The sequence below is a fragment of the Balaenoptera musculus genome, chromosome 8 (assembly GCF_009873245.2).
Source record: "Balaenoptera musculus isolate JJ_BM4_2016_0621 chromosome 8, mBalMus1.pri.v3, whole genome shotgun sequence".
Taxonomy (NCBI): Eukaryota; Metazoa; Chordata; class Mammalia; order Artiodactyla; family Balaenopteridae; genus Balaenoptera; species Balaenoptera musculus.
The window spans coordinates 30,702,065-30,829,958 of record NC_045792.1 but is presented as its reverse complement, the minus strand read 5'-3'; the positions used below and the strand labels follow the sequence as shown (position 1 = coordinate 30,829,958).

The window sequence follows — 127,894 nt, the reverse complement described above, 5'->3', positions numbered from 1 at the left end:
TTTCCTCAAACATATATATTAATTCTGGTGGGCAACTCCACAGTCGGGAACCACTGCTCTGCTCTCTACTTCTCTAGTTTAAAAAAAAGAGAGAGAAAGAAAGAATAGATGAAAACAAAAGAACAAAGGGAAGAATAAAAGACAGGGAAGTATGTTGTCTCTTACAGTAAAAGCTGCATTAATTAGAACTAAAAAGCCGCATTTAGAGCCATATTTAGCAGTGTCCAACTGGCAAACTCCAGCAGATGGTATACCTGATATCCTCTAATGTAAGTCTTCAATCTCCTGACTTGGCACACATGTTAAAGTTCATTAGGATAGGCAGGCTGAACTGGGTTTCAGTAAGGTTGAAACTTATCATTCCTGTTTATCTTCTTTTTTTTGTTGCTGTAAAAAGAAAAAAAATGTCACTAGGCTTTAACAAACACTAAGAATCTGTAAATTATTTTTCTTTTTTGTTACTAGAAAGGTGTGTGAGAGAAAGTAAAATAGAAACCACCTATGACAATATAAATTAACTTTTATTCAACCAAATTTTTGATCAGGTGTCACCTTTCATCCCTTTAACATGTTGTAGAATAAAATGCTTATTTTGCTTAAAACTACTTACTTCCTACATATAAAATAACTACTTACTTCATACATATAAAATATAAAACTTACCACTGAAGTTCTGAGGGAACTAGAGAGATCAGAGTAAAGGATGATCCATAATGAAAGGCCTCCTTGAGAAGGGGATTGAGGTACATTTTAAAAGAAAGAACATCCAGCAATCCCACTCCTGGGCATATATCCAGAGAAAACCATAATTCAGAAAGGTACATGCACCCCAATGTTCATTGCAGCACTATTTACAATAGCCAGGACATGGAAGCAACCTAAATATCCGTTGACAGATGAATGGATAAAGAAGATGTGGTACATAGATACAATGGAATCTTACTCAGCCATAAAAAAGAATGAAATAATGCCATTTGCAGCAACATGGACGGACCTAGAGATTGTCATACTGAGCGAAGTAAGTCAGACTGAGAAAGACAAATATCATATGATATTGCTTATATGTGGAATCTAAAAAAATGGTACAAATGAACTTATTTACAAGCATCACAGATGTAGAAAACAAACTTATGGTTGCCAAGGGGGAAAGAGTTTGGGGGGGTGGATAAATTGGGAGATTGGGATTGACATGTCCACAGTACTATATATAAAATAGATAATTAATAAGGACCTACAGGAAACTCTACTCAATACTCTGTAATGACCGATATGGGAAAAGAATCTAAAAAAAGGGTACATATATGTATATGTATAACTGATTTACTTTGCTGTACAGCAGGAACTAACACAATATTGCAAATCAACTATATCCCAATAAAAATTTAAAAAAAGAAAGGAAAATTATGGATTGGCTTAGGGGGGGAAAGATTTCTAGGCAGAGAAAATGTTTCAGTCTGTGGTATAGAGGTAGAAAGTATCAATACATGTGGGGTTACAAACTTCCTTGAATAGAGCAGCAGATATGCTTAGAAAAGTAGATTATTCACCTAATGTCCACTGTATACCAGGCACAGTGCTAAGCCTGTGGACACAGTGTAAACAAAACACAAAATCGCTGCTTCCAAAAAACAATCTAGTGACAAAAAATATGGTAAAATACATAAAGTAATTATAAATTATGTTTTTTCTAGGGAATAAATCAAGAGTGGTTAGTCTGAGAATGTTCTCAGGAAAAATACAGCATATGTGAAGGCCCTGGAATGGAAATGAGTTTAGTGTTCCTAGGAATTGACAGAAGTCATTGTTAAGAGAGCATAGCAGGCAAGAAAGAGTGACATGAGTTGAAATTGGGAAAATCGATCATGCATATCTTATAAGCCAATAAAATGAGTGTGGAATTTAACGGTAGTACAATGGGAAACTACTATAAGTTTTGAAGCAAGGGAGTGATGTATATTTTCAAAAGATCATAAGATCACCATGGCTATTGAATGGTAAATGGATTTGATAAGAGGTGGGGAAACTACCACCACGGTCTGATGAGAAATGAAGCAGTGTGGGCAAGGATGGTTTTGGTGAAGATGGAGTGTTATGGGCTGAACTGTGTCTTCCCCAAAGCTTATATGTTGATGTCCTAACCCTCAGTACCTCAGACTATGACTGTATTTGGAGATAAGGCCTTTAAAGATGTAGTTAAGGTAAAATGAGGTCATATTGATGGGCCCTAATTCAATATGACTAGTATCCTTACAAGAAGAGATGATTAGGACACAGACAGACACCAAATGAAGACCATGTAAAGACTCCAGAAGAAGACAGCCATCTACAAGCCAAGGAGAGAAACCTCAGAGGAAACCAACCCTGATGACACCTTGATGTTAGACTTCTAGCCTCCAGAACTGTGGGAAGATAAATTTCTGTTGTTTAAGCCATACAGTCTGGAATACTTTGTTATGGCAGCCCTAGCAAACTAGTATATGGAGGGAAGTGGATATATTCCAGATGTTATTCTGGACCCAGAACCAACATTACTTGCAGATGGATTGAACTGGGGGATGGGGAATGGGAATTGGAAAAGTCAAGGATGACTCTCAAGTTCCTGGTTTTAGAACTTTTAGAAAAAATCTACTTAAAATACTTAACAAGAAACAATCTTTTGAAATAAAAGGGCTTGAATTCTAGAAAGATGGGAATAAATTAAATGGGATAATGTGTGGGGAAGTTTTTGTGTATGCAAATATAAGTCATTGACTCTATCATAGTTGTTGTTAGTGTATGATACACACTAGGAATCTACTACAGTTTTGAGTAGGATATCAAGGGTGGAAAAGGCACTTGAGGGAAATGGGTTTTGAATTACAGAAAATTGATTGAAGCAGCAAAGGCCAAATGGAGCCTAGGAGATCAGCCAGGAATGGGCTGCAGGAACTGAGGTGTGAGCTGAGAAGTGTCCGATGTCTCTGGGAAAATCAAAGGGACTGAAGATACTTCAGTAAACATTCAGTGAATGCACATTTGCATACATATACAGTGGACCCTTGAACAACACAGGTTTGAACTGCTTGCGTCCACTCACACCCAGATATCCTTCACTAAATACACACCATGGTACCGTACGATCTGAGATAAGTTGAATCCTCAGATGCAAAATCAAGGGACAAGTGTAAAGTTATATGTGGATTTTTGGACTGCCCCTCCCCCCACGTTTTTCAAGAGTCAACTGTAGACATTAAATAGCCAGAGGCCAGAAGGGAGATGTAACTAAACCACCTGCCATTTTCTGTATAGGCAGTAAGCCCACCTAAAGTAATTTCCTTCAAACCTTCTTGGGGTCAGGATCCATGCCTCCCACAATGCTTTTTATAAAACTTAATAAGCGTTGTAGATAGGATAAGTAATCTATTATATTTTGTCCTTTTAAAATGGTAGTAGTATGGTGGGATATCTCGGGACCAGGAACTAGAAGCTCTGGCTCTGTCACACAGAAGCTATATGGCTTTGGGCAAGTCGTTTACCCAGTGCTAGCCAGTAGAACTTTCTGAGGTTAGGGGAATGTTCTGTATCTGTTCTGTCTGATACTGGAGCTGCTAACCACATGTGTAGCTACTGAGCACTTAAAACGTGGCTAGTGTGACCAAAGGAACTGAATTTTCTATTTAATATGCAGCTAGTGGCTACCATTTTGGACAGTGCAGAATAACTTCTCAAGACCATAAGTTTTTGGGTAAAAGAAGGGAGTTGGGCTAAGTGATCTCCTTTGCCTTTTAGTTCTAAAATGCTGTCGTTCTAATTCAGCATAAAAAATTCATGTGCATGTTATAAGGGTTCAAATTTTGACTTCCTAAAACTATATTTCTAAAGAATAAATTTTACCCTTTTACACATAGAAAATATGTAAATAATGACCTTCACAAATTTAAATCAAATGTGTATAAATGATGTTTGGGACACTATGTAGCATATATAGTGTCTTAACAACTGAAGAAGAACATGGGGTACTTGGAGAAGAGTCAGAGGACTACAAGAGGAGAATAAAAGAGTTGAGAAACAAGACATTGAGTAAAGGTTAAGAAACTGGGATTGTTTAGAAAAAAAAAGACTGTCAGGAGACTTAATAAATGTATTCAAGTATATGAAGAATTATTAGAGATGGTATCCAGATATTTTCCATTAGATAGAACACTAGAAAATTAAGTTAAAGAGGAAATAAGTTATAAATTAAGAGGCACTTTCAGAGTTTGGTATATCAAATTCTCAAAAGAAATTTAGATTTTAATTTAATTGTTTTAAAACAATTTTGTGCCACATCATTGAAGGTATGCATATGTCAAAGTAATAGTCACAAGATATTAAAACTATAAACAAGTTGGAATCACTGCTTAACAGAGCTTTTAAAATAGGATTAGTGGTTAACTTTCAGGTAAGATTCAAGACATCACTTTTTGAGATCCTTTACAACATGAATATGTTACCAAATAAATAGATTTTTTCAATTCTCAAATACATATTATATACTAGATATAGATATTTCTAGAATAAATGATGAAATTAAAGGGATACTTATCTATAAATGGTGAAGCATAATGTTTACAAAACATCATATTTAATATTTATAAAATAAAAACAGAATGTGGAATATCATATAGAGTAGTGGTTCTCAAATGTTAATCACCTAACACGGGCTTGTTAAAACCCAGATTGCCGTTTACCTCCAGAGTTTCTGATTCAGTAGGTCTGGGTTATGGCCTAAGCATTTACATTTCTAACAAGTTTTCAGAGATGCTGACGCTGCTGGTTTGGGGACCACACCTTGAGAACAATTGATAGAGAATATGTTTAGTATTTTTAGAAGACACCTTTCCATTTTTAGTATAATTTAGAAAAGTATAGTAAATGAGGAGACTAGTAACCTTTACGTTCAAGCATAGATGTGGAAAGTACAAGCCTGAATTTGATAACCTGTATTGCATACAGCACTGGAGAGGTGCTTTGGGGCCTCCATTACATGCCCCACTTAGTTCTGCCCGAAGTCTGAAGGGCTTCATACTCCAAAATTCTTCACAGCCAGTTCTCAGACCAAACTTTAATTTCTCCCATATGGATAATTTTAGCTAGATTTTAGAAGAAAAAGAAATCTGATTTTAAATGATTTTTTTACTACAGTATATATGACTTTACATTTAAAAAAAAAGGAGCCTATTAACCAAAATGCATCTATAGTGCTGAAATATGAAAAAATATATATATAATATATATTTTGAAAGGAGTGGTCTTTCTGTAATAGGCCTGACATGTCCTCTAACACAGAACAGGATTGAGCAATTTACTCATGCTCCCAACCCTTTCTGGATGGTTGTCATACCTTGGTGTATTGTTTATTAGTTTAGGCAACCAGCTCACCCAGATAGGAACCGGGAGTATAGTTGCTCATAAATATTTTTTCTGCTATCAGAGAAAAGTGTCCACTATACAACCAGTGTCAGAAAAGCCCATTGAAATGAGTGAAAAGTTGGCATTATAAATTTTACAAAGAAGTATTGTCACATGCTGTGGCTTATCTCTTTTCTAACCCCAGCTCCCCAGCTCCTTACCCCAACTGATACTGTGTAACTAAACAGGAGTGAACATGATTTGGGTTTTTTAAATAATTACTTGCATATAGATGTACATTTTTAAAGTGCTCTAAGATGGCCTGTTCTCTAAAATTGGTAAACAAATGACACTTTGTCTTTCTTATTTGCTTAGGATTATCATAGCTGCAACCTAGGGGAAGAAACCTCAGTCTAACACCACTTATTGTCACATACCTCAAAATAATGGATTCTGAATTAATGAAGTCCCCCAGGTGTTGCAGCATATACCTTTTAGCTGAGTATATAGCTTTGCAGTGACCTGCCTTTAAACATCTGTGTGCTAAATCCCTTTTCCAGTTCTGCTTATATCTGTTCAATAATAAGATCAGTAATTTGTACTAGTTTTTGAATTTTTTTTTAAGAAGTGGGTAGCTTACAGCTATAAAGTAGAGATAGGGCTACAAGATTTGGGAATCCCTCTATCCACAACTAGACTGAAACAGTGTTCAAAACAAACCAGGCTCCTGGTCATTATCATATCCACTTATTGTTCACAGTTGTTTCTTGCTATTGTAGAAGAATATCCTTCAAGCCAGAGACTTATCTCATAATTATTGATTAGTGTCTAATGTGGAACATGCATAACAATCAACAAAGGCTGTGGTGATAAACATTTTATATTTGAGTATTTAGAACATGAATTAGAATAAAAGAATAATTTCAGGACTATGTTAATTCACAAATACACACAAACTATCTTCTAAATATTAAAGTGGAGAACTCTGAAATAATGTCTCTGAGTTGAATAATGAAGTACTATCAGGTCAAGCAGAACTTTCTTCAGCAAGCTGTTCCTTAATTTCTCTTCATGCAATTATACCAAGGCAACTAAATCTTGGGCCTTCTTAATCCTCATGATGCAATAATAAAAACTTATTCATACTTATTTAATTTTTGTTATTCTATGAAATAGGCATCATTATACCAGTTACTACCAATGCCTGGCACATAATCAGCACTCTACAAGTACTTACACAAATGTTTCATCTTAATTTCATCCACTCCTATAGTTAGCAGACAGTAGGAAGATCCAGAAACAGAAGGGAATAAGCAGAAGCTTTGAGGCTATTGAAGCCATGAGTGAAGAGAAATCATGAGGAAGAGATGGAAGGAAAGAGTTCTCCAGTTTTAGACAAAAGAGAAGCTGAGTCCCAGTCCTGGGACACTATGATAGGGAATTTACAAATAGACAGTGATGGATTCTGCAGGATTAGGACATCCCCACCAGTAAGGTTAGGGCTACGATGAACCCCGAGCAAGGTGTAATGCTCCATGACGCCAAGCTCCAGGTGTTTCTTTATCCCTTTCTCCCTTAAAAATTCTTGAGTTAGACCCTCATTAACTGAGGTAACCTATGTCCTGTGCAGTATGAAAACCCCTAAGAAGTATACTGTCCAGTAAAATTTTCCCAAACATCTCCTCCTTTGGGACAAAAGACTTTGTCTCTTTACACTTTGAATTTGACTTCCCCAAAATCAAGCCAGCTTTGTCCTTGACATTTAACACTAAGACTTCATAATCCTAAACCAACACTTATTAGTCAATAGAAATAAATAAAATATTCCTTAGATGACAGGGTTCCTTTTCCCTCTTATCTTTCTATATGTATAAATTTGTCAATAACCCTTTTGAATTATCTGAAATTAAATGTAATGTACCTGATTACATGTAATGTACATTTGTCCCCAGGAGTTTGAGCTCTGGAATAGAAACTGTAGATTCAAATTCAGCTCTACCATCTACTAGCAGTACAACTTTGGGCAAGTTATTTAACCTGGTTGTGCCTCGATTTCCTCATCTATAAGAGGTTGCTTTCAATTTTAATTTTTAATTTTAAAGAGTTGTTATAGGGGCTTCCCTGGTGGCTCAGTGGTTGAGAATCTGCCTGCCAATGCAGGGGACACGGGTTCGAGCCCTGGTCTGGGAGGATCCCACATGCCGCGGAGCAGCTGGGCCCGTGAGCCACAATTACTGAGCCTGCGCGTGTGGAGCCCGTGCTCCGCAACAAGAGAGGCCGCGATAGTCAGAGGCCCGCGCACCGCGATGAAGAGTGGCCCCCCACTCGCCGCAACTGGAGAGAGCCCTCGCACAGAAACGAAGACCCAACACAGCCAGAAATAAAAAAAATTTTAAAAATATAAAAAAAAAGTTGTTATAAAGATTAAATGACTTAGCACAGTGTCTGGCATAATGTTACTGTTACTTTCATTCCATCAAGAACATTTGAAAATTCAGGCAAATTCATTAGCATTTATTAAATGTTGTAAGTCTTAGAGGTATATACTATAGGAACATCTGTCCTGTGGAGACTGAATTTTCAAAATCGGAATCGTGACAGCAAACCTATATCTTTACTTTTGAGTTCTGGGGTCCCTCCTTACCTCTCTCCCCTCCTTCTTTTCTATATTTATTGAGCATCTCTTGTTAAGCATTGCTGGCATAAGAATAAGGAGATGGAAGATATTGTTGTAGAAGCATCCAGAGTGGTGTTGGGGACACAGAAACATAAAAAAATTACAACTATGGTAAACGCCATGATGGAAGTGGTGGGTGGATTCTGTGAGATTCCAGAGGAGAAGCCTCTCACCTACTGTGGGGTAGATACCAGTGAGAAGGGGAGAGCCAAGGAGGACTTCCCATTAGAGAAGTCTTGCAATTTTAGTACCAAGGGAAACCAGGTGAAAAGAAGAGTAAAGTAGTTCCAAACAGCAAGAAGAGCATCTGCAGAGGCCAAAGGGTGAGAGGGAAAAACGGCTTATTCAAGGAACCACAAAGGCCTGGAAAACAGAACTTATATAAGTGAGTCTATACCATGGTAAGGGAGTCTTGAATGATATCACACCATGATCAGACTTGCACATTGGAAAAGTCACTCTGAATCAGAATAGATATCTGATGGAACCATGTAAAACTAGAAGCAGGGAGATTTGGGAAGCTCTGCAGAAAGTGATGGGAAGTGAAGTCAAAGTAGAATAGACCTGGAGTTGGGCAGCAGACTTTCAAAGATGTGAAAGAAAATTAACACATGTTATCAACTGGTTGGATGTAAGTGATGGTGAGAGGGTGGTGATTAAGAGGACCCTCAATTTTCTGGCTTGAACAAGTGGGTGGATCCTGATGCCATTAACTGAGATGGTAAATCAGAAAGAGATGTGGCTTGGGAGGGTGTGTGTGGTAGAAGGTGGAGGAGGGTAGGGGTAAAGAGTTCAGTTTTAGATACGTTGGGTCAAAGGGTAAATGAACAAAAGGTGAAGAAGTGAAGAATAGGCATGTGGACTGCTCTTTCCAAAGATGTACCTGTGGAGGGAAGGGCTTGTGAAGTCGTATACATGTTTCTGAAGGTTCAGGGGAAGACTTCTAGGGCTTTTGTGTATGGTGGCCTCCATTTCTCTGAGCAACTGGAGGTGATGTGATTTTCTGAAGGGCAGGGGGATGATGAATAAACATGATGAGAAGAGTGGTAAAGTTTAGAATATCATATGAGTGAGAAGCTGACTCTGGACACAAGGAAACATGGTTAGAGACTATAAATATGGAGGGGCACCAATCTACTAGCCTGTGAGATTACCTCCATTTGTCCCCAGGAACCAGGGTGTCAGCTAGGCTTTCCAGAGGCTGGGAGTGGGAGAGGGCTGGACACTTCCTCTTTTCAAGCCCCCAGTATATTCAAGCATGCTGGAATGCTAGGAATGGGTTACAAAATCAGAGTATGTTTCAAATGCTTACACTTAGCAAATTAATAACTTTAACACACAATCATTACAGTGCAATATAATTGTGCTATTCATTAATTACAGAATTTACTTAAAATATTAATTTATAATGCATTACAGACAGTGTCATTTGGTAACAGGACAAAGTTTAAAGTTCTACAGTGAATGCTTTCTTGTAATCATGTAGGTATATCTGTGGGATGATAGTATAACTTCATTTGGACAGACTGTCAAAAGTTTTGATTGAAGCTTTTAATGAATGTGGGGTCCAGGCCCCCATAAGCCTCAGGTGTTAGAATGGAAAAGACAGATGACTGGATTAATCCAGTTTAATAGATCCAGTTCATTCAAATACATGGGGCAATAGAATTAAGGGCACAGATGATTATGAGAGGCTGAAGCAATGAGTTATGATTTCTAAACTGAATTGGGAAAGAAGTGAAAACAGGAGTGATAGGTTGGTAGAAGAGAGAGAAGTTAATAATAAATGAGGTATGAGTAATTAAGGGAATAGTATAACATAGTTTGATTTCACAACTGGAGTATTTCTGGATGATGGTGGGGTGTGGACATAGGTGCAGATAGCTAAAGTGGAGAAGAGGGTCCATTGTAGTTGAGAAGGCAAGTCATTGTAAGACTAGTGTTTTCAGATAGTGATCTACAAGGACTTGAAAATGATCCAGGATAACCTGGGTCTTTGTATGAAGAAGGCAACTCCCTATCTCAAGGTGCCTTGGATTGATAATTGCTCTAAAAGTGGGGCTGGAGAGGAAGAGAGGGGATGAAGGATTGAATCTCCGTTACCTTTATCCCTTACTAACCTGTGAATGAAATTTTGTAGATCAGGAATATTCAATTACAAAATCTTGGTTGATGCTACAGAGGTGCTTACAGAACATAACATCACTCCAGACAGCCTTTAAATCCACTTATCAAAGTAATTTTGTTCTCAGTTGAATGGCAGGTGAAACAATATTGAACAAAGCAACCTCTGCTGTACCCTAAGTCGTTTAATTACAGTGTTCATGGTAATAAATACTCTAGTGAAGGGACAGCTTCCATTACAATCCCAGGTTTTCAATCACTTTGGTTCTTAAAAAAAATTTTTTTTTCAGTTGGAAATTTTAATGCATAGTTTCTGCCCAAAGGCTTTGTTTGTGTGGATTGATTATTGGATGTGACAGGAAGGGACTGCCAACAGGGTCCCTGAGGGGGACTGCTGCAAAGGAGAGGCCATGCCACTACATGTGAAGTAATCTGTGAACACGGCACAACAACGATAGAGGACGTTTATGCGGATCTCACCACACACCCAAAACTGCGCTAAGTACTTGCTTTATGTCCATTGACTCATTTAATTGTCTCAACATATGAAGTAGGTGTCATTACCTGACCCCAATATTAAAGAAATTAAAGAATAGGAAATAAGTAACTTGTCCGATGTCACAGAGCTAGTAAATTGTGGAACTGGGATCTGAACTCAGATCTCTGGAACTCCAGAACCTATAAATTTGTGGTTAAACGCACTTGACGTTTGGGGATGGCGGTGGGGATAAATATAAAAAGCAGTCATGGGCATCATGGAGGCAGATCCCTTTCTTCAGATGAAAGTGGAATCCAGAGCAGTTGATTAGAATCTTGCGGTAAAATCTTGAGGCTCTTTTCCTGGCCTGCCCCACCACACCGAGTGATACAGATCCCTCTTCAGATTTATCCAGGGCATGTCCTGGCTGGAGGAAGAGTTTATTTTTTTGCTCAGGGGACCTTTTCTTGTTTAATCCTGTTTACACATCTGTTTCACCAGCGTTGCAGACAAAATCATTAAAACAGGAAGCTAGTTTTCTTTAGAATGAACTAATGGATTTAAAATCAGAGTGATGTTGCATAACCCTTTTAATATACGAAAAATACTGGATTGCTTGAATGGACGCATTGTATGGTATGGAATTATAGCTCAGTAAAGCTGCTTTTTAAAAAATCAGAATGTATGAATTAAAAAACAAAATTTGGGGAATTCCCTGGCGGTCCAGTGTTTAGGACTCCGTGCTTCCACGGCAGAGGGCACGGGTTCGCAAGAGGCGCCGTCAAACAAAAAAACCCCAACAAATTTTCATTGCTTTTGAGTGATTTCAAGTGGACTCCTTGCATATATGACACTGCCACAAAGAGAACCAGGTGCGTTCATTTCTTATTCGGTCAACTTTCACAGAATCCACCCTTGTGCCAGGCATAGCGATAACAAAGAGAGGTAGGCTCCCATCCCTCCAAGGATGAAAGACAGGTACACCGAGGAATGCTGGTAACCGAAGTTAAACACTGAGTTTTTCCGTTGAGGTTTTCAAGACTATGTTTCAAGTCTGAGCACTAAAAAAGTTTTCACTTTTAAAAAAGGCAATTTTTGGTTATTTAGTAAATCACACTGAGTCACAGATCTAGTCTTAAAGCTTCAAATTACAGAAATCTTTTATCCCTTTCAAGTGGGTTTTGAATATTGAGTGGAAAAAAATCAAGTTAATGTTAAGAAAAAATGGACCCTTATTAAAATCAATGTCTGTTACGGGTACCATTTTAAATCCAACCTAGTTTGAGGCTTTGAGCCCACACTGACACTCCAGTTGGTCAAATCGGGCTAACGCGGGGAGGGTTTAAGTGGATTTACACGTCCCCTCCCGACTTCTTTCAGCCTTGGCTGTTTCGCATCGCGGGGCGAGCTGGAAGCCTTTCAGCCTTTCCCGAGAACTGGCGGGGAAGGGGCCGGGTTGGGAGGGAGGACTTCCTGCGGCCAAGGGCGGCCGCGTTCGCCGCAGAGATCAGAGCTCCGACCCAGACCAGACCCAACGTTGGTCGTCGGGCCGGCCGCCCTCCCGGCGCGGATCGCCAGGCACGCTCCCCGCCGCGGCCGCCCCCCGGCCCCAGCCCCGTGAAGCACTGTGGAGGCCCGGCCCGCTGGCGGGCTGGTCACGTGCGGCCGGGAGGGGCGTTGGAGGCCGGGAGTCTGCAGGAATGTAGTTAACTTGCAGGGGAAAGTTTCCCTCCGCGGCCGGCCGCGGATCCTGTGCGGGCGGGCGCGCAGAGGAAGGAAGAGCCGGGAGGAGGCGGAGCCGCGAGCGGCTCGGGCGGGCAGTTCTCTCAACTTTAGTTTTGGCGTCTGAGGCGAGTTTCTGTCTCAGTCGGGCGCAGCCGCCGCCGGGGAAAAGAAAGGGAGGAAGGAAGGAACAAGAAAAGGAAATAAGAGAGAAAGGGGGAGGGGAAAGGCAACTAGCTGTCCAGCATCCGTCAAGGGCGTGAAGGAAAAAAGTTCTCGGGCGCGCAGGTCCGGGTCTCTCGCAGCCCCTCCCGAAGCGCAGCCGCCAGACCAGTGGAGCCGGGGCGCAGGGCGGGGGCGGAGGCGCCGGGGCGGGGGATGCGGGGCCGCGGCGCAGCCCCCCGGCGCTGAGAGCAAGGCGAGCGCCGCTCCCGCCGCCCAGCGCCGCCGGCCCGCCGCCCTCGCCGGTTCTCCCATCTCGGCCCGTCGAGCCGGGGCGCCCGGGCGTAGCCCTCGCCCGCCTGGTCGGGGTGCGCGTCGGGGGAGGGAGAAACCATGGATCCCGGGCAGCAGCAGCCGCCGCCTCAGCCAGCCCCCCAGGGCCAAGGGCAGCCGCCCGCGCAGCCCCCCCAGGGGCAGGGCCCGCCGTCCGGGCCCGGGCAGCCGGCACCCCCGGGGTCCCAGGCGGCACCGCAGGCCCCCCCCGCCGGGCACCAGATCGTGCACGTCCGGGGGGACTCGGAGACCGACCTGGAGGCGCTTTTCAACGCCGTCATGAACCCCAAGACGGCCAACGTGCCCCAGACTGTGCCCATGAGGCTCCGGAAGCTGCCTGACTCCTTCTTCAAGCCTCCAGAGCCCAAGTCCCACTCCCGACAGGTAACCTGGCCGCCCCTCTCCCCACTTTCCCGTCGGGCGGACCCCAGGCCCGGGGGCGCTCGGGAGCGGCGGCCGCGAGCCCTGGCCGCGGAGGGGGGTTCCGGGGGGCGCTAGCGGGGTGGGGATGGGGGCTCGCGGAGAGGCGGGGGGACTGGAGGCGCCCGCCAGCCGCGGCTACGGGCTCCCCACTCCTCCCGGAGTCCGGGGCCGAGATTTGTTTTTCCCCTTGTAGTTTCTCTCTGCGGTTGCAGCCCCGGGGGGCGTGCTTTTCCCTTCCCTTTCTTTCTTCCTGGGGTTCCCGGGAGGTTGGCGGGAGTGGCAGGGGAGGTGGGGAGGAAGGAAGGGGGTGGGGAGAGTCGGGCCCGGGCCGCGGTGGGCTTGCACAATGCGCGCGCCTCCGCGCTCCGCACCTTCGCTCCCTCCGCCGCCGCCGCGGGGCCGGGGAGGGGGAGGGGGGCCTCTGGCATCTGTGTGTGGGTGAGCTGCCAGCGGCGGCCGGGTTTGTGAAGTTGAGCCCTGGGCCCCCTTTCCTTCGGGGCCTCTCGGTCCACTTCAGTCTCCTGGGGAGTCAAATAATTGTTCTCTTGTTTTCCAGTGTTGATTAGGGGTGGGGGTTGAACCAGTCCATTTAGTTTCTCGCTCTTTCTCCCCCTCCCCCTCCCAAAAGCATTTATTTTCTTCGCGGCCCCGGCGCTTTCTGAATACAGGATCCAGACTTTCCTGGAAGTTGTTTATGGAGTTAGTGCTTTCACTCCTGCCCTTACCTAGCGCCTTGGAAGTCGGGCAGGCTTACTCTTATCAAACTTAGTTGGTTCACGTGTTGGCTTCCCAGTTGGAGACTATTATTTACAGTTTGCCGAAATGCTTTTAAATTAGCCACATCTACACGTTGCGCAGGACCTGAGTTGAGCTTTACCGTGCTTTGGTTTTAACAGAAGCCTTTGATAACGCACTGCAGGTTGACTCATAGGCCGAGTCCTGCCTAGTTCAACTGTGATTAGAAGTTAATGTTTGGGAAGTGATGACTAATTCGAGGCTCGCCATTGCTCTTTAATTCTTATTGAGGATATGAACATGGCAGTTCCACATACACAACGTTCGATTATTTTGTCAACGTGATCCAACATTAAAGTGAAACTATTATGAAAGTGTTAACATTCTGACCGGTCCCAGAAGATTTGGTTAGTGTAGGTTTTTCTTTCTTTCCTTCCTTTTTTAAAAAGAGCTTGCTTCAGGCTAAACTTCAGCATAGGAACTTTGTCCAGAAGTTAATTGGTTTTCCAAATACTGCGATGTAGTTAGTCCACTCGGCTGTAACTTGAGTGGAAAGAACAGTTATCGCCCCACTCCCATCGCCCCTCCTATTTGCAGCAGGCCTGTGGTGTGTTCTCCTGCCTCAGACCAAGGGGTTTTGGAACTCAGAAAAACTCACTTAACCTGCTGACAAAAACCTGGGTTAAGGAAGAGGAAGGAAAAACAATTTAGCAGCTTGCCCCAAATACCTCAATTTGTAAGAAGTAGACTTAGGTATGCTTTTTTCTCTTACCCCTGGAAATGAGTTTCTGTACTCATTATGGGTAAAAATGTGTTGGCATTGCACCCCACAGTCTACACGATTATGCTTATAGTTAATATGTTTTGAAAGTATAATACCCATAGGAAATTGAATTCCCCATTTTGTGGCATCTATAAGCCGTAAAGAATTGCAACTAAAAAGTGTATTTATTTTTCTAGTAAATAATTGCACAGTAATTTATATCAGCAGTTTATGGATTCATACTGTTCATAATCTACTGTAGTTTTGTTTGTTTTAATGCCTTTTTTAACCAAGTGTCGTGCATCTATAAGTTTGACTTTTATTTCTGCTGAGTCCTAATTCAAATTTATTCTGATTGGAAACTCAGAATGTACATGATTTAACATCAAGGCATAGATGCGTCTGCTGATTGCTTTCAGTCTTCCTTGCCTGTATGAATCTAGGAAATTCTAACTTTTTGATAATCAAACCCTAACTCTTCAGTTAAGGAATTTAAATAACTGTACTAGATTATGAATACTACAAATATGGGTTGTAAATACTATTGTTCACAAGTTATTGGATATAAATTCATATACTCATTTTTCCATCATAAAAAAAGCTATTTAACAAATGAGAAAAACTTGAGGCTCAGAGATGATGATATTGTTCAGTGTCACACTAGCCAGCTTGGACTGGAACCCAGAACTTTAGGGTCTGAGTTCAGGATTTTTTCTGCTACTACACAGTTGTAAATATGTTTGTAAATTCTTAAGTTATATTGTAATGGAATTGTTGGCATCTTTATCATCTAGGTTCAAATATATGGCTGGGTTTTTATTTCATTCATTAGGAGGCTTTTAAGAATATTCGGATGTTTCTGGATCTTTTGTATTCCTTAAAAGTTGTATAAATTTTGATGGTTGCTTTATTGATGACATTTGTCCATGGTGAGAAAAAAATGACAACTGTTGTGTGTTTAGGGCTTGGCTTGGAAAAAACATTAACTATGTAAAACCTAGTTTTAAAAAAAGAAAAAAAAAGAATCCATAGTTATATTCCTTGGGTTTTGTTTATATTTAGAACTTGGTAAAGCACCCACACTGCCTTGGCCTTCACGTAAGCGTTTAAAAGTATCCATCTGCAAACCTATATTCTTCTATGTCAAATATTAAATGTTGAAATGTGCCTTTGGATTTAGAATTTCATTGCAACCAAATATCTAAGAAATCTAAAGGGACTCTCTTTGAAAACAAATTTTAAGAAATCTTTGTTTTATTATTCCTAATAGGCCAGTACTGATGCAGGCACTGCAGGGGCCCTGACTCCACAGCATGTTCGAGCTCATTCCTCTCCAGCTTCCCTGCAGCTGGGAGCCGTATCTCCTGGGACACTGACACCCACGGGAGTAGTCTCTGGCCCAGCAGCTACACCCACTGCTCAACACCTTAGACAGTCTTCTTTTGAGATACCTGATGACGTACCTCTGCCAGCGGGCTGGGAGATGGCAAAGACATCTTCTGGTCAGAGATACTTCTTAAAGTAAGTGAAAATAATTGTAGGAGATAATTTTCTGGTACCAAGATATAAAACATCATTTATTTTTTATTTTTTATTTTTTTCATTTATTTTTATATTTTACTTAATATTTATGTCAAGCTCAGTTATATCTTCCATAATTTTTTTTTTTTCAGTTCAGTATGACCTAAATACCTTCTTTAGGTAATGTTTTGAAAGCTTTATGGATTCCTGGTTCATAACCTTTTAGTAATCTTTTATTTTGTGGCAATTTGGATGTTCTCATTTTGAGTTTGTGCCAAACCTATTATAACTAGCCTGGCTCAAAACTGAAAGGATACCATGAAGAATTTCAAATTGTGAGAGTTTTGGGGCTGGCATAGGTTTATGAAATATGTGCAGTACTACTTACCTTTTTAAATAGACATTTTACTGGTAGAAAAGAACTATAAAAATAAGTAGGAATTTCCTGGGAGTCTAATATTATAGTACTTTAGGTTGTGAGATGACAGACCCTTTAGCTGCAGTTTGATGTGATTTATCAGTTTGTTTTTCCCTCAAAGGGTAAAGAGAAATATGAATTTTCCCGCTTGATATACAAGCTCAGTGGCAAACAGCTCAGTGGCAAACTTCTTCGAGCTAGCAGGTCTTCAAAAACAGAATCTCTCTTCTCTGGGAAAACAAAAACAAAGCCATTGGGTTATTTGTTTTTATCAGCCTTATTTTTTGTGTGTTTAAAAAAAATGGCAAAATTTCATTGAAGCTGAAAAGATCAAAATAGAATTTTGTCCCTTCTTGCTTTGAAATTATAGGTAGGACCTTAATATTTTTATTTGGTGTGTTTGGAATAAATATATACAAAATGTTTCCTAAAAGTAATTATTATAGACTGAAATTGATGTTTTCAAAAAGTTGCTTACTTAGTACTGTTTAATCACGTTGAGATAATAAAGTAAAAAACAGTCCAAGTTTTGATTGAGATCTGTCCTGACAGTCTACTCCTAAGGGAAATGTAACATTTATTCATTAGATCAGATAATACAATAATGATACTGTTTTGTTGTGTGTCTTAGTGTTTTATATTGATTGTCTTTCGGGGCAGATTGTTACTTTGCAGTGTAAGATACAAGCTTATTTAGAAGAGCAGAGGAAAAAGTTTGATCTTAAAAAGTTTCTGCAGTTTTTTGCGCCTTTTCCTACAACTTTTTTCTTCTATTTTAAATTCGTTTTCTGGTGTCCTGGTATCCATTTCAAAGGGTCAGGTTTCAACCAGAACAATAAAGGGCCTGAGACTGGAAAGTACACACAAGTCTGGCAGACTCATCTGCATGAGCAAGATTATTTGTTCTCAAGCAGACATCCAGAGTAAATGATTGAAAGAGCTACTAGCTGTGAGGGATGTGTCTTGAAGGGAAAGGAGTGGAAACAAACCAGGTTGTTAGGAAAAAGAAAGGCTGTACTTTTTTGAACCTCTGCCTGCTGGGTCACATGCTGACCTGGGGAGATTTTTAAACAGCTTAATAGCTGGCTTGCCTCTCTTCTTTGGTTGATGTTATAGCTAAAAGTCTATGATTAAAGAACAACACTTATGCTCCTCTTTTAGTCTTTTGTATCTTGTAATAATTGCTTCTAGGTGACATGGGCCTACGTTTTTATAATTTAGAATGATCTTTCTGTTTTGACCTGAAATGTTCTATACTTTATTTTTTAGTTTCCAGGGGTTCTTCCTTTGAGAAGTGTTTCTCTCAAAGATGGATTAATGAAGGGTATACACACACACACACCACACCACCCCAAGCACCCCGCTCAAGTGAGCCTGTAGCAAAGGGAAACCAGGGCAAAATGATACGAAAATTATGCCATATGGGTAATGGTTACCATGGAAATGAAAAACTGGGAAGAAGAGAGATAAACATGATGATTATTGAAGATTTTTGAGGGACTCTCATATGGAAGTAAAATTAGATTTATTATATGAGAAACATGAAGTTTTTTGACTCCATGGAATAATTTTCTCGTATCAAACCTTCAGGAATAGAAATGTTTTCCCTGTTAGATGGATCTTGGTCAGTAAAAGCAGGCAAAATCATGGATTATTTGGTACATGTCGGGAAATGTAGAGAAACAACTAGTTGTTGTCTTGTGACCTTAGATGAATGACTTTGAAGTCAGTTGGCCCATCCTATTGTTTCAAGGCAGCATAATTACTGAAGGATTATAGGTAGGCAACTATTGGGATTTTTAAAGCCCTGCCTAGGTCAGTGAGATTTTCTGAGGAAGACTTGTACCTTAGGTTGGCAAGTGATAAGGAGGAAGTATGGTACTGGCTACATTTATCAATGACACATATTCAAGTTCTGGTATGATTGTGAAGTATTTTTAAAAAGCTTAGTCTGTATATTGGATATATTTGTTCTACTGAATTTACGTTTAAAACTAATTTCTTCAACATTGTGTATTGAGCTTTATTTTAAAAGAATTCTTTTATTGCTCTGAGAATTATTGCTTTCTTCATCTGTCTTATAGTTTTCCTACAGGAAATAGTTCTTCAAGTAGTTGGTCAACAACTTCCTATTTCTTTATAAGCTGCTGAATAACTTCCTGAATTAGTATTCTATAATATTTCTGGTTACAAGGAGTGGTCTTACTTCTCAGATTTATTTTATTGACTCTGATGCCTTGTAACTATTACCACATACAAAGAACTTCTTGTGTAAAATGTACCATATAGGACCTTATAATTTGATTTAAGAAATCTCATCCAGTGATTTTAAAAGTGTGGAGATTTGCATTTTTAATAATCTTCTAATTTTTAAGAAGTCATTTTTGTTTCATTTCTATTATCTATCATTTTCTGAATAACTGGCCTCAGTGTTTTTAATCCTTGAAGATTCAAGGTTTCTTGTGGCTGGGATTTTATTAAAAGTTATATTGAGTATCTTGATTCACAGTTTAAAAAGGTATTTTTTTCAGAGATTTTTTGCATTCCGCAGCATATAACTTAGCCAATATTCCAACATTAAATGAACTTACCTTGCAGGTGTTATTAATTGCTACAAATGGTTTGATTCTTTTTTTTTTGACCATGTATCTTGTTTCAGAAATGAATGCTCCACTGCCCTAATTAAAGCTACTTCAGACATGTATCAATTAAAGGAGATGAATTAAACTGTTTCTTGTTATAGTAATTTGGTCTTGCTTCTTCTCCCAAACACTTGCCCAGCAGAAGACTATGAACATATACAGTGTACATTGTTACTGTAATAAAGATTAGATGTTTTAAAAAGGAACAGTTTCATTGAGAGTAAGGCTGTTCTTTTTTTTGGTTTCTTGCTATATCAAATGTAACCCAAATGATTCCCCTTTAAAAATGAAAGGCTTGTAATATTGCCCTTAACTGTTGATTAAGCTGCCAAAAGAAAAAAAAAAAAACATAAACAGTTAAAATTGCAATCACAAAACATTTCCCTAATATAATATTGTAAGTCAATTATACTTCAGTTTTAAAAATCTGAAAGCAGAGTATTTCCCTATTTGAGGGAAGGACTGTCCCTGCCCATTTATCTTGCTGATTGAGCCTGAGTGGAGAAAGAAGATAAAAGTATGCCCTCAGCTCTCGGAAAAAATGCTTGCTTCTGCTCGGTGGGTGGGCACCCCGGGGAAGAACGGCCCATGGTGCCACAGTGATTTAGGTAGAAAAACGCTGGCGAAACTGTTGGATACGGTGGTAGAAAAGAAAAAACAAAACAGTTGGAAGATAGCGGATGTGACAGTAAATAGAACATAGAGATTAGTTTATTTCCTGGGGGAAATAATGAGTATTTTTAGAGTGAACTAAAAAAGTACTTAACCTTTATCAAACTAGATGTTTAATTTCAGCAAACTCAATTAGCTGCAAGATGGTAGGCAAAGTTTCTTTAAAAAGTAACATTGAAAACATATTTCTCCCCCAAAGCTTCATGTTAACTATTAAGAAAAAGCCTAGGTAATATTCAAATAGTTGAAACTTTAAAAAGTTTTTGAAACCCTGAGATCAGTCTTCATTAGTAATGTAGAAAAATATGTTTTACATTATAGTTGGAAAAATAATGTAAATTAGCATCCCCAAATAGTAATGCTAGTATGACTCTGAAATGTATTTTACCTTAAGACTTTTGGGAAGAGGTAAACTCTAAACCTAACCTTTTAGTTGTCAAGATATGTAGTGAAGTTTAGGCTTAGGGCAAATCAAAGTGAAGTTGTTTTAAAAATCAGTTAAGATTTAAGATTATTCAAACTTAATTTGCTACCTTCAGTAATAGCATAATTTAGCCATTAATTATGACTTGAAAGTTTAATAATAGTTGAGTAGCATTGTATAAAGGAAGGTCTTAAAGAGCTGTGTGGTTCAATAACTATGGTTACTAAGTGATGCACTTTTTACAAGAAAGGCTTCTTATTCGAGGATTGATCGGAACTTCAAGCCACGAAAGGGACATTGCTGTGTTTATGAAGAAGAATTGCTTCGTGGTTCTGCTCAAGTACTGTAGCACCAAGTTTCCTGGGAACAAGTACTGCTACCGTGGAAGCACTTCTATTTGCGTAGGGCTTGACCCCTTCTAAAAGCAAACAAAAGAAGTTTGGTATAAATCACAATGGTCTTTTTTTTTTCCCTTCTCTTTAATATTTTACACAAAAGTGGTCAGTAGTTTAATCCTTATTTGGCTTTTAGCATGAGAAGAATCATAATCTTTAACACATCAAATAATAAGATGTTGTTTCTCTGAATAATGTTGCAAATTAACAAAATAATGCAAATAGGCGTATCTATTTAAAATATTGCTGTTTTCCTCCACCAAATATTTTCAATGCTTTATTTGTGGTTAGTGCTGTTACTTGCGTATTTTCACTTTAGTGTGCTTCTTTTTTTCTTCACAGGATAGTGTTAGTCAATAGACTTTTCAGATTTTTCAGCTGGGTCTTGCTTTGGGGGTGGTGAGGGTACATTTTGTTAAAAGCTCCTTTCTTCCTCTTGCAATTTCTTACTTAACCCAAGGTGAGGAGATTTTTGGTTATTTTTAAAGTAAGGTCTTTCTTTAACCAGTAAATATACATTTTAGAGAATGACCTTTTTGATACATGCAGGAAAACTTACTATAGACTAGTTGATCTGGGCTTCAGAGTAAAAATGGCTTTCATCAGAGTGCTACTTTGTGCTTTCACACAATTGAATGTGGATTTAGGAAGTTCTTTGAAATTTAACTTCTCACATATCCTGAAGTGACTGTAGTATGAAGCAGGGTTTTGGGAAGGAGCTAAACCCTATAATCTAGGAGATGGGGGTAAGAGGTGGATTTTTTTTTCTGAACAAGCATGAGTGTGGGGTTCTTTTGTTTTATATTTATAAAAGTTCTTCCTTCCTTCGCTTCTTTCTCCATGTATCTGATTTTGTGGATTTTTAATAAGGTGTATTTTTTTAATTACAAAAGTAACACATGTTCATTAGAGAGAATTGGAAAATTCAGGAAAGGAGAAAGTTTGGGAGGAAGCACCTAGATTCTTCTGCCAAGGAGAGGTGGTTGAACATACTTGTTTATATAGTCTTATCTATAAACATATATTTTGAAATTTAATTTTAGGGGAGTAACATATACATAGATTCAGAAAATCCTTTAGTGCTATTAGGGTTATAAAGAAAAAGAGCAGTTTTGACTCACTTTTCTTTATCTCTGGCTTGCATTCTCCAGAGGCAAACATTTCCAACTCCTTTGAGATTTTCCCCCCTTTTAAAAATTCCATATTTATAGAACATGCTACACTACCATTTAAAATTTTTTCTGCACCCTCTAAAATCCTCCTTTCCTTAATCTTTCCAGTATAATTACTATAACTTTTTGCTAAGTATTCTTACATTGTTATGACTCGCCTGCAGCTGAGTTGTATAATGTATTGATAATATGATTTTCTGAACAACTTTGATATTTTCTTGGAATTATTAATTGCCTCATTTTTTCATTTGTATTTCTGTTACTTTTTTGGCCCCTTGCAGACATCCCTTAGTCCTTTGTCTTCCTGCTCTGGGCTAGATTGGTTGCTCTTAACTTGCTTCAGAGTTGTCTTACTGTGAGACTTCCCTTCACTCTCATCCTGGTGAGTCCCTGCATCACTCTTCTTGGTTGGATATCCTATTTACCATTTTTCTTTTTTGATTTGCTCACTCTTAGAGTTGGCTTATTCCTCAGGAATTTGCTGAGAAAAAGGGTGCATGGTAGGTAACTATGTTGAGATCTTTTATGTCTAAAAATACCTTTATCTGTTGGCATTTGATGGCAGTTTGGTTGTAGAATTCAAGGTTAAGTTATTTTCCCGTAGAGTTTTGAAGGCAATGCTCCATTTTATTCTAGCTTCTTATTGAACAGCTAAACCCAATTTGCTTCCCTTGGGGATTTTAGTTTTTTGGGTTTTTTTTTTCTTTCTCTTTGGTTGTGTGTGTGTGTGTGGGGTCTTAAATTTCATGATACGCTTTCATATGTACCTTTTTAAAATTCATTGTAAAGATTACATTGTTTGGAAACTCAGTCTTCAATGTGAGTGGTGCCCTTTAAAGTTTTGCAGTATAGTTGCCCTAACTGTCCTTTGGTCCTAGGAAAGATTTCTTTTATTAGTTCCCAGATAATTTCTTCCAGTCTTTTTAATCTCTTCGCTGTTCCTGGAATTCCTGCTTGTCAGAATAACTCTTGAATTTTCTTATCTTTCCTGCCTTTTGTTATGCTTTCTGGGAGATTCCTTCAACTTTAGCTTTTAATTTTTCAGTTTTTTTTTTCCCTCCAGAAAGGTATTTATCATTCTTAATTTCCAGGGAATCTTTTCTGAGTCATTGTTCCTTTGTTATTTTTAATAACATGCTGTTCTTATTTCATGGATGTAGTAATATAATATCTCTCTAAGGATATTATAGTGGGTGTTTCTTTTTAAATTTTTTCTGCTTTCAATGTCTTAAGTAGGCTTCACTGGAGAGTAATATAACAGGAACCAACCAGGCCTTGAAGTTGTGGGAGGCCCTAAATGTCATTATCTTTGTTAGGTTCTCGTGTAGTGGTCAGTTTCTCCAGATAAAAATCTGTCAGTCCGGAGCTTCCCTGGTGGCGCAGTGGTTGAGAATCTGCCTGCCAATGCAGGGGACACGGGTTCGAGCCCTGGTGATCCCATGTGCTGCGGAGCACCTGGGCCCGTGAGCCACAATTACTGAGCCTGCGCGTCTGGAGCCTGTGCTCCGTAACAAGAGAGGCCGAGATAGTGAGAGGCCCGCGCACCACGATGAAGAGTGGCCCCCGCTTGCCACAACTAGAGAAAGCCCTCGCACAGAAACGAAGACCCAACACAGCCATAAATAAATAAATAAACAAATACTTAAAAAAAAAAAAATCTGTCAGTCCACTCTCTAGAGAGCATTGCTGGTGGTAATGGGTTTTAAGATGGAGAGCCAGTGTTTTAGGGTTGAGAGTGTGGGGTTTCATCCTTGCTCTTGGCTGTGCCAGGTATGTGAATCCAGATCCTCTTAGTCTACTTCTCTGGAACATAAATTTCCCATTTCCTGCTTAGGTCAGGGAGGGGGTGTGCAATAGGTTTTAAAAAGTTCTATGTAGGCTTGATTTTTGTGAATCCAATTTTGCAGTTATTAGGTTGACTGTATAAAGTTGCCAGTTTTCTAAGCCCCAAACAGTAACTACTGAAAATTTCATATTATTTGACTTAAATATTACAGGATCACTTTTTTTTAACTAGTGTTTTTTTTTTAAACATTTATTTATTGTTTGTTTATTTATTTGGCTGTGCTGGGTCTTAGTTGTGGTGTGTGAACTCTTACTTGCAGTGTGTCAACTCTTAGTAGAGGCATGTGGGATCTAGTTTCCTGACCAGGGATCAAACCCTGGGCCCCCTGCATTGGGAGCACGGAGTCTTAGCCAGGGGATCACTAGGGAAGTCCCTAGAGGATCACTTTTCAATCAGTACTTAAATAAATGCTTTTACCAGGCAAATGATTACTTCAGTGACATTGGTCTTCAGCATCAGTTTTGCTACTTTAAATCTTTATGTGTTAGATTTTCTTAATGGGCTTTAAAGTAAAATAGCCTTATGAAATCAGTGCATCTGTTTTCTTTCATTCCTTCCTTTCAGCTGGTTTTCATCAATATAGATGGTAGGATAAAGAAAATATTTATGCATATCTAAGTTCATTAAATAGTTATTGGTATACTTATGTAGGTTAACCCCCAGAGGTGTATAACTTGGTTTTATCTTAGTTTAGGTTGTTGCTTTCCCTAGCAGGTGCTCTTTTGATAGCTCAGAAAAGTAGCCTGTGCTGTCTTCAATAGGCCATTTGTAGATGTCATAAAGTAATAGTAATGGAGTATTTTTTACATATAAACTAACCATGGAGATGTAAGTAGTTAGAATTTTACGAAAACTGGGTTTAGGTTAAAATGGATTCACCATAGGTAGTAACAGAGATGTGTTAGGACCCTTTGTTGTTGATCTCAAGTGAAATTTCTTCAGATCCACTTTTCCAGCAATCTCTTCCTTGAGTAGTTAAAAAGCAGTTACATATGGAAATTTTTTTATAGAAAAAGAGGAAGCAAACCTTTTAAAATCTGCATAAAATCTTAATTGACCAATGCATAATCAGACCAGAACACTCTTAACATCAGAGAAGAGTGCTAAATGATACTGAAAAGGCAGATACCTGGGGGTTGTAAAAGGTATTAAGTTGAATGGGGTAGAGGAATGGAACAGAATTAACGCAACTTAGTTAAATAAGTAAAGAAGTGTGTTAAAATAGCAAAGTACTAATGTTAGAAATGAGCTAAATGAGATTTCTGAGACCTTGCCTGAAACTAATCCTTACCAGTGATAGGGTCACAGTTAAAATTTACCAAGCTCTCCTGGATAACTTTTTTTTTTTTCTAAGATGGAAAAAAAAAAAATCTGGGGAAAAGTTGGCCAAAATACAGATGTTTCTGTTTTTCCTCTACACATGTTCAGACTGATACAGGTTATGTTTCTGAAATCATGTAGTCTGGATGAGCTCCAGATGATGTAATAGGATCACTGTTAACCCCTCCCAGCCGGAGGGTGTGCAGACTTTCCTGTTAAGACTGGTACAGATCTCTTCTTGTGGGTGATACAATAATCACTGTTTCTAGACAGTGATATGTGAAATTAACATTATTGTCCTCAAACACAATATTGTCCTTCAAACACAGAAGACAAAGCATGCCCTTTGTGTACCTGTCTATTCTTCAGTTTTCAGTTAATGCCCATCACACTACAGATAAGAATTTGCCCAGCTCCCTCTACTCCCTCAAACACAGGGTGATTTTGCTCAAAAAAGACCCACTTGGTTCTGGGTGATGTGTGTTGGGTCACTTACATTGACATGGCTGTGGTTTCTTTCACCCTGCTATTCTTAGTTATCTTCTTTGAATTCAGTATATGTGCTTAGTGGTCTCTTCATAAACACTTAACCTCTTGGTTTTATGTAGCAGGCATTGTTTAAGTGTTCACTGGGTTCCCCTCCATAGAGTTGGGACAAAATTAGTAATATAGCAGTCTTGGTAGACCAGGTGGATCTCAAGACACCATTCATTTGCAAGTCATCTTGTTTACCTTTTCATTGCTAACGATCTCTCAATGGAGAAGCTGTGGAGGCTAACTATAAGCTCAATAAAGATAGATTTTGCCTTCTCTGTTCAGCCTTGTGTATGTAGCTCTTGATGTATTTATTGGTAGATGGTGTCCCTCAGTCTGCTCATTTATTTCGGTCTATTGGTTGATAGTCACCCTGATTAATGCCTATAGTCCCTGCTTAATTATTATTGCTGTGTAACTCCATGCTAAAAAGATGCTAGAGTATTTACTTGTGTACTTTTAAAGTTAATTTTGTAAGTTTGAGATTATTCTTAAACTCAAATAACTACAACTATTAAGATAATTGTGGGACTTCCCTGGTGGCGCAGTGGTTAAGAATCTGCCTGCCAGTGACGGGGACACAGGTTCGATCCCTGGTCTGAGAAGATCCCACATGCCGCGGAGCGACTAAGCCCGTGCGCCACAACTACTGAGCCTGCACTCTGGAGCCTGCGAGCCACAACTACTGAGCCCGCGTGCCTAGAGCCCGTGCTCCGCAACAAGAGAAGCCACCGCAATGAGAAGCCCTCGCAACGCAACGAAGAGTAGTCCGCACTTGCCACAACTAGAGAAAGCCCGCGTGCAGCAACAAAGACCCAACACAGCCAAAAATAAATAAATAAATTAATTAATTTTTTTAAAAAGAAAGATAATTGCTTATTTTCAGGGTATAAATGAATCATAGTTCTACTTTAGGGTTACAGATTTGTTCCATGGACAGGGAATATTTAACGGCTTTAGAATTAAATGAATAAGAAATAAAATTATGTAGGTGTAAAAATGATACCAGTGAGTAGATTACTATGGGAATTCAGGGGAGAAGTAGTGAGGTGGTGGCAGTGGGACCTCGAAGAGACAGTACTCAAGTTATGCGTATAGAATTAGCATTTTCAGCTCAATGAATGTGGGGGCATAGGAGGTGGGGAAACAAAGACAGCTGCAAAAAGATTTTCTGGTAACAGCCAAAGAGCTTGCCCTTCCCACCTTGAATTATGTTTGCATCTAATGTATTATGTAATGTTAATGTATTCTAATATAATATATTATACAGTCTATATATGTGCATTTACTTTCATCAAAATGAAGTTATTAATTGTGGTTAAATCTGCACTCTGACCTTGGGCATTTAAAAAAAGCAATTCTAATATCAAAACACTTGAAAAACCACTAAATGTCATGGCTTTATTCACTGCTTGGGAAAAAACAAAGTTTTAAAAGTGAAGACCATCTATTACAGACCATCATTACATGAACATTGTCAAATATAGTTGTATCCTGTATGCATTTTTTAAGTTTATTTTCATGTTACAGCCTATTTAAGATTTTTTTTTTTTTTTTGCTACTTTTTGACAATATTATTTGTCAGGAAATGCTAGTTAAAAGGGATTGTTTTCATTTTTCTGGTACATTTAAGTTTAGCTTAATGTTTATTTGTTTACCAAGTAAACTTTATTAGAATTATGCAAAATGAATATAAACCCTTTTCATTCCTTGATATTATTGCTGGACAAATTGAATTAATAGTAAAATATGCTGTAAAAAGGTACAAGTTTTACTTTTTAAAGTTGGTAGGAAAGCTGCTGACTGAAACATTTTCTTTCAGAGATTTAGAGAATTTTTTAAATTAAGCTTTAGAATTTGTTTTAGACAAGGAGAATCAGATAATTTAGTCCATTGTACATTACCAAACCCAAATAAACATTTGAGTGCATATTAATCAATTTTATTAAAATAAATTGTAAAACAAATATAATATTCTGCCTATCACTATTATAAGCTAGATTGTGTCTTTTAAAACACTCAGATTTTAAATTTATTAATAAAACTTCTATGGGACACAGAGCAGCCAGAATTCTTTACCTAAAACTCAGTTGAACATGGTTTTGGAAGGATGTTAGGAGTTTCAGGAATGCTAGTAATTAAGAATTGAGTATAGTTGACAGCAACATATTAGGCCATCAAGATTTCAGCTGTTTTATATTAAGCCACATGGACGTCATTTGCTCTTACTGCTTGACTTACTAAACTGGGCTGCCATACAAAAAACCATGGACTGGATTGCTTAAACTACCACCTAGTACATCTCACAGTTGTGGAGGCTGTGGAGTCTAAGGTCAAGGTGGTTTCATTCTGAGGCTTGTTCTCTTGGCTTGTAGGTGGCTGCCCAGTTGGGCACGGAGGTTTCCTTGCGTGTTGGTGGGAGCCTTCTAGGGGGATGAAGGCAGAAGCTGCAAAGCCTCTGAGGCCATTACATAATGTCACTTCTCCTACATTCTGTTGGTTGAAGCAAGTGACAAGGTCAGCTCAGATTCAAGGGCTTGGGAAGTAGACTGCCTCTTGATGGGAGGAACTGCAAAATATGGTGGCCATGTTTTTCAGCCTACCACACTTGGATTGCAAGTTTTTTAAAAATAACGTTCAAGATCGGTGAGTTATCACCTGAGGCCTGAAAATCTCAGGGTAAAGCATAATGTCACCGGAAAACAGTTTATACCGTTAACATGTAAAATCTCATTTTTGGTGAATAATATAAGTTGGTAAGTGTTTCCTCTTGAGATGCCATCAAATCAGTCAAGTTATTTATAAACCGTTCAGTAAGTTAGACAGAATATGGGCTTTTTGATTACAAGTCAGCATTTATATTTAAGACCATGAATTCTAATTAACATCTAATTGTAACTCTCCTCTAAAACTTGACTCTGGTGTTTTATTTTAAAAAACTGCCTTATATAAATTAACTTAGGCATGAACTCACATGGAAAATTGTAGCAGAAATGGAACCTGGATTTCCTGGTACCTACTTGTGTTTGATTTAAACACTACATTGCTGCTTTCTTTCCCTACCTGAATTCAAGTAAGAACAGTCTTCATTGTTATTGCAAATAGATTTGAGTTTGTTAATCGACTGATCATTGAATTTTTGTTGATTTACAGACTAGTAAGTTATCTGAATTATCAAGTTACATATATGTAAATATCTATAAACGTAAGTAGTGCAGGAGGTATGAGTGCTCACAGTTACCTTAGAAGTTTATATTTATGTGGTTGCTGCTTCCCCAAAGTGTTTTCTGTGACCACATCACAAGTGTCTAGGTTTCCAGGCTGCTTATGAATGGACACTGAAGGAGCACTGCTCCACTGGAAGTTAATGAAGACATTCTCAAACATTTAATTTCAAACTTAGTATATATCCCTTTTTCTAAAGGCCTATAAAAACAACAATTCTTTTTCCTTTCCATGAAATTGCATGATTATAAAAACTGACTTAATCCCTTGTAATTTTTGTTACCTAAAAGTTGAATTTAAACAGTGGATCAGATTTCAGCACTCTGATTCATACTCCCGAAATGAGTAACCTGGTTAGCAGGATATTCCTACTTGTTCTCTTGAGGGTTTTTTTTTTTTTAAAGGTCCATGCTTACTCCTCCATTTTTGGTAGTGGAGTTCTATTGGGTCTTTGAAGAGGCTTTACAAGAAAAAAGAGCAGCTATTTATGGAGCATTTCCTCAGGCCTGCAATTTGAAGCCATTACAGCAAAGTTGCTGAGCAAGTCGGTGATGACATGCCAGCAGTCACTGAGGCCCCCACCCTGCAGCCTGGACAGAGTAAGAGTTCAGGACTGCTGCTGTGCGGAGTTTGCCCTCTTCAATTATTGTCAATTGCTTACTTTTTAAAGAGCGGGAGGGTTTCAAGCATTCTCACCCTACTTAACAGATTATTAAGGGACTATAGAACAGAAGCTAGTTTTTAAGTTTTCAGGAAATAGTTCAACATCCAAGAATAGAGTGACTCCTCCATCCCCCACTGCCTTTTAGTTCGTTAAAATCAGGTCACCTTATCAAATGCAGAACTTGTCCAGCAGTTTTGCTTAAGCTCACAAAAACAGATAACTATTACAGGAATTCCACGATAATGTATATAGCCTTTAGATCTGGAGTCTATGTTTGAGAGGAGTTTGATTTTCAAAGTTTAGGTAACTTTGTTGCCTACCTAACAACATTTCTCTATAGAGTTTTTTTTTTTTTTAATAGTGATAGAAAATAAAACAAAATGGTTTCATTGTGGTTTTTTGTCATCAAGGGATGAAATTGGATTGTCTAAATGTGGTTGGAAATTATGTTTGATTAGTTAACAGCAAATGATTAATTGAAAACCACTGAGCTTCAATCCACTCGGTAAAATTAGTAGCCGTTTTATCTTAAACAGGACACTTCTAATATGTGAATTTTACAAACTTTCCACTCTTTGGTGTCAAACTTTTAAAACTTAGTAGCTTGTCTGTATTATAGTCTGATGTCTTAAAAAATTTAGGCATTGTTCCGCAATTGTCTCCATCTTTTTAACAAAAAAATCTGTATTTTCCACTGTTCTGGATTCAATTTCAGGAAAATTTTAAATGAGAAAAATCATTTTTAGCAATACCTATAATTTTAATTTTAAGAGAGCATCAGTTGATAAAATCAGGAATTATGTTCTAAGAATTGAAATCTGCTTTTAATTCAAATTCTTTGAAAGTACTGACATTTGGAACTATGATAATCTAGGACAGTGGACGCCAACCTTTTTGGCACCAGGGACCAGTTTCATGGAAGACAGTTTTTCCATGGACTGGGGTGGGGGGATGGTTCAGGCAGTAATGAGAGTGATGGGGAGCGGCAGATGAAGCTTCGCTTGCTCACCCGTCGCTCACCTCCTGCTGTGCGGCCCGGTTCCTAACAGGCTGCAGACCAGTGCCAGTACCTGGGGATTGGGGACCCCTGATCTAGGATATTTGAAATGGTTTTCTAGTCACAGACATTATCTATAAAAGGTGAGTTATTTCCTAACTTACTATGTCTCTACAACTCCCCTCAAACCCCCCCCCCCCACAAAACAACCCATGATAGTCAACAACATAGACTAAAAGGAAAAAGAGAAAAGTGTCGTTATAGGGTGACCTCCAAATTACTAGGCCTTTTAAAAATGGCACCCTAATCGCTGAATAATCCTCTTGAATTTCACAATTAGATTGAGTGAAATAATGAGTTTCTTAATTGTGGTAGTTAAAATTGAGAGAAATTTCCTAGTTCTGTGACCTAAGTTGAGTTTTAGGACATTTCTATATATATATATATTTTTTTTTTAAAAAAATTTTATTTATTTATTTATTTATGGCTGTATTGGGTCTTCGTTTCTGTGCGAGGGCTTTCTCTAGTTGTGGCGAGCGGGGGCCACTCTTCATCGCGGTGCGCGGGCCTCTCACTGTCGTGGCATCTCTTTGTTGTGGAGCACAGGCTCCAGACGCGCAGGCTCAGCAATTGTGGCTCAGGGACCTAGTTGCTCCACGGCATATGGGATCTTCCCAGACCAGGGCTCGGACCCTTGTCCCCTGCATTGGCAGGCAGATTCTCAACCACTGCGCCACCAGGGAAGCCCGACGTTTCTATATTTTACTAAATGGTAGCTTTTGGGAAACTGCTTTTTGTATTTCTTTGCCCTCGGACCCCCTAGCCCTTTTCAAGGAACTATTATTTATTTAAATATTGCCACACATTCCTTTTTATTGATTGATTGATTGGCTGCATCAGGTCTTAGTTGCCGCACGCGGGATCTTTTGTTGCGGTGCGAGGGCTCAGGAGTTGCCGCATGCAGGCGTAGTTGCCCCGCGACATGCAGGATCTTAGTTCCCTGATCAGGGATCGAACTGGCATCCCCTGCATTGCAAGATGGATTCTTAACCAATGGGCCACCAGGGAAGTCCCCCAGGAACTATTTAAATGAAATACAAATTCCTTCAAGGTTCAGCTCAAGATGTTAATTAATTACCCTAGAGTGTCTTCCTAGATTTTTCCTAGCCCCAAGTCTGCCTTGGGAGTCCCCTCTTCTGGCCTCCCATGAACGTTTCTGCATCAGGAGTATGTTTTCACTTACAACCTGTTGATATTGTATCCCCCTGCACCTAGCATAGTGCCAGCACATACTAACTGCTCACCAGAAAATGTTGAGAATTGCTTTTCAGTGTCATTCCCAGTCATTTTGGAAGCACTGAGTTATCTTCATCTGTTTTGATGCCTTCAGAAAGCTTCAGCACCGTGCTTGGAGCTACGGAACATACGGATTGAGAACCAAGTGGTCCCTGTCTCATTTAGGAGGCAGGGTGTGTGAAATAAAAATGGTACAAGGAAATGTGTAGTTGATTGCCAAGCAATGTGGTAAGCCCTAGATAGTCTAGGTTAGTAACCCAGAAAAAGAAGAGATGGTTGTGCTGAGTTGTTAGAGGTTTGTAGAAGAGTTTGGTCTTTGGTTGTATTTGAAGGATGGGATGGATAGGATTAGATAGAAGAGGATTTTATTCTATACTGAATATTGAGTCCTTTTTTGACTTTGCTTTATTTGTGAATGGTTTTGTAACTTGACAACGTGTGATTTTAGTAAAATCCTATGTCTGGTAAAAAAATTTCCCTCTTGAATTTCAGTTACCTCGTTACTTGTCTCCCCCACTGGATATTACAAGGCCCAGTTGGTTCACCATTATGTGTCTCAAGCACTTAGCTTAGTGTCTGGCATATAATAAATGTTTAGTAATATGGCTGGGTGGCTAATTACTTACTCAGGAGCCTTGGTTTCCTCATCTGTAAAATTACTGGATTGGAGTATATGATTTCTAAGAACTTTTCCACTTCTAAGATGCTGTGAAAATCAATGAAAAAATTCACATGAATTCCCAGTCTATATATAAATGTTAAATTAACTTCCTGATGTGATGTTGTATTTACAGTGCTTTACTTTTAGCATAAAGTATACTAAGTTTAATATATAAATACCGCCATTAAGCAAAAACAGTAATGTTGGCAATAGGAGGGGTATATTTAAAGGAGGGATTTTTCTTATTGTGACTTAACTGTAAAGGAAAATGAAAAGTAAAAGAGCTCTAACAGTGACATTAAGGGATGTAGGTAGAAATTTAAGACGGAATTGGTATTTAGGGCCAAGGGAGTTAGAAAAGAGAGGGCTGACCTTTCTAGATAAAGAATCAGTGATTAGTTTGGGGGTATGGTTTTGTTAAGAATACAAACTGATTCTAAGAAATATTTTGTATGAGAAAATACTAACATATCACTAATTGTTTATTATCTATTAAGCTTAAGATAAATATTAGAAAAAAGAAATTGGAGATTTAACTCAGCTCTTTCTCATTTGTAACTCCTCTGTAGCACAGAAACTGAGAGGCAGTCGCTGTCCCTGAGAGCCAAAAAAAGAGAGGCTTCAGCCTCTCAGAGAAGAGCCAATTTATTTGTCAGAGTCACAGCATAGTAGTCCCAGACACTTGCCATATTTTCAGAATCTTTTCTTTACAGTCAGTTTTAATTTTGGACTGTTCTGATTGTCAAATACAACTTAAATTTTTTTTTTTTTTGGCCCATTGTCAGCAGTAATGCAAATTGCTGATGATTGTTTAGTTGCTTTGTTTGTTCCACTGTATGGAAGGATGTTAATATTTTGTGAGTAGGATAGTGATTTATATTTATATTAAATTTCAAAGAAAAAACAGTTACAGAAACTTCCTTTTGAGCATGCAAAAATTTTTTATATACTACATTTGTTATTAGTGCTTTAAAGTTACATGCCTTCAATACTTGCTGTGTGAATACTTAACAATGAGTACTTACCATACTTTATCTCATTTAGTCCTCTCCATAATCTTGTAGGTGTTTCCTATTTTATAGATTGGGCCTCTGCCTTGAAGAGGTGAAGTAACTTACAGATTCACCTATCCAGGCCTGTGTCATTCCATCGCGTGAGCTCTTTCTATTAAATCTCTTTACGATCATAAACATTTTTTGTTTTTGTCCTACACGGTTTTTTTTGTAGACTGAGCTAAATCTACACTGTATTTATCAGAGTTTCATTCAATATTTTATACTCATTTGGTGATCAATAAACACTTGTTGAATTAAACTAGGATGTTTTAATTTCTTTACCATGTTCCTTAAAAGAAATGACACCAGAAAGGATGAATTATCTACTCTTTCAAAAGCTTCCAGAGTGATTCTGATATATGATTCTACTTACTAAATAGTTGTTGAATTAACTGAAAAGACTTTTCAGATTGAACATATGCTTATACACGTACAGTTGACCCTTCATATCCACGGGTTCCAGCATCTCCGAAGAATGAAAATTTTCAGAAAAAAATTTTACAGAAAGTTGCAAAAACCAAATCTTGAATTTGCCATGCATCAGCAACTATTTACCTAGCATTTACATTGTGCTAGGTATTAATAAGCAATCTAGAGATGATTTAAAGTATACGGGAGGATGTGTGTAGGTTATATGCAAATATGATGCCATTTTAAATGAGAGACGAGCCTCCTCAGATTTTGGTATCTGAGGGGGTTCTGGAACCAGTCTCCTGAGGATACTGAGGGAGACTGTACTCTTTCATATCATTAAATACATACATCAAACTGTGACATGAGTGGATCCTCATTTTACAGATGTTGAAGTTTAGCGACACTTCCTCCCCACCACCCAGCTGCTGCTGATTTAAGGTCCCTTCATTAGTTTATGTGTTTGTGATAATGCATGCAAGAGTACTACATAAACTGTAAAGGACCTTATAAATGTTGTCTTTTATTACCCAGCTTTGTTTATTGCTAAGAGCAGGTCACACGCTATAGATACTAAGGGAGAAGAGGTTACCTAGACACCTTGCTTTATCTGAAAACCAGTGTTTTAGTTGAACAAATTACGTGTTAGTTCTTACACATTGGATTAGAATTTGATAAGGATTTGAGTTAGGCTCATGTTCCTCTGCCTTCATGTAATAACTGTGAAAAGAGTAGCAAATTCATATTGACACTCATTATGACTTTCTTAATGGAATTGTCCTAGTTGGAATTTCCCACATCTAGGGATGTTAAGCAATAGGATTCATTTCTTTTAGAGTACCTGATTAAGATAAAGTGACCTTTATTATAAAGACGTTTAAAGAATAAGCAAGTGTGTGATAGAGGGCATTCCAACATTGGCAGTCCAGTGTGAGAAGAGGCAGGATGACCTTATGGATGCCTTCTGGCTCCAGACCTGTGATCAAGAGTTCATAACTAAAGCTGTTTGAATGCTGAAAATACTGATACCAGACAAACCTATTTAAAATGAAAACTGAAAATTCATGGCATTATAAAAGATTATTTACACTCACACACATAGATAATTTTTTCCCAACTATGTACAAAATTAGTTCAAGTTATATAGTTTTATCCTAGGGCTGAATTATTTACCTGGGAGTAAAATATTTCATTACATAATTTTAAGTAGGAAAAAAATAGTTTTATTTAGGAAATTTACCTTGTGCCATATTAGGACCTCTAATCTTTAAATTAAGACACCTGGTGTATGAATTTTAAGTAAGGCTTATTGATTTTACTGGGATGCCTATTTTTAAAGTACAGAATAAGTTTCTGCTTTCAGGAATACAGCCTAGTGTTTCAAATGAGAGCTCATGTATTGCAACATTATTTATCTATTTTTGTAAAGGGCTGTTAATCACTTGGTGCCACCCTGTCTCAGTTGTGTGCTTGTGGATTGTCTACATGAAATCACTTGATACGGCCTCTCATTTCTGCAAAAATTTTTCCTATATTTTTAGCTCACAACCCTAGTATAAATCTAAATTATTTAATAGAAATATTTAAAGACCAGAAGCTTACTTTTAATAAAATCTTTATTGCAGATGTTACGCTACCCTTTTTGGAACAGGGCAGTGTTAAAAGCAAATGTCAATATAGTTATGAAATATAATTCATTTATCCTACCTTTGGCCAAAACACACATACACACTCCCTCCCTCCCTCCCTCCCTCTCTCTCTTTCTCTCTCTCTCCTCCTTTCCCTTTCTGCTATTTCTAAGTTACAGTCTTTTGCTTAAAAGAAAGATTAGTGTGTTCATTTTATTTCCATATTATATTTCTAGATTTGAAGTTTTACTGGATACTTGGTTTCTGATGGAACTGTCATTTAATCCCTCTTGAATTATTCTGCAGGAGTGTTAGCAAGAGTTGTAAACTGGAGTTCTTATTTGAAACGTGAGACTGTGACCTCTTGATCCAGAGGCCAGGAGTGTTGCCAACTGAACCAAACCCTGCTGTTTCCTAAGAATAGAAGTACTCTGCTTAATGATTGGAGTAGACTCAGCGCTTACGGTGTTTTCCTATAATTGGTCAGAATCCCAGATACACATGTTGGTTTTATATGCCTTTTGAGTGGACAAGCAAGTATTTCTTTGTAGGGAGGAGGAGAGGGAAAATGTGAATAATTTCTTCAAAGAGTTTGGGAAGGAGTTCTAGTGTACCAGAAACACCACTGATACCTAAGACCTGTCTCAGCCGGGACCCCATAGAAGTTGTCTTCAAGTGTGGAACAAAGTGTCCATTTTTATGTTAAATATAACCAACTTGAAAAGAAACATGTAATAAATGTATAATCTGTGGAACAAAGTGTCCATTTTTATGTTAAATATAACCAACTTGAAAAGAAGCATGTAATAAATGTATAATCTAAGTCTTTCACCTTGGAAAGTTAAGCCCTAGAAACCATAAATATTGAACTGAGAAAAAAAATTGAAGGTAAAGAAAGATTATTAGGAAGCATGAAGAAATAGGTTCATCTGTGAGTCATGAAATATTTGTAAAATGTTGACCATATTTGTTTGAACTGTTCAAAATCAAAACACAGCAAGCCTTACAGGTCTTCAGTTGGTGGACAAGATTAATAATACTTCATAAATTCAGGATTCTTACTCTCACGTCCAAGCTGCCTTATATGTATTTCTACTTTTCCTATTCTCCTGCTTACTCCTCTTGTTCTTTATGCTTTTCAAAATTTGTGGTGTTTTGATGCCTGAATATTCGGGAGTCTTTCAGGACAAAAGTGGTTGTGCAAAGCCATGGTCCACCAGAGAGAGAGAGAGAAGAGAAGCCCTTTTCCCTGACCCAGGTAGTTAAGATAAGTCACTTAATCAAAAGTCAGTTAGGTTGAGTTAGTTGAGTCAGGTATGTCAAGGAATTAGTTTGGTTAGTTAAATTAGTTAAGTCACATATAAGTAATGCCCTTGTACAAGTCAGTGGAACCGCCAGCCTAGAGGTTGAGGTTCATAGCCTGGCCCCAGATCTGCTTTCTAGCCTCATCTCTATCTACCACCTCTTCTCCTCGCCCTCTCCCCCTACCCATCACGCACCACCAATCAGTTGCACTGCAGAGACCATGCTTGTTCATGCATTTGTAACTTTGCATGGCATGTTGCCACTATTTGGGCTGCTTATCCTTCTGGTCTCCCCAACTTCTCCTAATTATTATTTTATCATTTAAGACTCGGCTCCAGCTCAGATACTGGTGCAAATTTTTTGGTGTAGCTTGCATTGACAATATTTGAACCTTCCCATCTCAACTTCTGTAGCATTAACTTCACTCATTTTTATTCCTGTAGCATTTCTTCAATTCTAGTATGTATATTTTTCATATTTTAACCTCTGAAATTAGGGTACTTCTTACAATTCATGGGATCCTAGGTTTGATTAAGTAAGGTACTTCTGTTCTGTTACATATTACAGAGAATTGAGGTTCTGTGCTTGCCTCCGTTCTGAAACTTGTACCCTTTGTTGGGGCTGTATCTTTCATTTCTCTTCCAATACAACACCCAATAGTTTATGTTCAAATATTGTTGAACGAAATTGGCTTTTATTCATTCATTTGGTTTTTAATGTATTTAGGTGAATTTCAAGGCCATGATTTGTTCTAAATTATATCAACAACAGTAACAGTAATGACTAGCATTTGTTGAGTGTTTATTATGTGCCAGGCATTGGTTGAAATCCTTTATGTGGAGTAATTCAGTGAATTCTCACAACAACTCTTATTATCCCCATTTTATTAATGAGGAAACTAAGGCACATTTCAAGCAAGATTATATAGCTAATGGCTGTGTCAGCATTCTAGCTCTGTCAGTCTGACACCAAAGGCCATACTCTTAACCATTACCCTATACTAAAATATAATCGAGTATTTAGCCAGGCACTATATGCTATGTGCTTTAGCTGCATTTCTCATATAATCCTCAACACAGACCCGTGAGGATTTATAATGTAATATAGTAGAACACTCCGTCTAGTCATCTCTAGATGTAAATTCTAGTCCCTGTTTTGGCACTGTAGAGAGATAAACGATTAAGTGATTTCTTACTGTTAAGGAGTGCACATACTAGAGTACTGGTGTTAATGATCTCTCTAGGTCTCTTCCACCTTTTGAAATTATTAAATTGCTGAAATAAATCCAGACCTGAAAGGAAATGAACTAACATTGAACACCTGCTACACTTAAAGAAGGTGGGCATCATTCCTATTTTACAAATGAAGAAACTTAAGGTTCAAAGAGATTAAATAACTTGACCAACTGATTGAATAAGAAATACAGGCAGAACTCAATTTTAGCATTGGATCTCTGCCTCTGAGAATGACTTCTAAACAGGCAGAACGTCTGTGGTGGTGTTTTATTTTTATTTTTCAGGTTTTTAGGAAGCTCTTTTTTTTCTCCACCATCCTTTTATTCCACCAAAGAATTATCCTAAAACTCACTCAACAGCTATTACCAAAAATTTTATAACCTGTATTTATGTTTAATATTAGCCACATAGTATCTCTGCCAGCCATACCATGGACTTTAAAAACTGATTATTTAAAAAAAAACTTAGAATGATAGTCATGAAAAGGAGAAGGAAAACATTTACTATTTATGTTTTAGAAATTACGTGAGAATATTGTGGAATTTCAGCAAAACAAAGCTTTAGAAAAGTCTTTTAAAAGCTTTTAAAGCATTCTTGTGAATTTTATAAGTCTGTACTAACTTTGGCTACCCTTGATTATTTAGAATAATTAAAATACCGTTCAGTCTGTATTGGGAAAAAAAGAATTTTGAATGTCTTTAGTGTGTTTTAAACTCTAGCCCATTTCATAACATCTGAAAATAATAGAGCATGCTTAAACTTGGGAAACTTAGTATTTCTTAGTTGAATCATAAGAGAGTGCCGCTTTGATCTCTAAACTGCAAGTAATGTCTGACTTATCTGTAAATACCTGGTTTCAGGGCTTTCTGTGAGCCTAAGAAGACCATTGGTTTCAAAGCTGACATAAGTGTACATTTATGACAGCCTGTGTTTCTGCAAAAGGAAAATAGGTTTGGATTTAATTTCTCTCTCTGAAAGATCTTGTATAATAGAAAAGAACTGAAAAAACAAGACCTGCAACTAAGACATGGTTTAGCAGTGGTTTATTCAGTTCAGTAAGTCCCGTGTGCTCCCTGTGTACCACACACTGGTGATTTTGGGATGGCATTAATGTGCCAAGCTTAAGGATCCCATAAGAGTTAATGGTACCTACTCATTGTTGGTGTCAATTTTGGGATAGCTGTGCAACACTAGAACCATTTTAGAGTATTTAGTATTTGATATGCCTTTTAAAATACTATCTTACTAAATGTCTTTACTCATCTTCTGCCTGTTCCTGATCATTGTATAAATCCACTTTTAAAAACAAAAACAAATTACATTTTTTTATTGCACAGGTAATGGAGCTGTTTTGGAGTCAGAATTTGAAGGTGCTATAGGATGATAGAAAGAAGAGGCGTGGTTTGTACAGAGAGATGGAATAAGATGAGCATGACCTGTGTGTGTGCTGGATAAGAAATTGACATTATATCTTCAAGAGAGAAAAGAAGCTGATGAGATATTGCCGCGGTGGGTTGTCAGATTAAGGGTTAAGCCAAGGGATAATGAAAGGGGAAGCCAGGTTTATTGTTGTAAAGGAAGGGGAGAGAACAGATATGAATTGTGTTTAAGGGAAGCTGGCCTAGCAGCTTGTATGGAAGGTGGCCTGTGAGGCAGGGAGTCAAGTCTTTTAATTAAGATGGATGTGAAATGATTGGCCAAACTTGTTATTGCTGAGTATAGGAGGTTAAAAAGGGGGGCGGGGGCATGTAAATATTTAATATTGCTTTTGTGATCATGGAAAAGTGGGAAGAATTTGTTCGGGAAAGTTAAAATGATTGCTTTTGTTTGCAGTTATATAAAACATTAAATTTATTTCCTTCCTAGCCCTTACTCTGTTGAGTATTAGGACTCTGGCTGGGGACTGAATCTCCCTTATTCTGTACCCTATGTCACTCCCACATGACGGCTTTGCCCATAATTGGTGCTCAGGAACCTTCATTGTGTAATTGAACAAATGAAAGAATGTATTTTACTGGGCGATATTGCAGCACCAAGACAATCCTGTGGAGGGACATGAGGCTATCACTGCATACAACTTCTCAAGGCTAAATAAATAGGAAACGCTGTCAGAAATGATGTAAGAAGATGGCCATGGGGCCAGCTGATCAGTGCCAGGGAGAACTCATGAACCTTGATACAGTGAGACTGGAGGAGAACACAAACTAGCGTTCTTTACATTTCAGTTTTTTAACTCCTGCTATTATTTGCTAAGAAAGAGATTGCAAGCAGTGTGCTCACTTCTCTCCAGAGAAATTAGGAGTGTCATTTTAGTGTCTTTTGTCTGTCATACAAGAAGTCTCAGGATGTTTTGATCTTTGGCCAACTGAAGTATTGCCAACCAGTATTTTGGGAACTTTAAAACTGATGGCTTAGTGCTCAATTATCTGTGTGGCAAATTGTTGAGATATAAAATCTAATGACAGATAGCTTTAGTTAAGCCTGAGTTAAACAATGTATTTGGTTATTTAACAGTTTCATCCAACTCTCTTTCTTCCTTTAGATAACTCTTTCTCCCTTTAGATGGCATCCTCAAGAGAGCAGAGGTTCTATCTTGCGGTATTTATTTTGTAGTTCCCACAGTGTCTGTAGTTGTGCGTGGCCTGCAGTAATTGAAAATACCTGTATACTGGTCTGCTGTATGCTTTAATCCTTGAAAAATTCTTACACCTGCGTATTTTTTGTCCACGCTTACTTATGAAAACATGTCTAAACAGTAGTTGTAATTATAGTGTGAAATTTTGTTTTCTTTATTTTGATGAAATTATCAGACCATTTTTCAATCTACATAGAGTATGTTTACCACTTTTAATGGCTTTAGGATTCCATTAAGAGATGCTTATTACTTGATTTTGATGATTGTGTGGGACTGTCACAGAATTATGTACCCAATTTTTCACCCTACATAGCTTAATATTCTACTTTGTCTTGTGCCCAAATCCACTGTTTTCAGAGTCAATTAAAATTATGCCTCTTGGGTATGAAACGAGCCTGAAACCTTTACCTGAAGGGAGTATATCTCATTGTTGATTGTCCACAAGGCTGGTCTTTCTGGTTTTGTGTCTACTTTTCTAGTTTTGTGGCTAGAGCTCATTGTTTATAGCTCTACTTTAGTTCATCAAGAATTTCAGATGCCTTACTTGCTTGTCGTACTTGTTTGTAGCTGTCAAAGGCTACTACCAATGCCACTGGTATCAAGTGGATTTATGAAGTCAGTAGAGATTGCATAGAGATCTTGATTTTCATGAATTTTTCCCTGTTTGCAAGTTCACTGAACTTCCTTTGAGGCAGTTCTTGGTAGACAGGATTGGAACTGTGGTTCATTACTACATTTAGAAGAATTTCACCAGGCCTTAGGTTGTGAAGGAGAAAGAAACGGCAAATAGTCTGCATGATTAATTTTTTACCTTTAAAATTTTTTTTATAATTGTGGTATGTAACATACATACCATAAAATTTACCATTTTTAAGTACACAGTTCAGTGGTGTTTAAGTGCATTCACAATGTTATGCAGCCATCATCAATATCCATTTCCAGAATTTGTTCATCATCCCAAATGGAAACTCTGTGCCTATTATGTTAAACAGTAACATAACATTACATTAACATAACAGTAACATAACGTTCTCCCCATGGGAGGTGGGAGTGGGGGAACCTTTACTCTGCATTCTGTCTCTATGAATTTTCCTATTCTAGGTCCTTCTTATAAGTAGAATAATACAGTTTTTGTCCTCTTTTTTTTTTGTATGTTATGGCTGAATAATATTCCACTGTATGCGTACATCACATTTTGTTTATCCATTCATGTGTTGATGGACACTTGGGTTGTTTCTACCTTTTGGCTGTTGTGAATAATGCTGCTTATGAACATTGATATACACATGTCTGCTTGAGTCCCTGCTTTCAGTTCTTTTGGGTGTATATCCAGAAGTGGAACTGCTGGATCATATGGTAATTTTATGTTTAAGTTTTTTTTGAGGAGCTGCCAAATGTTTTCACAATGGTTGCACCAGTTTTACATTCACATCAGCAATGCACAAGGGTTCCTAATTGTTCCACATCCCTGCCAATACTTGTTTTCTGTTTTCTTGATAGTAGGCATCATAATGGGTGTAAGGTAGTATTTCATTGTGGTTTGGGTTTGTATTTTCCTAATGGCTATGATAATGATGATGTAGAACATCTTTTCATGTGGTTATTGACCATTTGTTTTCTTTGGAGAAATGTCTATTCATGTCCTTCCTTATCTTTTAGATTAAAGATAGTGTTCATAGTGAAAATTTTTGAACACTTATTTTGTGTGTGTGTCATAGGTGAGTTTAGAGCCCATAAAGATTCTTCAGGAAGTACATACTCTCATGTCTCAAACATCTGAATGGACATGTTGTAGATACTAACAGCATTTTTTTGTATTTTGTATTGGGACAGGCTAGGTTATGCTGGGTAACAAATGACCCCAAAAATCTCAGTGTCTAAGGGCTTTATTTCTCACTCACAAGATATTTTTTGATTTGGTGCTTTCCAGGGTGCTTCCTTCTTAGTGGTGATTCAGGCATCCCAATATGTATCTCTCTTGTGACTGCCATTATGACACATTGCCTTCATTGTTATCACACAAAGGGCAGAGAAACCTGGAAAATTCATACATGTTGCTCTATTCTTTGGCCTGAAACACAGAACTTAGCATAGCCTACTGGCAAGAACAAGTTACTAGATTGCTCCTCATTGTAAGGGGCATAGAAGTGTGGGGGAGCATTTGGGGATTTTTTTTGGTGATCAGTAAATGTTTCTGCCATATAGAGTTAATAGGGACTTATAAGTATTAAGATCATTAGTGTTTTCTAATAATCTCTCCTGCAGTGGAAATTGAACCATATCTGTTCTTATTAATATTACAGATGTTCTGTGTATATTCTAGAGGTATATAGCCATCCTTATCCTGGTGATTCATGTATTCCTAGATCTATTTTTATTTTTAAAATTCTTCCATGTTTATGTATATATGTGTATATATGTATATATGTGCATATGTATATATGTGTATATATGTATATATATGCATATATATGTATATATCTATATCCATTAGCCTAGTATTTGTTAAATGATAACATTTTAATATAACAGGTACAAAAAAGCTTAGCTGAATCAACACTATTGAACATATAAGGGACTCTTAGGAACTAGAGGTACTACAAAGTTGAATAGAACATGATCTTTATTCTTAAGTCTACAGCAGTACTTCTCAACCAGGGTAGGTTTTGTCCCCTCTCTCCCAGGGGGCATTTAGTAATGTCTGGAGACATATTTGATTGCTAGAGTCATGTTAAATCTTTTTCAGCCAGAGTGGTTTAACTAAAATCTACTCCAGCTCTTTTATTTAAGTGGACAAAAACCACACTTATGTGATTTAGCCTGTGTTTCCCCCCTCTTTGTGGAATGCTTTTCCAGCCTCATCAACAAGCTAATTTTATAGATTTTTCAGCACTCAGGTCAGAGGTTATCTCCTCTGTGTGTCCTCTGTATCCCTAGGTTGGACCAGGAACCTTTCCACAAACACCATGAGCCTCCCTTTCTATCATTTTTTATTAAAATTTTATCTTAATGGATCTTCCCCACTGAAAGGAAGCTTTTCCAGGTCAGGGACCATGTCCTGCTCATTTTGATGTCAGCAGTACCTTGACTTAGTAGTGTTCAGTAGGTGTTTCAAATGAACTGTAGTCCAGGCAATATTGTTTGGCTTGGGTTTAGGTTTTGTTTTTGTTTTTTTTTTGTGGTATGAGAGAGGGTTGGGGTTGTGGAGAGAAAAGTTGCTTGACAGGAGACTTGAATTCTAGTTCTGCCTTTACCACCCACTTAGGGTCATGATTTCAGGCAGGTGGTTGAATGACCATCAGGAGTCTCAATTTTGTCATTTACAAAGTGAGGGAAAATTGGACTTCAAGAAGATCAAGAATAGTGCTCAACCTGTAAGCAGTGTATCACAGCCCACTTACCTGGAGGCCAGACAGCTGTGTGTCCAGGAGTAAACAGAAGAGGCCTTAGTGTAACTTCCAGACATTTTCCCTGTAATTTAAGGTAGGGGATTATAAATAGTAGTTAATAGTAAATTAATACCAAAAACTGAGAGTCCAAATAAAGAGGGCCTTGCACTTACCTGTGAAGTAGCTTTTAGGGTACGCTTTCTTCTTTATCATTGACCTGGATAAGTGAAGTGTATTATACTCAATCTGGTCACATTCAGTCTTCAGTAAGCACCTGGCTAATGAAGAACTCATAAGATGCTGATCAAATGGCTTTGTCCTGAGTTGTTTTTCATCCTCTGAGTCATAGGCACCAAAGCAGTTGTAGATGCTTCTGCCAGTGACCTTGATGTTAGCAGTTGTTGGACAGGTAAGGCAGTGCCCATGCACCTTTCACTCTGGCCTCTCTAGGCCAAGCTCCTTGATTTAAGAGATCAGTCTGGGTGTTGCCAAAGGAAACTATACTACTCTGTGAGATAGAAAATCTGTGTAATAGTGCCACTGCACGCATTGAGTTAAATGACTCTCTTATCTGTCCATTTCCTCATCTATAAAATTAAACAAATTGGTCAGACGGTCCTCAAGTTTCCTTTTAGTTCTAACATTGTCCTGTTCTATGTAAGTTTGCCCTTTGATTTCAGCAGTTCTATTATTTGTATTGATTTAATCACCAATTTAGTGATTCAAAAGATTCTAGTTATGCCTAGAACATAACTGAATGATCTGAATATAAGTCAGGGTTTGCTTCAATTAGTAGAAGTAAGTTGTGCTGTCTTTGGGTAATTAAAAGGAAATTTTAACAGCCAGTCTTGGGGTGTGTGTGTGTGTGTGTGTGTGTGTGTGTGTGTGTGTGTGTGTGTGTGTGTGTGTATAAAATGCATATTCTGGGTTTCTTTCCTCCCAATCAGTAACTTGAGTTTATTATTCTCTGCCTTGATGTAGTGTACAAGAAAGGAAAATAAATGTTTTGTTTGTGAACAATAAGCAAACAATTGTAAATATTTTAAACATAATCTAGTTGGTGAGTTAAACATACCAAACAAACATCCTATAGTAGACATAGAATCCCTCAGGACTGTGAAACATTTCTATTCATCTATGTTTACCCTGCACCTACTACCATGCTTAGTGTTAAGAAGTTGAATGTTTAAATGATTGGATGATAAGTAACACGCTATAACTACTGTAACAATTTTGGAAAAGAAAATATCATTAAGGGCTGAAGTAATTAAGAAGGTTTTGTGAGACAGAGCAGACCTAAACAGGTTATTGAAAGAACAAAAGATTTGGGATTTTCCTCCCCGGTTTTATTGAGATATAATTGACTTGCAGCACTGTGTAAGTTTAAGGTGTCAGCATAATGATTTGACTTGTATATATTGTGAAATAATTACCATAATAAGTTTACTTAATGTCCATCATCTTATATAGGTACAAAAAGAAAAGAAAAAGAAAAACTTTTTTTCCTTATGATGAGAACTCTCAGGATTTACTCTCTTAACATTCATATGTGTCGTACAGTAGTGTTAACTGTAGTCACCACGTTGTACATTACATCCCTAGTACTTATCTTATAACTGCAAGTTCGTACCTTTTGACCAACTTCATCCAATTCCCCCACCACCCCTCCACCTCTGATAACCGCAAGTCTGATGTAATTTTCTGTGACTTTTTTCCCCCTTAAGATTACACATATAAGTGAGATCATAACAATGTTTGTTTTTCTCTGTCTGATTTATTTCACTTAGCATTATGCTCTTAAGGTTCATCCATGTTGTTGCAAATGGCAGGGTTTCCTTTTTTTTTTTGGCTGAATGATATTCACACACACACACCACACCTTCTTTATTTGTTCACCCATCAGTGGACACTTAGGTTGTTTCCATATTTTGGTTATTATAAATAATGCTGCTATAAATATAGGAGTACATATATCTTTCTGAGTTAGTGTTTTTGCTTTCTTTAGATAAATACCCAGAAGTGGAATTGCCGGATCGTATGGTAGTTCTACTTTTAATTTTTTGAGGAACCTCCATACTCTCCTCCATAGTGTCTGTATCAATTTACAATCCCACCAACAGTGCACAAGGGTTCCCTTTTCTCCATATCCTCTCCAACATTCTCTTGTCTTTTTAATGCTTGCCATTCTCACAGGCATGAGGTGATATCTCATCATGGTTTTGATTTGCATTTGCCTAATGTTTAGCGATGCTGAGCATCTTTTCATGTACCTTTGTATATCTTCTTTGGACAAATGTCTATTAAGGTCCTTTGCCCATTTTTATTTAGATTATGTAGGTGTTTCTTGCTATTGAGTTTTATATTTTGGACAGTAACCCCTTATCAGATATATATGGTTTGCAAATGTTTTTTCCCATTCCATAGGTGTCTTTTCATTTTGTTGCTAGTGTCTTTTGCTGTGCAGATTTGGGATCTTTTATGCTACCTAATGTTGATGGTTTTTGCAAGGCTTTTACATGGTTTTGAAGATTGCTTGAGCTAGCAGCGTTTTTTTCTTTTCCGTTTTCTCTCCTTTTCTCTTCTCTTCTCTTCTTTTCTTCCTTTTGTTTGCCATTTTCCTCATCTGTAATGTGAGTCTGTTGGATTAAGTAATTCTGAGATCTTGAGGAACTCTTCTAGACAAGTACTGGGTCTTCTAGCTGATGCCACTTGGTTGATCACATAAAAACTCTTGATACAGGTGTGTTTCCACTTTAATTTATGCATCTGAAATGTTCATATAATAGAATGAGAGTTTGGCCTAATGCTAATAAAACTAAACTCTTAGACCCTTAGATGTTTTCTCTGCCTTAATATAATATTTGTTATGGTGGTTCCGTACTTTTTCAAAAACAATAATGCCTCACACTTCATAGAGCTTCATAAATCTGCAAGATTCCGTGTATGTCCTCTTTTGTTCCTTAAAACGTTTATGAATGTATATTACAGTGGAGATTGAAGAACATGTACGCATAATGACCCCCTGTGATCAGTATAGTAGTAATTCTAAAGAAATTTCCATGAAGGCAGGAGGGGGCAGTTAGACCTGTTAAGGGGTCGAGTGGAGGTGGGGAGAGCCCAGGGAAACCTTCCTAGGAGCTGACATTTGAGCCAGCTCAAAGGCTTTTGACAGGAGAGGAGTGGGGGAGAAAAAGGAATTGAAGGCCAAGGTACTATATGAACAAAGGCATGGAGGCATGAAATAGTGCTTGATGGCTGAAATTTTCCTTTAGGTGTGAAGTGTTTTTCATATTTTGAGAACTTTGGAATTTTCCTTTCCATTTGTGATTTTAATCATATCTCCACTTGGACTTCATCTTTATAGACTGAAGCATTCCAAATAGCAAATAGGCCTAGTCTGTTCCATCCCTTAAGCCATTTTAATAGTTCGTCTTTGTCCAACAGCTCCGTTTTGTCAGTCTTAAGCAATAGTGACAGAAACTTTCCACAATTTCACAGATATAAGTGATTCATAATAGGCAGACGCTATAGCCCATTCTACCACCCAACTGCTGCTCCTTCCCAAAGTTGTAGTGGACAAAATGTTTTAAGAAAACTCTTGTATAGAGGTGGGATTTTTTTGTTTTTGTTTTTAAGATACGAAGAAACCTTTATTTTATACTTCATGTATTTCAGTCTTACCGTAAAATCCAATAGTACGTTCTGATATTGTGTTAAAGAATCAGTTATTTTCTATATGTCCATTATATGTGAATTAGAAGTTTAACAAAATGAGTTCCACAGATAACCAAATTAAGTTCCTGCTTTGGGGACCCTTTTTCAGTTATTAATCATTTTAGTTATTGAAGGAGAATTTCAGTAAAACTCCCGATCTAGTAAGTAGTCTCTTCATTAACTTTTTAGATTCCTAGACCTTGGATTTTTTCTCAGTAAGCTGGTGGGCATTTCTCATCTTAATCAGAGTAGAGGGAGTACACAGGAACTCTCAAAGAAAAAAACAAAACAAACAAACAAAAAATACCTAAAAACTAGATACCTAAGAAACTACTCTTTGGGCAGTGTCTCACGAAAATGAGGATTCAGCCTACGGGCATGGTTCAAAGATTGAGACAGTCCCTAAGTGACCATGTTAGTTAGTGTTTACAGTATAACCTTTTTGTTAATTTCCTTTTAATGACCATGACTGTAACATTTTCTACAAATATCCATAAAAATCTGCTTCAAAAAGGTGTTAATATATTTCATAGTATAATTCAATTTCATAGTCATTTAACTTGGAAGGTTCAAAGAAGAAAACTGTATTTTCACTGACAGGATCACATTTCAGTTGCAACTTAGAAAAACCAAGTTGAATCCTAGTTTTCAGCCTGAGCAAAAATGTTCTGATTCTGGTGAACTAGGCAATTCATAAAGTGGGTTTTTTTTTTTTTTCTTCTTTTAGTAAGCCCAGAGGAGACAGAAAGGAGACATTTAATCTGTATTTATAAATTTAGTGTAGCTAGACTACTGAGTAGTCTATGTAAGTCAGCTCTACCTAATAAGGTGAACCTGGGTTGGATGACTGTTTAGCATTTATTTTCTTTAATTAAAAAAAAAAAAATTTAGCAGCATGGCATGACCGTATAAAGAGAACTTACTGGATGGAAGAAAGGTTGGGTGTCTACTTGGCCATGAATGAAAGAGTCCTACTTCCCTTTTGCCACATTTAAAATACACAGGCCTGGCAAACCACCTTATTAGTACCTGCACAAGTCCTTCACGTAAAACTTATTCATTTATTTATTATTAGTTTTACCAATAACCTTAATTTAGCTAAGTGGTTCTATCACTCCATTCAAGATAATTTTTCCAAGTGTTGCCATCAGATATTTATTTACTTTGAAAATGGCCATATGGATAAAATGCTTGGTTTTTGTACAGTAGGTGTTCAAAAAGTGAAGTATCGGTTCTTATTAAATGGAGGCCTGTCATATATCACAGCTACTGAAGGTGAGGTCCAGAAAAGTTGAAAGACTTGACTGAGATTGGGTACCTTAAGTCTCAAGTTAAATAATAAATGTAGCACTTTTCCACCAGTGTTCTGCTTTCTGTTCTGAGAAACCCCTTGTGAAACCCCTGAAGGCATTACTAAAATTTCAGTTATCTGAGCAACCAGCATGCCCTAAAATGACAACTTGCAATTAAATAACAAGACATGAAATTAAAAGGTTTTATATAACATTTAATGAAATGCAGTTAAGACTAAGACTCTATGCTTACTATTTATTTGCATAGAAACCATCTCTCATTGTTCAACGTGCATTATATCTATTCATTCTGAAAATGGGGTGTAGAGTTTATAAATTTAACTGTTTTAGATTTTGGGGTCTTTCCCCAAGTTATTTTGCTAATTTCAGTAAGACTCTTTTTAGATGATTGAAGACATTCTACAGTGTTATCCAACTATTGTTTAAAGCAACTTGTGATTAAAAGAAAATACATATGTAAGAATAAAATATATATATAAGGTTCTTTCACTGTATCATTTCCATCAAAATGGTGGTGGTAGGAGGTCCTGGGGTTTATGTTAAAAGTCGTGCCATTTGCCTACTTTGCTTAAAAGTGTTTATTGTGGATATTGTTAACTGCTTTCCTGGTGATTTACCACTTGGGAAATGTTTCCTAGACTGTTAGACTCATCCTGTGTTAATGTTTTGGGTGGCTGAAGCCCTGTTCTGTTGATAACAGTTGAAAACTTGAATGTAGCCATAAATATGCAATGAATATGGTTCCAGCTTTGTAACTTAATGTGATTTCCTCACGGTAGACACGTGAGCCAACAGACTGAACAGATCCTTATTTGGAGGCCAACTGCATCTGATGAGATACAGAAGGCTGATTATAGCTTTGTTTGACTGCCTAAACCTGTCTTCCTTGGTCCCTGGTTGAGGGCCTCAGGCCTAAGTCATGTCGTGGTAGATGAGGTCAGAGTTGGTACTCAACAGATTTGTTGCCTTACCTTCACAGGGTTTTGTTTTGTTTTTTTTACCCCTAGACTGACAATTATAAAATGAAAGGATGATACTGCCAAGGTCTTTAACATGTATAAGAAAGTTACTTCTTTTTGACATCTGACATATAGTTTCATTTGAAACAGTATTTGCTGAGGAATATCACTTTAAGGATAACAGTGGAATGTGAGAAGATTATCAACCATCTTTAGAAGAGATTGTATTCCTCCTCATCTAGCTCTTATGGTAAATAAATGTCTTATTGTATGTAAGGATCTCAGATTATGAAAGAATATGGAAAGATGTTAGATAAATTATTCTCCAATCTTATTGTGCTTAAAAATACTGAGGAGCTAATAAGTCTTCCAGGTAGTTTCAGGACTGTATTTTGAATAATGTTTATAGATGTTCTGTGTCTTAATATTTCTTAGAGTTTTTTTTTTTTTTTTTTTAATTTTTGGTCATAGTTCTGCCATTCAGCCATTTCTTTTTTCCTTTCTTTTTTTAAGATGACTCTTATGAAAGAATCTAGGTAGACCTTATAATTGAGAATCAAGAGACTTGAATTCTGGTCTTTGTTCTATTAACAAAATTATGAGCCTCAATTCATACTGTGCTGACATCTGTCATTTTCTATAACATGAAATAAGGACGAACACTTTTTTTGAACTTTTGGGGAGAATGTTCTCAGTCATTATCGAAAGAATGTTGCTGAACATACTACAGATAAAAGCCACATGGGATCAGGATTGAAAGAACTGTGTGTGTTTTAAGAAGCCTCCACTATAGCTTTGGCCTTATTCTCATAACTGCTCCATCCTACCCCTTCCTTAGGGAATAATCATTTCCAAGGGGAGATGTATATAAGCATGTCACTCTTATATGGCAACATGGTTAAGTTTGTGTTTAAATTGATTTCATACTTATGAGCAAATACTAATTTTATTCACCTAAGGCTATAGGGTCAGATTGCAGTGTGGTTATACAATTTGTAGATTAGAGTATAATCAATTGTCCCGTTTGCTTTTATGTGTTTCTGCCTACACTTGTTCATAATTTTAACCGATCTTTAAGCCTTTAGTGATAGTCCAGTTATTTAAAGTTCAATATAAGATATTGATTTCCAGTAATTATAGAAACTGTTGTCATAGAAGCAAAGTGTGTAAGTTTTCTCATCCTTATCAAGAAATTATAGTATGTGCATATCTCTTAACTTTTGAGGGTTCTAAAAATAGTTCATGGTAGACATATACAAATATAAAAAGCATATGGTTGTGGCTTAGGAACTGTAGCTCATGGAAGGATTAGCTTGAATAATGTATCATTGTTCCTAGGGTCAATTAAGCGTGTAGGTTTGGCTAGCTTGGGAACAGCCTCTAGCATGTGACTCTATAAATAACACTTGCACAACAAACATGGGCTTGATAAGTGAGCAATAAATCTGGGCTGACTGCCCATGCTTCTAAATTTTAGAACCAGTCCTGCCATCATAGTATTTAGAGGGCATGACAGCAGTAACAGAAGTTTTTAAATGAAAACATTTTTCACATCTATTTTGTGTTATTCCTGGTTATCCAGTTTTATTCTTATTTTTTGTTGTTTCCTAAAAGTCAACTTTGCTTGATAAAAAGAATTCTTTAGTTTGGTCACTTGGCTTCTCATTAGATACTTAGGTTTTGTGGTCTTACATATACTTCAGTACAAATTTTCTCACCTTCTTGAGGAATGGTGGTGATTTGGTTGCCCAGTTGTCTGTAAGCATAAAAGCAGGGCACACTTCTATCATTTCATCTTTGTTTACCTTTATTGGGAAGAATTAGGAACTTCTCACAATTCCCACAGTTCCCACAATTACAGGCCCAAGCAACAAAAGATAAGTTCACAAAGATGCATTTTGTCAAAGGATCTATCTAAGCAAGTCACTATTGCCAAAAAAAAAATTTTTTTATTTTGGTTTTCCCCTATTGCAACACAAGGTATGAAAGGTGTGTTAGGGATTAAACATTTGTCAGATGTAATTTTTTAAAGTTTCTTTTGGTTTAGTTTGTAAATTATGTTGTTAAATTCTTATGACCAATTTATGCCATCTGATGTCACAGAATCTTGGCAGAGTTGGAAAGAACCAATTTGTTAGGTACCTGTGAAGTACAAACAATTTAGGACTACACTGTTGGGATTTTGTGAAAAGTAGATTTTACAGTTTAGAAGAAAAACATTTTCAGAAGTGGATTATGAAAAGGGAATAAACCATACATATTGACTCCATTTAGGATTTAGGTCACAGTATTCCTTGGTGGTTAAAGAATAACCCAGTAGAATAAGCTTTCAATTCATCAGACGGGTTATTGAGCATTTATGCAACGCACTGTGTTCCTGTATGAAATGTAGAAAGGGAGGGTGAGATCGTTTACCCTCCAGAAATTCATGATCTGATGGGAAAGACATCTTAGACTTATGATATAAAAATGCTCTCTATTTATATTGATAGTTTATGGTCTCTTAATGCAGTGGCTCTTACCCCCGTCAGTCCCATCAGCCTCTTTTAGTAATAACTATTTGGGAAAGTATTATCCTAAAATGAAATTCCTATGTAACAATTTAACTACATATATAATTTTTAAAAGTCAACATTATATCAGAATTATGCAATATGGAGGAGAAATAAAGTAATTTATGATAAAAATAACATGTATATTAATTTATAAATGCTTGGGTATTCTATATTTGAAGCTATAATAAAGTAGTCAAGTGCCTGCATCTGTACCTAAAATTGCCATGAACATGACAGTTTTGAATAAAGATCAAGTGTGTTGAGTTGATAACTAAAATACCAAGAGGGCATTTCTGTGATAATGTGGTTATCCAAAAAGGATATACTGTTAAAAGATTTCCAAACAAAACTAAGTGTAATTGATTGCCTTCCAGAAAAATTTGGTATATAACTAAAATTGTGCAAAACATACTTTGTCTATGTATAAAATGGAGTTCTGTGTAAAATTTGGCTTTTTAGAATGTGTGGCATGATGTTCAAAGTTGTGAAAGACCATCTACTGCATTGCAGGAAACCTAGCATCCAGTACCCTCTCCCCATTGTATGTTTGTAAGACTGTGATAACGAAAAATGCCCTTCCCCCAATTTCTAAATTGAGAACTGTTGCTCTAAATAAAAATTATCAGTACAATACCAAATCAGTTTTTGAAAAGCTGCAGTGCTTTTTGTTTTGTTTTAAATTCAGAGTAGGCATGAAAGAGTAGAGAGAACTATCACCAGTGTAGCCCATGATGTAACACAGTGAGAATGCTGTTTCCTTGTGATGTAAATGGTATACTTACAGTGGTACAATCAGTGGCTAGTAGATTTCAGTGTACCCATCTGCAGTAATGATGCAAATTAAACATTGAATTTTTACCACAGGTTATTTGTTTTGCTTTAATATCTACACCATGTAGTTCTTCATATACACAAAATATTTACCCTCCAGGCATTAGTCATACTTAAAACACAGCATAGGTGATCAAGTAGTGTCTAAGGCAGTGTTTCTCAAACTTTTAATGTGCATACAGATCTCCTATGGATCTTGTTCAGCTACAGATTCTTAATCAGTGTGTTGGGTGGAGCCTGAGGGTCTGCATTTTTAACAGGCTTCCTCACAGGTTTTGTCAATTCTGCTGGCTCAAGGCCCACACTCTTTTTTCTTTTTCTTGGCCACACCATGCAGCATGCGGGATCTTAGTTCCCTGACCAGAGATGGAACCTGTGCCCCCTGCTGTGGAAGCACGGAGTCTTAACCACCAGACTGCCAGGGAAGTCCTCAAGGTCCACACTCTTAAGGAGCAGGGATGTAAGGGAATTGTTAGTTATCCATTCCTTGAGGTGTGTAAACTTTGTCAGTATCAATGTTAATCACTAAAATTATTTTACTAAAACTACATTACCTTAATTCTCTAATACTTTCACTAATGAGTAGCATAAGGTTATCCTAAATTTTGAGGATAAAGTCATCAGTAGTTTTCTATCACTATAAAACTCATTTCCCATTATGTTGCTCTGTGTCCCTTAAGTAAGGGTTATGGATTTAGTATTTGATAGATGAAACATACAACAAAGAATTTGAAGAGCACCTTAGCATTTGTTGGGATGTGCTTTGTTGCCTGGTTCATAAGAAGTGTAGCTTTTTCTTTGCCTTGGTTTAGATGGGTAGAGTTGACCATTTTATGGCTTAAGTAAAAAAAAAAATTTGTATGGAGTGATTTTTCACAATGAATATTTTAAGACATTTGGTTATATGAATGAGATTATTCTTTTACTCCCAAATTATTTTGCTGCTCTTTTCCTAGGAGCCAGTATGGTCGTACTTGCATGGTTCCTTCTTATTCTAAACTGATGGCCTTGTGCAAGTTGAACTAATGGTCCAGAAACATTGTTTCCTACCCTGAAACCTGTAGTGTCTACTGCATCTCTTCATCATCTATCAGGGGAAACCAGACTCTTTTTCAGAGCTCTTAAAGCCCCGGACCTGTCATTCTCACTTAACTGAAGTCATCTCTTTCTTAATCATTTTCTTGACTTAACCTGTCTACCATGAAGTTTTTCCTATTTTAAATACTATTTGACTAGCACAGGAATGAAGTCCGGAGAAATATTTGAGAGCCTTTTGTGTACTGGGAGCCACAGTAGTAGTTGCTTTTATGTATGCTATTGAATTGAATTCTCAAAACCCTGGCAAGTAAGTAAATAAATCAGTCTTATTTTAACGAAGATAAAACCGTTTGTTTAAATGACCTGCCTGTACAACCCAGTTTATCGTTGGCAAATTTGAGACTGGGATTTGAATCCATGTCTGCTTTCTTACTATTCCACAGACTTCTGAAAGGAGGAATCTGGGTCTTGAAAAGGTTAGGTAGAAATTAGGTGGTTTATGGGCCAGTTGGGGAAAAGATTACCTGAGGAAGAACAGTAGTCTCAAGAAATGTAGCAGATATTTCAAAAGAATCAGATATTCATATTAAGCTTATATAGCTGTTGATTATAGTGTTGATAACACTTGATTTGCATAAAGGATTTTTTTTTTAAGTAATACATTGTCTAAGCCATCTCTCCATGACCCACTTCCAAAGTGGGTTCACTGCTTTGTTAAAACGTTATGTGCCATTGTGACAATATCTGTTGAAGTAAATAATAGGGAGAGTTACTTTTAGTAGATTCTGAGGAATTACTTTCTTAGGAGATTAGACACTACATTATAACAAGAAGACAATGCCTAGATAGGGAAGCAACTTGCAGATTATCATATCTGTATATTAATTTATACCGGTGCCAAGAATCTTGTTTCTAAAGTAAGAAACGAAGTAGGAAGGAGAAAAACCAGTGTAACTTCAGAGCTGCAGTCCACCAATTTAAATGAGTAGAAATGGTAGGCATAGTACCCCCATAACCAATTTGTCTCTTTACCAGTGCCATCAGGTAACCGATCATTAACATCTCTAATGATTGTGCATTTTTATAATAAAGACAACTTTCTGTTCTGATGGTAGAGCTCATTTGCTAGTCTTGGAATAGTCTTAATAGTTGGCGAATTAAACAAGGAAGCATTTAAAAGGATTCTGATTCTCTTTTTGAATTACCTTCCCTGAAAAAGTTTTATTCTGCTAATGGCAGATTATCATTTTAGAAAATCTTTTCCTCTTTAGAGACCAATAAGGTAAAGTGAAAAGAACACTGAGCCAGAAGGTAAAAAACATTTATTTTAATCCTGGCTGTGTGTGACTGGGTGTTTGGTCTACGGAGTGTTGTTGCAGAGGAGATTTTTGTCTCCTTGTACTTAATTGTTGTAGGGATTAGAGGCGGGTAAGTAGTGATGTAGAGGTTAGTCTTAAGAAATCTAAACAACATCCAAAATACTCTCACAGCATAAAAGGAAGTCTGATATAGTAGAAAGTGCAGATTTTTGTATCAATTCTCATTCCTGAGTTTAAATCCCATTTCTGCTGCATACTATTCGGCTGCCCTTGGACATATCACTTAATCTTAATAAATTGTAGGAAGGGACTTCCCTGGTGGCACAGTGGTTAAGAGTCCGCTTGCCAGTGAAGGGGACACAGGTTCGTGCCCTGGTCGGGGAAGATCCCACATGCCACAGAGCAACTAAGCCCGTGCGCCACAACTACTGAGCCTGCTCTCTAGAGCCCGCGAGCCACAACTACTGAGCCCGCGTGACACGACTACTGAAGCCGGCGCGCCTAGAGCCCGTGCTCCGTAACAAGAGAAGCCACCGCAATGAGAAGCCTGCTCACTGCAACGAAGAGTAGCCCCCGTTCGCCGCAACTAGAGAAAGCCCACGCTCAGCAATGAAGACCCAGCGTGGCCAAAAATAAATAAATAAATTTTTAAAAAATAAAAATAGGGCTTCCCTGGTGGTGCAGTGGTTGAGAATCTGCCTGCCAATGCAGGGGACATGGGTTCGAGCCCTGGTCTGGGAAGATCCCACATGCCGCGGAGCAACTAGGCCCGTGAGCCACAATTACTGAGCCTGCGCATCTGGAGCCTGTGCTCCGCAACAAGAGAGGCCGCGATAGTGAGAGGCCTGCGCACCGTGATGAAGAGTGGCCCCCGCTTGCCGCAACTAGAGAAAGCCCTCACACAGAAACGAAGACCCAACACAGCCAAAAATAAATAAAAATTAAAAAAAAATAAAAAATAAAAAAAATAAAAATAAATTGTAGTAAGTGATTATTTTGTTCAACCTTTGTGAGAGACTCATGAAACAATGGCATGGTATCATCTTCCTGTTGAACACTGGTCCTGGGGAGATGAGATCTTTGGGTCTCCCCACTGTAGCTTCTTCAGGTAGCATTTCATGATCTTATGGTTTTCCCCGTAATTTGAAGATGTGACAGTAATATTGTTATTCTTTATAAGATCAGAATTCCTTATATTCCCTGCCCACGTTTGAGTTTCATAAGGTTCACATCTCACAGGAGGATATAAAGCGCTTCAAATATTTCTATATACTGTAGCCTCAATTAACTTTTGTGGGATTATGCAAAAAGTCAGTTTACTAATGATTCACTTTGGATTTCTGCCCCTTTTTTGGTTCTACATGGATTCTGCTAAGTCATCCAATATGTAAGGCCAAATTCTGCAGTATAAAGTAAAAGACAAAAGCCAACAGGAGAGGTGACTCTGTATACGCAGGAGAGACTGCTGCTGGACATGGACCTTGGTCAAAGTACAGCTGCTTATGTTTCATCAGTCTAAACTTTGAAAGGTTCATTGTTTCCCAGTCTTAGCTGCTCCAGAGTAAGATCATAGGGTTTATCTTGGTCATAAATCCAATTACCTTTTCTTTTCCAAAGTAATAGGAAAGAATAATTTATTTACATATCTTGAAGGGGCTGGAGAATTTCACATGTACTATTTTCCTGTAGTAAGTTCAGCAGCTAGACTATTCTTAGGAACAAGATAAACTAAATTTTAAATTATTTTCTATGTTATATATAACCACTCATATTTTTAACTCTGAAAATACTGTTTTATGAGTTTTGCTTAATTTTATCTCCTTGGTTTGTATATTTTGATTCTGGTATTTATAATTTGACCTTTTAGAATCTGTAGTTTAAGTGAAAATTCTTTTCAGCCCGTTCTCAGGTTAGCATTTATGTGAACTCTTAATCACCTGCATTCTTAAATAATGCACACTGCTTTAATATTCATTTCGGTTACTATTTATTGAGCCCTACTATGTACCAGGCACTCTCCCAGGTATACCTTCTTCAAGAAGCTGATACTCTAGTAGTAATAGAAACTCTGTTTTGTAATATTTTGTAAATTCTTTTATTGAATCTTCAATACCATGCCTTTTTATTATACTCCCTCTTTAGTATTTATGTAATGTATTTGTTATTCAATGTATATTACAAAGAATTTACATTTTTGAATATTGTCCTTTTCATGTGTATGTCTAGTACAGAAATTGTTTTCAGAATTCCTGGGTACCAGATGTAGTCTTGTTGTGTACTGGGTATGTGACCTTGTGCAAGTCCCTCAGTTTTGCATAGTGGACGTACCAATAATGCCAGCCTCCTTAATCCTCTTAATGCTATATCTCTCAATAAGAGAGTAGAAGTCCTCACACCAGAATGCAATCAACTTTGACCAAACAGTGAAATTATTTGCTTCTACCCTATCCTTTCTTCCTCACCTTACAGTGGAAGCAGTGTCTACATTCTGTTCCTTCTCACTCTCTAATGGATGACTGTAACTCTTCATTGATCCTTTAGCACATCTTCAGCTACTCTGTTTTCATTCACATTTAAACACTTGAGTTTCTTCCTCCTGAAAAAAACAAAAATTCATATCCATCCATTTGTGGTTTTGTACACAACTAAATTTGTCTGTTTTCTTACCTCCTATGCACTGTACCCCCATCATGCCACTGAAGCTGCTCTTGCCAGTGTCACCAATAATCTCCTTATTACTATTTCTAGTGGGTCTATAATCCTTACCTGCAATTACATTTTTGGAAAAGAAGGTGGGTATTGATAAAGTCAGTAAGGCAACAAGGACTTTGGGAGAAAGTTTGATGTTCTTAGGGCAAAAAGAAAGAAGCTTTCTTTTCATTAATTCATTGACAAATATTTATCAAGCACTTTATTAATCATTGAAGACACAGTAGTTAATAAAATGGATAAAAGTCCCTTTTTCCCTGGAGCTTGTTAGCTTGAGGAAATAGATAAACAAAATAAGTAAATTATGTGTCAGATAATGATAAAGGATTATCAAACAAAAATAAAGCAAAGAAGAGGGAGTAGAAGTTTAAATAAGGTGGATTTTAGATGACATGGCCACAGAAGGCCTCACTAAGAGTAAGACATTTGAGCAAAGACCAGGAGATGAGGGAAAGTCCCGTGCAAATATCTGGGGGAAGAGTAGGCCTAGCAAACTATTTATTTGGTCTAAGCAAAAATAGTTCTTTGTCATATGAAATGTTTTTATAAAGATTTTTATTCTTATGATAAAAAGGAAGACTGGATATTTTTGGGTATACTTCTACAAATTGACTTTTTAGGATAAAACAGTATTCATGATTTAATCTTATAGAATAAGTGAAGACAAAAACTCTGAAGTTAATTTTATTTCACATTCCCTTTAGCATCTAAATGGTTGCATGCTTTTATAGTTGGGACAATTTAGATAATGGCATATTTATTCCTTAAAAAAATGTAGATCTTTTTTGAGTAAGTGGAACATTAGCTGAAGTAACATAGGATAGCTTTATAGGGCTCTAAACTAACTTACTGAGGTTCAACAGAAGCCTTTTCAGGAGGAGAAATTTTAGCATTTGTACACTTAGTAGTATTTCAGCAAAATAATCACTTTTTTGAGAGCAGTAAAACTATACATTCTCTGCATTATATTCAAAACCCTAATTTATTTAAAGGAGAAAGAAGCCTTAAGAACAGACTTACGACGGATTGGCTCTGCTATTTGGGAAGATTCATGTGCTTGTTATCAGAATATGGTCATTTAGTCATCAGAATAGGGTCTTCCTAAACCCTCAAGTGGACTGCAGTCTAGTTATAAATGGATTAATATGATTTACATAATTGGTGAGTTTTCAGAGAAGCCTAACTGTTAGATATTTAGAAAACCTTCAACAGTCAGAATCCAGAACTTGCTTCTCTCTTCTCTTTTACCCCTCACAAAGGTAACAGACTTTAAGAAGTACTGGCGACAAGGAGCAGGCAGGTGGCACACAATTTCATTCATATTTAAGAGCCAGTAATAATGAATCACTGGCCATTTTTCCTGGTTTCTTAACATTATAACAGGCAGTGAGAAACAGAAACATTTCCCTAAATTTTGGTTGTCTTACAGGTTTCAAGTTTCTTTCCTTCAGTATGGCTGTATTAATTATCATGTGTATTGCTTTATATCTGTAAGCATGAGAAGCACTGAATATCTAGGAAACATTTTATGGTTTAATTTGTTCAGTGGCTCACATGGAGGATGGAAAAGGAATAAACTCTTAACTGCGCTTGGTAAGGATGTGATCTTTTTGAAAGAGGTGTTTACATAGCCAGACTTGAACAAGGTTTTGCCTGTATTGTCTAGACCTGAGCAGTGCTAGTGCAACTGCTAAAAAACATATATGACTGGTAAAGAAGTGCTGATAAGGTGATATTTGAGAGACTATATACTCTACTAAATAAATATTCTCTCTTAGCATTTTTAGTTGGTCTGTAATAGCCTTCAATTGTCAGGTAGTACCATTGTCATTCCCAAGTGTACAAATCTTCCACATTTTTTACCCCCCTGTTTTCATCTTCTTTCTGCTTGCTTAGGAAAAAGAATTCTCCCATCTCCAGTAGATAATATTTAAGGTCCATTCTAGCCAGAGTCTAAGATCCTTTTTTTACTGTGTTATTGATATGATAACATTATTATTATTATTATTATTTTTGATAACATTATTGATGAGAGAGCATTCTGGTTCCATTTCAGGAAAATTAACAACAGGATATCATTTCCTTTACTATTTACATGGGTATTTATCATGGGATGATTCAGGAAGAGAGAAATCAGATTTGAAATTTAAACAGCCATAGAGAAAATTTGAGGCTTTTTTTTTTAATAACTTATTTCTAATGCCCTCCCTCCCCCATTTCAAAGATAATAAGTTCATGATTGTCTTTCTAGGTTTTCCTATTATTTAACAGTTCTGTAATTTTGCCATCTAAACACTTAAAACATTTTGATGTCTATCCTTCCCATATGTTTTCGGTACACACACGTTTAAACAATTAGCCTCAGTTGTTTTACAATCTACTTTAAAAAGCTGTATTATGAATATTTTCTATGCTATTAAATATTATTCTAAAATATTTTCAATAGCTGCAATATAGTACGTTATATGTAACAAGATTTAATTAGTCCCTCTCGTTAGATGTTGTTATCTGCTTTGAGATTTTTGCTTTTATTAATTATACAGAAGAGAACTTTGCATAAATCTTTGAGTACTTCCCTGGCTATTTCTTCAAGATAAATTTTCAAGTGGTTTCATGGGTATAATATTTTTAGTTTTTGTTTCAGGGAAACAATTACTCTTTGCTGGAAGAAGAAAACTATATTTTTTGAATGCTCATATGCCAAATACTGTGCAAGATGCCTTGTAGTCTCATATTTCATATAATTTTTAGCTGTTTTCATGCCCAGTTTTATAGATGAAGACATCTATATGCATATGTGTAAGATATTTTGCAGTACGTTAACAGTATGTAGAAAATGTTTAAATGTTTTGTTTAGCAAATAACAAAGGCCTTCAACAGTCACAGGAAACAATCAAAACTTAAAGTTTGTAATTCTGTTTTGGCTTTGGAGTATGTACTATAATAAGACTTCATCTTTTCATGTTTTATTTGTTCAGTGTAAAGGGTTTTAGGTCTTAAAATTATATGTTAATTGGCATTTATAGCTCTAGGAGGAAAAAAGTGGGTGATTCCCTTATGAATCTTGGGTTTTGCTCATATGACTACTGTTATAGACGATTAATTTATAAATCACATTTTATCTTTAAATTAGAAGCAGATAATAATTGTCTGCTAGGTGAAAATGATTTCCCTTCACTTAAAACTCCAGACATAACTTTTTCAAATTTTGCACTTGCAAGATCTAAGAGGGGAAAGTTCAGTGATATAAGGATGAAAAAAGGTTGCAGAGGAAGGGTGAGAGCAGTGAGGTGACAAGACTGTATGCTTTTACAGAGCTAATTTAGAATCCTTTGCCTACTACTTCATAGAGCTACCCTATTTTGATAAGTGAGGTGGTTGTTTTTAGGGCCTCGTGTTTGTTATCTAATGCAGTGGATGTTTTGTCTCAGTCACATAGATCAAACAACAACGTGGCAGGACCCCAGGAAGGCCATGCTCTCCCAGATGAACGTTACATCCCCTACAACTCCACCAGTGCAGCAGAACATGATGAATTCGGCCTCAGGTGAGTGAAATGCTGTAATTAGAGCACACCAAGTCATGCTTGTGCACTGGTAAAACCTTCTGTGGAAAATAGTAGTTATTCTTTTAAGGAAACTGGAGCATGGATGATGGTTATTTTCTATCCACTTTCATAAGGGAAACTTATTTCAAATAACCTGAAAGCCAACAGATTTTAAAGTTTCAGTTCTGAAGTGAATATCTCAAATTCCTAGTTGGGTTAACTTTGACATACTTGTGTTTTATTGTGCCTCTTTCTTGTGTCTCTTAGAGTTGAAGTTTCCCTCTTCCTTTTGTGGTTTGGATGGGAAGCCAAGCTGTGGTGTTCTTAACTCACCTCTTAAAGTGGATGTTTGTTCTACCTTGAGAATAACTGGAAGGTAGCAACTTATAAACCCCAAAGCATCTTTCTTAGGGCTGGTACATGTTATTTAACACATTTCCACCTTTTTCACAGAAGATAAACCTGAGTATAAATTTTTTTTCTGTTTCCTATTTGGCAGTTTACTTAAATCTGCTGTTTTTCTCATCTATATAATGGGGAGTGGTCATGCCCCTTATTATAGAGAGGAAGATATTAAAGGAAATCATATAATACATATAAAGCTTTTATATTACAGTTCTAGTACAGAGTAGATACTAAGTAAATGTTTAGTTCCTTCTTCCCTACGTCAGTTAGATATTGTCTGGCTTTTACATGGGCCCAAGGCCATAGTTACCCATTATGCATCTTTATGCATATTAGGAAAAGGTACCCCTTTCTCTGGGAAGATGCAACCCTATGCCTGGCATCAGGGATTGGAGCATTTGGGCTGGATTTCTGACCATTCCCCTCCCCACCCACCAAACACACACAAACACACTTTATCCCCTTTACTGAGTGTCCTGGGTCAGGGCACAGATGGCAACTGTAATTGGCAGCCCTAGTGGCCTTAATGGCTTCCTCCTTCACAGCCCATCCATCTTTCATACCCAACAAACTGATCAACATGATACTATTGGAAGCTGCACTGTAGATTTTCTTAAACAGCAGCCTTTGGAAAGGGACTGGTAGAGTTGGAGAGGGTGGTACAATTCATTGTCAAAAGGATTCCTTGACCAGGAAAGGTCACAAAATTTGAAATGTCCTTCTGCCCCTAAAGATGATGACAATGTGTTAGAATGTTTTTGCTGTTCCATTAACTCTGTGTTCTTGCCTTTGGTGGGTTGAACACTTGAAAGGATTCAAGAAAATGAAAGTCAAGGCAAGATTCGTGACTGAGCTTCTCTTGTCATAAAGTTTCTTTATATAAACTCTTGAAGAGTTTATATAATCTTCCATCTTAGCTAATTTTAATGTCAGTACATTTACTTATCCTCAGAACCTGTTTTATATGTGACACTTGAGTTAAAATTTTTTCAAAAGCAAAAAATTATGCAAGTATTTATTAACTGATATTTTTACTTGACAACTGTTTTTTTAATTATCAAATTTCCAAATAAAAGTTCTGAAAGCTGCTTCGTATTTATAATCTGAAGAAGATGATGCACATTTTTCATTTTGTCATAATCCATCAAAAACTGTACCTGGGAAATTAGTAACAAATAACTCATTAATTTAAATTTTATTTTGAAAGATTAGGCATTTTGCATCTATAAGGTTGATAATGATTCTTTTAGAGCAGTGCAGTGCAGTGCAGTGTTTTTCCTATTAAATTTTCTAATAGTAATGGTCTAAGGAAATGGGGAGAATTTGTGTTCAGATTTATGTTTAAAACCAAAAGTATATATCAAATTGGTTTTAATGGATTTTAGAATATTTGTGTATCTTATTTCAGCTGTGTTTTGTAAAATATGAAATGTGTTTTTATATACTGCATATAAATTAATAGACATGCTTACTGCTGTATATTAATTAAAGAGGTGACTGGCAGGAACAGTTTGAGTAAAGTGGCAAGAAGCACAATTGTAGTGGGGGGGGTGGGGGGGCGGCATTGTATGAAGAGAGGCTGAGATGGAGAGAGTTGGAGGGAGGGCTTGAAATGGGAAAAGCCACCCCCAAAGATACTTGAGCATGTTTAAATGGTAGTAGAAGGTATTAAATAATAAAAGGAAGCCCTGTTTATATGGCAGGCTTCCTGATGAGGTCATTTTGTACAATCTCATTTAATTCTCATAATGGTCATTTAAGTTAGGTGCTGTTATTAGTCTCACTTCACATCTGAGAAACATTGAGTGACTATTTAAAAACAAATAGAAGACTTCTACGTGGTGTTGAAATGCTTGGGAATGAATGTCATGGGAACTATAATCTTGATAACCTCATGTTCACATAAAGTTATAGCCATAATGTCATTTTAATAAGGGTTCAACCCAGGGTCTTCTCCTTATCCATCTGGAACAAAGCCGTGGAGTTTGGCGGCTGTGCATTCTCCACTGAGGTTACACAGCATGATTTCTCAAATAGCTTTAAGAGAAAATGATCTTATCTCTCAGGGATTTCTCCTTGAGAAAAGCAGCAAAACTGATGCTCCTCTGTGCTTGGAAAATAATCTTCTGAGTTTTTAGAGCCTGGAGCCAGTGAGCAAGAATTGTGAGGGTATTTAAATAAATTTCCAGGGTATTTACTGTAACAAAGCAGCAAGCCTGTTTCCAGTTAAGCAGGGTATCTACAGACAGTTTTCACCCTAAAGGGAATGCCTTCTGAACCTGGTAATCTGAAGCCTTTAGATAAAAGAGGAAGCTACACAGCTCTTTTGAAGCACTTTACTGGGTTAAATCAAGCTAAATGCAGCTTGATTTACATTTTTATCATTAATTATTTTAACAAGAACTTTCTAGTGTTAGTCTTTTTTAAAATTATTTATTTATTTATTTATTTATTTTTGGCTGTGTTGGGTCTTCGTTTCTGTGCGAGGGCTTTCTCTAGCTGCGGCGAGCGGGGGCCACTCTTCATTGCGGTGCGCGGGCCTCTCACTATCGCGGCCTCTCACTATCGCGGCCTCTCTTGTTGCGGAGCACAGGCTCCAGACACGCAGGCTCAGTAGTTGTGGCTCACGGGTCCAGTTGCTCCACAGCATGTGGGATCTTCCCAGACCAGGGCTTGAACCCGTGTCCCCTGCATTGGCAGGCAGACTCTCAACCACTGCACCACCAGGGAAGCCCCCTGTTAGTCTTTTTAAAAAACTCTCCTCATTCAAATATTTGAGTCCAGCTTTGTGTTCTGTTCTAATTATTTCTAATCAGGCCACTTTCCTTTAAAATACTGTATTTCCTCTAGACTCTCCAGTTTTCTGCATAATTTTTAATGGAACTGAATAATATTTTAAGATTTCCTCCAGTTCTAAGATTTTATGAAATCCAATTTCTTTCACTCAAATTTGGTTTAGCAAAAATGATTAGTTTACCTTTGCTTTTTATAAGTCCTTTTTCAAAATATGAGGTTGAAATGATGAATTTCATTGCTAGACTGGAGATGTGTGATTTGTAATTGGCCAAATTTCTAAATATATGTAATTGAGAAATCACTTAAAGCTGCACCTGGAAAGGGTTCCTTACTTGATCCTAGGAAGAAATTTATGTTCTTTAACTGTCCATTTAATTGGCAAGACAGTGAACTTTGTGAAAGGAATTTGAAAAGTGAGGAAAAGAAAATTATAAAATAAAAGGAAATTTGCATAACTTAGTAAGATAATAGTTCTATTTTACTTTACATTAAAATATATAATAATATATACACATATAAAAGTGTACACAAACCCTATTCTGTTAAATTACTTGATGATTGCCCTTTACAAGTTATATTAAAAATGTATTATGCTTATAGCACATTAGTAGCCTTTTGATGCATGCTTGGGATCTATATAAAAGAGTTCTTCTGCATACTAAGAGTTGGGTAAACAGTAGTGGTTTTTGTTTTAGAAGTTAGAAGATAAGGACTTGGGGAGAGAAAAGTGGTAATTCTCCTTTAACCAGCTCTATTTATATGAAAATGTTAAGTTTTTTATTAGTAGCTTGTTAACAGTGACCCACAAGATTGCTGAATCTTAAAGCAGCACTAAAGTCAAGAAAATATACTCTGTGATAATCCAGAAATAACTTGGTACCAAAGGACTGGTGACTGTTGAGGACCATTAAAAATTGTGTAAACCTTGATTTAAATTATACAAAATCAATGAACCCAGGTGTCTGCTTTTTAAAAATTTACCTTTGATAACAATCCAAAGTCAGATGTCTTGTTACAGGTACATTTTAAGGGATTTATTATTTTCATGTTTTAAGTCTGGCATTTATTTTTGACTAATGCCCAAATCTACCAATGCAGCACTTTCTGATTTCCCCATTATGAAAACCTGCATGGAATTCCTAGGAAATATGTCAAGATGGGTGGAGAAAATGCCCTCTTTTTGTTTTTTTTTTTTTTAAAGTTGATGTTCTGGTTTTAATTCATCTTCACAAGATGTGAAGAATTTGCAAATAGGGTTTTTTTTTTAAATTTATTTATTTATGGCTGTGTTGGGTCTTTGTTTCTGTGCGAGGGCTTTCTCTAAAAAATGTGGAACGCTTCACGAATTTGCGTGTCATCCTTGCTCAGGGGCCATGCTAATCTTCTCTGTATCGTTCCAATTTTAGTATATGTGCTGCTGAAGCAAGCACAGAAAATGCCCTCTTGATCATGGAAAGTGATGCATGTTGGAAGAATTTGCTAAGCACCTCCATTGCAGTGGGGAAAATATTCAGAAGCAAGCAGAGTGGGTAGTACAGAGCTTCCTTGATATTTGCCTGCCATATTACTTCTGCTCTGTGTAATCTGTGTCAGAGGACCAAAGACCAAATGGGAAAGAGAGATTGTTACCAAGGAAAATATGACATAGGACAGATGTGAAATGTAAAAATAACAGGTAGAAAGTTGATATGAGGTTTTTAACTTTAAAAAAGCACAGAAGAGGTAAGGATGTGTGGGAAGTTGCAAAGCTGACCACAGGTTTTAGGAGTTGATAATTCCTACTTCATGTGTTGTAGTTCACAAACTTCTAAGTTCTACTTTTCACCTTTGGAGTGAACTGAGAAGGAATTTAGAATAGGAGTTAAGATCAAGGGCTCTGGGGTCAGGTGGACATGGGTTTGAATCCCAGCTCTGTCACTTTACTGACTATGAGATCTTGGATAAGTGAGTATATCTACCTGTGCCTCATTTCTTCACTTGGAAAATGGGGTGACAATAATAATAGTAACACTGAATTTATAGGGCTATTGTGAAGGTTAAATGACACAATCTATATAAAGTGATGGGTACATAGAAATTAGTATTAACAATATACAGTGCTTGGTATAATATACTGAATATATAAAAGTAAATGTGATCTGATCTGATATTTTACAGTGTAATCAGTTTACATTACCTGGTAATTACTGTTACTTCATTTAAAATAAGTTTTTAAATCTGTTACCACACTATTTTTTAGCATTATGTTTATCTCTGTAAGATTTTTTTTTTTAATTATTTATTTATTTATTTATTTATGGCTGTGTTGGGTCTTCGTTTCTGTGCGAGGGCCCTCTCTAGTTGCGGCAAGTGGGGGCCACTCTTCATCGCGGTGCGCGGGCCTCTCATTATCGCAGCCTCTCTTGTTGCGGAGCACAGGCTCCAGACGCGCAGGCTCAGTAATTGTGGCTGACGGGCCTAGTTGCTCCGCAGCATGTGGGATCTTCCCAGACCAGGGCTTGAACCCGTGTCCCCTGCATTGGCAGGCAGATTCTCAACCACTGCGCCACCAGGGAAGCCCTCTGTAAGCTTTTTATCATAAAATATGCATCATTGGTTCTTACGCAAGTCATGCGTTGTCTTCTGGCTTTTAGATTCACATAGATTCTCCAAGCGTGAGAGTGTTGATAAGAGTGTTAAATATAAATATGGTTTTCTTCTCATGGGTCAAACCTTTTCTGATTCTTAAAGTTTTTTATTATTGTAAGATGGAAATTGTTTGTCAATCTGAAATCGTAATATATGGAACAACACTTAAGTATACCAAACAGGAATAAAACTGTAATAAAGCCCAAAGTCAAAGCAATGAATGAAGTATGAGACAGAGGCAGTGTACTTTATTACTCTCAATCTCTTATCCCAAATAATCTTTTTTAAACCAAAATTACTGCTTGCTTTTTTCTCATCTGCAAATTTTGGTAAATTAAGAAAAGATGGCCACAGGAAAAGGGAAAATAGTAAAAAGCAAAAGCATAATCCAAATGAATATAACTAATCCTTAAGAAACTCTGTTTGTTTTATTTAGTTTGTATCTTGATTTATTTGTTGATTAAGTTCCTGAAAAAATGGTTAGTAATATGGAAACAAGAACCATTTTTCCTGTTTAAAAATATGGACCAGTCCATTTCATTTTAATAAAAGTTATCAGTAAACAATATATAGGGATTATGAAGATAAAAATATTTATTTGTGAAATAGAAAAAATAATTCAATGAAAATGTCCAATCAAGTTGCAGATGACATAGCTTGCAATTATCATATCTTCAGTATATAGGAGTTCTTCTGAAGTCTTTGTTAAACCCTGTGATGCCCTACACGTGGCATTTTTAAATCTTGATGGCTTCATGACTTTGCTGCTTGATGAAACATGCCACTCGTGTCAGAGCAGCTAATGACCTCTATTTTACTCTGGTGGCGAGAGCTTTTCGCTCCCTCTATACTGGGGATCAGTCTTTTTTTTTTTTTTTGGCTGCGTTGGATCTTCGTTGCTGCACACGGGCTTTCTCTAGTTGCGGCGAGCGGGGGCTGTTCTTCAGTTGCGGTGCACGGGCTTCTCATTGCGGTAGCTTCTCTTGTTGCGGAGCACGGGCTCTAGGCGCATGGGCTTCAGTAGTTGCAGCGCGCAGGCTCAGTAATTGTGTCTCGCGGGCTCTAGAGCGCAGGCTCAGTAGTTGTGGCGCACAGGCTTAGTTGTGACGCGGCATGTGGGATCTTATCTTCCTGGACCAGGGATCGAACCCGTGTCCCCTGCATTGGCAGGTGGACTCTTTACCACTGCACCACCAGGGAAGTCCCCCTGGATCACTCTTGATATTAACTGATTCCAGTCATGATTTTTAACTTAAAAGTATTTTCTAAATAATATTAAAACTCAGAATACCTGGGCAAGGCAGCAACATTTGGCAAATGGAACAATAGATGTTGGCTAATAAATTATCATTCTTTATTCTGATTCTACCCAGCTACACTTCTAAAATGACTCCCAGAGCAAGACACCCCTCACCCCAAATATATCAGCAGAACTTTAAATTCAGTTATTCTGGAATCGAGGCATGTGTTTATATATTACTTAAGGTATTGGCATGTACGATATATAACTATTTTTAAAGTAGTACTCATTTCTTCATTCCTTTATTAAAGAAGCCCAAAATAATCGTGTTGAAAAGTGGACATATAGTTCCTTGGTTTTTCAGTACCTTCAGAACAGTATTTTTTATAGTGTTACATTTTCCTAAGATTGTGTCCATTTGAGAATTGTGATATCCCAAATAATTATCTAAATCTCAAGTGTGTTAGGCAGTACCGTATTCATATATTTAGTTATATGCCCTATTATTTCAGGCAAGGTAATTCCTTTCTGTCTTTGCTTTACTTTAGGGGTTTTCTTCTAAAGCAAAGGGAGATATATGGAAACTCAAGATTGTTGATGTCCCTTGACCTGATCTTAGAGCATGAATGACAAATATTTTTAAAAATCTATTAGAAGTCTCTTAAGTAATCATTTGGGAAAGTAAAGTTATTTGAATTCCGAAAGTTACTAAGATTTTATTGTAAATACTGAACCTAATGAAGAAGAAAAGGATATAAGCTTATTTCTGTTATTTTAACCAACAGACTAACTTAGAAGAATAGGAGAATATTGCTAACGAGTATAAAGAAAAAAATTTGATACGTATCCTTGCCACCAGCTTTCTTAGTATAATGAGTTATTAGATAGTGGTGTTTAAAAATATAGGTGTCCATGTTCAACTTTTCTCCAGTGATTATTTGTAGTGATTATTTGGAAACTTTGCTCAGCTTTGGAGTAGAAAGGATGAGAAAGAGACTAAATTATTTACATTTAAGAACCAAATAAATGCCTGTTTTGTTTTTTCTCTTGATAAGTGTTGGAATATTATTTTTGTCTTTCCTACTGATTTCTAAATCCTTCTGGCCACTCTCTTGCTACAATAATTTTATGACTCATAAGAGGAATATTTGTGTGAAAGATTAAGATGCTAATTCTTTAAAAATGATATCCATAGACTACCATATATAGGCAGCATCAGTGAAATGAAAAAAATCCTGCAACAATAGAGTTTTCCAAAATAATATTTTCTTTTGATGTCAATAAGGTAAAGAGGTGATAAAAGTTTAGGTTAAAATTTTACCAAAAGGTCATTGCTTTATTTGAACATGTCTGAAGTCTAAATGAACTTATAGAAAGCTAATCTTTTATAAATTTACCTACTAAAACTCTATAAGCTATTAAGTTAAAATCTAAAACACTCAAGTTACACTGAAGAAAATCTGAAGAGTTGCATATTAGAAAGTTCTCTGAACTTATACTTGGCCTTTTCCTCTAGGAAGTTCATCTAGCTATAACAGACAAAGAGACAGATGATTTTTAACAGTCTTATTATTCACCTTGAGACAATTGTTCTCTTTCCACATCATTCATTCAACAAATATCAAATGCTCTACTTTGTACTAGACATTGTAATGGCCACTCAGATTATGGAGTCAAGGTAAAACAATTTTTTTCCCCATATAATTATAACAATAAATGTTATGGGAGACAGGCACCAAGTGCTGAGAAAGTGGAGGAGGAACAAGTGAATCAGTGGTCAGGAGGGTAGAGCAGACATCTTTAAGGAGCCAGAGGTTCGTTCATTCCCTCAACAAAAATTGAATATTTAATATGTGCAGGACACGATTCTAAATCATGAGAGTACAGAATAGAAACAAGTACACAATGTATCAGAGAGAAAAGAAAAGTAAACCAGTTAAGGGCCAGAGAGTGACTGACTGGGGGATGGAGGAGGGAAATGATCATTTTAGATAGTTTCTCCAGTGTAGGCCTCTATAATTGATGATTTTTGAGCAAAGATCTGAATGAACTGAGAGCCATGAAGATATCTGGGGAAAAGGAGAGGAATGTTCCATGCATAACACAACAGCTAATTCAGAGTTGCTGAGGCACATTTGAGGAACAGTAAGAAGGCCATTGCAACTGGAACAGAGTCACTGAAAGGTAACACGGAAGCCCTATTATATAGGGACTTGTAGGTTTTGAACAGAGGAGTGATACGATCTGAGTAAGTTTTTTAGAAGTAGGGAGATTAGTTAGGGGGCAATTGCAATAACTCAGGGGAAACAGTGAACCAAGGTGGTGGAAGGGAAGTGGTGAGAAGTGGTTGAATTCAGAACCTGAATTTTAGTAGATGAGTGGGAATTAAGTTTACAGAAGAAAAGGAAAGATAAAGGTAGCATTATATGAGAGATTAGTGAGCCTGACACCCCCAGCACCATATGAGTAGTGATGGAATGGTGGGGAGATGAGACTAAAGACATCTAAAGAAGGCCTTTGTGTGATCAACTAAGAAGTTTGAGCTTTATCCTGAAAAATTTGGGAGCCCATTAAAAATGACTCCTCTCTAGGGTTCTTCCCCTATCTAAGGGAAAACCTTCTATGGGTTCCCTGTTTTTGTTATTCAGTCATTTCCTCTTTGAGATCCAGGTTTATTTTCTCATAAACCTATCTCAATATTATACACAAATTTTCATAAGTTAAATATATTCTTAGAACAAAATGGCAAAACTTCCAGGAAAGAGTAGGGAACGACTTTTTTTTATAAGTACCTACTATAAGCCCTTCCCTTTGTCAAGCACTTTCTCCTTTAATCCTTTCAACAATTAATTGAGAAGATCTTTATCTCCATTTTCTAGATAAAGAAAGTAAGCATCAAGCAGATTAGTAACTTGCCCAAGGTTAGCAGGCTAATAATTATAAATATTGGATTCAGGATTTGAAACCAGGTCTGTCTGAATCTAAACCTTTCACAGTTTTCTTTAAAGTATGCTGTCTCTAGAGTTTAATTTAATTTCATTTATAATGCATCAAAGATGATCGGTTTTTGTTTTTTTAACTAAGTAACACATCAAATGGTACTTTTGCTATACTGGTAAAATTTGGGTTAGTGGTAGGTAGTTCTATAAAAGAGTTTTAAAGTAAGCATTGTTAGTTTTCCGTATTCTAAATCAGTGGTTCTCAATTTGTAATGTGTAAAGGAATCGCCTGGGGATTTTTTTTCAATGCAGATTCTGATTCCATAGGTCAGGGGTGGGACGTGAAATTCTGCATTTCTAACAGATTTGCAGGAGGTGCTATAATGCTGGTTCATGGACTACACAGATAGAAGACTCTAGAATGGTAAAGTTAAAACCATAGAAATGTTATTAAAGATCCACTTTGTTATTCCTTCTTTTATTTTATTAATATTTCTATTTTCAGTTGGGAAAAAACCTTTACTAAGTGCCTAATACAAATGGATGACTCCACCATTTCATACGAGAGCTCATTTAATATAAAAATGCTGCAAAATGTTACCAACTTATAAAAAAAGTCTATCATCTATAAAAGCACAAACTAAGGATCGGAGAGACTGACTTGACCAAGATCAATCAATCATTCTTTTCACAGATAAGTTCTTAATCATTTCAGCTCAACAAACTTTGGTTGTATTTGGTGGTAGTGCTAAGCTCTACGGATATAAAGACCAAAAAAATCAAGGTGATTCCTTCAAGACTTAGAGCTTGATGGGGAGAAATGTCAGGATGTAGGCAAATGAGTAGAGTTCAGTGAGGCATCTGCTAAAACGGGACATGAGCACAGTGCTTGGGGACACAGTATATGCTAGTGAGTAGAATACAGATAAGTAGCTTGCCAGAATTCCAATCTAAGCCTTCAGATGTATGGGCCAGAGTTTCGTCTTACACTGCATTGTGATCTACAGGGGGTTTGGGCTCATCAGTATGTTCTAGTAGTTGGGCAGAAGAATCTTCTAGCTACTTATAAGACATAGGAGAACACCTGAACTCGAGGGGGAAAAAAAAAGAAATGGCTTGGCTACCACTCTTGAATTTATTTGCCTGAAGCAGATTTTCATCAGTATATTTATAATCTTTTTAGTTTCCAGCTTCTAGGCCAGTACACAAAAATGACAAAGCCTGAGCTCATAACTTAGAGCTGCACGCTTTAAATCAGTTTTCACCCTGAGAATAAAACAGTTACTTTGGAAACCAGAAGAGAAATCATTTTTTTTACCAAACCTTGATTTTATAAACTGCTTTTTCTTCAACAAACGCATTTATACACGCTTGTCCCGTGCTTTGCTTATTGAAGCCACAAAAAAAGTTAGTGACAGTGATATTATAGTGTTTATTATACATGACAACCTTTTCCATTGAGTCTACCTAAAAATTTTAGTAGTGTGGACAGAATTTTATTAAGGATTGTTTAGGACTTATGAGATCAAGCATATGAATTTCAGATGTTAATGTTTATGAAAGACTTCCTTGGAAACAAAAACTGCAGAAGAGTCAGGGGTGCATATATTTTAGTTCTCAAATACTTTAAGAACCACACGTCTGCAAGATCAAAGAATCACAGTCTAACCTGGTGGTAGTTTCTGATGAATGATGCCATCCTTGTGCTGAGCAACCTTGCAAAATTGAACATACCCACTCAAAAAAAGAAAAAAAAAGGAAAACTCTTTTTCTGTATTCTAGGGCAGAATGATAAATTCTGAATTAAACTCAGTGTAAAAGAACAAATACAAGACAATCTTCAGTGAGCATCCAGGAAATCAAAAACAAGTGCAATTTCAGTTCACAGGTGGGGAGGACTTTTACTAGTGGGATAGGAATTGAGAAAAGCTTTGCAAAGGTATAGCATGAAAATGGAGTAGAATTTCAGTGGCTAAAAATAGTGGAGGCTAGGAGGAGACAGGCTGGGGTGTGTGCATTGGGGATATATGTGGAGGTGAAAAGTGCATGACCCTGCTAAGTACTGAAAAGACAGGCCATGCAGCAGGACTAACTTTGAATGGATTACTAAATTACTAATGTGATAGGATCATCTTACCAAAGAGAGAGCACCTGGTACAGTAGTAGAGGAAACTACTGTATATGTAAGCAAAGCCCTCTTGAGGAAGGGGCATTCACATTGGGGAGGGACGAGTAAGGCGTTAGCTAAGCAAGGAGGGCGGGGAGAAAGGTGCCTGCAGGGTGGTCCTGGAGAGAGGAGAGGAAGAAGAGTTTGAAGGACTGAAAGAAGACTGGGTGAGGAGGGGTATGAATGGTAGTGGTGATGCTTTCAGAACCTGTGCAGTGTGCTATGTAATGCCTGACAACAGAGGACCTTGAATAACCCAATTAAGATTTGAGAATTTTTCCTGTGGGCTTTAGGGAGCCCTGAGTCACAGAGCTACTTCCCCAGAGAAGGTGTGAGGCAAGATGCTCTTAAGGTACATACAATGTTTAATGTTGCAGTTGATTAAAACCAATTGGTAGGCTACTGCTAAAGTTTAGTCTTAGAAATACAAAAGTCTACATTAAAGTTTGATTTGAGGAACAGGGGCAATTGTATTTTAAAGTAAAGTCAACTCAAAATATGAGGACATGTTTTGTGAAGTGTTGGTGTCCAGTTGGTGGAGAAGAAAGACTAGTGTTGACCCTGTGAGAAACATTAAAGATGTAGGAGCCATCTATATGAATATGACTGAAGCAATGGGATTTCATGAAAGTTCTGGGAAAAGAAATTTTAAAAAACGCTACTTTTCATTAATGTTTGTCGTATTTGCAGCGTGGTACTTAAAAGCATAAGTTCTGGAGAGCTAGTACTATCTGGGTTTGAATCCAGGCTCTGCCAGTTACTAGTCTGGGCTAAGTGATCTGAGGCAACTTTTCTGTGCTTTAGTTTCCTCATCTGTAAAGTGGGAATAATAATAAGACCTATGCCATGGGACTGTTAAATGAGTTAATTTGCTTGCAAAAAACTTAGAACAATGCCTTACGTATAATAATACAGTTTGTGATTCATCATAAGTGTAAGAGACCAGAATTTCAAAACAAATTCGTCAAAATTAGATTCCTTTGAAAGATGTATATGCATCTTCTTCTCCAGCTACTCCTCTTACATTCTAAGGAATCTACTTCTTGATAGCCCTGTACTTTGAACCACGCATAGGGGTGTGTTTAGTAAACTTTCAGTGTCCTGGGTGACTTCTTTATTCCTGAATTGTGGGGCAGGTGAGAGGGAGAGGTTGTTCATCTTACTTGTGGCATAATCAAGACTTTCTGGCTTGATTAGACATTGCGAATGGTTTGTTAGTCATTACTAATGCAAGGTGCTTAGGCAAGAGCAGGAAGTTGATGTTGAGTCACCTTCAGTATTATGACATAGAGTATTTTATTTGTTTTCAAAATATTGCAGGAAGTTAGTATTTGTTATAGTAGTTATCATTCAACCAGTAGTAGTAAATCCTACATAAAAGTTTATTTCCCCCAAGGGTAAGTAATTCTGATTTATGAATTACTTTAATTACAGCCTACCGCTCTCTCTTGCTTGTCCTAATTCAAATTTCTCACCCTCTTTACATCTTATTAAAATGATGACCTCTTTCTCTTTACCTTCTTGATCCAGGGCTTATTTTTTTCCTCCTTTTTCCAAAAGACTTTGATGTGGTGGTTAGGCATGATAACCCAGCCTTGGAAAACTCCATATCTTTCCCATGTCAAAGGGCTTACCTCTAGTGTATGTAAGCATAATCTGGGATGAAAATGTTTATTGCCCACTTTCACATGTTTAGAGGTTGTCCATGAGTTTGGAGAAATTGTTATTATCCTTTAGTATTGGCGGTCCCCTTTAGGTATAACCCATTCAATTATTTACTGGTTAAAATGCTGAGAGGTTTTCTGATCAAGTCTGGATCATAAAAACAAAGTGAATCACCATACCTCATTCCTTGCTTATTCTACCCCCTTCATACTGGCCTCCTCACTGTTTCCCCTGACTGGAATGCTCATGCCCGAGATCACCACATGCTGGCTTGCATTGTGTTAGAGTCTCAGCTTTAAGGTCGCTTTCTCAGTTTGGCCCTTCTTAGTCCACATTTCTAAAAGACCATTTCCAGGTTTTTGTTTTTGTTTTTGTTGTTTGTTTTTGTTTTGTTTTTGCACTCATGCTGGTTTGTTTGTTGTTGTTTTTGCACTCATTTTGTTTTTTGTTTTTTCTCACTGCACTTATCGTTAGCCAACATTGTACTATACATATCTGTCTGTCTTCCTGGCTAGAACATAAATTCCATGAAACAGGAACTGTTTTGCTTATCTCTCTATGTCCAGGGGTCTAGATTAGTGCCTGAATATAGTAGGGGCTCAATAAATACTTAACTGAATAAAAGAATTTGCTATATCCCTGTGCCTTCAATTTAAGTGTTACCAAATAATGGAGAAATTGAACTTACGTGGAGAGGATGAAACAGGATATTTTTCTCTTACAAGCATAAATAAAGAATTTTAATTGAATTTTGTTTTGATTACATTAATGTCAGCCAACATGTAAATTCCTGCCCTTTCTGAGTAGTAGGCATTCTACTCGACAGTAAAATAGAAAAATGCAAAATATACACTCCTGTGTTAGGTATTTCACAGTCTAGCCTGGAAGAAAATGCATATAAATAAATAATACTGTGTGATAAGTTTTATGGCATTAGGTAATAAAGAAAATATTTTGCCAGCACAGAGAGAGGACTCTTCATTTGAATTGAGAAAGTGAAGAGTTCTCAGCTAAAAATGGTTTAAAGCTAAGTTACGAGTAGTAATTCCCATGGATCACATCAGTTTACTTGCCTCCAGAGTCCTACTCTTCATTTCCATCTGGTCATTAGAGGACAAACAAGATAGTGTATTTTGGTCTACTTCTCCATGATAGTTGCTTGAGCCATTTCAGTTTTTTAAAAAAAGAAGCATCGCCCTTCTTATGACTTTATTTATCCTCATAGCTGTTGAGCCATTTGCCTCATCTTCTTATTCTAGCAGATGTGGCTATGTGCCATTCTCAGACATGTAGTGCTTGATAGTTTGGCCTCTGAACTGCCCATGATGCCTAACAGTGAATAATTATAGTTTTATACAAGTTACATAAATTCAAGAAACAGTTCTATACCAGCCAGAGGATTCTAAGTAGTTATTTTTAGGTCAGTGTTTCTCAAAAGTGTGTTCCTTAGACCAGCAGCGGCAGCATCATCTGGGAATTTTCAGGCCCAACCCCAAACCTACCGAGTCACAAATTCTAGGGATGGGGCTCAGCTTGTATTTATCTTAAGTAAATAACATATTGCTACTTCTGTTTGCTTCATTTTATATACTCCTTCTTGGAGAAGTTAGAATATTTATGACACTAAAATCAAGACGTAAATTGAACTCAAAGGCATTCTACATTTATTTTGATCTGTCCCTGTAGTCTCCTCTTATTATAAATCTAGTTTTGTGAGAAGCCTAGATTTCCCCTTAGACTTACTAACCTTACTCCATTCCAGCGCTAGCCCAAACAGATGCTTGCATCAAACTTTCAGTAGCCTGTGCAGCTTGATGATTCAGAAAATATATCACTCTTGCTTTCTCAGCTTCTTATGGTTATTCGGCAGTTAGCTTAGTTTAACATAATGACATAGAAACCTGCATTATCAGGTCACCAAATTTCTTCTAAAGAGAGAGCATTTAACTGAAAATTCTTTTTGTGTGTGAATAAAGCCCAGATCGATTGTTGTTTATTTAGTTCACATTTAAGATAGAAGATTTGTTTCTTTTCAGTTTTCTTTTTTCTATTACTGAGAATTCAATTGTGGTGCAAAGCTGTTTAAAGGTAATCTTTCCTCCTCTACTCCTTTGCCTTTATCAGTAGTAGCTTTCTTTTTTTTATAAAGAGGACATTCTATTTTAGACCATCTCTTTACACACAACATTAAATTTTTATCCAATGTTAAATGAACAACATAAGTGAATATAAAAGCATTCTTTTGTGTTTAGTATGTATATTTGGTATCAATTTGAGTGCTTATAAAATTAATTATATAGTAATTATTCTATTTCATATGTACATTATTTAATTCTTTAATTAGAAATATGATGAGAAAATAGGCAGAAATCACTATGCTCTTTATTTGTATACCGGGCTTGTCTCTCCTTTATATCCTCATGTCCAAAATTAGTTAGAGCTTTGTTTTTGATTGTTTGCAAATTTAATGTATGGAAACACCTGCCTAAGTTTTGGGGAATGTATTTATATCTTTGGGAAGCAGCGTGTTGTATGGTTTAAAAGCAGAAGCTCTGAAGTCAGACTGCCTGGGTTTAAATCTTTACCTTAGGGAAGCTTACTTTATTGTTTACCTTGGACAAGTGATCTGTCTGAATGTAACTGTGTTTCATCTGTATGATATGGATAAGAACATGGTGTGTGATGGTAGTAATGGAGCTAGTTAGTGGTAGAGGTGCTGCTGCCATTGCTGCCCCCCAGAGGTTGTGCATTGCACTATTATTTATAACAGCAAAAAAAATTTAGAAACAACTCTATGTAACACTGGGAAAAGGGATAAATGAATTCTAATACATCTGTGCAGTAAGATCTGTGAAGCCATTAAAAAGAATGAGAGAGACTTATGTGTTGTGTTAAGAAAAGATGTCTGTAATATATATTAAGTGAATACAGCAAGTATGGTTCAGGTAGAGCATGACATCAGTGGTTATGCATGTGTGTTACAAAATGTGCACAAGAAAAAAATCCAGAACATATCACAAAACTAAAGTTGTTCAGTTTTTCCCCCGGGGAATAGATTACAAGAAACTTTCACTTTTTCCATTATGCATTTCTACAAAACTTAAACATTTTTTAAAAATTTCAAATGAACTGTAAAAGTGAATACACTTATGAACAAAAGGTTTAAGGTGCAAAAAAACACTGGATTAATAACGTCATTCATATATTCTGTTTATAAGCTTATTAATTGAAAAAAGTTGTTTTGGGTTTTTCTGTAACATCTTGTGCCATATTTAATTCTTTTTTTTCCCTTTTTACTTAATCTAATGTTAGTGAAATTTGTCTTATGTAAAGGATATTTCAGGGAAATATTTTAAGAAATCTATTTAGAGTCTCTTTAACACAGTGTCCCATTGAAATTTGAATTTTTAGAGAAGTTATGAATCACTATATCAAGAATCAGATTGGAATGACAATGAAGCCTTTATTAGGCCATGACATTAAAAGTATATATTGCTTTACTGCCTTCAATACCAGTATTACATAAATGCATGTATCAGAAACTTCACAGAAATTACATGACAACTCTTGTAGCTAAGAAAGTGATTCTGAGGTGTACATTTGTCTTGCCTTTTTAAATTTATAAACCTGCCCTAAAAGGAGATGCATATCTGGGAAACTGAAGCTGTCTTTATGCAGTTTAGCCTTCATGTACATAAAATATGCCGTTGATTTTATTGGGGGAGAAATTCCATCCAAAAATGTTGCCTACAGCTATGAGTTAAGAGTGTCTATACAGTGTGTAGCTTTTATTTTTTTAAAATCACAGATAGGGCATGTATATGAATTATAAATATATAAATACGATTTTGTATGAAAAGTTTTATAGTTTTTGACAAAATCTGGTTCTGTGGTAGGCTACTGAGTATAGTCCCTGTGAAGGAATGTTTGTGGCTCATGTCAGTGTGTGAATGCATAGACAATTTGAAGTTTTTGATATATTTGTGATATTTATCTTCCATATACATCTTACGGGAAAACCCAAATGAACTTTTTGGCCAACCCCATATATGTACTATATGATTTTAAGCTTGTTTATAGAAAGTTCAAAGTATTAGAAGGCAGGATATTCATTCTTCCATTAAATATCTAGTGAGCAATTACTCAGATACTGGACATGAGTTAAAAGATAAGTGGCCTGGTCATTGTCAGGAAGGCAGACATGTAAGCAAGTAAATGCAGCTCTATCTGTTAAAACGTTAATACAGAGTAGAAGAGGAAGTTAATGATTTTATGTGGGGTAATCAGGGAAGGCTGAATCAAAGAGGTGACATCTGAGCTTTCTCTTTTAAGGTGAATAAGAGTTTATAAGAGATGGGGCAGAAGGCTGTCTGTGATAACACGAATAGTACATACAAGGAGATGGCATGATTTTGTGAGAACTTGGGGAGTAGAGTGAGGGTTGGGTGTGTGAAGAAGACATTAAGAAATGAGTCCAGCTGGCATTTTCCTTTTGATGGTAGAGAGCAAGGGAAACGTTTTTAAAGTCAGTGAGTAACATATAAATGTTGATTGGGTAGTATTTTAAGAAGAAAACCCTGGTGGCTGTTTGATAGGAGACACTGGAATGAGGAGAGGAAATAAGAAGTCAGACACCAAGGAACAAAGGTCTGTAGTGGTTACGAAAAAGAGCTGAAAATTATTGATGGTTGAATTCTTAGAGACGGACTGCAACAGATCAATGAGAGTGTAAGTGGAGTCTACAGCATGGGGTGGGTGGAGCAGAAAGGGAAAGTTGATTTGTATCCCAGATACTGTTCTTGGTTCTAACTCAGACAACAAAGGTAGAGAGTGATATTGTTTTAAAAAAAAAAAAGTAGGGAATCCATTTACTCAGGAGGCAGGTTTGGAGGCTATAATGAGGTCTGTTAGGGCCATTGGGTTGATGCTTCCAAAGGCATCCAGTGACTTCTGTTGACTTGTTCATCATCATGATATCTTAGGAAGTTAGAATTTTAATTACTTGTTTTTCAGAAGCATTTTACAATTGAGCCACCTTCGCAATTAAAGTCAGTAACAAACCCTTAATATTCAGTTCTGGAAGTTCTGTCTTCCTAGTGCGGAAATAGAACCCAAAGTGCCACTGAAGGCTGCTGAGAAAAGTGGTTGGTTTGATTTATATGTGTCAAACAAGTCTGCTTCCCATTCACTTTTTAGTAAACACGGGATTTCTGCAGCAAAGTCCAACTCTGGACATGGTTAGCATTGTGTGCAGAATTCCATATTCAGGACTGGAAGAAGGGTCTTCCCCCTGTGGCCTGTGTAGGAGTACAGAACACTCCAGTTCCACATGCCTGCATTCCCTAACAGGATTTTGACCCCATCAAAGTAGATCTTTGATGATACTATAGTAGCAAATTGGTCTCTTCCTAATACAAACGAAACTGGCCTAGAATTAGGGCCTTGGGTCCCATGCGCCTGTGTGAGCGGTCTGTTTAACCAAAGTTACTCTTTAAGCGTTACTCTTAAGGCTGTGTTGGACTGCCAGTATAGAAAGAAGGAACTTGTTCCATTTTTGCACAGGAAGCATACTTAGGCTCTGACCTTGGATGTGGGAGGTGAATAAAAAGAAGTGTTGTTATGAGGAAAATGGCTCAGGAATTAGGCTGCTAAGTTTGAGTATCATCTCTGACACTAGCTTTGTGATATACCGACTATACCACTCTGTGCCTCAGTTTCCCCATTAGAATGGAGATAGTACTACTTACTGCTTATGTCCTTGGTCATTGTAAGGATTAAACGAGTTAACGTACCTAATATACTTAGCACAGTGATTGGCACACAGTAAGCAGTCAATTCGTGTTGCTCCACAGATGGAAAATTTTAGGCATTTACTCAGACTCTCCCAATTTACCTTTGCCTTTCCTGGTTCCTGGTGGGAGTGGGAAGTGGAAGCGGGGGAGTGGGAGAGACAAGGAGGAAATCTGCCTGAATTTAGTAGTTTACACTGGGCCTCTCTTTTCATTGCTATTACTTCTTAAAAGCAACTGTCTAGCCTCCCTACCCTCATAAAGATAGAATAATCTTCTTATACTTTCTATATTCTTTAGCCCTATCTCCCAGGTATTACTTCCTCACTCTGTAGCTTTGAAATTTGTACCATTTCTCTTTTTCTTCCTGAGAAATTTGCCTTCCAGCAGTTTTGGTGTTTACTCTGCCTCCTTCCCGTGTCTCTGACAAACTTAAACTTCTAGCCACAATCCCCACCTCCTAGCAACTTCCAGGCTGCTTAAGAATAAGCTTTTTTGAACCATGTTTTCTCTATTATAGTTTTCTTGGTGTGAGTCAGTCACATAAATAATGGAAATAAATGGTACTTGGCAGGCTTAGCTAAACTGTGCTTTATATTAAGCAGAATGTTTATGATACTGTAGGTACTCTGAGAACACTTGCATATATTCCTTATTAAAGAAACTTTTGGGGTCTCTACGAAGGTACTGTCCCAAAACTGACTGGATTGGGGGATGGTCCCTGAGCTGCAGCACTCCATGTCATATATTAACACTAATAACAGTTATTTGGGTCATGACTTCCAGAGCATTTTCCGAAAATCTGACCTTTTTTACATCTGTGTCTTTGGGAGTGTAGATTTTATTATTGGGTAATTTCCTTTTAGTGGAGAAGAATCAAGTATACAGGTTTACCTTTCTTCTCTGAACACATTGTTAATTCTGCATTAATGAGTTGTTTTATGTCAGGATGTGTTTTCTTTTTAAATTAGCACCCCTCCCACTTTTTTTTTTTTTTTTTTTTAGATGCACCAAGTTAAAAACCAACCGTGATTTTTTTTCTGTATTTATAGGTCCTCTTCCTGATGGATGGGAACAAGCCATGACTCAGGATGGAGAAATATACTATATAAACCATAAGAACAAGACCACCTCTTGGCTAGACCCCAGGCTTGACCCTCGTTTTGGTAAAGGTTCATCTCAAAATCTTTTTAGATATTTTTGATTACTGTTTTTTGGTATGTGAATTTGGGAAGGTACATTTAAATTAAATTGCACTGCTTTATAATTTTAAAAAATGACTGCCCATCCAACTTATCCAAGTACTGTTTTTATACCTTTCACTTTAAACTTGAGAAATTCAGGTCTAAATCAGCTTTTTAGCTTGGACTTCTTGGGATGGGGTTGGAGGAATGTTGTGGTGGTTTACTAACCAGACTCACTGTTCCTTTCACATTTTTGGGAAACACAGTGATCGTGTTTAAAATGATCTTTCTAGCCACAGAAATAATCAGTCTGTCGCTTCATCTAAAACCTGGGATATCAACTTTTGTCAGTAACGTGGTGTCTGCTTATACTTAACTTAAGAGAGCAATGAGTACCATCCTGTGCCAGGGTATTATAATGTTTTCTATCCTAAGGGGGGCTGGGTACCCCTGTCACCCTAGAGATAGACCAATGAAAGCCTTTTTTTCCTTCTCTTCGCTTCTGCCCCCCCCCTTTTTAAGTAAAGGAGGTTTTTCCTTTGTTTTTCATTTGGGAAGCAAACCCAAAAAAAGCCATATTTCCCTCAAAATCAAATGACAAAAATCACCATTTGCACAAAGAAATACTCCCCTCCCGAATGTGCATATTTTGATAATAGTATACAAGCTCTTTAGGGCCTTTTTACACATATTTTTTTCACTGTTTTCAGTTTCTTCAGTTGGGTTTCTGAGACATTTTTCCAAAGCCATGGAAAAATGTATTTAAAAAGGAGCAGATCATTGTGGTTTTAAAGCTTTCGTCTTGGACTGGATGCAGCTAAATGAAAACAATGTGCAGATCACTGAGTAGGTCAGACTGAGGGAACTCGGAACCTTTGAAGCTTTACAGGGGTTGACCTAACAACAACTGTGGGGCCCTTATGGGAAAGAGGAATTAACTCTGTGAATGCCATCAAAACACAGTCCTGGGGGAAAAAGAGAAAGAAAAACTCTATCCAGAGCTGGTTGGGTAAAATAACTTCCCCGTCAGGAACATTCTGAGCAGTTCTCCTATATCTATATGTATACCTTTTTAAAACCCCAACATTTGGGTTTGCCCCAAGCTCACTGATTGGTCAGCTTTATGAACTGATTGAATCCCCTATTCAAGTAAAGTCAAAGGTGGGATCAGGGCAGAGACTGTCATTTTGACAGATATCCGGTTTGGCTTAAATGCTAGCCTTTTGAGTTTCAAGACCTATTTGAGTGTTAAAAAAGTAATGTGGCATGTTAATAATTTGCAACTTCAGATTCTATTTAATGCTTGAATAAGCCCTTGTGGTTGAAACAGGAAACCAAGTAAGGTAGAGAATTTAATAAATGTTGCCATTTGTATGGACTAGAACGATAACAGACATGTTTCCTTAAATCATCGTTAATGAAATGAATTCTGCTTGTCCATGTTTTGGAAATTTTAAAAAATGGTACTGTGGGATTTTTTTCCCTCTACACGAGATTATGAAAAATGATGATTAACTCTTAGCTAACTGTAGAAATCAGCAATTGGAACAAAGCTTTTTTTTTTTTTTTTAAGTATTTTCAGTTAATAAAAAATGAAATAAAACAACTTGGCTGTGAGCTTAAGTAGATTCATTAATTACACACACAGCTTGGTCTTTTGCTTTAAATGGGAGAAAATACCAAAAAAAAATAATGATAATCTCCCTCCCACCTTCAACACATATGTACACACGGCGTACAGTTAGCTATGCCAAGAAAAGTTTTCATAAAATACTCTTACTGCGTTTAGTTTCCCTTTTTGGGCCCACTGTGTATGTGTATTCCAGACAGGCTTGACAACATGCCAAAGCTTTTTATTTTGAGGCCCGACTTTTAATCTGTTCCAGACCTTTTCAGTCAGAGAGCTCAAGTGTAACTGAAGGGGAGCAGGAAAGGAAAAAAAAAAAAGTGTGGGTTTCTCTGATCCAGAGTGACAGCAAATAGAGACAAGCTGTTAGCTGCTGAATTTGAAGGAGTTTTCCTTGAAATCTGAAGTTCTATGGTGGATTGCATTTTATCTGCCAAAAAAATATAGACTATCCCCTTTCTGACCCTTTGAACCATGCAGACACCAACAAATGATAGGTTATTGCCTTCATGGTTGTGAAATTTGTTTTCCTGTATTCCCCAAATCTATATGAAAGTATTTACCATTTTTTACCTTAAGTCAAGTTGACCTATGTCTTTTGACATTTTAGAGTAGAAGATACACTTTACATCTGATAAGCTTGACTTTATCACTCACCTCCTTCAAACACCAGCCTCTTTTATATTTCTGTTCTTTATCAGATGCTTTAGAATAATTATATTTAGAATAATTCACATCCCACATAAAGTTAATAAATTATCCATGTAATATAAATTCAGGAAATTAAATAATTAGTTATGCATTGTTTCTTTTTTATCTGATTTTTTATTCTTTAACATTTAAAAACTATGTATCTTTAAAAAAATTTTTATTGGAGTTTTTATTTTACGTTGACTTACAATATTAGTTTCAGGTGTATAGCAGTGATTCAACATTTTTAAAGCTTATACTCCATTTAAAGTTATTATAGGATAATGACTATTTCCCTGTGCTGTACAATGTATTCTTGTTGTTTATTTGTTTTATACATAGTAGTTTGTATCTCTTAATCCCATACCCTTATCTTTCCCCTCCCTAAAAACTATATATCGTTGACATTTATATTATTTTACAGCATTGATTAGTAATTTGTAACAAATCATGAAGTGACATCCAGTGCCAGTAAGAATTAGCTGATATTTACTGACTTCGAAAAAAGGAGGGCTTTTATTTGTTTTTAAGGAATCATATCAGGAATGTTTTTACACTGTATTAAAGAAAGTTGATGCTTGAGTATTATGCAGGTCATTAAATTATTTCTTATTAACACTCTTTTTCCTAGAGATTTTATACTTGCAAACATGAAGAGTCTCAGGTTTAAATATTTTCTTGTATGTTGTAAAATTATTTACTGTTTTACATAATAATAGCCATTTGAATATTTTCCAGTAAAAGCCCTAATGAAAACATACACAAAAATTATAATTCCTGTTTTTCAGAATGAAAAATCTATTCCAGAATACTAATGGTCAATGAACTGATCTTTTATGTAATGTTGTTGTCCCTGTTTATATAAAAGGACATAATAAGTAGTGTTAGAATCTGTGTTTCTGGAAATAAGTGCTGATGGTACCACTGGAATTAAAAACACGTTTGGTGTAAATAAAATAACTGGAACTAGAGATTTGGATTAAAAGGTGTATCTTTTGAGACTTAAAGGAGGTAATAAACAACCTAGTTGGCAAATTCAGAATATCCTTTATAATTACTATCAACAATTCTGTGCATAGAAATTCTGTGCATGGAAATGTCACAGCTAATTAAAACCTAGGTGTTGATTTTGGTCCTTGGTTTCAAAGTTTCCCAAAACTTGCTATTAAGTCAAAAGCCAAAAGTTGTTCAGCACATCTTTCTTATCAAAGTTAAATATTTTGCATCAATAATTAAAGGACTGTTAAATTTTTTAACTGTTTAGACATTCATTAACCTTTTTCCTTGAAGACTAAATATTTCTGATAGCTGTTATAAGTAATATTTTACTTTTGATGAAAATGTACCTAAATGTACCTAAGTCTGTTCTAGTAGAGGTAGGATAAAACACTAAAGGCTGTAGAAACTAAATCTGTAACGCCATTAATGGAGTCTTGGGTACCTAGAATACCAACATCAAATCATTTGAATTTTATTGAAGCAAGTCTCTTTATATTTGTGCATTAAAAACAAGTTCTTTGTTTGTTTTTTTGTTTTGTTTTCCTTACCCTCTTTTAAATCTTGCGTGGTGATCCTAAAATGTCAGTATTTGGTTGTGAATTATATTAACTACTTAGGGTAGGGAGAAAAAGATGTTTCAGTGTGTTTTGGGTAAATAGAGCTGTTGCTAACTAAAACTTCTTAAAACAAATAAACCTCATACAATTTGACCCTGAAAAGGAATTTATAATTCTTCTAATCAACATTTCTCAAAGGAGGAGGGAGGGTGTATCCTGGGCACTGAAGAACATTCAACATCCCTGACTGTTGCCCACTAAATGCCATAGTGCCACCCAGTCCTTGTGACTCCCCAAGCCACCAACATATATTTTAAAAAAAATACTGGTAGAGGTAGGGATTTTGCCCCAAATCTGAGTTTCTCTGAGATCTAGGGAAATTGTGACTTACCCACGGTTATATAGTTAAGTGACAGAACTAGAATCTGGACTTGATCTTTTGACACCCAGAATTTTAAAGAAATTTAGATTACATGCAGTTAATCTTTTCAGAAGCACACCTAAGTCACCAATACTAACACACACAAATTTCAGAGGGAGGAAGATGACAATGGTTGAAGCATTTACTTATATATTGTATTGTGCCTCATCTTGAGGAAATTACCCAAAGGTAATGAGTTTCCAATTACAGAGGTGAAGCCATCTAGATGAATTATCATGCCTCACCTCTACCATATCCTTAAGAGATTACCTTCCAACCTCACCTTTGACCTTTCCCTTTCCCTTGACTAGGAGCTTACCGTTAGAAGGCAGGCCATTCTGTTTAAGGAAGGTTCTAATGACCAGAAAATATGTGTCCCTTTATTACTCAGAAATTTACTTCCCTTCAGATTTGTGAATACATTTCTAATCCCAGAGTGTTCTCTTTTAACTGTGGTTTCTCCAGTTTTTTTATGCATTAAGAGTTCTGAGTTTTTTACCGGTTTACTTCCCTTCTCTGGATGCCTCTTTAAATGTGATACTCAATGTAGTTTTTAAATGCACATTATCCAGTGAGAAAAATAGTTATGACATTGCTCTGACATGACATTTTATATGCCCTCCAAAAATCCATTAGAAGAAGTTAGCTAGCATCCTCTTTTCTACATGTGAATTCAAATGAATTAAATTGTGTTGTAGAAAAATTTACCTACTCAATTGGGAATCAAGAGACCCAAGTTCTTCTGGTATCAACAGTGTAACCAACTCATTCAGAAAGATACCTGACTTCTCTTGACTTAATTGGATTCATATACTAGATGCTTTTAAGAATATTTCCAGTCCTTAATTAATTTAATACAATATGCTAGATTATGAATTCTTCAGTGACTGCTTTGGATCCTTGCTTAAGGTTACTTCTCAATAGCTTTATGGATTTGAGTGCACTGAGGTTTCAGAGATATTTTTGAACTATTTATTGCACCACTTAAGTTTAGCTTTTGGCCCTCTGGTCACAGCTGGGAATTACTTTTGAAGAGGAGACCAGGAAATCTTTCAACCTTTAAAGATAAGCCTTATCACATGGTGGGTATGCCCAGGCAAACAAATCTGATGGGGGATGGGCAGCGCTAGATGGAATAGGTAAGTTTTGTCCGCGCTATCAAGCTCTGACACATACAGGAGTTTAAACATGCATGCTTTACTGCCTTAAAGATGATGCATTTTTGGTATGCTTTGTTTCTAAAGTTTAGAACTCTCATAAAGTTACCATGTTAGGAAGCCTGATGTAAGCTGATTTGAAGTATAATTCTAGGCCATGTGCTTAGTGAAGTCCTCTTTAAAACATACTGTTGGAGATTGTTACTCATTTTTGCCGTCACTACATTTTTTTTTTTTTACTTAAAAAACAGATGCTAACTGAAATGAACATTTTAATACGTAAGGTTATAGAATATCAAAATTAGTTCAATATTTGAGGTTTGCAGTTTAGTTTTGTTTTTTTTTTAATGTTACAGTCAGGAGGATGGTGTCAAAATAGTTTATCAATCGTGGTAAGCAGTCTCTCCTACTTGCCAAGGGTGAATAGACATACATGTTAATGAAGTTAAATTAATGCGTAGTTTCTACTTGACGATGGTTCAATGATACAAATAATTATACAGTGAAGAGATGTTTTTCTTTGTTTCCATAATGAGTTTTTCATATAGAATTTTTAAAACTTAAAGTCACTGAATGATAATTTAAATTAATGGTTTATTTGTGTTACTCAAGCCCCTCACATCAAACACAAGAAAACTTAATTCATTTTTAAAAGAAAACTATGTTTCAAGTTATATTTGTATCAACTCTGCATTAATAGCAAGTATCTTATAAAATGTGCTGGAGAAGAGAGCCATTTGGTGATGTCACTTTTTGTGACAACCCAGAGAGTCAGTTATAAGAAACAGAAAAAGAGATTATAGACTTCTTGAGGGAAAAGTCAAATAGATTTCTGCTGAAATAAATTGGAATGATTTAGAAGAGGAGTGGTTCATATTCTTTGCATTGTTTTATACTCATGTTGTTCTGCTACCCTGGTTGCTGAGGTCGCTTCAGAACTCATTCTGGACTTGCTTCAGCTTGGAGATTCTCCTGTGTATTACTAATAGCATCCTACTAACTAGGGATAGAAACTATTTGAGTATTTATTTACTCATTCAACAGATGAATGCCAGTTATGTACCAGGTACTATGCTAGCAGGCGGGCAGGGGGTTGTCGGCTACAAAATAAATAATTATTATAAAATGTGTTAAGTACAATGAGGGATAATAAATAAGGTGCTGTGAGGGACATTAAAAGGTAAGAAGAAGCCAGTCAAGCTCTACACTATATAAAAGGGCCAGTTTTTGTGCTTATCAGTCAGAACTCGGATTCATCTCTTCTAAATTATAAATTCCACTAGGGCAAGAGGATTAATAGTAATACATTATATGTAATAAGGAATAAAGCTATTAATGGAACTGTTTACTCATTAATCTAACATGAATTCAAGGTGGCAGGTAGATTTTAAAATGTTATTCCCCTTCTCTTTAGACTAATAGATTCATTATCTGTACTTTCTCTCCAAACTAGCCTTTAAACTTTATTTTCATAGTAGAGGGAAAAAACACAGTTATATCCAGGGGACAGAGAGAGCTGAAGGCTAGTTAGACCGCTTTCTCCCTTCTCCTCCTCACCTCATTTAGCAACTCCTGTGTCCTGCCCCAAACTGCTTAATGAGGTGATGAGGAGAAAATGTCCTGTTGAATGTTTTTTAAGCTCCATTCTCAATTGTATTGTTTGAAAAATACCATTATAATAAATTTTCATGCCAGACTTTTGATAGGTGGTTGAAGGAAGACAGTGTCGAATTGACCTAAAAAAAAGATGTTATTGATATTTTTGAACAGTTTAAAGATTAAAATACTTTAACCCAGATTGGGGGGCCTGGAGGTTGATGCTTGGTAAGGGAGAGAAGTACAGAGTGTGGGAGGGAGAGATTACTTTGCCTATGGTAAGACCTGGGGTAGAGTTTTAGAGGAGGTTAACTAACTGTAACCACATCATACAAAGCAAAACCACAATGAGATGCCACTTTATTCTCAGTAAGATGGCTAAAATGAAAGACAGGCATTAACAAGTGTTGACCAGAATATGGAGCAGTTGGAACCCTCATACATTGCTGATGTGATTGAAAAATGATGCAGCCACTTTAGAAAACAGTTTGGCAGTTCCTCAAAAACTTAAACATATAGTTACCATATGACCCAGCAATTCCATTCCTAGATATATATTGCCCAAAAAAGGAAACCATATGTCCACACAAAAACCTGCACATTTGAATGTTTGTAGCCAAACATTACACAGATATCCATCAGTTGATGACCAGACTAACAAAATGTAGTATATCTGTACAATGGAATATTATTTGGTAATAAAAAGGAATAAAATGCTGATACATACTGTAACATGGATGAATCTGGAAAGCATATTAAGTGAAACAAGCCAGTCACAAAATTGATTCCATATATATGACATGTTCAGAATAGGCAAATCCAAAGAAACAGAAAGTAGATTAATGGTTACCAGGGACTGGGGGAGGGGCAATAGGACGTGTACTGCTAAAGGATACAGGGTTTCTTTTGGGGATGATGAAAGTGTTCTGAAATTAGATAGTGGTGATGGTTATACAATTCTATGAATATATTAAAATTATCAAAGGGGTGAAATATCTCAGTATAACTTTTTTAAAAAAGTCATTCCTGGGCATGGTGTTATCATCTAGGTATAGCTTAATTGAGTGTTGGGAGATGTCTTTTGCATATTGATAATAAAAAGGTATATTCAGTCATGAGATTAGGACTCTGGCCTTTTGCTCCTTTTGCAAGAGACAGATTTTCAGTGTGAATCAAATAGTAAGTAATTTTCACTGAAAAAACCATCATTTTATATTTAAAAACATAAATTATTGTGCCAGTTAGTAGCAACTTTTTGTAGACAATTCAATCCCCTAGGTCATATTGAAATACTTAGCTAGCAGTGGGTGTTTTGTGTTTTGTTTTTACTGTTTTAAGACTGGCAGAGTTGGCCTGTTAGTTTGTGTTTTTAGAAAAGCATTCATTTCTTTTAATAAGCCTACAATTTTACAGTCTTAAGTACCCTTGTAGGTATGGGAAAAACCTAAAATTTGTTTCTAAATGTTATAAACAAACTAATATAGCCATTCTAACATGTAACCATGTAATATCTGAAACTTGATAAAATATTAGACAAAGTAAAAAGGTGCTTTCTTGTGTTGTGGGAGATTTGATGTGAGTTAATGTTTTAAAAGTTCAAAAAAAATTTCTAGTTTTAAATTTACACTTAATGAGGTTACTAGGATTGAATTTATTATCTCGAAGTCTGTGATTGATTACGACATCTGTAGTACTTTGTAATATTCCAAGGTTGAAGATACAAATTATGCAAATCTAAAATTTGTCTGAAGTTTGAAAATTCAGATGTTTAGAATAAAATCTGGAAAGAACCCCTGGTGATGACCTCCTTTGTTTTTGAGAAGGTGGTCTCTTATTTTTCAGTAATTGCTGAGTGTATGATTTGCCACCATAAAGCTGTCAGGACTGATTGGTTAAGAAAAACTTGAAACAGTTACTATTTCATAGTCCAGGCAGCAGACGCTGAATTTAAAATATAGCATTTTTTAAAAAATTTGTCATATTTTAGGGATTTGTTTTCTCCTTTACCTTTTAGAAATTTTGTTAAAACTGGAAACATTGGGATTTTGGTAGTTGGTCATGGAGGGGAAGAAGGTGGTAATGCAGTTCTTTTCTTTTTCAGCTGCCCTGCCCCCTTCCCCCAGGAAACAAAGCCTGTTTTGTTTCTTGCCTGCTTGTGAGGTCTCTGCTGCACCCCATGTGGGTGCACTGCTCTGTGCTTTGTTGAAATGCTTGAGATAGAAGGTAAAGAACAGGATGCTTCTGAAGAGAAGAAATCCCAGCTTCAGTAGATAAACACAGTTGTTTGAATTGGTCATTTAAGTGAGCTCTTTATATGGAAACTTGTAGCACTGCTTGTATCCATAGGTAACAGCATTTAGGTAAACACAGCCAAAAGTACTCAGCATTATTAGCCAGAGAGACTATTTCTATTGCGTATTTTGTGCAAATTTCTGTTTAATTCTGTGGAGTTCTTACTCCATCTTTTGATACCCTATTTTTCGCTTTCTGTGGTTTTTAATAGTCAGATAAGCTTAGATTTGAAAAAGACCTTCCCAACCAATTGAGTGTGCCATCAGCAGTGGTCACTGTCATTAATGATTACTGCTAATGGTATCTAATTCTGAGAAACTGGTGGGAAGCAGAGGATATTTACCTGTTTATTTTCATGCAGTACTGTTATTGTCCAATTAGTTTTCACAAGGAGTAAATATTTACATTAACTTGTTAAATGCTATATTACTTAATAAAAATCCAGTATGGAAAGCTCAAGAGCTTTTTTAAAAATGTTTCTTAGTAGATGAAATATTTAACATTGTATAGCTCTAGAATCTGTTTTGAAGTCAATCATATTTTATCATTTCAACACTTACTAATGGGTTATTTCCCAGCAGTTTTTAAAATTTTTTAATTTATTTAACTGCTTGGAATGGAGAACATTTTTTCCCCAGTAGTTGTTTGCACTAGGCCTCAGTTTGTGAGATGTTCACCATATGTGATAGATACTCAGATCAGTCCCCCAATTCATATTTAACTCGTATGATTGAACCTGACATAACACAATGTATGAAAACATCTCTTTGGGAAAATAAATATGTTGAGTGCCCTCTGGGAATGCCAAGAACATGTTCACCAAAAGAGAAGGATCCCTAGGGAGGTTAGGCTAAGGCTCAAACTCCCCCACCTATTTTTTTCTGTTTAGATCTTACAGGAAAGATAAATATGCATGTCTTTATGAATCATAGAATACTTAGAAACAGTGAGTGGCATGGTGAAGTGGAAGGATGGGGGAGGGAAGGTATGGGAATTCAAGCCAAGATGATTATCTGCAGGACTGGTAATCTTAAAGTTTAGAAAGAACTATTTGGAAAAGGGAGGAGGCTAACATTTTTAAAGCATCTGTTGTATTCCAGGACTATAATAGATGCTTTACATATTACTTATAAGCCCCACAGTGATCCAAAAGGGTGATGTTAATGTCCGCAGGTATAGCTGAGGAAACTGAGGATTAGATGAACTATGAACTGGTGTGCCCAACTCTAATCATGGTTTGTTTGACTCTAAAGGCCATATTTTTTATATCATACTATGAGGCCTGTCAATTGTGCATCTAATAATGTTGGTGACAGGAAGGTATAAGCAATTGTATTAAATGAGGTTATTGATTGGCAAATCTTAGCCATTAAAATTTTTTGGCTTTTTTTCTATCCATTCCCCTGTAAAATACTAACTATAAACCATAATTATTGAGGTTTTAGCCATTTATTCTTTGTAAAGACATTTTATAAATATGTTTTTTTTTTTTTTGGCCATAAAAGAGATTAATAAGGCTTTGAACAATATGAAGCAGCGAGTCACGTTTTTTTTGACATCCCTTCTCTGCTATGCCAGACAAAACATTTAAAAGAGATAACCAGAAAGACTTAACTGGGATCATAAATTTAAAAAAGAATCTCTGTTGGTCAGAAAACAAAACCACACAAAGCAGTGAGCAAGGGCAGGGCGAGGGACCAGTCAGCCAGTCAGGATATCAGGAACTCAAAGTGTTAAGAACAAAGAAAGAGAGATACATGAAACACTCTCCATGGTGAAAGCCAGGCCTGCAGCCGGCTGGCCCTGACCTGGTACGAAAGCAAGGACTGACCACATGTCAAGTCACAAATTTCAAGAATCAGTATACAGACCAGATTCTTTTAACCACAAAGCAATAAAATTAGATCCCAGTAATAAAAAGTTAGCTTCAAAAAAAATATGGCTTGCTCTACCAGCTATTAAACATATAGGTTATAATTGAAACTGTGGTACCTAACAGGAAATTAGTTGAATGAAATACTATGCTATTTTTAAAAGAAAATGGGGTGGGGTGGGGGGGAACCTCTATATACTGCTTTGGAGTAGTCTCAAGGGTATGTTATTAGCAAAAAGGCAAAATGAAGTTAAGTATTAAGAGTATGCCACCATATGTCTAAGAATGGTATGGTATGCTACCGTATCTTGTGTGTTTGCTTTGATTTTTAAAAACGGAATAAACAAACTGCTAGGGGCAGTGGGGAGTGGCAAGTAAAGCCAGTGTCTGAAATTCAGAAGCACATCGCCACAAGTGAGCCTGTATATTGAGTTGGCCGAGTCACACAGAGAAGAATTATTTCAGATGACACTTAACCACAGTGATTTGGCTGGATACACCTAATGAAATATCTTAAGGACCAAACTTTTAATAATCATTTTGTTGATCATAACTTTAATAGTCGGTTGTATGTTATTTTGAAATACTTGCATATGTATAGAAGGATAATACATATTAATGTTATTGGAAGCAAATTTTTCAGCATTGGACAGAAAATATAGTTATAAGATCTAAGAATCTAAGCAAAAACCCGAATGATACATATTGTGATTATTTATGGATGAAATGCTGTATTATTTGCTTGAAAATAATTGAGGGAAAAGTCGATGAGAATAGATGTAAAACAGAATTGGTTATGTATTGATCATTGGGAACCTGGATGATGACTACATGAGGATTCATAATCTATATTATTTTTTCTGCTTCTCTATTTATGGAAATTATTTTTAAAAATTTAAATGTATGCTTGAGAGTATAAAAGTGTACTCCTAAGTAACTCATGAGTTAAATGGAAATCACAATAGAAATTACAGATATTTGGGGTAGAACAATCATGAATTTTACATACTATTTCAACTGTATGACATGCAGGAAAAACTGTACTTAAAGGTAAATTTATTGACTTAAATGCTCTAAGAAAAGACTTAAACTAAGTAAGTTCAACTCAAGAAGTTAGAAAAAGAAATACAGAAAAAATTGAGGGGAAGAGTAAGAACAAAAATACCATCACCTTATATAAATATCTCAGTAGGTTGAATTGAACCAAGGTGTTCTAGGAGAGAGTTGGTCTGTAATTTTCCTTTCTTCTAATATCCTTGGTTCTATATCAATGTTATGCTGCCTCATGGAAGAGTTGGTCACTCTAAGGGGAAATTGGTAGGATTTCTATATTATCATATATTAAATAGTTAAATTTCTGCCTCAGTGAATACTTAACTGACTTAGAAACATTACAGTGTTTTTTTCAGCACAAGTTTTGTGCAAAGATGCTGGACTAGGCACTGAGAATATATACACAATTAGGATACTCTCCCCACTCCTGTGGCACTCCAGTCTAAGAGAAGATACAAATTTGTAAATAAAAAATTACAATCAGGTGAGAAATGTCAGTAAACAAATGTCCCAGGGCAGTGTGCCCTGAAAGCAGATGATTCTTAATGCAGATGGCAGACTCTGGGGAAGGCTGGGGAGGTTTGGTCAAGTAGCCTCCAAGAAAAGTTGGCATTTACCAAGCAGCCTCTGTGGCTTCAACAGAGGACACGTGAAAAATCACCAGAAGGAGTTTGCCATTTGGCTGGGAGCCAGTATGTCATGAGAGCTGTCAGTGAATGTCATTTCAGATTTTGGTAGCAAGGTTCATGAGAGAACGTGATCTGTAATTTTTCTTTGTTTTAATGTCCTTGTAAGGTATTAGGGTTATGCTGGTCTCAAAGGTGTTGTGGAGTTTCCTTCTTTGCTGTTCTCTGGAAAAGGTTGTATAAGATTAGTATTATTTCTTCCTCGAGTGTTTGTGAAGTCATTTGGGCCAGAGGTTTTCTTTGGTCAGTATGTATTAAACATTTAGTAGAAACAATGACCTGAAATTTCACCTTAAAAAGTTGAATATGTGTCTGAAAAGGTGATACATCATTCTTATTGCCATTTTCACATAATAAAACTTCCATCTGTTCACCAGGGTTACCACAATCCACAGTTTGGTCAATGTTGTATCAGTGACAGAAATTCACTAGTGTAGGAATCCAGTCTGTTTCTAATTGTCAAATGGTATATTATATGTTCAACTAAAAAAATAACAATGACTACCTGAACTGTTGAATGAGACCAATCTATGCCATCCAGATTCTTTTTTTTTAAAATAAATTTATTTATTTGTTTGTTTATTTATTTATTTATTTTTGGCTGCATTGGGTCTTCCTTGCTGTGTGCAGGCTTTCTCTAGTTGCAGTGAGCGGGGGCTACTCTTCATTGCAGTGTGCAGGCTTCTCATTGTGGTGGCTTCTCTTGTTGCAGAACACAGGCTCGAGGCACGCAAGCTTCAGTAGTTGTGGCTCGCGGGCTCTAGAGCGCAGGCTAGTAGTTGTGGCGCACGGGCTTAGTTACTCCACGGCATGTGGGATCTTCCCGGACCAGGGATCAAACCCGTGTCCCCTGCATTGGCAGGCGGATTCTTTTTTTTTTAATTAGTTAATTAACTTACTTATTTATTTGTTTATTTTGGGCTGCGTTGGGTCCTCATTGCTGTGCTCAGGCTTTCTCTAGTTGCGGCGAGCGGGGGCTACTCTTCGTTGCGGTGCACGGGCATCTCCTTGCAGTGGCTTCTCTTGTTCCAGAGTACAGGCTCTAGGCACACAGGCTTCAGTAGTTGTGTCTCACGGACTCAGTAGTTGTGGCTCGTGGGCTCTAGAGCACAGGCTCAGTAGTTGTGGCGCACGGGCTTAGTTACTCTGCTGCATGTGGGATCTTCCTGGACCAGTGATCAAATCCATGTCCCCTGAATTGGCAGGCCGATTCTTTTTTTTTTTTTTTTAATTTATTGATTAATTGATTGATGCTGCATTGGGTCCTCGTTGCTGTGCTCAGGCTTTCTCTAGTTGCGGCGAGCAGGGGCTACTCTTCGTTGTGGTGCACGGACATCTCCTTGCAGTGGCTTCTCTTGTTGCAGAGCACGGGCTCTAGGCACGTGGCTTCAGTAGTTGTGGCTCACGGGCTCAGTAGTTGTGGCTCGTGGGCTCTAGAGCGCAGGCTCAGTAGTTGTGGCACACGGGCTTAGTTGCTCTGCGGCATGTGGGATCTTCCTGGACCAGGGCTCAAACCTGTGTTCCCTGCATTGGCAGGCGGATTCTTAACCACTGTGCCACCAGGGAAGTCCGGCAGGAGGATTCTTAACCACTACACCATCAGGGAAGTCCCATCCAGATTCTTGTAGGCTTAATTTATTATGAGCATGCATCAGATCATTTAATCTACTTGATTTATTAGAGTTATATTTAAAGATTAATAATCTTGATGAGCTTTACTGCTTAGAATGCTTTGTCTCAGTTAGACAGATTTATTTTTAATTAAATATATACTATATTTTATAATAAGCAATATATTCACATTATTCAAACTTGAAAAGTTATAAAAAGTGTCTCTCTTGAACTCGGTCCTTTAGTCATCCAGTTCCCCAGGTCCAGAACCAACAGATGTTAATTGCTTCTTGGCTGTCCTTCAATTCAGATTCTCTGGATATGCATGTAATATATATTCCACCTGCCCCCTTTTTTTTAATACTGTCTATTCTGTACTATGCTTTTAACTTAGTATGTCTTAGACTGTTCCATGTCACTGCCTATTAGAGTTGCTTGTTTCTTTTCTCTTATGGCTGCCTTGCATCCTAGGATAACGACAAAGATGACTACAATAATAATAAATTAATGTAACCATTGTACTATGGGTGGATTTTTAGGTTATTTCTAGTCTTACTATAGAAAAGGCTATGTTGAATATCCCCAGTTGCTTTTGAATAACTAAATATCCTTTTTCTTTGCTAGTTTTTTAGGATAGATCTTCTGTTTCATTTCAGCCATGAACCAGAGAATCAGTCAGAGTGCTCCAGTGAAACAGCCACCACCCCTGGCCCCCCAGAGCCCTCAGGGAGGAGTCATGGGTGGTGGCAATTCCAACCAGCAGCAACAGATGCGGCTGCAGCAGTTGCAGATGGAGAAAGAGAGACTGCGACTGAAGCAGCAAGAACTGCTTCGGCAGGTGAGGCCACAGGTTAGAGACCAGCCTTCCACTCTTGGGGTTTTGTTTTCCTACATAAAGTTGGGTGTGTTTCATTTTGGCATTTATTAGTTACAGAGGAATGTTGTTTCTGTGAAACTAGAGTGACACAGAAACATTCTGTCCAGCTCTCGTTGTCTTAGTTTCTTAACTGGCCTTTGATCACATAGGCTATAACTTGTAAACCTGTATCACAAAGAGATGTTTTGGTCGTATTCATTGCAGTCAAGCAAAAATCGAAGGAAGCAAGGGTGCTTTTCCTCAAATATACAGGCATACCTCGGAGATATTGCCGGTCAGTTCCAGACCACCACAATAAAGCAAGTATTACAATAAAGTGAATCACATGAATTTTTTGGTTTCCCGTTACATATGAAAATCAATGTTTACACCGTACTGTCGTCTATTAAGTGTGCAATAGCATTATGTCTTAAAATAAACAATGTAAATTGTTTATTGTAAAATTTAACGTAAATTTAAATAAATTTAATGTAAAATTAAATACCTTAATTTTAAAATACTTGATTGTTTAAAAATATTAACCATCATGTGAGCCTTCAGTGAGTCATCTTTTTGCAATAGTAACATCAAAGATCACTGATCACAGATCACCATAACAAATATAATAACAATGAAAAAGACTGAAATATTGTGAGAATTACCAAAATGTGACACCGAGGCATGAAGTGAGCAAATGTTGTTGGAGAAATGGCTCTGATAGACTTGCTAGACGCAGGGTTGCCACAAACCTTCAGTATGTTTAAAAAAAAATTGCAGTGTCTGCAAAGTGCAATAAGATGAGGTATGTCTGTACATGGAATTGCAGACTACTGTATATCTGAGGATTTCACTAAGGGGGAAACTCTGGGACATCACTTGGGGAGAAACATCTTTTACTTTAAATGAATTATTTGTCTAGGGGAATACACAATACGATATTTCTCAAATGATAAATGTTTCAGTATTGCTGAATCTAAGATGTTTTATTTAAAACAATACATGCTATTCCAAGTTTAGAAGATCCCACAGTGCTTTAAAATTATCTACTTATGGATATTTTTTCATGTTGGGATGGGTACGTTCTAACATTAGAGAGCTGGAAAACTTTATGACCATTTTTATCAGTTTTCTTTCAGAAATACTGTTGGTCTTTATGTGCCATAAGAATATATAATCCCTCATCTCAAAATGAATTTTTACTTTATCTTATTTCAGAGTGATAAAATCTAAGTTCAGATATTGGGAGTGTGATCTTCTCAAAGCAGTATATTTTAAAATTTTTATGTAAATATTTTGGATAATAAACATGATGTGATTTTGAAAGTGTACAAAAGGTAAACGTACAGTGAAAATGAAATCTCCTTTTCCATTTCTCTAGTTCTCTTTTCTGGTTGTAAGTAGCTATCAGTTTCTTGTATTTTTTTTTTCCCCCAGAGACATTCTCTCTGTTTGCGAACGTGAAATATACATATCTGTACTATTTTTCCTCACCTAAATCATAGCATACCAAGTATAGGCATTAAAAATATCATTATACTCTACATTTTTGTAGCCAGGATGTAGACATTTGAACAAGGTACTTTTTTTTCATGAGTGTTCTATTTTAATAGTGTCCCGTGTTAATGGAAATACATGAACTTGAAACAGTCATTTAACTCAGATTTGGGATTTGAAGAACTGGTACCTAAGAATTAAACTAAGGCATGGAATCCCAGACAGGCACACCTTTAAACTGTTTGTGCTATCAGTAACCTGCCAGTGTAATTCTAGTGTGGTTGGCACCAAAGTGAGTAAGAAAGATGATGCCAGCATATGATGTCAAGAAGTGGTCTTGAAAGAAATATTCCCTCATCCACCTTTTAAGAAGGTAGAGAAAGGAAGCACATTAACAAGATTACTGTATCTCTGATGGACTTTTTAACATATTACTATAAAGGAAAGATATTTTTCATTTAAATAAAACTTTATCATCGGAACAAGGTAGCACCATCAAAATTATAGTTATATACCTCTTAGAAGAAATAAAGCAATTTAAGGGTATGTTTTACGCAGCCTGTTTTCATTTTGTTGTTACTGAGTACTAGATGGCATATGCAAATATAATTTCACATATGAATTAAAGACTACCAAAACCAAGAAACCTTATTAATAAGAAAGGTTAAAGTCTGGGAATGGGCCATCCATCATTTTGTTGTTGCCGTAGGTCAGCTCTCCCCCACCCCCTTCCCGCCCAATGGGCAAAATGCTGCTACTTATAAAATTCTTCATTCTAAAGAGTTTTTCTAAATCTTATTCTCACTCTTACTCTGGGTGATGGGTCCTAGACAGAATAGTTTCCTTTAAAGGTAACTTCTTTATTTCTTCTTTACTACCTACTGTGTTGTCTTTTCTTTTGTTGAAGTGACAGACCTGCTCTATTCTTATACTAATGGTGTATTTTTTTAAGATTTTTTTGGTTTTGTTTTTTAGCAATCAGTATAAATTCAGTATATCTTAAGTCTTTTGGCTTCCTGTGAACTTCTTCCATTGATAGTTTCTCTTATCACTGAAGCATCACATTATATTTGTCCTGCTTCATCTAATATTCAGAAGTAAAGAACCTACCTGACCAATATCCAGTTTCATTTGAACCCTGACACCTAAAGTCTTACTGTCCTGTCCTCAATGCTGTTGAACACTTCTGAGGTTTCCGTGTGTTATGTGGCGACTCCGTTGGCTCCTGTCTTCCTTAGTCTGCTTCTTCTTGGGCTAGCTTGGGAATTCTGTGCTATGGTGATATGTCTGGATACAATTTGTAAGTCAGCCTACACAGCCAAACCATGTGGCTTAAAGTAATTTTTATCCATCTTATTTTTCACTCTTAGGCAATGCGGAATATCAATCCCAGCACAGCAAATTCTCCAAAATGTCAGGTAGGCTCTTATCTGATGTTTTAGCATTGAAAACAGATATTAAATTAGGAAAGAGAAAAACTTGTGCTCCAGGGGCCTGTCCTCACTGAAGATGAGCCCAGCGTAACTTTGAGGCATCTTTCTACCATGATACTTAAGTTAACATTGCTGTTCCCAGAAAGTTTACACTATCTGCTCCCTCCCCACTCCTCCCAGAGTAGTATTCAAAACTCCGTTGAGGTCTTTTTTTTTCCCACATTTGATATGTAGTATATACACCCTGTCAGCCTTGAAGTGTGCCTGATTTTTTATTTGCATAGCCTAAAATAGTACTTACAATGATTTATAGAAATTAATAATTTGAACAGTAACAAAGATAGTACAGGTTATTTACTTGGGTAGGCTACTTTAGGAAATCTTATTGAGAATTATAATCATACTACTAGGAAAGGAAAAGGTTTTTTTAGTGAACACTCCAAAGAAAGAATATTAAAATTATCAGAAGAGAAAAGGATCTACCTGAGTACTGTTTTGGGTTTCTTTGTTGGCTTTTATCAGCATTCCTCCCTGGTGAACCCAAAGGAATACTGGTTGTGAAGGTACCTTATTTAGATGGAAAGATTGTGGCCATTTTTTCCTTCTATAACATAGGCACTTATCTGACTCATGGAAAGAATCTCATTCTTGAAACTAAAGAGATTCTCTTTGTTCAGGGTTCACAGATTTGAAGGAATTAGGAGCTGGGGGATTATTGCACTTTTCTCAGATTGCCAGAAGCAACCATGAAACACCTCATATTCTGTGGAGCTCTTCTGCACTAGGCTAACAAGTGCATTGTGTTAGAATGAGCTGTGGAAGTGGGAATTGGCAGAACTCCACTCATTTTAGATACTGTTAACTTGTCCATTGGAGCACCAGATAGAATCTTCATAGAGACCAGTTAACTTTGTGAGAGGAAAATCTCTATTCATTGTCTATCTCATAAATGCCTCCTTTAATCAAGAAATCCAGGGAATAACTAATGAACGTCATCTTTGCTAAAGCAGAGCAGACATTCTTACAATGAGGACCACTAATACCACATTTGACTGGGAAGAGCACTGTGGCATTGGATCTTTATGTAAAGTGAAGACATTTTTCCTTGCTTTTTCTCTGAAGTGTTTCTTTTATTTGTAATAAATGAAGTAGAAACATAGGAGCAGAAATTAATTCAAGTGAGATTCGGGATCAAGCAAAAAGTTCTCCATGTTAAAGTGTTTTGAAATTGTTTCCTTTTTATTTTTTCCTACTAAGATCTTAAACTTTAAATCTGATAAATAAAGTAAATACCTTCAGGTCTTTATTTCATACATCAGTATAAGTGTAAACAGTTGCTCATTAAAATTATCAGGAGTTTTTAGATACTTCTTTTAGTAGTAAAGCTTTAGAAAAGTTAAGGTTTGTAAATTAAATTTCTATTAAATTTGTATGCTATTAAAATTTCAGTTGATTCCTTAGATTTGTCTAAGCCAGAGCAGGAAACCTGAAAGAGATAGGTTTTATAAAAGGTTTTTTAAATTCAACTTTGCATATGTGGAGAATAAAATACTACCTTGTTATATAAGATTCAGTTGTCAATGTATTTACCTGGCACAATTGTGAAAATGTATGAAATTCCAGTATAGGGCTAAATTTGGAGTTGCTCAAATACCCAGAATCTGGTTGTATTTGTATCAAGCAAGTATCTGTGTTTTTCTCATCCTACATATTTTCTAGATTATCTTAAGGTAGATGCCAGGAAAGATTCCACAAAGAAGGGTCATATCTTAAGTGAAGATGCCTTTAAATAGGTTACCAGGATAATCAAGAAAGCCAGAAAGAGCTTTCCAGTCTCGAAAAACAGACTGTAAAAAGGAATGAAGAAAAAGGGATGGATCCATTCAATACTTGAGCGCAAGGCACTCCTGTTCAGTGTTGTGGGGGGTTTGGGTTCTGTTTGTTGTTTGTTTTTACTTTCCTTATAGAAATCAGTGCAGATGAGTTAACAAGCAACATGAAATCAGTGGCATTGTTTTGTAATTATATACCGCATTTGCTGTGGGAAGGTACCAGACTTCAGAATGTTCACAAATTACTTGTTTCAAAAGCTATCCTTAAGTACTTCTGCATAGGATTAACAAAACCTGTCTGTATAGTAGGATTTTCTGGTCTTGTAAACTAGTGTCAGTATGGGTGAGGTTAATACAAAATTCTGAAAAATTGAGACAACTTTAAAGGGGTTAGTATATTTTCTTAGTTAAAAATGGAAATTATTGCCTTAATTTGTTAGGGTTTGTTGGCAGAATTTTGGAAAAACTTGTCCTCATAGAGCTTTAAATTTTTAAATTTCATTTTGATTATTCACTATTTTTGTTTCTAAAGCAATTTCTGGTTTCAGAAAAAGAAACTTTTTAAAAGTATAAACATCGTCTTTGCTCCATGAGATTCAGCATGTATGGAATGCTCAATTTTCTCTGTATAACTCTTTCTAATACATCAGTTTCTCCTCTGTGACTGGAGGGAGACCTTTGAGACAGTGCGTTAGGAATGCATCCCAGCTTCTGTTTCAAAGTCTTTTGAAACTAACACTTTGAGGAAAGATAGTTCCCCCTGAGTGTGAATGTTTTTACCTTCTGTTATGCTTAAGAATGTGGTTCTTAGTACCTGCGGTTCCCTAATACCTATGAGATCAAGCCTAAACTCTGCAACCTAGCTCATTTATGGTCTGTGGTCAGTAGCCTTCTTTCTCTCTTTCAGTTCTGGTTAAGCCAGTTACCTTCCTTCAGCCAAGTGCACTCCTCTGTCTTGTTGCCATGATTCCACTCATGAGCTTTTCCCCATAAGGAGTACCTGACTTTTCCCCTTCCCTTTTACTGATTAAGATTCTCCATTTCCTTCATAAGGCCTAGGTCAAAACGCATCCCCAAGTGCCCTCATCAGAATGCTTGAAACGACCCAGAAAATAGAAACAAGACTGCTGTGTATAAATAGCTTATCTCTGAGCAAATAATTGCTTTACTCTTCATAGAAATTATAGCTATAAATTTTTTGCAACTAATGAATATTGTGTAGTTGCCATTCCTTATGGATAGTAATAAATACACACCAGGGTCAGTTACTGGGTTAATGATGGATAAAACCCACAGTATTAATGTTGAGGATATTGTACTACACTGTTAGCCCGAAATGGTGAAGAGATTCAGATGTCCGTAGTTTTAGTCAAATAGAGCAAAATAGTACAGTACCCCTGTTCAGAGCCATGTGAAAATAATCACCACAGGTTTTTTTTTTTTCTGAATTTAATAATAGCAAAGTTTTGGCTTTTTTTCCTCTCCAAACTCTCTTTTATGTTAGCAGATACTAGAAAAGCTATTTCAGAATCCAATTAATACCTTTTCCAAGTTTATCTCTCTTCTTTTTGAAGTCCTAATATTGAATAAATCATAGATTCAAATGATTCTGTGAATCATTCTATGACTTTGAATCATAGATACACATCTTTTTAGCCAAAAAGGTTGTTCTGAAGTTGAAGGTACTTTGGTAAATGGCACAAATATTAAAAAACAAAAAGCATTCTAAACCTTGGCTAAATGTTTTAATAACTTCCAACATAATTAAATATTCTGTGACTGTTTAAAGCTGTGTTGGAAAATGGGGTATGGCAAAACCTATCTTGAACAGTTGGAAGAAATGGCTTTTTGTTTGTTTGTTTTTAAAATTGTTGACATAAACTGCAATTACTAAGACAAACTGTTTAAAAGATGTGTAATTTTAGAGTTATTCTTCATTTCTAAATTTGGATTTCTAGTTCGCTAAACTTACCTACCTTAAATAAATTGATTAGGTTGGAGAGGGGGGACCTTCACTTGTGTGCCATGTGTTATCCAGAAATGAAACACTCTTACATAGTATTTGCTGAAGATAAAATTGCTTTAAGAAAGTAAAATTGACATTAATTTTATAGAATTTTCTATAAATGGAATCATAACTTTTTCATCTTAGCATGATTATTTTGATATTCATTCATGTTGTATTTATAGTTCGTTCCTTTTTATCGCTAAGTAGTATTCCATTGTAGGGATATACTACAATTGTTTATCTGTTCACCTACTGATAGATATTTGACTTGTTTCTAAATTTTGACTTGTGTAGACATATGCTTTCATGTCTCTTGGATACTCTAAAGAATTTAATAACCTAGAGATGTTCTAAATGTTTCCAGACTACTGACTTCTTCTACAGCCTTTCTCCTTATTTTTCTAAATGATGTGAACCAAAGCATCAGTTTTATATGGAGCCAAAATACTTTACTACCAGATATATATTATCTTAAAGTATCTTTTTTACCCTATGAGAAATGATACTCCTATTTAAATGAGAGGAGAGAAATACAAAAAAGACCAATGGCTCATGGCTGCATCCTGAGTCCATAAAAGTCCGCTATATGAACCAGACAAATCATGTTTTCCTTTATAAACCATCCTGGAAAGTTCCCTCCAGACCAAGCTGGGCCCATCAGTTTTACTTATAGTTGCAGATAGCTCTGACTCCACATGCGTCCCAGATTAGCTAAGATTTACAAGCTCAATGGGAAAAGCCACCACATTTTTGTATTATTACAGAAGAAAATGAGCTAAAAATATTTGCTTCCTTTAGAAAAAGTCAAATACTCTAAAAGAACTGTTTGACCTTTGAAATACAGAAGCATGATAAATTTTGGCTGAATTTCCTATAACTTGCTTACTTCTCCATTTTTGAAAGTCTGTCAAACTGTTTATTCTGACTACCTTTGGGAAAAAGAGAAGCTTAACGAACTTGTATTTTTAGCTCAGTATTCTAATATTAGACATTTGTTCAGGATAAAAAACTCCTTAGAGATAGACATAACTTTCAACATGAAGTGTTTCAACTGAAATCAGTTTTTGTAGACAATCCAATTATGTCCCAAGGCTGATTTTTAAAACAGCTATGCCAGATTTACTCAATTACAAAGTGATGTTCATATTCATCCAAAATGTGTTTTGACAAAATTACTTTATTGCAATAGAGTGGGTTTATTCTACATAGGTACATGTAGATATATACAGGAATTATTTTTAAATGCATATAATGGAGAAAGTTTATATGAAATATTTTTGATTAAAAAATTCAGATTATTTAACTTCATTTCATACTTACCCATATTAGTTATTTTTCTCTAAAGTCACTGGCAAAAAGTCTGTACAACTCTGAAACAAATTTTTAATATTTTACTTCTAAAATTATTAATTTTATGCAGTATGTTCACTTTCACATTTACAGTTCTTGGCTAAGGATACAAGGAATTACAAAGCTTACTCACTATGAAACCCATGATTTAACTGTTCCTCACTGGCAGTAGGACAGTTTAGGGAGGAGCTCTTTCAGTTAGTTCTGACTCCACATTCAGTCTCCTTCAAAGTCTGACTAGGTAAAGCATGGAGTAGGATACTTCTGCAGATTTCCACATCTCTATATGGGGGTGTGTGTGCATGCATGTGTGTGTGTTTATGTGGAAGTGGATGTTACTGTTTTTATATTCAGTTGAACTCTGAACTTATTGATATATGTTGGGGGGGGGGAAGTTGGCCTGTTTTCCTACATAAATACATATGGTTTTCCTTCCCGATTTTTGACAATTTCCTTAAAATATCAACAAAAATGTTTCATCTTCCTTATTGAACCCAGTGAAATAAATTATGTTCACAGATGAAAATATTAACAAAAGAATTAATTGGGATTGACATATATACACTGATGTGTATAAAATGGATGACTAATAAGAAAAAGAAAGAAAGGAAGGAAAGAAGGAAAGGAAAGAGAGGGAGGAAGGTAGGAAGGAAAGAAGGAAGGAAGGGAGGGAGGAAGGAAGAAAGGAAGAAAGAAGAAAGAAAGAAAGAAAGAATGCCTTGGGGAGGGGGCTACCAAGTAGTCAAGTTTAGTTAAAGTAATTTTGTTTCTAGCAAATACTGAGCTATGTAAGAATATACCCATTTTTGGATGATGTATGTGCAAGTTATTATATATCAATTATACCTCAATAATACTTCAAAAATTACTTCTAATCAACCCTGGTTGGTTGGTTTTGGGGTTTTGTTTGTTTGTTTTTCCTGTAACTAGAAGTTTCAAACCTGAGCTGAATATCCATACCTGGTATATGGGTTCTATAATCTATGTATAAGTTATTTATATCATTGGCCTTATCACATTACATTTGTTTTCATGCCATATTCTTCACTATTTGGTTGATAATGCTAACACCGTCCTACCACCACCACCAGTAAATAAAGTGGCATTTTTTTCCCCTTGTTCCTTTCAAGTTCAGTTTACATGAATCCCTAGGTTAGTTACTCTTAGTCCTGGCTCAAATATAGATTTGATGAGAAGTATTTCCATAGCCTTTCAGGGGGTTGGATATCTTCTTAGGCAACTTGTAAAGATGGGCCTTCTTATTCACATCTCTAAATTACCTTTCTTTGTAAATGTGGATAGTTGGTTCTTCAGTGTCTGCTGACAGTAGAAATTCAGTTGTTAAAGGCAGCAAAAAGTAAAAATCTGATAGCTTCAAACAAGCAATGTGGCAGAATTCAAAGTAGCGAGAACATGGAGATTTTGCACATAACAATTAGCTTTAACTTCATAAAACCTTGAACAAGTGGAAACCATCAAAAAGGATAAAATAAAAGTTGTAAAAACAATATGAAAATTATAGCCAATTTATTAAGTTATTTCAGTAATGATTTATTCGCTTTGTGCTGCAAGGACTTCAAAACTAGGTACACAGAAATATGAGCATGCCTTCCCTAGGCATCAGCCTCATCCAGAGCCTATAATTTTATTCACTTTAAAATTTATTGCTTTTGGGACTTCCTTGATGGCGCAGTGGATAGGACTCCGTGCTCCCAATGCAGGGGGCCTGAGTTCGATCCCTGGTCAGGGATCTAGATCCCACACACATGCTGCAACTAAGACCCAGCGCAACCAACCAACCAACCAACCAAATAAATAAATAAATAAATATTTTAAAAGTAAAATAAAATTTATTACTTTTAACATCCTTATATTTAAATAGCAACATAAATTCTTCAAAGTATTTAGAAGCTCTTGTTTTATGCTCCAAAATGGTCATTCATTTATTCATTTTGTGCCCTTAAGGGACAGAGAAGAAATAATTACAATACCATGTGATAAGTGCTAAGCTCATGTTACATACATATGCTCAGGGTGTGAAAGACATATTGTCTATCTGTCTAATCTAATCCAATCCAAAGATGGAGATGGGATCATTCTGGAGAATTACCTAGAGAAGGTAACTGTGTCTTAAATAATAAGAAAGAAAAGTGTTCTGGTCAAGAGTATATGGAAGGACATGGTACCAAGAGAAAACATTTCATATTACAGACCTGCAGAGAGTGCACTTTGTTTTAAAGTCACTTCTCACTTTGTAAGGTGAAAATGGGGGCAAGGGGTGCATCAAAGATAGAGAAAACAAGTAAAATGGATCCCCAGAAGCTGCTAGGAATGTGGGTTGGCCTAGAACAGGAGACAGCAGGAGGGAATCCATTTTCTGAGACTGGAAGAAAAGTTATAAAGGTGATGAATGAAGATGGCTTTGGGGGAGCAGGAAGAGATGACAGGAGGATCCAGAAAACCACAGATTGTGCCTGATGACCTCAGTGTTCTTATTTAAATGGGAGAGAGCTTGAAAAAGGAAAAGCACTTAAGTGAACGGGGCTTGAGAGAGTGTGCCAGATTTGGAGTAGTAATCATGAGAATGTGAGAAAAAAGTAACCAAGGACCCAAGAAAAAAACAAAAAACAATGAGTGGTACTAAGAAGGGCCCAGCCAAGGCCAAAGACTATTAATTTATAACAGTCTGGATAGTTGTATGATTTTTCTCTAGCATTTCTTAGCAGTCTCAGTATAGAAATGAAGCAAGCACATTTTTAATATTGATTCATGGTTGGAATTTGCTGTGTTGAAATAAAATTATGTGTGTATCAGGAATCTGAAAGGTAATCATGTGTATTTAAAATGATCAGCCCTGCATTTAACTTGTAGGGAAGGAGAGCCAATAGATTGGAATAGTAGGAGGCAGAAGAAACTGGGTGGAAAGAAAAAAATATGGTTCCAGAAAGCGGGATGAGTACATGTAAGATTTCTGGGGAAGAAGTTTCTAAACCAGTTCAGGGTGTGACCGAGGAAGTTAATGACTGAAATACAATGGTAAAGTGGTCAATATCATTGCAATTTAGAGAGCCAGGAATTTCAACGTTAGATTACTGTATAGATTTTGTGCATGGATGTTGACAGTTCCCGGGTGATAGATGCATTTGCAATGAAGTGAAACAATGATTATTGTCCCAGACATGAGTAAAGATTGTAGAGGTAGGTTTGGTTTTGAATAGCAAGGTCTTGGCTGTACAAGTGGGTGATTGAGGTAGGTAGGGATGAAGATCATCGGAATGCAGAAATTCAAGGAACTCATGTTGAGTGAATCATCTACATAATGTATAAGTAATAAGATATAGTGGCATGTCTTAAAATTAATATAATATTGAAATAGTAATGAACATAAATGGTATTTTAATATATTTGCAACAACTAGAGCATGATATGAAAATGTTTTCTATTGATGAAAAGCTGAAAAGTCAAAGGTATAGTAAATACTACTGTTTGTTGCCTATATTTATAATTGAAGAAAATGCTAGATTTTAGTTATAGGTTAATGAAAATAAAGATGTAATTTTTTTTCTCCATCCAAGTTCACAGACCCTCTGCATTCTGTCATGATCCTCCGGTTAAGAAACCCATTTAAAGCGTGGGTTATCTAGAAGGCAGAAACCTGAGTAAAAAGAAGTGGTTGTTGCATAGTCTAGAAGTGGTGGTGCAGAGCTCAGAGAATATCTCCACTGCTTCTGGACCCAGTGGTGACTGAGAGTGAGGGTGCTGGAGATGGTGTGTGCCTCAGCAAGCAGGCTTGGCTCAGGAAGGCTGCAGGGGGTGAGGTAGTATCCTTTGTGATAAAAAGCCATAGTTCAGGTCAAACCAAAGATGTCGAGGGAGAGAAAAATGATGCTCCAGCAGAGTTGAGTTTATGAGAGCTTGAGAGGCACAGTGGAAATCCTCAGGGCAGGGAGCGAACAGATGAAAAGGTGAGGAAAAGAACCGGGTGGTAATGAAGGTGTAAGAGTTGGCCAGAGTGAGGTGAACTAGCCTTGAAGCCCCAGGCAAATATAAAGCTGAGGCCTGGAATGTTTGGAAGCACGTTGAGGCAGGCCTTCTGAAACGATCAGGGTAGTAATGGCCCATAGCTTTTGCTCAGTTTCCAGGTAGAATCTTGCTGAGAAATTGTTGGATGCCCCAGAAGATAGCTCAAGATTGAAAAACCTGAAGTCAGAATGAGTTACTTGATACCAAAGTGTAAAACAGTGCCGGAGGGCAGTGAGGAGTGTTGGTGTCTTGGTAAATCACCAAATTTTGTTCTTTTGACTTTATTTTTATTACTGGTGCCAAACATATAAAACCATATGAGGGTTGTTGAGTAAAAATAAGCTTTAAGAAGAATTCTTTTTTTAAAGATCAGACTTGCCATCCTTCCCCAAAGGAGGGATTTAGGAGTGTCTGCCAGAAAAGGAAAATACCAAAAGGAAGCTAAGTAGTTAAGTATATATGTTTTGGGGTTAATAAGACTAATTAAACTTTCAGTTTATATAATTTAATGTTTAATCACTTGAAATGGATAGAAGAACCTGGTCCTTCTGATTGGGAAACTCATTAACTTTTAGATGTTAATACTTCAGCTTTATATGTACAAGTTTATTACTTTAAACCTAACGATAAATTTGTTAATCAATAGATTGATTCTGTTTATTTGTGTTGATTTTTTTCTAGGAATTAGCTCTCCGTAGCCAGTTACCAACACTGGAGCAGGATGGTGGGACTCAAAATCCAGTATCTTCTCCTGGGATGTCTCAGGAATTGAGAACAATGACGACCAATAGCTCAGATCCCTTTCTTAACAGGTTGGTAAGAGTTGCTACTGGCCAACATCTGAAAAAGATCATAGTTTTAAGGTGATTCTCCTTAGTACTTGTAATAAGCTGTTTGAACATCTTTGTGGGCCAAAAACCATAGCTGTAAATGAATCTCTCCATAAATGGCTAGTACAGTAAAACTTGAGGATTGAAAGCTGGCTCATGTGAGAGGAAATGAGTTGTTGAGACTTGTAGAGGGGATACTTATTCACAGTCATGTGTTTGCTTGTGCCTATACTGTTGAAAAACAGTTACTTGCAGAATCATGAAGGAACATGTGAATGCCTTTCTATAAAAGCAAATGAACTGCATCTTAAAGCTACTTAGGGCTGCATCGTAAGGATCATTAGAAGGCATTTTCCACGTAAGTGTTCAGCCTGAGAGGTTTCACTGCAGGAGCGCTGTAAGGCCTCATGTTCTTAAGGGCTGTAGGTCAAGGAGATAAAAAGGAAGGTTGTGCCTCTTTCAAATAATGTATTAATATTAAAGAGTATTGAAAGTAACATAGTTTAAGGATGATTTTTAGTGAGTTACCACAAATCTTGGACTTCAGGCATATTGCAAAGATGTTATTATATGTAGGGCTATGTTGAAAACTGCAAGCGGAGACAGAACATATTCTTTGCCTAGAAGGCCGTTTAAAATTAAGATTTGACTACAATTCTTTCTTCTAGATTGTCAAATATTTATGGAGTTTGAGCTTTTTAAAATAAGGAACAAATGCTTTCTGGTCTTTGCTTTTGTTTTTTTTTTAACCAATTTTAAACAGTGTACTTTTAAAAACATTTAGAGGTATTTTTGTTTAAGAAGGCTATAATGCTACCCTTTCCATTCTCACCAATTGAATTGAAAACATCCTGATCCTAAGAAAAACAAAATACCTTGTCATACCAAAATATTTAGTACAATAGAATTTTCTGTCATTTGCTCTGTCTTAAGGTTAGTGCTGGTGCCCTAATTGGTAAGTTTGGTTTCAAAGGCCATCTAAAATGTATTTAAGTTTGTATTTACTCTTCTGACATATGCAGTTTAAAGTTCTGCCAAAAATTGAGTGTATTTATATAAGACTGTAGTTCTAAGCTTAAACTGAGGTTAATTAGGAAAGGTCATAGCCACAGAACTTTCTTTTCCACAAAGGAAATTTCAGATCAGTATAATTGCAGTACCCATCTTATTGAAGGCTTGTATTGATCCAGGGATAAAATTAGACCATTTGGAAAAAAATGGATAGACTGCATATCCTCCTGATAGTCATTTGTGCAGATTCTTTCTTAAAACTTTTGATAAGAGCTGAGCTACAGTTTAAAATTCTATTTTCTGGTAAAGATCACAGAGTGGAACATTACCAGTGTTGTTAGTCTCAGGGCAAAACCCCATGTCTACTCTCTGTAGTACCCCCAGTTTCTAAAACACACATCTGACTATAACATTTTTCTTTTCAGAAACTCTTGATGGTTTCCCCACTGCCCATTATTCGATTTATACATATTCCTTAAGCTCTAAACACTTGTTCCCCTAACTTGCCATGGAGTTGACTCTTAGTAGTGGTGGAACATCCCCTCATCTCTCCCTTTTACTCCGAGCTCTTTCAAGGCCAGCTCCCACGTCCCCTTCCATGAAACCTTTCCCCTGTACTTTTCAAGCTTACTCCTCTTTGTTCTGAAAGCACTTTGCTCACGTAGCCCTTGTATATGATTCATTAATGGGTTTGTTCACCTCCCTCCCTGAAGTTGTGAGCCTCTCAGAAAGCATCAGTTGTAGATTTTTGTTGTCGTTAACCTCTGTATCCTCAGACTAGTCTAATCCCTATCGCGTAGTAGCAGATGCTCAGTGAATGTTTATTGAAGGGAGGTGGGGGGCTGCAGGGAGCAGTTCCTAATCAGGGAAATGGCCTTGTGAACTCTGTCCTCAGGAGTGCCCATGTGCTTCCCCTGAGGCTTGGAAAGAACTCTGAACAACTGTGTAAATTCAGCTATTCTGTAACAGAGTCTTGAGTGTCTCGATATGTGCTCCGTGCTTAGCAGTGGGAATAGAGTGATGACTAGGACCAGGCCCTTGTCCCAGATCAAGACAGGCAAAATAAAAACAAACCACATCCTGAGACCTTCTCCAAAGTAGCTGCATTGTATACAAATGGTCTCAGAGGCAAATGTGTGTTTTCTTGGATCTGTGTGAGGCTTTTGAATCTTGCCAAAATCTGACAGAAGCATTAAACTAGTGGTTGCAATATACAGAGTGAAGGGGAGGGAGAACAAGGCAAGTGCATTGAGTAATTTAGGAAAGAAATTTAGGGGGCTGAGCTTTCGACCTTGAGCAACTGTTAAAGCTTGTTCTTAAAGCTTAGTTATTTTTTGTTTAACTTTTGTGTAAGCTAAACAGCTGTTTAAGTGTCCAAGCTGTGGGGAAAGTTAGAGTTTGCACTGTACTCAGAGACCATTAAGAACAATTGCCTTTATTTCACACTTTGCCATAAGATTTTCTAGAATTAGTAGAGCCCCCAATTTTACAGGCGATGCCACCTGGTGTCTGGAGATTAGGAGAGTGTCGTATTTATGAAAGTAATAGTCTAAGGATATTTACCATACTTGTATGTAAATCTGTGATACTTTTCATTTAGCCTAAAGTAAAAATCTGTCTTGGCTCATATTTTTCTGTTTTTCTCAAGGTATGTGCCTTGTAGTTTTTTTGTTTTTTGTTTTTAATCTTCCCTTCAACTGGAACTCTCAGGACTCCTATCTCATGCTAAGGTGTTTGTTTGTGGCTCCCCGCCTTTCCCAAACAGAAACAAGGAGATCAAGCTAGGGAGTTCAGTTCTTATCGGCAGTGACTCATCTGTTTTGGCCCAGTCCAAAAAGAAATTCTGGTTCTTTATTTTGGTTTGATTTTTCTGGCTTAAACTCTCTGCATGAGAGCTAGGAATTTAGCATGAATCTAGTGCAGACCTGTCTCACCACCCACCTGGAGGTTGTGTTTTGACCTATGCCTGTGACCACCGCCACTTGGGGAATTGAGACCTTGTAACAAATGAGCCATGTGGAGCCCCTAGATTCAAATGATACTAGAGAATATCTACACAGAGAATTTTCTGTCACCTAGGAAAACTGGAAATATCTTTCTTTTCCCTTATTGCCACCAAGCCCAGAACCTTAGGAGAAGTTTTGGCCCCCTAAAGTTGCCAGTTTCGATTAGGATTAACTTGTCTGTTTCACCTCATAGCAAAAGAGCTTTGTATGGGCCCTGAAGGAGGGTGCTTGTTTCAGATGCTGCAGGGCAAGAATTTTCACTAATCCTCTTTGAGAATCATGTTGGTACTCAGCAGGTGTTTATATTTTTACCTTGAAATCATTTCTTAAATTTTTTGTGTTGCTCTTTAACTCTCATTCTTTGTAGTGGCACCTATCACTCTCGAGATGAGAGCACAGACAGCGGACTAAGCATGAGCAGCTACAGTGTCCCTCGGACCCCAGACGACTTCTTGAACAGTGTTGATGAAATGGATACAGGTTGGTATTCTTTATTCCTCTTGGTAATCTAGCTTTCAGTCAGAAATAGTCATTGTATTACCAGGTCTAATTAAACTATTGTGAGCAAAGATTATTCAGAAGAAAACCAATTAAGATCCTGTAAACTTCAATTCAAATTGAGTTTGCTTTGTGGGTTTTTTTTGTTTGTTTTTTTGGCATCTTGTAATTTAAGTTTTCCCAGTTTTTAAATGTCATGAATATCTCAGCTCTATTTGACATGACTTATTTTATATTTTAGCATTTAAAGCATTGAGTTAATTGACAAAGCAGTTGAGGACCCTATTAGAAGTCTCTGTTATATGGATTTGTATTCTTTTTTCTGTTTTTTTTAATAAATTTTTGTTTGTTTGTTTTTTTGGCTACGTTGGATCTTTGTTGCTGCTCGCGGGCTTTCTCTAGTTGCAGCGAGCGGGGGCTACTCTTCGTTGCAGTGCGCAGGCTTCTCATTGTGGTGGCTTCTCTTGTTGCGGAACACGGGCTTCAGTAGTTGTGGCTCGCAGGCTCTAGAGCGCAGGCTCAGTAGTTGTGGTGCACGGGCTTAGTTGCTCCACGGCATGTGGGATCTTCCCGAACCAGGGCTCGAACCCGTGTCCCCTGCATTGTCAGGCGGATTCTTAACCACTGTGCCACCAGGGAAGCCCCTGGATTTGTGTTCTTAATTTTGGAGAAGATCTCTATATGTGATTCATATGTCTCTATATGTGATTCATTGTCTGCGTCCCTCTTTTTTGTGAGGGTCTTTGGTCCAATTTAGGTGGTATGGGACTCAGGAAGCCAGGTAGGAAAGGCTAGGTGGTGGGGCTTACCTACTTTATTATTAGAATAGTTGCAGGGATCTTGCAGAAGCTAAGAAATACCTGCCTCACAGGGGTAATTATAGAACCCTTTTTCCTGTAGCTTACCCGGTGACCCTGGACTTGGCAGCTATCAGAGGGCACGAATTGGCGGGGAAGTGAAGCAGTTCTCCGGCTAGCTAGTTCTTTAGCTGGCAGCTTCTAAAAGTGTTTGGCAAGTCTTCTGTACCTGTGCTCATCCAGCTCGTGGCTTTGATGCTTCTGGGAATCCACAGCTCTCTTCATCTAAATCTTAAATCATCCACAGGAGTCACTTCAGACCCATCTCATTCATAACACCTTTCCTGACACCTCTGTCCCCCCATTTCTCTCTTCTCTCTAAACCTTTTTAACACTTAATGGTTTATATTAGTTTTTCTGAAAGCATGTTCCATTGAAATGTTAAGGAATGTTAACATTGTCATGGGCAAAAAGGTTTCTTGGCAAGGTAAGTTTGGGAAACCTAGAAGCAAAACTAGGAAGACTTATCTATCCAGGGACTTTTTGGGAGGCTTGTTTTTACTGTTGTGAATGTGAGTCTGCCAAGGGTGGAATAGAGTTTCGTGCAGTTCTTTTATTCTGTTCCCCAGTGTGTACTTCAGAGAAAGACAGGTCTATACCATTCATTTTTATATTTTATCTTATTATGGTGGTGCATACCTGGAAGAGAGTCAAGTAGTGATGCTGTTATGTCATACTTGTTCTTTCTCTCTTGCTGTATATAATTTTTCAAGTAATTTTTTTTCAGGACCCCCTTCACTGCTCAGCACATAGTAGTAAGCAATCAAGCTTGTTCAATATCTGAACAATTTTGAAGCAAAAGGAAACTTGCGTTGTTACTTTGCTATCTGTGGGTTGTTTGACCTTAAGTAAACTGTGGGCCAGTGGAGGAGGTCGGTCAGGAATGCGTTTCTTTCCCTGTGCATTTATGTATACTCACATGATATGGCTCTGATGTTAGCTTTTCAGAAAGGACCTATTCTCTTTCTCTCTTCCTGTTCCATCTAGGTGACACTATCAACCAAAGCACCCTACCCTCACAGCAGAACCGTTTCCCAGACTATCTTGAAGCCATTCCTGGGACAAATGTGGACCTTGGAACACTGGAAGGAGATGGAATGAACATAGAAGGAGAGGAGTTGATGCCAAGCCTACAAGAAGCTTTGAGTTCTGACATCCTTAATGACATGGAGTCTGTTTTGGCCGCCACCAAGCTAGATAAAGAAAGCTTTCTTACATGGTTATAGAGCCCTCAGGTAGACTGAATTCTAAATCTGTGAAGGATCTAAGGAGATATACCTGAAATTTCCAAATAAGCCGGTTGTGATCTTCTGGCTAATACAGAAAAAGATGAACAAACGTCCAGCAAGATTCTTTCATCCACTATTTTGCTCTTCCTTGTCCATTGCTGCTGTTAATATATTGCTGACCTCTTCCATATTTGGCTCTAAAGAATCAAAAAAAACTTTTTTTGTTTCTTTTGCTATTATAACTACTGTTTGTTTTGGGGGCTGGGGGAAGTGAGCCTGTTTGGATGATGGATGCCATTCCTTTTGCCCAGTTAGACGTTCACCAATCATTTTAACTAAATACTCAGACTTGGAAGTCAAATGCTTCACGTCACAGCATTTAGTTTGTTCAAGCAATTGTTTCTTCAGCTGCCTTTGGCCAGTGGAAAAACATGACTTACTGGTCTGACAAGCCAAAAATGTTGTATCTGATATTAAGTACTTACGCTGATTTGAAGAGATAGCTGAAACCAAGGCTGAAGACTGTTTTACTTTCAGTGGGTTTTTTTTCCTCCTAGTGCTATCATTAGTCACATAGTGACCTTGATTTTATTTTAGGAGCTTATAAGGCTTGAGATAATTTCCATAGAAATATATTAATTATTGCCACATACTCTAGTATAGGTTTTGGTGGGTTTTATTGTGGTTTGTTGTTGTTGTTGGTTTCTTCTTTGTTTGTTTTTTGTCTTGGTTGCGGTTTTTATTGTTTTGGGGGGTTTTTTTGTTTTTTTCTTTTTTTTTTTTTTTTTTGTTGTTGTTGTTGTTTCTCAGAACTTAGGCAAATTACCATTATAGTGAATCTGTTTATACTTGTAGCTTGGGACAGTTATTGTAGTTCCTTTGGTAAATCTACATGTCCTGGTTTTTTTTACCATCTTATTTAAATCTTGGTAATCTGCTCTCTCTATATATACCCACACACACACTTATAATGTTTATGATAGTGTGATAGCAGAATGTATCTCTTTTTTTTTTTAAGTTTTCCCTACTTTCCAATTTATTTTAAAATGGTAGCTTTGAATGTATGCATTTAGAATACATGACTAGTAGTTTATATTTCACAGGTAGTTTAAATCTGGTTGGGGCAGTCTGCAGATGTTGGTGGTAGTTTAGTGTTCTAGAAAGGGCTGTTATTATGGGTAGTGTCTAGAGGAGTCCTGTATGCCCTCTGGGCACACAATGGATATTATCTGATGAATTTGAAAGAAGCAAACAAGAAATGGCTTTATTATCCCCTGGTTAGTCCCTCAGACTAATTTTAAGTCTTGATGGGAAATCACTGAGTTAGGTTCATAGTGTACATGACAGAAGTAAGCTTTATATAGTGGTTTACCTTCCTTTAGCTTTGAAAGTTTACCTTTGCCTTAGTTTTGGAAGTAAACTCTAGTACTTTAGTTCTCTTTTGTAATGAACACATTAAGGACTACATTGAAATATTGCCTACAAAATCATTCTTCTAAGACTTGCTTCTGCTTCTGTATGCTGAGAATTGACCCTGGCTAGTATATAGAATACTGTAAGGTCATAAGTTAGCCGGTAAAGTGATCAGATTAATGTATATTGGTAGTTGAATTTAGCAAAGAAATAGAGATAATCATGATTATACTTTTATTTTTACTGGAAGAGATATAACTAGAGTATGTGTCTACAGGAGTAATAATGTTTTCCAAAGAGTATTTTTAAAGGAACAAAATGAGCATGAATCAAACCTTCAGTATAAGCTATGAAGTAATACTTGGTTATGAATTATAGTGGTATCAGCTAGCACCTCTGTGATTAAGGGTCTTTCAGTGTTTCTAGAGTAAGCCCTTATTTTCAAGGGTTTATAAGACATAAAATCTCTTTTCCTGGCTAAAACTGCTATGAAAAGCCTCAGCTTAGGAAGACAAGTGGTTTTTTTTTTCTTTCTGATTACAGAATCTAAGCATTTTGACCCTTCAATTTAGAGGAGTGCAAAAGTTGGAAGTAAGAAGTTTTATATTAAGTAATTTCAGTGCTCAAAATGCAATCACTGTGTTGTATATAATGATTCATAGGTCGATCATTCGTAATAATTGACTCTAAGGCTATTATTAAGAAAACAGAAGAAAGATTAAATCTTGAATTAAGTCTGGGGGGAAATGGCCACTGTGCAGATGTATTGATTTTTTTAGAGGAATAATGAAATTCTGCCTAGAATGCATAATTGAGTTTATGGATGGATGATACAGCATGTTGGCTTTTTTATGTGCAGAAGATCAAAGCTACTTGGAAGGAGTGCTTACAATTTGCCATTAAGCCACAAATTAAGATCGCATTTTATATATCAGCAGAGTAGCTTTAGATTAGGGGAGAGGGTGGGAAGGTGGGAGGGGAGTTGTGAAGACTTAGTGGAACCTTGATAGAGAACTTTATAAGCTTCTTTTTCTTCAATAAAGACTTGTCTTGCATCTTGCTGTCATTAAAGTCAGTTGTTCCTAAAATTTTAATCACTTAAGTACACCCACAAAACAAAAATATGGAGTTCTTCATTTCCTCTCACCTTTAATTTACCCAGTTATACCTCAGTGTTGAAGCAGCACCGTGGTACCTAACAGACATGGTGCTTTGATCTTACCGTACCCTCTGTACTCACCTGAAGGAGACCTAAGCCTTTCTCTTTCTGAGTTTGAATCACAGCCTTGATGTGCTCTTCCTTGTTTTATGTCCTTATTCCTAATGTAACGTGTTTAACTGCTTCTTGGTTGTATTGGGTGGCATTGGGATAAGATTTTAACTGGGTATTCTTGAATTGCTTTTACAATAAACCAATTTTATAATCTTTAAATTTATCAGCTTTTTACAGTCGTGTTCTTTTTAGTTAGTGCTTCTTAGATCTACTTATGGTTGATGGAGCACATTGATTTGGAGTTTCAGATTTTCCAGAGCACTATTTGTTATAATTACTATTTTCTAAATATAGTGCCTTTTTAAAAAAAGGATAAAAAGAATATAAGGAAGTGACTTTTATACAAACGATGTTGCTGTTTTAAGTATTCATACTAAATAGATGCATTCTATATGGAACCTTGGCAGAAACACTGAAAAACTATTTAATTGTGTAATTCATACCAATCAGTGTTGAAATTCAAACAGTGCAAAAGTGGGAGGCAATATCAAATGATTTACAATTTCAGAGCTTCTGCACATCTAAGAAGGAATGCTCAGATCAATTTTATCTTCCATAAGCACGGTTTTTAAAGAGTTGTGGGTGTGCCTATCTTAACAGTTGTTTTCTGTATCTTGAAAAAGTATTCTCCACATTTTAAATGTTTTATATTAGAGAATTCTTTAATGCACACTTGTCAAATATATATATATAGTACCAATGTTACCTTTTTATTTTTTGTTTTAGATGTTAAGCGCATGCTCATATGTTAGGTACTTACATAAATTGTTACATTATTTTTTCTTATGTAATACCTTTTTGTTTATATGGTTCAAATATATTCTTTCTTTAAACTGTTCTTTGTTGTTTTTAACGATTAATATATTTAAAACTTTTTTGGCTTCTTAATGGTCTTCCAATAGAACAAGTACTAGTAATAAAAGGTGATTGCAGTGGTAACCGGTAGACAGATTAAACTTAAGGTTGGTTTGGCATTTGGAACTTTTGTAGTATGGATATAATTCTTTGAACTTTATGTTCTGTACTCTTCCTGTAGACCATCCTCATCAATAATAGTGTGTAAGCTGAATTGTATCAGCTTCATTCTTAAATGATTTTACTTCATGTAACAGCACAGAAGAAACTGCTGTTTCCTTCAAAATAGCCTTTGGTTTTATTTCTCCAAAATATTCTCTTAATGATCTCCAAAATATAATACTTATATTAGTGAAAATTATTAGTTATTATTTTATAAATAAAAACACACACAAACTTAAATGGTAGGTCCTAAACTTTGAATAAGAGGTAGATTTGATTGTCTTTGAAAAGGGTTTACTTCTGTGTTTGTGTATATAATATCTTCAATTATTGACACATCATTTTTGGTGAGGCAAATCTGAAAACAGTGTTTTATTATGTATAATTTCTTTATGGTAGTAGAACACTAATTTTGTGGAGCTTGAAATTTATCGTTCCCCTTGTGCAAAATGTAGTGGTTATAGATTTTAGCTCAAAACCATATGTTGTATCTACAGACATTGCACCTCTTACTAGGGAGTTGCTCTAAGAGGTGGTGTGCTTTATGTTGGATGACTTGAAGTCATTCTGGAGCCTGTGAACCAGAATTGTACAACCTTTTAGGTAACTGATTTAGTCAGTCTGAGTCAGTAAAATACTCAGGAGAAATAGCCTCTAGAGAGAACAAGGACTGGTAATAAAAGGAAACATTGGTGATAACTGCAGGGGGTGGTCAGCAGACCAGTGAGTTACATTTAATCTCCCTTGATTTCCATCTTGTCAGCTAAGGTTGTAAAAGAAGGTCAGCCCCAAGGGCCCCCATCACATTTTCTTACCTCCTGTAATGGCAACTAGACCATCCCTGGTCCTGGCAACTGTCAATTATATTGAAAATCTGGCTTTATTTGGTATTTATGGGTAAATTCACATACTGCTTTCCCCTGGGCTTCAGGGTTGCATGTGCACTGGTGCTTCTGGAATCAACCGTGTCTTTGGCAGGGTGTCTCCATGTTGGTCCCTATCCTGCTTTAAACTGTTGGCATTTAATTGCTTTATTTAAGTAATCCTGAAAAACTTGATAAACAATCTTCTTCAATTAAAAATTTACTGAACTAGATATCAGATGAGAATTCTGTGACATTTAGTACTACAGTTTTTTCAAATCAAACATGGAATATTTTTTGCCATATTTGGATACAAAAAGCTCTGATATAAGTAAAATTAATATTTTTCTAACCATAAACATAGCCTTAAACTGGCAAACTTATACTACCACGAATGAAAACAGTTGCAGAATCAAGACACTAGCAAAACAAGATGATATTGAAAAGATACTCTGCATTTTTTAATGTCATATTTTAACCAAAAACAAAACTCCTGAACTAGGTGACTTGACATCTACGCTGTGAGGACCCTGTTAGAAGTTCAAAAAAAAATGAAACAAAACTGGATCTGTGTGTGTGCTATTTGGAGATAATCTGAGCAGAGTCTACTTCTGTAAAATTCCTAAACAGCTAACCTGGCACTTGGAATTTTTTTTTTTTAAGTGAAACTATTACATACTAGAGTTACTGTAACTTTGTGAAGTTGATACTGGTTTATATGCAAAGTAAATGAATGGACAGTGCTTAATTCTTACTAAAGGAAACCTCTCTAAGAAACAACAAAAGAAAAAAATAGCATCTAAATCAGGAAGATGTCCTGTTACTTAACGTGACTTTTAAGGCTGTTAAATTATTTCTTAGGGTTAGGACACAACTTTACCCGTATTTCCTTATGTCTCAAGTATATTTTATGTTGAGACTATAGTTCCTATGACCTTCACAGAGTCCCTATAAAGTAGTCTATGAGTTAAACATCACCTTTTGAGTATAATTTTCATTGTAAGATATTATTAGAAATCACATCTCTGTTCCATTTAAGGATGTTTTTATTAGTTACAAATCAAGTTCTTATGTGTAGTGGATTTACACAGGATTAAAATGATGCTCTATGTAGCCAGTTAGAAGAGAAATTCATTTTCTCAAAGCTGTGGATTAAGTGGCAGAATCTGAGGAAAAAGCACTGCTGCATTTCAGTAGTATCTCCATGAGCTACCGAAGCCAATGTAGTGATAAATGGACTAGGAAACTGGGCTGAAGATCATTTCTCCTTAAGTGAGCTTTGTAGCAACTTGTATTTAAGCACCACTTTCTACCAATTAAGAGGTAAGCGTGTCTATAGCCAGGGTTCAACAGAGGCATCTCGTTGGCTCAGTGATGAAGATCTGAATGATGATCAGAATATCACAGCTGTATGAGATTCCAATCACTGGGGTGCCCATGAATCAGGACCTTAGATTTTATGAAAGATACAAAGAATCATATTCATGAACTGCCAGCCCATTGAGTAGCTTGAAGTCACACTGTGCAAAGCTACATGTGCAGTATCTTCTGAAGGAGGCCATCTGCTGAAGTGTTTTCTCTGGACACCAACAAGTCTCTTGAGCCCTATTATATAACCTCAACAAGACTGGCCAGAGTAGAATATGGACTTGAGATTTAGTTGTCTTTTACAATCCAAACCTTACACAGCATGAGCCCATGTACTGTCCAATCGAAAAACAGCTGATGCCTCATGGGACATGCGTATGTTAAACAGCTCCGAACTCCCCTTTGAGGGTACATCTTTGATCTGGAATGGAGTGGAAAGCCCTGGCTATATCTGGAATGTTGTTTAGGAAATTTAACATTGATTTGAACTAAAAATTAACTATTGACCGAATCCCGATCAGTCTTCCAAAATCATCAAAGTTCTCAAGGCCTGAACATTTCCAACAGTTTCATCGTTGTACCGTGCTAAATATGGCAAATTTCAAAAGCAGGTTCTTCCCCATCAAGCTGACATCCCACTGTCATCACTTAACTGTGGGGCTTGAAGACTCTGAAACTTTTGCTATCAGGGGTAAAGTGAAAATACTATAATTTACACAGCCTCTGACACTGGTTATAAGGACCCAAACAAAATGTTATAGGGATAACTGGTAAACTATTGACATTCTTTAAAAGCAGTGTTGTTTTTCAACATGAAAACGATCTTTCTCATCATCTTGTTTACAGACTTATGTTGTTATTGGATAATTCAAAATGGTCCTTCAAACTTAAGTCAGTCTACTCAGGGTACTTGCATAGGTACATGAACCTCTGCCTGCTCTCGTTAGTATACACAGCAAGTAACCTATTCCTTCCCATTTTTATGTAAGTATGCTGTTTGTTTTCAACAATAATGAAGAATATTCTATAATAATTATCAAAACACTTGTACATGTTACCTTATTTGATCACGCCAAGTCCTATAAGATATGTTATAGGTATTATTACTGCTATTCCTAACTAAATGCCTCAAACCTAGGTCCAAATCCCACACTATGTGAAGTGACTGGTAGAAGTTGAGGGCATAGCCCATAACTGGGAAACTTGCGTGTACAGGCTAACCATACTCATGGGGCCTCTTCCCCATCCCTTGCCCCACTGCAGACGGGACTGTGCCTTCCACACAGAGGTAATCCTAGAAAGACTGCCACAACAATGACAGTGCTCTAATAGGTTATTAAGTCTTCTGTCCATTTTTAAGAATCATGTATACATAGATTCAGCAAACACACTACCAGGTAATATTCTACTCTTGAGCAGTAAATGGTATGGTAACTTCCTCAAGTTGCTCACAAAATAGATAAGACTGCTAAGTGCTGAAGAGTAGTTCACACAATGTACCATGAGAGTATTGTCTAGGGAAAGATTACTTCCTCCTGGGACTACGCTCTTATGGTAGACACAAATCCCTGCCGTCGTGGAGTTTACCACACTCCATGGCCAGGACCAGATGATAATAGTATGTATTGAGTGCTCACTATAGGCCAAGCACTTTCCATGTATTCAGTCATTTAATGCTGGCAACAACCCAGTGAGGTAGGTCCTATCCTAGTTCTGCAGATAAGAAAACTGGCATAGAGTTCACACACCTTTGAGTAGTAGATTTTGGGCTCCAAAACCTGACCTCTTACCACCATGTGCTGTGTATGGCTTGAGTTCCTGGGTGAAAATTTTTAATATTCAATGAACAATGGAGGCCTTTGAAGGTCTTACGGTACCATCAAAAATTATTTAAAGTACAGGCTATCCAATCATAATTTAAGGACATTATGATTGAACTTACCCAAAGGGTAACAAAATGGGCTGAACACAAGAGAGAAAAAAATATAGATACCTGCATATACAGTCCCAGAGGTTAACAGTGAACTCAGGGTACCTTTGATCCACTCCCATAATACTATGGGTCAGTTTTTTTCTACATGGCAAATGGAAGACAGGAGGGGAAGTCATTTCAAAGGCAACTGAATTAGTTTCTCCAATGGTATAATCAGACTTTGCTCAGACAGTGAAGTACTGCAGATGGTAATAATTCTATTTATCATACAGAGATAGAAATTAGGAAATCTGGTGTCTGAGCAGATTCCTAACTTGTGAAACTTACCTCAAGCAAAGAAAAACTATGGAAAAATCTAACCTCATGAGTCCGCCAAGAGTAGCAACTCATAGGCTAAAAGGCCATGACCCCATTGTGGCGGGCGGAGGAGGGGTGGGTCTTTGAACAGAAATGGAGCAACTAAAAGGCCTGAAGAAAACTGAAGTCACAGACTTACTGTCAACAAGAAGCAGTAGTACTTCCATATGTGCTAAAGCAAAAATCCAGTCGAAACTCTTCGGCACTGCCCACGAGTTGAGATGTGATGTCGGCACTTCAGTGACAGCACAAGCATCTCAGCTGGTGTGCAGCAATCACAAGCCAGTATGAGCAGAGATGACACTTGAAAAGTATCTTAAAGTACTGCCTCAGTTTAACCTCACTTCTGTGTGGCTCCCTGGAGACCAGTGGCAACAGACCAGTGCAGCTGTGCCACCAGAGAACAGGTGGTAGGTGATAGATGGTTCCAGAAGCTATCAAAGGTGGCTGCCTATAAGAGGAGTCACAACAAGACCTCGGTGGCTCGGTGTTGATGAGTTCCTAGTACCCCTCACAGTTCACTCCTCCAGAGAGGGATAAGTCCTGAAGGAACTGTCTCCGGCCTTTCCATTCAAGAGAAGACTGAATCGTGTCCAGGAAAAAGATAAATGAATTTGAAGAGTAAAACAAATGCCAGAGAGTAAGCCACCCACATAGGAGAAACTATTCAGTCAATGTATAGAGAGAGCACCTGCTAGGTGGAAGGTATTCTGTTGGGTGTGGAGTCAGAGTGATGAACAGGGCAACATCCCTGCGCTCATGGAGCTGACCGTCTCAAGGGAGAGGCCGACCTGAATTTCACAGTTATCTAACTATGACTGAGATCGTTGTTACCCATAAAGATTTTGGGAGCCATGAGAGATGTGTTGGCTAAATGGAGATAAAAAATAGAGGTTGCTGCTCTGTTAATCCTGTTTTGTCATGAAGAACAACTGACTTAGGTGATGAATTTAATGGGCAACTCTGGAGTGTGTTTGATCTCATTAAACTCTAACATGACACCCAGGAAACTCCACAAATAAGCTCAATCCACGACCCCTTTAAAATCAAGAGCAAAACCGAAAGAAACCCAAACTAACATACAACAGTTCCAAATGCACAACATGGATCTAAAAGATTTGTCACTTCACGGTTTTTAAGTTCAGGTCAAATCCCATTAGAACATATCTGTATATAGTTAAAATAAAAATCCCTGGTCCTACCCAAAGACTCTCATTTAAAATTATAAGTACAACAAGAGAATGTTGGCAATTCTGTTATTTCATCCCTAACAGGAATTGACCTCATTTCTCCAATTGGCTTTGTGTATTTTAAAATTGACCAGAATGCCATGTGTGTTTGATTAGCACTTCACACCTTGTTTACAGTGTACGGCATTTGGGGGGTGGGGGGGGGGGGCTGCTGTTGGCATCTGTCCAGCTGTTCCTGATGAGGCCGCCAGGCTGAGAAACCTCCCTTGATCGGGACAAGTAGGGCAAAGGCCAAGCTGACTGAGTAAAACATCAGATGGTCCTGTTTTTTCCTTTTTCTTTTTTAAAGAAATGCCCTAAAGCCTGAGCTGGACTCCTAGAGCTCTCTTTATTCTCCAGAACCAGCATCTAGGAAAGAAGAGACTTGTTTATGGTACTGCCCTTTCCCCTTGGCCACAGCAGAGTGTTTTTCCTTTGGGCTAAAGGTGTAAATGGCAACTGGTTTCCAAGACTATTCGACTCACATGGCTGCTGAACTATTCAGGACTGATACTAACAACTTCCCTTGCACCACCCCAGGCGTGGGGAGGCCTCATGGGGCGTTGGTGGGGAGAGAGCCTTGCCGGGCAAGGGGGCAGGGTAGCCGGGAGTGAGGTCAGCACAGTCATGACTGGGGAGACTGATCCATCAGACTCACAGAGGCAAACAAGATGGTATAAGACAGGGTTCATCCAGGTTTCAAAATCAGAGAATAGAGGAACTCGGGAGAGAAGAACGAGGCCCAAAAGTTCGGAGAAACTTGCTCAAAGCCATTCAGCTAATAAGTGGCAGAGCCAGGAACAGAACCTTAGACTTTTGACTCCCAATGAATTTATCCTGTTAACTACATTGGTAAAAATCACATAGAGTCAAAATTACGCTCAAAAACTCCTTAAATTGCCCATATATAGGACAACAAGATGCTCATTTGGAAAGCAGGCACTTAGGACTACGACCGAGGGAAGGAAAAGCCGACCCAGATCACCAGTTGCAGGATTGCTCTGGCACCTATTTTTATAGAGTGGAAGGGTCCATGGAATCACCCAGGCTTCTAAGACATTATTTTTTTCTTGCTCTCTTCTCTTTATCTTCAGAATATATAGTTTGTGTGAGTTCAGTGGATGGTAAGGTGCCCACTATGCGTCAGGAACCCTACTGGCCAGTGGGGAGTTACTGCTACTGCTACTGCCAGTGTTCCTGCTGATAATAATAATAATAATAACCAAGCTGTTAAGAGCTGAGTATATGCCAGCACTATTCTAAGAGATTTATTAAGTCCTCTAATACCATCGATGAATAAGCAAGTGCCCGCTTTCAAAGAACTCATTGTTTAGGGAAGTGGCTGAATATTAGAATCCCTTGGGGAGCTTTAAGAACACCCTAATGTGTGGGCTCTACCTCCAGAGATTGTGCTTTAATCGG

The 127,894-nt window shown here is 37.1% G+C and overlaps 1 protein-coding gene and 1 non-coding gene across 13 annotated transcripts; one reads left to right on the top strand and one right to left on the bottom strand.

The window, feature by feature from the left end:
* The first annotated feature begins 12,533 nt into the window (after positions 1–12,533).
* On the top strand, positions 12,534–120,543 carry YAP1 (Yes1 associated transcriptional regulator). 12 transcript variants are annotated; one of them, XM_036859820.1, is made up of 9 exons: positions 12,534–13,250; positions 16,058–16,308; positions 62,102–62,217; positions 82,899–83,018; positions 98,249–98,442; positions 101,313–101,360; positions 111,270–111,400; positions 114,803–114,915; positions 116,778–120,543. In XM_036859820.1, exons 1-9 carry the CDS (start codon positions 12,927–12,929, stop codon positions 117,014–117,016), a joined length of 1,536 nt encoding a protein of 511 aa, XP_036715715.1. In that variant the 5' UTR covers positions 12,534–12,926; the 3' UTR covers positions 117,017–120,543. The 12 variants fall into 12 exon arrangements, with proteins under 12 accessions (XP_036715715.1, XP_036715724.1, XP_036715726.1 ...); XM_036859822.1 differs by having other exon boundaries at positions 12,536–13,250; positions 98,249–98,430; XM_036859821.1 differs by having other exon boundaries at positions 12,537–13,250; positions 82,899–83,012.
* On the bottom strand, positions 66,742–66,848 carry LOC118900324. The gene has a single exon (XR_005021103.1). It is a non-coding gene; the product is annotated as a U6 spliceosomal RNA (small nuclear RNA).
* Positions 120,544–127,894: the final 7,351 nt, after the last annotated feature.

Coding starts and splice junctions, on each gene's coding strand:
- YAP1 (XM_036859820.1), top strand. CDS start 12,927: ATGGATCCCGGGCAGCAGCAGCCGCCGCCTCAGCCAGCCCCCCAGGGC. Junction 13,251..16,057: donor CCAAGTCCCACTCCCGACAG/GTAACCTGGCCG, acceptor TATTCCTAATAG/GCCAGTACTGATGCAGGCAC. Junction 83,019..98,248: donor TGACCCTCGTTTTGGTAAAG/GTTCATCTCAAA, acceptor GTTTCATTTCAG/CCATGAACCAGAGAATCAGT.